The sequence below is a fragment of the Hyperoodon ampullatus genome (genome assembly GCF_949752795.1).
Source record: "Hyperoodon ampullatus genome assembly, chromosome: 6".
NCBI classification, from domain to species: domain Eukaryota; kingdom Metazoa; phylum Chordata; class Mammalia; order Artiodactyla; family Ziphiidae; genus Hyperoodon; species Hyperoodon ampullatus.
The window spans coordinates 19,220,112-19,364,290 of record NC_136919.1 but is presented as its reverse complement, the minus strand read 5'-3'; the positions used below and the strand labels follow the sequence as shown (position 1 = coordinate 19,364,290).

General features: G+C 44.8%; 1 protein-coding gene across 5 annotated transcripts; it reads right to left on the bottom strand.

Moving 5' to 3' along the window:
• Positions 1-32,174: 32,174 nt before the first annotated feature.
• Positions 32,175-99,296, bottom strand: TNC (tenascin C; the record flags this gene model as incomplete). 5 transcript variants are annotated; one of them, XM_079706161.1, is made up of 27 exons in its annotated part: positions 32,175-32,892; positions 35,488-35,651; positions 38,437-38,598; positions 39,479-39,575; positions 40,351-40,502; positions 42,114-42,246; positions 45,743-45,873; positions 46,640-46,783; positions 48,804-48,923; positions 50,750-50,893; positions 52,037-52,159; positions 57,597-57,869; positions 59,427-59,699; positions 67,726-67,998; positions 70,538-70,810; positions 73,609-73,884; positions 74,499-74,771; positions 75,331-75,603; positions 83,411-83,674; positions 85,132-85,221; positions 85,466-85,651; positions 86,405-86,674; positions 91,132-91,288; positions 92,037-92,152; positions 93,246-93,509; positions 94,815-96,224; positions 98,840-99,296. In XM_079706161.1, the coding sequence occupies 27 exons, from the start codon at positions 99,294-99,296 to the stop codon at positions 32,782-32,784; spliced, it is 6,609 nt and encodes a 2,202-aa protein (XP_079562287.1). In that variant the 3' UTR covers positions 32,175-32,781. The 5 variants fall into 5 exon arrangements, with proteins under 5 accessions (XP_079562287.1, XP_079562288.1, XP_079562289.1 ...); XM_079706162.1 differs by lacking the exon at positions 73,609-73,884; XM_079706163.1 differs by lacking the exons at positions 59,427-59,699; positions 73,609-73,884.
• Positions 99,297-144,179: the final 44,883 nt, after the last annotated feature.

The following is a 144,179-nucleotide window of genomic DNA, read 5'->3' as shown; positions in this document are numbered from 1 at the left end:
AAAGTAAGTAGTTTTGCAAAGTCATCGAGGACCCAGGCTCCTTCCTTCTGCCCTCCCATCTGCAGCTCTAGAATATTGCTTTCAATTTCAGGTGACAGGATGGCTGCTGCTCCTGTAGGTGTCACAACTGTTCTCAGGTGCCAAGAAAGGAAAGATCAAATGCTAAAGGGGGCATTTCCTTTCAAAGAGGTTAGCCACAAGCTCCAGCCATCGGATTCTGCCCGTGTTTCATGGGCCAGAACTGGATCTTACAACTACTTCTAGTTGCAAGAATGTCTGGGAGGGGGTGGGGGGATTTTGAACTGGGCACTTTGCCTCATTGAACCAAATCGGAGGACACTGGGTGGTAAACTAGCTGTGTCTGCCCAAGATATAGTCAATATTTATTTCTCTCTGGTCATCTATATCTTTTCCTCACTTTTGGCAACACCCACTGGATTTTCTTTCTGGAAATGAACCTGCTTCCATGATGAAAGTTCCTCATGTCCCACCTCCCTGAAACCAAACAATGGACCTTCAGGACTTTGAATCCTGAGCAAAAGAGGCGAAAATGGAAAAACAGTTGGAGTACATTCATTCCAAGGCATGGTCAAAACTACTGGTTATTTCCTGCTACCTAGAACCCCGGAACTGCCCAATTTCTGTTCTTTTCACACTTGGTTTTCTAGTCTTCTCTCAGAGTCAGGGAGCTGAACTCATGGAGCCTCTGTTCTTTCTTCCTGAATGCCTTTTATTTAGTGCCCTCTTCTCCCCTGCCCCTACCCCCCTCTTCGCTTCCCCCCCCAACCCCGCCCCAACACCCAGCTCTTCACGTGAAGCTCAACCTAGCAGTCAAGGGCTCGGTTTTTCTCCTCCAGGCTCCAGGTGGTTGCCTGTGTGTATGTGCCTCTCCCCAACCCCACCGTCTAGACTGCAAGCTCCTTGAGGGCAGGAATGGGGTCTAGTTCATTTTAGGATTTGATTTCTAGCACCCAGCAGAGTGGGTAGCACATGGGGTTTCTCAATGCCTGGTTACTGTTGTTGTTGTATATAGATCCAGCAAGGTGCTGGGAACTGTCACGGAACAGGCAAAGCAGAAGACGAGAGTCTTGGCATGGAGAGATTCCTGACCATGTCTCCAGACTGTTTCTCAGAATCCTACCAGCTGGACAGACGTAGTGAGTCCTCGCTCTTCAGTAAGTCCTGGCTCATGGAGCCCCCTCCCCTCTACATCACAACACATTTTTACGGCACTCTCCTCCTCCTCCTCTCCTTCCTCCTTCTTCTTTGTTGTCATCATTACCTTTTTCTTCTTCATCATCATCATCATTATCCTCATCATCGTTAACTCCTATTGAGTATTTACTATGTGCTAGGCCTGTTCTAAGTGTTATATAAGAGGGTAAGCCTCTCACCCAAGATCATAGCTAACTTCCTGGCAAGGTTAGGACTCAAACTCAAGTCAGTTGGACCCAAAACCTGTGTTCTTGACCCTTCCCTCTCTCAGCCACAATGGCTCTGGGGAGGATGGGGAACTGCCCCAGCCATTCTCCACCTTAAAATCCCTCCACGAAGCGAACTCTGCAGGGCCCCCTGTGATGCACACTGACCCCTCATCCTGCTGGCGGGGCTTCCCTCCATCTGCAGGGAGCCATCCTTCCTACCCATCTGTCTCTGCTCCACTTCCCTCACGTGAGGTTCTCATCCTACCACCGCTTGGTGGACCAGGCCTGCACTGTGCTCTCCCATCCCTGTGTTCTCTCCAGCTGCAACGCCCTTCCCCAGTCCACCTGTACCCATCATATTCTTCATTTAAGTCCTGCGTCAAGTGGTGGAGGCACATGAAATCCTCCTGGATCTACCCGTCTTGTCAAGCTCCTTCTTCTCTAAACTTCCATGGAACCTCGTATTGTCTTCTTGGGGTCTAAGGACTGGGGGTGGGGTGGGGAGTGGGAAACTAAGGCTTTGGAGACAGACACACTCTGTGAAATCACTTTTCAGCCTCTCACTAGCTTTATGAATAATTGTGGCAAGTTACTTAGCCTTTTGAAGTCTCTTAGTGTCTGTTAAGAAGGAGATAGTGGTATACACTTCGGGAATATGAGACAGCTCTCACAAAATGACTTACGCCCCTGCCCCTCCCCCGACCACCACTTTTATTACATCTACCACCCACCCTCTCTCTGAGGCAAAGATGCTAGGCAACCTACGGGCCTGACTTTCTATCACTCTTAGTGATCATCTTAGTGATTATGCATTAAGAAATGACACCTTTGGCGGTTATCACTTCTGTCTAGTCTGCAAGGGTACTCATGGCCCCCATAGCAATTTCCTGGCCTCCTGATGTCTGAGTTCCCCAGGGGCTGGTGAGCAGCACCCTAGACATGAATATCTGCCCCATCAACATGGAAATTCTATCTCAGCAGCCTTGCCACTGGTTTATATTGGTAGGTCAGATAAAGGGCATTGCAGGCTGTGTGTGGAAGGGGGAGGATGTGTGCACGTATGGAAGGAAAACAGCCTGGTTCTAGTCATGGAACTGCCTCTTACTCATTGTGCGATTTCCTCAAGTCTCTGCCCCTCTCTGGCCTCAGTTTCCCACCTGTAAAATGTGATAGTGGGAATCAGTCCCTAAGCAGTGTCCACCTGGCTCAACTCTTAGGTCTGGAAGTCTGTTTCAGGGAAGTCAGCTTGGCTTCAGATACCCCATGGTGCTGGGGAGGGGTGACTGTTGGTCGTGGGTCACCCTGAACTAGAGGAGTTCAGGATGTGTGTGTGTGTGTGTGTGTGTGTGTGTGTGTGTGTATGTATGTATGTAGGAGTAGGGGGACCAGGACCAATCCAGGGGGCTACTCAGAGGATGTGTGACATCAACCTAGAAACAGCCACTGAGAATTCAGTACCACTTGGAATTCATTACTACTTGGAATTCTTGAAGGCACGCTAGACAGTCTTTGTAGATTATCGTAAAGTCAAGCAATTAGCATTCATTGCGTACCTACTGTATACACGTATGATATTGATAGGAGTTTTACATTTAGAGTTATATTTTTATAGGGATAGTTGAGTTATATACTCTGTCTCAGAGCATAGTATCATCATTGGAACAACAGCCTCTTGTTACATTTTTATTTTATTAATATTAGTTTCTTCCTTGCACCCTTGGTCCCCTCCTTTATCCTCCCCCCACCCCATCATAAGGATGTGTGTATATTTTTTAAAGTGTGTAGTATTCACGGTGAATGTGTAAGCTTTTAATTTATACATATATGGTGCCATGATATATATTTTATTCAGTTTCTTCTCCCTTCACTCAATATTTTATTTTAAGACTCTATCCACCTCCATGGATGTACTTGTAGTTGACTTTTCTAACTGCTACATGGTATCTCTGTGGACCCACTACACTGTACTCTTCTATTCTGCTAGGGGTGCTAAGTGTATCGCCTCCAATTCCCAGAAGCAGTGAGGCAAGTCTTGTCTGCTAGGGTACTCATTGCTTTTTCCCAGGTGCTTTTTAAAGGCAGATACTTGCTGCTAACGGAGACAGCTTTAGGTGCTGCATAGCATAACTATCAGCAACATGGACTTATATACTATATTTCATCATGAAGCTCCTATCAGTTTAGTGCTAGTAGGTCATTGCTAACCCTCTTTGCTCACTAAATTTCTCTTTTTAAACAGATTAGGAGCAGGCCTCAGGCTAACATATTTGCAGGCAGCATGCTTTAGCTGAAATTTAATTCTGTTGGAAATTCAATTAAAGTGTAATTTAATAAAATCTATTCATTTAAATTGTTCCTTCTATTTTTAATAAACAACCTAGTTTTTTACTTAAAGAAGTGACATTCCATATATAATAGAATCTAAATGCTGCTGGTTATACAAACATCATTATTGTATATTCCATTAAGAAAGAAATATCATTCTACTAACTGACCATCATACACCATTGAGTACAAGCATGCTGCTTTCAAAGATGTTAAAATGTGAACAAACATGCATCTGTTTTTGTTTTCTTTAACAAACAAGGATAGTTGGGTAAACAGGAAGGTTGATTTAATGGAAAAAAAAAAGAACAGTAAATAATTGACAATTCTGGAGTTAAGTGAATTTGGTAGAAATGAGGATGCTGGTGCCGGAATGACTGAAGTTTGGGAAACACTGAATTATCTCATGTGGGTGGTCCTCAGACCAGCTTTGTAAGGCAGGCATGGTTATTCCTGCTTAGCAGGCAGGGAGGAGAAGTGGTCTTCCCCAGGCCACAAGGTTAAGAGTAAACTTATATTCAGGCATGTACATCAAAAGTCCCAGCCTCCAGGTACTAAGAGTCTATCAAACTTGTGACCTGATTCCAGGGTGGCTCTCTCGTGCCCCTCGTTTTTGAGAGGCCTTGAGGAGCGCCTAGATCTTGGCCATTTCCTCCCAATCTTGAGCCCTTCAAAGCACCTGAATGCTTTCATGTTAGCAACCACAATCACTCCCGCCTGAATATGAATAAGTGTGTTCTGGTACCTTTCTCACCATGGCTACATTATCAACAGAGAAGTTGGATGATGATGAGTGGACGTTTCTGATATTGAGGTATCCACTAAGGGATGTATATTGAGGACAGAGAATATTCTAGTAGTATCAGTAGTAGTAGTAGTAATGCTTCATTAGTTACGAGTTTTTTTCACTTTTATTTTTATTTGATTCTTACCACCATCATGAGTAGATATTATCCCCATTTTACAGGTGGAAAAACTGACAATGTTAATTTGCCCAAAAATCTCACAATTAATATCTGGTAGAACTGTAAGTAGATCTGTGAAGGAACTGCCTTTCTCTCTTTTTTTAATTAAACTGTTATTTTGAGATAGTTGTAGATTCACTACTATTAGAGATAAGGTAGACCGGTCCAAGAGATCTGGTGTATTACTGGATTTATCACTTTTCCCCATTGGTAACATCTCACAAAATTGTGGCACCGTGTCACAACCAGGGTGCAGACATTGATATAATCAAGGTGTAGAGCGTTTCCACGGGTCTGTGCCCTGGTGCTGCGCTTTTATAGTCACATCCACCTCCCTCTCCTGCACCCCATCCCACTCCTGACTCCTGGCAACCACTAATCTGTTCTCCATTTCTATAATTTTGCCATTTCAAATATGTTACATAAATATCATTATACAGTATATAACCTTTTGAGGTTGTTTTTTCACTCACACTTTTTTTTTCCCTAAATACCCTTCCATTTTCCCCAATATTCTTTCTTTCAAAAAATTTAATTTTGTAGATTGTAAATTCATATGCCATTGTTAGAAATAATACAGAGATCAATAATAATAATATGAAGAACTCAAAAAGTGGGCAAAAGATTTGAAAAGACATTTCTCCAGAGAAAACATACAATGGCCAATAAGCACATGAAAAGATGGTCAACCTCGTTAGCCATTAGGGAAATACAAATGAAAATTACAGTGAGATACCATTTCACACCCACCAGAATGATTATAATAAAAAAAGAGAGAAAATGACAAGTGTTGGTGAGGATATGGAGAAACTTGAACCTTCACACACTGCTGATGGGAATGTAAAATGGTGTAGCTGTTTTGAAAAACAGTCTGGCAATTTGTCAAAAATTTGTTAAATGTAAACATATAATTCAGCAATTCCATTGCTAGGTATACATTTAAGAGAGTATTTATAGTGAAAGTATCCATAATAGCCGAAAAGTGGAAACAACCCTATGTCCATCAACTAATGAATAGATGATAAAATGTGGTATATCCATACAATGGGATATTGTTCATCAATAAAAAGAAATGAAATATTGATACATGCTACAATAAATGCTAAGTGGAAGAAGCCAGTCACAAAGGACCACCTATTGTATGATTTCAATTATATGAAATATCCAAAACAGACAAATCTATAGAGACAAAAAGTAGATTAGCAGTTTCCTATGGCTTAGGGGTATGGGGGCATTGGGGAATGATAGATAACAGAGGCAGGGTTTCTTTTCTGGGGATAATTAAAATGTTCTAAAACTGTGGTGATGGATATACACCTCTGTGAATATACTAAAAGCTGTTGAACTGTACACGTTACATGAGTGAATTGTATGTTACATGAATCATATCTCTATAAACTTTTTTTTTTAAGGAAATAGTATGGAGAGATTCTGTGTATCCTTCACCCAGTTTCCCCCAATGGTAATACTTTGCAAAACTATGGTATGAGAGAATATTGACACCAGGATATTGAGATTGATAGAACCCACTATGTTATTTAAATTTCCCCAAATTTACTTGTACTTCTCTCTCTGTCTCTGTCTCTGTCTCTTTTTCTCATTCCCTCTGCCTCTGTGCATGTATGTATTGTGTGTGTTGTTCTGTACATTTTACCACGAATGTCACTTTGTGTATCCACCACTGTAGTCAAGACACCAAACGGAACATTGCCTCTTTTAAAGCTCTACTCACCTTAGATTCTGTCTGAGGACGTGCTCTAAAGACCTTTAATTTGTCCTCACTGTTAATAACCCAAAGCAGAGCAGATGCCCCCTTGCCTCCAAGCATACTCCTCCTTGCCATCAAAGGGCAGAAGTCATAGAGGAGCCCACCCATGAATTCCCACCCACACCGGAGGGACGGAAGGTTGGGATTGCAGGCACCATTCATCTAGATTCTAGAATCACCCACACTTCTGAAAGAGTAGGAAATTATCTTACCAAAAGGAGGAACATGAATTCGGGAAGGGGGATACGCCCCCATGTCTCCACTCCCGCTTTCTCCTCCCACCAAGTTCGGAAGCGAGCTCTCTAACTCCCAGGCCCGGTGGGTGACTCGTCAGCGCTTTCGGAGATCCGGTATTTATTGAGTTGCCACTAGCAGACGGTCTCAGGGAGAGGACTGGCAATGATTCATCTGTTCTAATCCCTGTGTTTTCATCAGCCTTGCTTCTGTGAAAGGGGACAGCCCCGGTCGCTCTTCCACATCATCATCGCTATGGTTTCTCTCAAAATGTTTGCTCAGAAAAAGCCCAGAGTTCGGCCCAGGTTCATTCTGGGCTTCCAGGGGAATTTCCCATTCTCAGACTCCATGGGTGAATTTGCTAGAACATTCGCTCCTTACCTGGCAGGGCAGAAGGTAAATCTGGCTCTAGCACAGATGGTTTTTTTTGGATCAAAGACAAATTTACTAGGATCCCATCTTCTAGGCCAAGAGATGTGGGAAGAAATAGCCATTGTTACTCTCTGTCTCTCAACTGTGATCCCACTGCTTCCACATCACTGGTCCTATCACAGCTGACCATGTGCTGGTCTCAGCTCTACCCTCCACCTGGATCTTATAATCCAGCCATGACTTGGTCATCTAACACTTACGTTGTGTACATCTGGCCTTTACAACCCTAACTGTGACCCTTGAGTGCCAACTTCATCATCTGATCCCCACCTCTGCAAAACCTCAAACTCCAACACTCACAATCCCAGGATCCCAGTTAAATTTTGCACTGTGACTGGTGCTTGGTAGAACCTCCAAAAACAAGTACTAACACTAAGGATGATAATATCTTGATTAGTTGAGGAACTTTGTGAGACTAATAGAAGCTCAGAGATGTGAAATGACTTGTCCAACGTCACATAGTGTAATAGCGATGAAAATTTGTAAGAACAAATTCACATGTTTCTTCTTTAACCATGGTTTCCTTGTAGTCTCCTACCTCCTTCAAGTTCATTATCTCAGATTACAGGTACTTGTCTTCCTTAGTAAGACCACAGCCTTGAAAACTAGAGAAAAAAAAAAAGGGTGATCCGCAGGCTGGAGACCCAAGGAACAGTTGGTGTTGCAGCTTGAGTCTGAAGGCAGACTGTTGGCAGAACTCCCTCTTCCTTGAGGTGGGGTGAGTCTTTTCCTTAAGACCTTCAAATGATCGGATGAGGCCCACCCACATTATGGAGGGCAATCTGCTTTACTCAGAGTCTATTGATTTAAATGTTAACCTCATCTAAAAAATACCTCCACAGCAACATCCAGACATGCTCGATCAAATATCTGGGTACCATGGCTTAGCCAAGTTGACACATAAAATCAACCATCACATCAGCTAAGGCTTTGATGGAAAGGAGACTGGGTGGGACGGAGAGGGGATTGAAACATCCTATGTGGGCATTTGACCAAGAAAAGAGAAGTAGTTTAGATAAATGAAGGAAACATCTAGAACAGAAGGTGGTTCTTATTTCCACTCTGTGGTTGTGGAGCTGCCAGGTAGAACTGCTTCACAGGCTATCATACAAATGTAAGGGCAGCTATCTAAAAGTAAACATGGCAGGGAAGCATCTGTGAGGCCAAGAGCCTTAGTCCTTTCAAGTTGCCTTTGATTCCCATGTGCTGTGCACAGCGGAGTGCTGGGGTGGGGTACTGGTTAGAAGATCTTTCATAGCAAGACCGAGGTAGTTCTGTGGAGAAGGCTGCAGACATAACAAACCAGTTGGTCTGAGGTCAAAGGGACTCACAGCCAGACCTCAGAAAGGTGTAGAAGTGGCGGGGCTGAGTTAGCCAGGGAGCACCCAGACTTTGCCCAAACAGAGAGAGAAACACAGCAGACCTCAAATTTCACCTGTTGCAGACTTCAGTTGCAAGCACTAGCAGGTCAGTCTGCAATTAGGTAGATCAAGGTTGTTACTTCTGACACCAGCCTCCAACTGGGTTTGTGCCTCAGGGCTCCAGCATTTCCCTTCCATCCTAAGGTTCCGTAAGCCACACCCAGGTGCCATCTCGAAGAGGAGTTGCAGGGCGGCGGGGGGTAGGTGAAAACCATCACTTTCGAGATTGGACCTTATTCTCCTAGAGAAACTGAGAAGTTTCTAAAGGGTTTATTTAAATTATTGGCGTAAGTTAAGTACAAGTTATATAAAAGTTAAAGTCCACACTTTATCTGCTAACTGGCATGAAGATTAGGTCTCTAGATTCATTAGAGAAAGTAATACATTTCAAAGTTGATGTGGGATTGCATTTGTGACCTTGTTATATTAGTAAGTGGTAAGGAGTGAAACCTAGGTCTTCATTTCTTCAGTGCTAACATGATGCACCAAAAGTCTCCACGGTCTTCCACGACCGCTGACTGACCCCTATCAGCCTTGATCCCACCCTCTGGCCGTGGCCTTCTAACATCCACTCCAAGGTCAGCTTAGGCTAACTGAAGGACGGACACTTCTAACATTCTTCTTTGTACAATGCATTGCTCTGCTTTCATTACTTTTATGTTGAGAAATAAAAAAAGTGTAGAAAGGTATAAAGAATAATATCATGCACATTACCACTATCCAGATTAACAAACGCTAAGGCTTTGTCATATTTGTTTCTAGTTTTTTAGACACGAGTGAAACACTACAGATGAAATTACAGTCCCCTTTGACCATTATCCCCAGACCCGTTTTCTTCCTACCTTCCCCAGAAGCAACCAGGTTCATGAGTTTGTTGTGTGTTCTAGTCCACTGGAAAAATACCTTTATATATATACAAATGCACACATCTGTGAAAAATACAAAATATTTTGTGTGTCTTAAAATCTAATCAGGTGGTACCCACCTGTATATATAATCCAATAACTGCATTTTTCGTTCAATCTTCGTGAGACTACACGCTAATGATTCTAGTTATTCATCTGCTACATTTTATTTACTCTCCTGTTGATAGGCATTTAGTTTTTTTCCCCTAATTTTAAAATTTATAGCCCGATTTCAGTGGACATCTCTGTATGGTAGTCCCCCTTTATCTGTGGTCTGGCTCTCCATGATTTCACTTTCTGCGCTTTCAGTTACCTGTGGTCAATGACAGTCCAAAAACTATTAAATGGAAAAATTCCAGAAATAAACAATTTGTAATTTTTAAATTGCTTGCTCTTCTGATGAAATCTCATGCCGTTCTGCTCTGTCGCACCCAGGATGTGAATCATACACTTGTCCAGTGCTTCTTACCCATTAGTCACTTAGTAGCTGTCTTAGTTATCAGATTGACTGTTGTGGTATCTCAGTGCTTGTGTTCAAGTCACCCTTATGGCCCCAAAGTGCAAGAGTAATGATGCTGGACAAGACATAGTGTATAGAGAGTTCTGTATGACCCGCGGTTTCAGGCATGCACTAGGGGTCTTGGAATGTATCCCCCGAAATTAAGGGGGGAACCGCTGTCTGTGTTTTTCATGGACACACATGTTTCTCTCTCTATGGCATGCTTCTAGAAGTGGACTGCTGTATTTCTTGTACTTGTATGCAGTAGTTCTCACACTAGGGGATCAATAACCTATGTGTGTGTCTTGTCTTTCCACCTAGAAGCTGAATTTCTTGAGGTTGGGGGCTGTGCTTTATTCATCTCTGTATTGCCAGCTCCTGACACATTATGTTGAGATAAATGAAGAGATACACGAATGAATGAAATGCTCCCCTTGCTTTCCCAAACTAGCTTCTTCCCTCACCCTAGCATCAGAGTAAAGGGAAGTCCCTGCCACGACTTAACAATATGTGTTACTCAAACTAGCTCATTTAATTACCACGACTTTCTGAGATATACTGTTTTACAGGTGATGAAACAGAGGCTTAGAAACGAGAAGTGAATTCCTGCCATCACAGTCAGTTAGGAGTGAAGGCAAGATTTGAACCCAGGTCTGTCCAGATCCACAGCCTGCGGCCTCTCCATTCTCTTCCGCTACCTCTCCAACACTGGGGACTTGCTAATACGGAACTGGTCTGATCTTTTGCCTTCATAAACATGACATCAGCTCGACGGTTCTCTCCACTTCAATGAAATCTTTTTTCCTTCAGAGTCTGGGGAAATCACCTTCATTAATTATCCCACAGCTTTGACTAATTAACCTATATCCTTCTCTCTTGGGCCTTGAGAGATCTACTTAGGATTTTAAAATGTGAGCAGGATGCTTTGGTATCAGTGAGGCTGACCCTGTAATTCTCATAATAATGGGAAAGCTAGACCGAGGAACCGAGAACACGTGCTCAAATTGACATAGCGAATTGGAAGCCAAGCTAAGTTCAGTACCAGGTCTCCTGTGCCTGTGTCTGGAGCCCTTTCATCTGGCTTTTGGCTCTTCTCTGACAGGGAGGAGAGCTGGGTGGGGCATGGCTTTGCTGTCTAACTGATTTCCGGGGCAATGCAGAAGGGCAGGGGGCAAGGACTGGGGGCAGGAACGAATATCCCAGAAGCCAAGGAATGCGCATTCAGTGAAGTCCAGCTTGGTACGTACCAGATGGAGATGCTGAATCCGCTGGACTCAGGTCCGAGGAGAAAGCCGTCTTGGCTGCATGGGACTGTATTGGCCAGGGTTGGCTAACTGCCGCAACAGACAACCCCATACACTCTGTGGCCGAGCACTATACCAGTTGATGGCTTGCTCACATCACGGCCCAGTGCTCTTGGGTTTGATCTCTGCTCTCTGGGGTTGTTTGGGGGAGTCAGCCTCCTTGCCTCTGCAGACTCTTCCCTCTTCAACCCTCAGCCTGCAAAGTCAGTGTCCAAGGCGAGTAGAGAGCTGTGAGCCAGGGCCAGTCAGGGGCATAGCCTGGGCTAGAACGGGCATTCCTCGCTCTGTGGCCAGGGGCTGGCATTTCTACCACACTGTCCTGCCTCTCAACGTCTCTGATCCTGTTTGCTCCTCCCAGGAGTGGGAATCATGCAGCCTGTTCTGCCCATGCTCAGCACTGAGACTTCACACCCTGGAATATGTTTTATAAATGGGCGTGTGCCCTGCAGATATAAGCATGGTGGTGGTTTCTTTTCTAAGTGACAAAGAACTAAACAGCCTGCCCACCCCGACCTGGAATCATTTTCTTTAAGGCCCTAAAAGTAGATGACAGGGCTTCCCTGGTGGCGCAGTGGTTGAGAGTCCGCCTGCCGATGCAGGGGACACGGGTTCGTGCCCCAGTCCGGGAAGATCCCACATGCCACGGAGCGGCTGGGCGCCCGTGAGCCATGGCCGCTGAGCCTGTGCATCCGGAGCCTGTGTTCCGCAACGGGAGAGGCCACAACAGTGAGAGGCCCGTGTACCGCAAAAAAAAAAAAAAAAAAAAAAAAAAGTGGATGACAAATCTGAGGAACATTCTTCAAGGATGGAAAGACAGCTGCAGTGTGACCGCCTAGGACACGGTCACTGCTGCTGTGATTTAAAGCACAGGGAGCATCTCTCCCGAGATGGTGCGGTGAACACGTGCTGTGTGTATGTGTTGACACTGGGAATCAGTTCCCGCCTCTCCCAACCCCTCCCACCTGCAGCTATCAAGCTTATAGCCGCAGGGTCGGTGGTTGGTATTGAACCCGGGCTGCAGCACCATTGGAGCCTGGCAGTGTAGTTGGTTGGCCAGAGCGTGGAATTTGGAATCTAGTACATCTGGTTCGAGTCTTGGTTCTAGTGCTTAGTGGGCTCACTTTCCTCATCTATACAATAGGGAGAATGCCTTACACGGTCGTTTTGAGAACGAAAGAGCTCATTATGAAAACTGCTGAGCAGACTGAAAAGAGACAGCAGTCAGGAAAGCTGCGGTTATTTTCATGCCATGTCCAATGTGCTAGAGAGATGAATTCTGGGCACTTGTATAAGGGTTGAGTCAGAATGTTACCTTGCGGCTTCCCAGGTGGCCCCATTTCAATAAGCAGACTTTTGCCTCAGTGTCCCCTCCCTGCCTCTCTCAGTCACTTCCCTGAATCTTTGCTGGCTTCACAGAGGCCAGGTCCAGTCAGGCATGATCCCTGGCCACCACTGCCACCTGAAGGCCCATGGTCTGGATTCCCAGGCTGGGCTCCACCATCTTGACCACTGGGCAGTGCAGTCTAAAATCTAAAGTTTCTCCATGGCCCATTCATGGTTTGGCTTGTATTGACCTCACGGACCTGGTCTTATATAGCCCTCCTGTTTCTCACTATAGCCACGATGAGCTTCCACCTCAGCTTATCAGGCCTAAAGCACAGCCTGAGACAAGAGCTTGGCAGGTATTCCTAGGATGCAGGAGTGAGGGCGGGGGCAGGGTGAGGCAGGGAGGAGGGCAGGACCAGTGTGTGCTTTGGTATTCAGTTCTTGCCGTGGGCAGCCATGGCTCCATCCCACTGGAGTTCCTGCGAGAAGGCCTGCGGAACGTGCCTCGGAGTTGTCCCATGGAAGGAGAGGAGCCCGGGCGTTCATCCAGGCCTCCCATCCCTCACTAGTTGAGGGGTCCCAGAGATGTCCCACCTCCCACTTTGGAAACACTCCTGAGTTAGATCTGAGTGGGCTTCCCAGGCTCTGAAGAAAGCCCTGAGGCAGAGGATGGAGAGACTTAGAGGCACGTGCTTGAAGGGCAACCTGTCCACTGCAGCCACACTGATGGCAGAGACGATGTCGGATACGGGAAGTGTCCGCTGGACCCATACTCAGCAAGCTGCAAGCTGCTTCTCACTCGGGGCCTTTTGCTCTTCCTGCCCACACCAGTGGTCTAGGTTCAAAGGTCGCCTTCTCCAAAGGGGCTTTCCTGGCATCCTATCTGTAGACACCTACCTGTGATTACTCCATCCCAATATTTTTCTTGCCATGACTCTTCTCTGGCAGCCTGGACAGTGTAGCTTAAAACCTATCAGCTGGTACATGGGTCTGGGTGTTGGGATAGGTTCAAACAAGACCTGCATCAGGCTTGGGTTGGGGTCATTACAGAAAACTAGGGGCCAAATGCCAATGCTGGTCCAGGAAGCAGGTGCCAAAGGAATGCTAAAACTTTGGTTGATGATCAGATATTGGGGTAGAAAATGTCAGAGTCAAGCACAGCAGGCAAGGTAAGCACCCAGCAGAAACTAACCAGGCAGTAGGAAGTGGGGACTTAGGAGGAGACCAGAAGGAAGGTCCAGTGTTATTTCTGCAGACAATGTCAGGCTAGCAGAAGTCTCTTGGGAATGGACAAGATGCACTTCCTGGTCCTGCTTTGTCATTTAAAGAGCACTTTACTGTCTCTGGGTTTCTCTCCCTCAGTGTGGCCACACCAATGATGTCACTAAAGGTTGGGAGAAGTGACAACTTTTGTACACACCTCAATGAAGATGCCCTTCTATCCTGAGAAGTGACAACTTTTGTACACACCTCAATGAAGATGCCTTTCTATCCTGTAGGTCATTTTGAAACCCTGAAGGTGATGGGTTTTTAAAAATTATTTATTTATTTATTTATTTATTTATTTATTTGGCGGTACGCGGGCCTCTCACTGTTGTGGCCTCTCCCGTTGCGGAGCACAGGCTCCGGACGCGCAGGCTCAGCGGCCATGGCTCACGGGCACCCAGCCGCTCCGTGGCATGTGGGATCTTCCCGGACTGGGGCACGAACCTGTGTCCCCTGCATCGGCAGGTGGACTCTCAACCACTGCGCCGCCAGGGAAGCCCACGATGGGGTTTTAAGACCAGGAAAGAACCTCTTTTTGAGTCTTGGTCCAAAGGGGAAGCATCCTGAAGTGACCCCTAGAATTCTGGAGACTCTGGAATGCAGACCAGCAGGACACTGCCTTCCACTGACCATAGTTTTCCGAGCCACAGGTGAGAGCAGCCACTTCTCTACAGACCAGCTCAGCAGGACCAGCTTGCCTGAATACAGTGTGAGTCACAGACTGTGGTCAGAAGCTGGGGATGCAGGTGTTCCTTTCACAATGACCTCGAGAACCCTGTCTCAATTCTCCACACTGGGGGAAAAGCATCAAGTCAGGAAGAGCCTGCAGAATGATGTGTCTGCCTTGCAGGCAGAGAAAACATTAAGTTGCATGCCCTTATGCGTATGAATCTTCTTCCCTTCTGACACAGTTACAGCAAACAAACTCTTGGCTTTTGTTGTTTGTACAGTCAGGTTCTGCAGTTCCTGAGAGTGAAACTTGAATGGTAGAGGAAAGACTTATTCCTTACCCTTATAATCAGTGTCTGTACTGTGTGGGAAGCCTCCACTGCCAGCCTTTGCAGTGTATTAAGTGTCCACTTGACCCTTGAACAACACGAGTTTGAACTGTGCAGGTCCATGAATACACGGATATTTTTCAGTAAATACTATTGGATCTTGGTTGGCTGGAGCTGCAGATGTGGAACCGTGGATATGGAGGGCAGCCTGACTATATCCACAGCTGTCTTCATGGTTCCCAGATCATGATGTTCTAAATTAAAGTGTTCCATTTAATCCTAATTGCATTAAGTAAAGCACCTCCTCAAGAGTGTAGTTTTGAAGTTATCTAACCTTTCTGTGCCTCAGTTTCCTCCTTTGTATATTGGACATAATGGCATTTTTTACCTCCTAGGATTTTTGTGAAAATTACATGAGTTTCTACATGGGAAGCACTTATAACAGTACTTGGCATATATCTGGAGCTGTTTTAAGTGTTTGATGTTATTATTTTTTAGTATCATCACTCATTTAAAGTTGGTGACTCTGAGGGAGAGAAATCAGATATTGTTTTCAAACTAGGGGAACCCACACTGGGAACCTGTGTGCACTTTCTTATTTTAAAGATCTATCTTACCTTTTTGCAGAAAGATTTGCGATGGTTTATGGATTAAACAGAAGCAAAATCAAATCACTGGGATGAAAAAGAGAACAGAGACCCTTAGAAGGATCTAGAAGGAATAGTTTATGTCCCAGACCTGAGCTGTGATGACTGGAATAGTGGCCAATGAATTTGCCCTTAATTTCCTTGCAGTTAAGGCAGTGAGGGGACGTGCTGGATGATATATGTTTCTCCTCCTCATCACGGCATCAGATACACATTCATTTGCAGAAATAAACTCAGCGGGGGCAGGGAGGGCGGACCAGACACAATAGGAATTTATTATGTGGTTCCTTTAAGTATAAGTGACTCTGAGTGGAATTTCCTGTGGCTGTGTACCCAGTTTTACTAATGAAAAGCTGTCAGATGTGTGAATCTTACATGAATCCTCTGGCAGATCCAGGGACTTTGCTTTCTGGAGCTGAAACACTAAATTAAAAATCATAGTGTGTGGGGCCTCCCTGGTGGCGCAGTGGTTGAGAGTCCGCCTGCCGATGCAGGGGATACAGGTTCGTGCCCCGGTCTGGGAGGATCCCATATGCCGCGGAGCGGCTGGGCCCGTGAGCCATGGCTGCTGAGCCTGCGCATCCGGAGCCTGTGCTCCGCAACGGGAGAGGCCACAACAGTGAGAGGCCCGCGTACCACAAAAAAAAAAAAAAAAAAAAAAAAAAAAAAAAAAAATCATAGTGTGGACGTAAAACACATTATGAGTGTTAGCTGCCTCTCACCGTTAGCAGAGGTATACTTAAATTTTAGATTTCCTTCTCTCCCTCTGCCCCAAACTCTTCCATGGAGCAGCTACCTGAACCCAAGGCACATGAACTCACCTGTCTGCTCTTCCTAACTTAACTGCAAGCATTCATATCAGCTCCATCTATACATCAGCCAGGCAAACATTCACCAGTCAGTCACTGTGTGCAGTGTGGATCTAGGGAGTAGGGGGAGGATACCATTTGCTGAGCCCTAAGTCTGTGCGAGACACTTTCTGGGACACTTTATTGCATACATATTATTATTATTATTATTTTGCCTCTGAGTCCTTGTGGGATATTTTTTTAAATTCAAACAAAAAGTCACAAAAATTATAATCATCCTCATCAGTTCACTCAGTCCCATGTAATTAATCTTTTTTTCATCTTGATCTTTTGTTAGCACTTTTATGAGTTCATCAGTTTTTCATTAGAGTTCTGAAAATTCAGTTAAGCAGTACAGTCAGTTACCAGAAACCTGTACTTGTCAGAGTCTTTTCCATGAATTCCTTGAAGATGAAACCCTCTTATAGGAACATATTTGCAAAAGCATCAGAGTACACCCAGAACTGTCTGTAAATGACAAAAGACTTAAAAATGACCATGGTTAAAGATTTGATGAAAGTTCATAATGATGCAATTGACAAGGAAATTTAGTTATTTCTGAGATATACATTTTAAAGTAATAACTAGAATTATGACTTATAACATTATACAAGAACATATAAGATTTTTAGAAATTTCATGTAATGTCTGAAACATTTATATTAACATATTTCCATACAAATAACCCAATGAAAGTTTAGTATTAGTTGTTTTGTTTGTTTGTTTTTTTATACTGCAGGTTCTTATTAGTCATCAATTTTATACACATCAGTGTATACATGTCAATCCCAATCGCCCAATTCAGCCCACCACCATCCCCACCCCACTGCAGTTTTCCCCCCTTGGTGTCCATACATTTGTTCTCTACATCTGTGTCTCAACTTCTGCCCTACAAATCGGTTCATCTGTACCATTTTTCTAGGTTCCATATACATGCGTTAATATACGATATTTGTTTTTCTCTTTTTGACTTACTTCACTCTGTATGACAGTCTCTAGATCCATCCATGTCTCAACAAATGACTCAATTTTGTTCCTTTTTATGGCTGAGTAATATTCCATTGTATATATGTACCACAACTTCTTTATCCATTCGTCTGTCGATGGGCACTTAGGTTGATTCCATGACCTGGCTATTGTAACTAGTGCTGCAATGAACATTAGGGTGCATATATCTTTTTGAATTATGGTTTTCTCTGCGTATATGCCCAGTAGTAGGAATGCTGGATCAGATGGTAAATTATTTTTGTTTTTTAAGGAACCTCCATACTGTTCTCCATAGTGGCTGTATCAATTTACATCCCCACCAACAGTGCAAGAGGGTTCCCTTTTCTCCGCACCCTCTCCAGCATTTGTTGTTTGTAGATTTTCTGATGATGCCCATTCTAACTGGTGTGAGGTGATACCTCATTGTAGTTTTGATTTGCATTTCTCTAATAATCAGTGATGTTGAGCAGCTCTTCATGTGCTTCTTGGCCATCTGTATGTCTTCTTTGGGGAAATGTCTATTTAGGTCTTCTGCCCATTTTTGGATTGGGTTGTTTGTTTCTTTAATATTGAGCTGCACGAGCTGTTTATATATTTTTGAGATTAATCCTTTGTCCGTTGATTCATTTTCAAATATTTTCTCCCATTCTGAGGGTTGTCTTTTCATCTTTTTTATGGTTCCCTTTGCTGTAGAAAAGCTTTGAAGTTTCATTAGGTCCCATTTATTTATTTTTGTTTTTATTTCCATTACTCTAGGAGGTGGATCAAAAAAGATCTTGCTGTGATTCATGTCAAAGAATGTTCTTCCTATGTTTTCCTCTAAGAGTTTTATAGTGTCCGGTCTTACATTTAGGTCTTGAATCCATTTTGAGTTTATTTTTGTGTATGGTGTTAGGGAGTGTTCTAATTTCATTCTTTTACATTGTTGCTGTCCAGTTTTCCCAGCACCACTTACTGAAGAGACTGTCTTTTCCATTGTATATCTTTGCCTCCTTTGTCATAGATTAGTTGACCATAGGTGCGTGGGGTTATCTCTGGGCTTTCTATCTTGTTCCATTGATCTATGTTTCTGTTTTTGTGCCAGTACCATATTGTCTTGATTACTGTAGCTTTGTAGTATAGTCTGAAGTCAGGGAGTCTGATTCCTCCAGCTCCGTTTTTTTCCCTCAAGACTGCTTTGGCTATTCGGGGTCTTTTGTGTCTCCATACAAACTTTAAGATGATTTGTTCTAGTTCCGTAAAAAATGCCATTGGTAATTTGATAGGGATTGCATTGAATCTGTAGATTGCTTTGGGTGGTATAGTCATTTTCACAATATTGATTCTTCCAATCCAAGAACATGGTATATCTCTCCATCTGTTGTTATCATCTTTAATTTTTTTCATCAGTGTCTTATAGTTTTCTGCATACAGGTCTTTTGTCTCCCTAGGTAGGTTTATTCCTAGGTATTTAATTCTTTTTGTTGCAACGGTAAATGGGAGTGTTTCCATAATTTCTCTTTCAGATTTTTCATCATTAGTATATAGGAATGCAAGAGATTTCTGTGCATTAATTTTGTATCCTGCTACTTTACCAAATTCATTGATTAGCTCTAGTAGTTTTCTGGTGGCATTTTTAGGATTCTCTATGTATAGTATCATGTCATCTGCAAACAGTGACAGTTTTACTTCTTCTTTTCCAATTTGTATTCCTTTTATTTCTTTTTCTTCTCTGATTGCCATGGCTAAAACTTCCAAAACTGTGTTGAATAATAGTGGTGAGAGTGGACATCCTTGTCTCTTTCCTGATCTGAGAGGAAATGCTTTCAGTTTTTCACCATTGAGAATGATGTTTGCTGTGGGTTTGTCATATGTGGCCTTTATTATGTTGAGGTAGGTTCCCTCTATGCCCACTTTCTGGAGAGTTTTTATCATAAATTGGTGTTCAATTTTGTCAAAAGCTTTTTCTGCACCTATTGAGATGATCATATGGTTTTTATTCTTCAATTTGTTAATATGGTGTATCACATTGATTGATTTGCATATATTGAAGAATCCTTGCATCCCTGGTATAAATCCCACTTGATCGTGGTGTATGATCCTTTTAATGTGTTGTTGGATTCTGTTTGCTAGTATTAGTATTTTGTGGAGGATTTTTGCATCTATATTCATCAGTGATATTGGTCTGTAATTTTCTTTTTTTGTAGCATCTTTGTCTGGTTTTGGTATCAGGGTGATGGTGGCCTCATAGAATGAGTTTGGGAGTGTTCCTTCCTCTGCAATTTTTTGGAAGAGTTTGAGAAGGATGGATGTTAGCTCTTCTCTAGATGTTTGATAGAATTCACCTGTGAAGCCATCTGGTCCTGGACTTCTGTTTCTTGGAAGATTTTTTTTTTTTTTGTGGTACGCAGGCCTCTCACTGTTGGGGCCTCTCCCGTTGCGGAGCACAGGCTCTGGATGCGCAGGCTCAGCGGCCATGGCTCACGGGCTCAGCCACTCCGCAGCATGTGGGATCTTCCCAGACCGGGGCACGAACCCATTTCCCCTGCATTGGCAGACGGACTCTCAACCACTGCGCCACCAGGGAAGCCCTCTTGGAAGACTTTTTTTTTTTTTTTTTGAAGTACGCGGACCTCTCACTGTTGTGGCCTCTCCCATTGCAGAGCACAGGCTCCGGACGCGCAGGCTCAGCAGCCATGGCTCACGGGCCCAACCGCTCTGCGGCATGTGGGATCTTCCCGGACCCTGGCATGAACCCGTGTCGCCTGCATCGGCAGGCGGACTCTCAACCACTGTGCCACCAGGGAAGCCCCCTGTTGGAAGATTTTTAATCATAGTTTCAATTTCATTACTTGTGGTTGGTCTGTTCATATTTTCTGTTTCTTCCTGGTTCAGTCTTGGAAGGTTATACCTTTCTAAGAATTTGTCCATTTCTTCCAGGTTGTCCATTTTATTGGCATAGAGTTGCTTGTAGTAGGCTCTTAGGATGCTTTGTATTTCTGTGGTGTCTGTTGTAACTTCTCCTTTTTCATTTCTAATTTTATTGATTTGAGTCCTCTCCCTCTTTTTCTTGATGAGTCTGGCTAATGGTTTATCAATTTTGTTTATCTTCTCAAAGAACCAGCTTTTAGTTTTATTGATCTTTGCTATTGTTTTCTTTGTTTCTATTTCATTTATTTCTGCTCTGATCTTTATGATTTCTTTCCTTCTGCTAACTTTGGGTTTTGTTTGTTCTTCTTTCTCTAGTTGCTTTAGGTGTAATGTTAGATTGTTTACTTGAGATTTTTCTTGTTTCTTGAGGTAGGCTTCTATAGCTATAACCTTCCCTCTTCGAACTGCTTTTGCTGCATCCCATAGGTTTTGGATCATCATGTTTTCATTGTCATTTGTCTCTAGGTATTTTTTGATTTCCTCTTTGATTTCTTTAGTGATCTCTTGGTTATTTAGTAACGTATTGTCTAGCCTCCATGTGTTTGTGTTTTTTACATTTTTTCCCCTGTAATTCATTTCTAATCTCATACTGTTGTGGTCAGAAAAGATGTTTGATATGATTTCAATTTTCTTAAATTTACTGAGGCTCAATTTGTGACCCAAGATGTGATCTATCCTGGAGAATGTTCCATGCACACTTGAGAAGAAAGTGTAATCTGCTGTTTTTGGATGGAATGTCCTATAAATATCACAATTAAATCTATCTGGTCTATTGTGTCATTTAAAGCTTCTGTTTCCTTATTTATTTTCACTTTGGATGATCTGTCCATTGGTGTAAGTGAGGTGTTAGAGTCTCCCACTATTGTTGTGTTACTGTCGATTTCCTCTTTTATAGCTGTTAGCAGTTGCCTTATGTATTGAGGTGCTCCTATGTTGGGTGCATATATATTTATAATTGTTATATCTTCTTCTTGGATTGATCCCGTGATCATTATGTAGTGTCCTTCCTTGTCTCTTGTAACATTCTTTATTTTAAAGTCTATTTTATCTGATATGAGTATTGCTACTCCAGCTTTCTTTTGATTTCCATTTGCAAGGAATATCTTTTTCCATCCCCTCACTTTCAGTCTGTATGTGTCCCTAGGTCTGAAGTGGGTCTCTTGTAGACAGCATATATATGGGTCTTGTTTTTGTATCCATTCAACGAGCCTGTGTCTTTTGGTTGGAGCATTTAATCCATTCACGTTTAAGGTAATTATCTATATGTATGTCCCTATGACCATCTTCTTAATTGTTTTGGGTTTGTTTTTGTAGGTCCTTTTCTTCTCTTGTGTTTCCCACTTAGAGAAGTTCCTTTAGCATTTGTTGTAGAGCTGGTTTGGTGGTGCTGAATTCTCTTAGCTTTTGCTTGTCTGTAAAGCTTTTGATTTCTCCATCGAATCTGAATGAGATCCTTGCTGGTAGAGTAATCTTGGTTGTAGGTTCTTCCGTTTCATCACTTTCAGTATATCATGCCACTCCCTTCTGGCTTGTAGAGTTTCTGCTGAGAAATCAGCTGTTAACCTTATGGGAGTTCTGTTGTATGTTATTTGTCATTTTTCCCTTGCTGCTTTCAATAATTTTTCTTTGTCTTTAATTTTTGCCAATTTGATTACTATGTGTCTCAGTGTGTTTCTCCTTGGGTTCATCCTGTATGGGTCTCACTGTGCTTCCTGGGCTTGGGTGTCTATTTCCTTTCCCATGTTAGGGAAGTTTTCGACTATAATCTCTTCAAATATTTTCTCTTGTCCTTTCTCTCTCTCTTCTCCTTCTGGGACCCCTATAATGCAAATGTTGATGCGTTTAATGTTGTCCCAGAGGTCTCTAAGGCTGTCTTCATTTCTTTTCATTCTTTTTTCTTTAGTCTGTTCCGCAGCAGTGAATTCCACCATTCTGTCTTCCAGGTCACTTATCCGTTCTTCTGACTAAGTTATCCTGCTATTGATTCCTTCTAGTGTAGTTTTCATTTCAGTTATTGTATTGTTCATCTCTGTTTGTTTGTTCTTTAGTTCTTCTAGGTCTTTGTTAAACATTTCTTGCATCTTCTCAATCTTTGCCTCCATTCTTTTTCCGAGGTCCTGGATCATCTTCACTATCATTATTCTGAATTCTTTTTCTGGAAGGTTGCCTATCTCCACTTCATTTAGTTGTTTTTCTGCGTTTTTTTCTTGTTCCTTCAGCTGGTATATAACCCTATGCCTTTTCATCTTGTCTGTCTTTCTGTGAATGTGGTTTTTGTTCCACAGGCTGCAGGACTTCTTGCTTCTGCTATTGCATACACATTATTGCAAACACACCATTGCATTTGTTGTAATCATTCGAGGTAGCTATTATTATTTCTGATTTATAGATGAAAGCATTTGTGGCTCAGAGAAGTTATGTAACTTAACCAAGGTCTCACGGCTAGTTCTGCAGCAGAGCCAGAGCTTGAAGCCATCATTCATTGGCTGAGCATATCTCTATCTTCCTTGCCGGAGTTTGCCAAGGAATGATTCCTGCCCTCTCCATACCTGCAGTCTGGTTGGAGAGGCACTCTTCTAGCTCCTTGCCCAGTGGTCGTGTTATGATTGATCTCAAGACGTAGTATTAAAAATGTGTATTAACATGCTGTACATGAAGCCATTTAAATTCCATTTTAATGCTCGTGGTATTTAGCTTAAGTGGGGAAGAAAGGATGATGTGGTGACTGAGATAGGGAGGTGAATGATAATATTATATATATTTTACACTTAAGATCTCCTTTATGGAGACTGTGTCTTTGAACAAACCTCCTATAATTTCCTAAGAGCAGTTTAGAAAGTGAAATTCGGCCTTGAGCAGTCTCTTGTAGCAAATCCTGGCCCAGGGAGGCAAGGCAGTGAGATTCTCTGGCAATAAGTCATGGTTGATTGAGGCTGCATATTTCTTTTTCTGTAAGGAGCTTGCTTCGGAGAAACTAATTAAACCCAGAAATCTTAGGAGGTTCATGGTGTTGCCAGCTTGCAAATATGGCTCCTCCCCAGGGTGTTCCCCGGAGGAAGGGCTCTGTCTGAGCAGAGAGCCAGGCAGCACTCTGGTTTTTCTTCACCCCTCCTGTCTTCCCAGACGGCCACTTTCTTCTTAAGAACAATATCTGTGTTTTGTAGTGTCTTAACTCTTTTTTTCTTTTTTAAAATTTTATTTATTTTTTATACAGCAGGTTCTTATTAGTCATCTATTTTATATGTATTAGTGTATATATGTCAATCCCACTCTCCCAGTTCATCCCTCCCCATCCCCCGCTGCTTTTCCCCCCTTGGCGTCCATTCGTTTGTTCTCCACATCTGTGTCTCTCTTTCTGCCCTGCAAACCGGTTCATCTGTACCATGGTTCTAGAGTCCACATATATGCGTTAGTATACGATATTTGTTTTTCTCTTTCTGACTTACTTCACTGTCTTAACTCTTTCTTGACAGCCCTTCCTCGTGTTGTATTAGAGACTCAGGATGGAGCCTGGAAAGCCTGGAGTAGAACTACATTCTGGACGCCTTGCAGGAAACAACTGACTGAACCAGAGGTACAGAGTAAGTCCATTTTGAGGCTGGAAGGGACCTTATACCACTCTGTTTAATGTCTAACCACTACCAAGACCTGGGGTCCCTCCAGTATCAGGGGCTCACTGCTTCTATGACTGCCTGTTCTCTGGGTGGCTTTGGTCACTACAATTTCTTTTCTTATTTGAGTGCCGTTTGTCGCCGTGTAGATTTAACCATGGGACCCTCGTTCTTCCATCTGTCACCTAACAGAATGTCTGCTCTTTCGTTTCCATGACAGACCTTCAGAGATTTTGAGACAGAGGTTATGTACCTGCTTATTATTCCATTTTTCTCTCTCTAAAGAGCTGGGGATTGTAGTCTTCCCACTATCCTGATTGTCTAATATGCACCGTTCAAAGAATGACAGATATATTAATGAAACGTCTATTAATTGAATGCAACCTTCTTTTCGAATGGGCCTGGTTGTGACCTCACTGTCCTTCCCAGTAACTTCCAGGCAGCTATTATAAATTGATTTCTTAATAAATAAACATTAATTGTGCAGCTACTGTGTTCGAGCTCCATGTCCTGTGGATGTGAACGTAGCAGAACAGTCCATGCCCTCATGGAATTTGTAGCCCACTCTGAAGCTAACCCTGTGTTGCACTGAGTTGGAGGCTCTTTACTACCCTGAACTGGGCTTTTGGGTGGAGATAGATGCCTTTTCATGCCTGACTCTGATGCTCACCTGAGAGGTGCCCAGGTGGAGTGTGGTCTTCTGCCTCTGCTGGGCTGGGTCTACTATGTCCCTCTCTCCCAGATTTCATTTGCACACCTGGGGCCTGGTCTACTCTCTCTTTTGCTAATTGCTTAGAAGACGTTGATTGTGGAGAAATATATACACGGAGAAGCTAAATGCCTCTGGGGATAATCCAGGCCTCATTTTGCACTGGAAAACAGAGGCACTTTTTGGAGAAGCTTTTGAACCCACAACCAGGTGAATCCAGTTTAGTGATGTTCCTACCATACCTGGAAAATTCCCTTTCTCTCTTTCTTTTTCTCTGTTATTTTAGTAACCTTTCAAAGTTAACGCTTGCAAATAAAAGGCTTGAGCGGTCAGCTGCTTTTGCTCACTTCCCATCCATCCTCGAGAAATGAAGGTTCTCTGTGTGGTGGGGTGGTAGGACCTCTGTCCAAAACTGGAGGATGCTCTCCAAGAGACCACATGTGTGGAAAGTCCCTGCAGAAGTAATTTTCACTGGGCACGTATTATCCTCTGTCTTTGAAATGACTGATACTTATGGTGCTTTTTTCCTCTAAATGTCCTATTGGACTTCTCCCTCCTTGGCTGTGAGACAGTCTCCGCCCATAGCCCGTCCCTCCCTAGGAGAGGCTGCTGTCTGGGGCTCTTTTTTTTTTTTTTTTTTTTTTTTTTTTTGCGGTACGCGGGCCCCTCACTGCTGTGGCCTCTCCTGCTGCCGAGCACAGGCTCTGGACTCGCAGGCTCAGTGGCCATGGCTCACGGGCCCAGCCGCTCCGCGGCATATGGGATCCTCCCGGACCGGGGCACGAACCCGCATCCCCTGCATCGGCAGGCGGACCCTCAACCACTGCGCCACCAGGGAGGCCCCTGTCTGGGGCTCCTGATAGATCAATTCCTTTCCTGTTTCTTTACATCCCACCATTAGCTTCTGACCTGTTGAGGCAATGAGGTGGGTGAACGGGAACTGAGTATGAATCCAAATTGACTGCATGGCCACTTTGGAAAAGTTACTTCTTTTCTGAGTTTGTTTGTTTCCACTTACAATGATGATCTGGGGACAAAGTCAATACTCAGTGAATTGAATAGAAAAATAAGGTGAGGCTAATCAGACCTCTCCTCCCAGGTCTGATCATGTATTCTGTAAACATGTAATGATTGAGAAAAACAAAGCAGGCTCCATTCTAGGTGCTTGGGATACAGCAGAGGGGAAACGCATTTGAAGTCCCTGTTGTCACAGAGCTTGATTTCTGGAAAACATACACGCAATTAAGTAAACCAGTAGTATGTCTGTCTGGTGAAATTATGTGCTATGGAGAAAAATAAAGAAGAGTACTGGGGATGGGAGGGCATGTGTGCATGTGTTTTTGCACATGTGAGTATGCAGATGTGTGTTTATGTAGGAGGTGAGGAAAGGCTCATTGAGAAGGTGACATTGGGAGGACACCTGAAGGACGTGAACAAGTGAGCCATGCATGGGGGGGAGGTTGGCATACAGAGTGCTCCAGGCCAAGGGTCTGCAGTGGGAGAGTGCTTGCTGGGTTCGAAGAACGGCAGGAGGCCAGTGTGTTAGCACATCATGAGGGAGGGGTTGAGGTCAGGGAAGCACCAGGGCACAGATCACTCGGGGCTTCCAAGGCCACTGTGACACCTTGGCTTTGCTCTAAGCCAGAAGGTGAGCTTTGGAGGCCTTTAAGCAGCTGAATGAGGTGACACAACTCAGCATTTCAGGAGGATGGCTCTGGGGGGACAGAGGGTCCTTGGCTTCATTTTCAATGCTGTCCAAGCTTCTCAGGACAATCTGGAGGGATCGGCATCTAAACCAGGCTCTAGAGGTGAAGGGAAAGTAAACCAAAAGCGACCAACGTCAATAGGAACGAGCCCCCAGTTCTAGACGTGCCTCGCTCTGTCTGCAGAGAGAAGCGATTGGGAGGGGACAGAGGTCTTGTTGCTGCGGGGCCAGGGACAAGCCAAAGGGACAGACACAGGACAGGAGAGAATGTGTGAGCTTGGCCTTCACAGCAGCAATCGGGGTTAGCAGGCGAACGTGAATTGGTGATGGGACATCAATACAGTGGAGCAAGGGGGGTCCTCGCTAGGGGTCCTTGCAGAATCTGAGTGGGGACTGGATACCAGTCTCAGAGCCAGAAACCCTCCTTCCCTGTCCCCACCCTGTCCTCCCCTCCCCTCCCCACACAGCGTACATTTGTAAGAGGTGACAAGCAAGAGGGTTTGTGGTTGTTGACAGGAGGCTTTGTGTAGCAGAGGGGGAGGAAGGAGCAGAAGAGGTGCTTGCCGTGCCCTGCTGCCCTGGGCTGGGCGTCAGCCCCTCCTCGGAAGAGGGATTAGAGTGACTGCAGAGAAGGTGTTTTCCTGAAAGCGTCTGGGAGCCTGGGAGCCCCTCGTTCCGTCAACACATCCGCAAGGATGTGCTCTCCTAAAGCCGGGGTAGGCTGCCATCTGCTGGTTGACCTCAGTATTTCACCCAGATGCTCGGCTTTGGACAAAGGTCTTTCAACGTCAAGGACAGATCTGCGCTGGCATTTTCTCAAGGCCAGGCGCTGCCCATATTCTCTTTTAAATCCTCACAAATTCTCATCAGCATAGGTCCTCTTCATTCTCATTTTTAGGGATGCTCAGAAAAATTAAGTGACTAGACCCAGATCATTCAGTAATCGGAAAACTTGGAATTCGAGCTTGGCTCTGACTACAAACACAATTACTTAAAGAAGCTGGTATGATCACATCAGCTTTGCAGACTGTGAGTGTTGTGAGGGAACCAGCAAATGGCAGGTGTTCCACGTGTGCTGAACAGAAAGGTGGGTACAGGAATAGATCTGCGGATGGATGGGTGATCCTCAAGGCACTGTGGCCCGAGGGGTCAGCTGACCTAGGTTTTAGCCCCAGCTCTGGCACTTCAGGGCCGGTGAACTTGGGGAAGTCATCTCGTTGCTCTGATACACAACTTTTTTTGCCTGTAACTGAAAATGTACTGGGCTAACGTGGGAGCTACTTATTTTGTTGACTGTGTGTGTGTGTTTTCTTTCTGAAACATCTTGAAATCTATTTTCCAGTCTTGGTGGGGTTGGAGCGATTCTCAAGAGGACAGCTTTTCCCTGCTTCCCTTCCAGGCTCTAAATTCTTTTGCAGGGCTCTCTGGGGAGGGAGGAGGACGAGGGAGTGAGCCCTGTGCTAGCCACTAATGCACCACACCAGCCCAAATCCTGGCAAGGCTCATGTGTGAGGAGTGCAGCACCCCATGGGCCAGAGGACACATGTGGACAGGCAGATGCCTCTCTAGTGCAGGAGTGAGCTTTCTAAAGGGCAACGCTGGTGTCTCCTGGCCTAAATATCTCCAGCTCTCAGCTGCGCTCAGAGGATGCAAAGCCTTCAAGGCCAGGCCCTGCACCACCGTCACCCTTGGTGTCCAGCCACAGCTTCCCCTGGCATCGCCACAGCAACCTCCAGGGCCCCCCCGATTCTCCTGCTCACCCTACCCAAATTCTGAAGAGCAATGCCCTAGCGCTCCTCGGCACCCTGTAGCACCCCTGTTCCAGAAGCTAATGGAGCCTTGACTTCAGCTCCGCACATCCCTGATTAGTCTGGCTTAATTGAGACGACAGGGAAAATCTCCTGTAGGAATTGAGAGCAGCTCAAAAATGGGGTGTAGACATGGAGAAGCTCTCTGAGACCTCAAGCCCTATGGGTTTTACCTTCTAAACGTCTCTCAGAGCTATATGCTCCATCTCCAGGACCACAGATGTAAACTCAGTCACCTTTCAACTGGACCCCTGCAGTGACCTCCTTACGGCTCTTTCCCATCTGTACCTCCCGGCCCAAAGACAAATTGCAACAAAAAGGTGTTTTTCTTTTTTTTTAATTGAAGTATAGTTGAGTTACAATATTGTGTTACTTTCAGGTGTACAGCACAGCGATTCATTCCTGTATTCATTCATTTACATATATATTCTTTTTCAGTTTCTTTTACCTTATAGGTTATTACAAAATACTGAGCAGAGTTCCCTGTGCTATACAGTAGGTCCTTGTTGGTTACCTCTTTTATATATAGTAGAATGTTTATGATAATCCCAACCTCCTAATTTATCCCTCCCTTCACCCCCGTTTCTCCTTTTGTAACCGTAAGTTTGTTTTCTATGTCTGTGAGTCTCTTTCTGTTTTGAAAATAAGTTCATTTGTATCTTTATTTATTTTTATTTATTTATTTATTTTCGATTCCACATGTAAGCGATATCATATGATATTTGTCTTTCTCTATCTGGTTGACCTCACTTAGTATGATAACCTCTAGGTCCATCCATGTTGCTGCAAATGGCATTATTTCATTCCCAAAAAGATTAAAAAAAAAAAAACCAAAACAGACACGAGCATAATACTTCTCTGCTCAAAATTCCTTAGTTGCTTCCCATTGCATTTAGGAAAAAGATTAAAATCCTCATTCTGGACCAAAAGAACCTGCAGAACAGGGTTCCTGTTGCTGCTGCAGCCTCTCTTTCTCCTGAGCCTCTGACTTTCTTTCTGAGCAGGCTAGCAGCCTCAGGGCCTCTCAAAATGTTCTGCCCTCTGCCTCCCCTGCCTCGCTCACTGGTTAACTCCTATTTGCCATTTAGATCCCAATTCATGTGCTCTTCCTCAGGGAAGCTATCCTGGTCGGATCCTCATTAGGTGTTCTCCTAGCGTCTCGTATTTGCTTCCAGAGCATGCCTTCAGTCTGCAGTTATACATCCGCTTGTCTGCTGTGAATGTATAACTCACATTGCCATCCTCTCCCTGGTGTGGAGGCTGCATGAGGGCAGGTTTGTTCACTTAGTGCTGGGCACATGGGGGTTACTCATTACTGAATTTCAAATGAAAAGGGAAATGAGGATATTGGGAGAAGAGAGCCGCTCAGCACAGCCCACAGGGAGCCCCCTGGATACTCTGGAGTTGGCAAGGTGCGGTGGGAAGGAGAAAGGCTTGGGAGGGGCACGCCGAGAAAGGGAGCGGGTGGGATGGATTGTAATCCCAAAGGACGGGGCTATGTGGGTAGATGCTGTGATGGTGGGTGTGGGGAAGCAGCCTCAGAGGCTCCTCGGTCTGCATTCCTTGCTGAAGTTTAGAAGTCCCTCTGCAGGTATCCAGCGGGCCAAGCTCAAGTTGTGTGCCCAAGCCCGGCTACCATGGGGAAGAGGGAAGAGTATTTTTTCCCTTGTGGCTTCCATGGTGGGAGGAAGAGCCCTCACCCAATGGGAAGTTCTCCAAAACCAGAAAGGAGTTGGGATGCAGGGAAGCCAATAAATGACCAACATGTACTACAGGGAGAGAGGCATGAGCAGAAGTAATGGGATAAGGCCAGCAGGCAACTGTAACAGTGGTACCTAGTGCCTGGGTATCCCCAAGAATGGGCATGCCCATCAGGGTCCCTGAGAAAAGTTTAACTAGAGGGCCTATTGCCAAAGGGGTGGGCAGGCTGGAGGAGAACCACAAAGGCCAACACGGTTCCCCAGGTCTAGCAGCAGCTGATGTGCAGAGACCACCCCTGGCCTGAAGGGGCAAGTGCGGGGGAGCAGTTGTGTGGAGACAGTCAGTTGACAGGCACTGTAACTCCTCTGAGGGAAACTCTCCCACCATGATGTCCCACCCGCCATGATGCTGTAGAGATGGAGCTGGAAAAGGGGTTCCCCGACTCACCCCCCGCTCCATCTCCATCAGTCTTTTCCCTTCCATGTCCCTGTGCTGCCTGCTGGAAGCCTGGGAGCATGGGAGTCCATTGGTCTAATTCATGAAGGGCGGTCTTAAGGATACAGAGCACGGAGAGGGGAGCCGAGCAGATAGGGGAGGGGCAAAGAGGGGACCAAACACCCTGGAAACGCACTTTCAGTGGAGAGCTACAGAGTGCATCATGGAGGTGGGAGTGGGCTTGGACCTTGAGGGTGGAGTAGAATTTCACAAGACCTTTCGAGATAGAGGAGGATGCTTGAACAAAGCCACAGAGCCAGCCACTGAAGGATGTGTTTGAGGAATACCAAGCCCACACTTCTGACCAGAACTTGTGGAGTACAGACAGTCTGAAACCCACTGTGGTGGTTTTGAATGCCATGGCCTCGGGCCTTCTGCCTACCCAGTCTCCATGTAGAGGCGTCTGCGACCTTCTGAAGGCCACGATTAAGGCCTCTTGTTTGATGCGGCGTCTTCACCAAGAGACTTCGATTCTTGTGTGGCTTCTGGGGAATACCTTACCAGCTTAGTTACATCCGTCTCTCTCGGGAGGGGTTAAGTTGGGGCTCGGGGGCTCCCAAGTCAGCAGCCAGTAGGGGGTTAAGCCCCTCACTTAAGGCTTGGTTGTTGCAGGGAGCCAGTTTGTTTGAGTTTACACAGCAAGGCCAGTGTTGCTATGGCTGGATTGTAGGCAGCAAGTCTTATGATCTGGAGCAGCGAATTGTGTATATAACATGACTGCATTTATTAAAGCAAGACGAACTCAGCAGCAAAGGATCTGACTGGAATCCTCGTTTCAGAGCCATCACATTCCATTTGAGTGAGGCCTATCAGCCCAAACATTTTCATTAAATAAGTCGGTTTGTTGAAAATCCCCAAGAGAATGAACTGAGGATTGCAATGCCCACCACCATCCTTGTTTTAAAAGACAAATGTATAATGTGCGGTCCTGACTCACATTCTCTGAGTATAAACAGCTCTGCTTTTCTGGGCAGTGAGTTCCCTCCATCACTAGATGTAGTCGGACCAGACTGGGTGACACAGGCTCTCTTCCTTTTGGGGGACGTTGAGCAGGGGACAAGGAGACCTTCCTAACAGACTTTCTCTCTAAGATTTCTGGGTTGTAGGAGCCTGATGAAGGATTCAGGTAGCTTCCGACACCCCTCATTCTGCACCACAGCACACGTACGCTCGGGGAAGGAGAGGTTTTCACCAGAGGCTTGGGGGAGAGAAAGGACACTGGGGCCAGAAGGCCTGAGTTTAAATCCTAGTTCTATTATTAACCGGGTAAATAGCCACGGGCAAGTCATTCCATCCTATGACGCCCCCCAGTCCACCATATATCAAGTGATAGTAGCGACAGCCCATGCTTATGAGCGCTTGATATCTGCCAGGCACCATGCGAAGGGCCTCATGGGGATGATATCATTTATTTTCCACAAAAATGCTATGAAATTAAGAAGTCCGTGTATCCCCATTTTTCTGACGAGAAAACTGAGGCACAGAGAGGTTAGGGAGCTAAGGAATGGTGGAGCCAAGGTTTGAACACAGGCAGTCTGCCTCTGGGGACCTTAACCCTTGCACGATAACAATTGTCACCTCATCTATGTCATAGAACTTTTAGGAGACTGCATTAGAAAATGGGTATAAAAGTGCCTTTTAAAACGATAAACTGTTAGTCTTGGAAGTGTTGAGCAGGAAGCTGTATCTTAAGTTATAAGCTTTTCCCAAACGTATTCAGCTTTGTTCAAACCTGTTTTCCTCTCTCCCAGCCTGTAGTCTCCCTTTCCGTCTTCCCCTCCTGCTTGGCCACCATCCATCCTTTGCTCAAATATATTGGTGGAATTTGGTGGCTTTGGTGGAATTTAGGCTCGACAATGAAAGGAAAACCAATGGCCAAATTTAAAAGTACTTGTGCTTTTATTAAACAAACAAAAAAATAATACAATCAGGTACTGTCCAGATGTGTTTTGGAAAGGAAGATCTCTTTAAAAATCCTTAGTTTACATCATCATCATCATTATTATATTAATAACATTAATCATATCCTTAAAATCGAAACAGTATTGCTTTTCTGAAATGTAAAAAAAGGGACGGCTTCAAGACACACATTGAATCACTGCTAACAAAAATAATGATCATTAATTATACAGCTTTGTGTAAAATATAGCTGGTTCTAAAACAAACTACCACTGTACAGCCTACCCCGCTCTCATTCCCAGAGCCACCCAAGAGAAGGAAAATCATTGTGATGCCGTCACTGGAAGACTTTTGCTGAATCGAACAACAAAATGGAAACCTGTCGGACACTGTGGTCTTTGGTGTGAAGGGAATTCATCGCAGAGTGGGTGAGGCCAGCGCTGCCGCCGCCGGCCTGGGTGATCCATGGTTAACTTTAGCTCCTGCCAGATGCCCAGGTGTGGCTTAATGGTCAGACTGCTCCCATTGATGCTTTGGTAACGTTATTTTCGTTCTCTGGGCCCTACTCTTCTCTCCCCCAGTTGTCCCCAGCATTCATGCCCGTTTGCGCCTGCCTTCGAGGTTTCGGAAGTTGCTGGGTCTCAGCTTCATCTCAGCAAACTGGATTGAATACTCGTGGCCCTTCCAGTGGAACCAATTAACACCCTGTGAAAAAGAGAAGACTTTCAGATTGGTTTCTATCAGGCAAGGTGTTCACCGACCCTTGCTGTTTCATTGACGGAACGAGATGAGTTTCAACTAGACCGTTTGGTAGTTCACAGCGGTCTCTTGCCAATCTGTTTATTGATCTGTGTAGTGAAAACTTTCAAAGGGGGCTGGCTGAATCAGACTTGGTTTTTTTTACTTTAGGCAGAAGTCACCTGAGTTTGCATTGAGCTTTGATCTGCCACCTTGAAATAAAGTGGTGGCTGATGAAACTTGCCATCATTAGGATTAGGTGCTGCAGGAATTCGGATCATGATTGGAGCTTACAGACTTGAGTAGCTCTATGCAGGGGTGTCTATACTTCACAGGATTCCTATGGAGCATTTTAACAGGGGTTCCTATGGAACGGCACGAAGAGCATACATGGACACAAGTTTTGCAACCTGACGTATAAGGTGAAATCTGAGTGCTCTTACTTGAGAGATAAATGAACAAGTTATCAAAACGCTCTGGGCTTGAGTTTCATTATTTTTTTCTTAAGGCCCAATAATGCTAACCTTAGAAGGATGCTGTGAAGATTAAATGGGTCGGTAAAGGAGCTGCCACGGTGCTGGAAACATCATAGGTGCTCCGTAAATATTCTTCCCCAATCTCAAGAAGGGAGAGATATTCTCGGAATGTTGGCCAAAGATTTTCCTCAAGGAAAGACTATATTTACTTCCGGGCCTCCTAGTTCCAGGTCTGACTCTTTAGCAAAGTCTACAGATGGTAGAATCTGCCCATGGAATCCCACAGACCCCTTGTCCTACTTGGCGTGGGAGTCAGCTTCAGAGAATCCTCCTAGAAGGCCTCTACCCTGTGCACTGACACCTCTTGTCTTTAAGCTTCATAGGGCTGGGAGGGAACATGTCCACAGAGAAGATAATGGCTGGTGAAATGAGGGAAAATATAGATGTTTTGTTGGATTCTAATTTTTTGGCATTGACTGGTATTGGACCGTCTCTATATCTGATGGGGGATGGGATTTGAGAAGAGCTGACTCATGTTATGGGCAAATGTGTTTGTAATTACTCAGCTTGGTCCTTGTGCTGCCTTCCTCTGCCCTCGTCCTCCCCTCTGATAGAGGTTCAGAGCTGGAAGCAAGCCCTCCTCGTTCTATGGTGGAGACTGAAGGCAGAGAGGGAAAGTGCCCTCACAGAGGCCACACAGAGCCAGAGCTGGGACTGAACTCCCATAATTGTTCTGTGGTCTTTTATGCCATCTCCTTCTTCCAAAATCAGGTGGAAAAAGAAGTTTCCTTTTGGCATGTAGCTTTTTCTCCCCCTCCCAAAGGACTTTGTGTTACACTGGTGTTAGGGGACAAGGAGATAAAGGCAGTACAGTAGCTCTCAGAGTGGATGTGTTATTGAGGCCACATGATAAGATGGAGAAAACACAGGACTGGTGTCCAGAGGTGTCCTTCAAGTCCTCCCTCCTCTGTAAAATAGGCATGAAAAGCCATGTCCTGGTCCCCTTGCAGAGTAAAAGGGATGCACATGGGAGACACGGCGAGAATGCTTTGAAAAGTGTCAGAAATTATGTCGAGGTAAGGTCTACATTTAAGGTCACGACAATCATTTGCTGGTAGTCACATCAACATAAACACATGTATCAAAATCATTAATAGCAGAGAGCAGCAGGTAAAAACAAAAACAAAAACAAAAAAAAACCCCAACAACAAAAGTGTAAATAAGCAAGATGACGAGATGCTGCATCCCACCCCGGACCACCCATCAGAATTCCTGGACCTGTTTCGTGTGATTTGTACCTTTGCCTTTTTACAAAGGGATCCCAGGTTGCAGGCTGGGTAAGACTTGCTGAGGCCCAGCCCAGGCTAATCAGTCTGGGTGAATACCCATCCTTCCTCCCTGGAGCAGGGATGGCCGCTGAGAAGAACCATCATGGTTAAGTAGCTGGGCCCTCTAGACTTTGCCCACTTTTCAGGCACCTGCTCGTGCAGGCAGGACTCAGTGTGAGATAGTGGTTGAATTTGGTTTTGCTCAGTCATTTCCACAGGGAATCTAAAAATTCCGTTTCTGTGATTGCAGAAATTGTGCCACAGCATCCTGTGTGGTGCAGGGGGATTTGGAGGGCTGGAAGACTTGGCTCTGCCTCCAGCTTTGCTCTGTGACCTCGGGGAAGTCACCTTTTTCTGGACCTCGATCTTAGGAATCAGAAAAGGAAGGGACTTAAAATCTGTGGTCTTTGCTCTGAGATGTCCTTGGGGTGCTGGAGGTGCCTCTACGCCAGGGTGGGGAAGCAGCACCCTGGGCCTGCATCACCCCTGGTTCACCTAGACGGCCTCCACTTTCATCTGTTTCCTTCTGGGGTTCAGACAAAGACTTAATTTGAGGAAAGCTTGCTAGGTTTGGTGTCTCCCTGACCAGTGGTTCTCCTTGGGATCTTCGTGGGTTAAGACGTGCTCTCTCTGTGATCTTTCCTGGCCTGCGGTCTCATGGAGATTTCTCCCTGCTGTGAAAAACCCTGTTGTCTTAGACCTGAGGTCCTCCCTGCCTCCTGGCCTCGGCCCTGCCCGGGGCCTCGCAGTCTGCTCACCTGACTGTGGTTATTGTCCCCGTATGTCCCCATCAGGTTGACACGGTGGCAGTTCTTGTACCAGAAAGCCCCCCTGTAGGACAGGGCACAGTTGGTGATGGCCGAGTCTGTGTCCTTGTCAAAGGTGGAGAAGGATCTGCCGTTGTGGTAGGCCATGGAGTCACCTGGGAGAGAGAAAGCACAGACTGAGAGCCTAGTTGGAGCTCCCTGTGGGCTGTGAAGGGCAGCGCCAGGGTGACGACTGAAGGGCCCTGGGGTGGGCCGGCCTCGAACACTGGACCCTGAATTAGGATCCAGCGTGGGCCTGGATAGGACATGAGTGTCATCCCCGAGCCTCGTTTCTGATAGAAGCAGCATAAAGTGGTAGAAGGAGGGCTACAGGTGGCTTTGGAGGGTCCAGCTCCAATCCCATCTCTTTCACTCTTAGCTGTGACCCTGCACAGGTCAAGCCTCCTGCTGAACCTCAGTTTTCCCATCTGTAGAATGGAACTAGCACGTTGATTTGATCCACCTCAGAGGGCTGTTGGAGCAATGGATACGAGGGTGTACACTAAACAGGTAGTATGGTGTGCAAACGGTCATGATTGTTGCTTTTTTTTTTTTTTTTTTGCGGTACACGGGCCTCTCACTGTTGTGACCTCTCCTGTTGTGGAGCACAGGCTCCGGACGCGCAGGCTCAGCGGCCATGGCTCACGGGCCCAGCCGCTCCGCCGCATGTGGGATCTTCCCGGACCAGGGCACGAACCCGTGTCCCCTGCATCGGCAGGCGGACTCTCAACCACTGCGCCACCAGGGAAGCCCATTGCTATTTTTATGATTGTTTTTGCATTCACTTTACGTAAAGGAACTCAGAGAGTAAGGTGGGAAATTTGTATTTAATAATGGTGTGCTTTCCCTCAAATGCAAGTATTCAGAGCCATACTTTAAAACAATTCTTTTCATGTATTTATTTATTTATTGTCTATTTATTCATTAACTCACATTCACTCACTTATTCACTCACCCATCTAATATCTATCAAGTTCTAGTATGAGTTTAGTTTTCCACTCTGCCATGCTGGTTTTCCAGAGCTATCCTGAGACAGTCTATCTTGAGTCTCAGCCTACAGAGCCATACTTATAATCAAACCTTTCGGGTTTTAGATGTCACCGAATAGCTTGTGTATCGTACAGTTATTTTTCAAAGTGTTTATGGGACCAGTTTTCCCTGATTCTTAGACAAAAAGTCCATGTATATATAGTGCTATATGGGAATCTAGTTTGTAATTGAATATATTAAATTTTAGGAGCATTTAAGTGCCATTTCTTTCTGTGTCCCCTCACTCCCAACCCTGGTCAATGCAGTGCAGAAAAATTTCAAGACATCAAGGCATTCTATCCTGATATTTTGGAGCAAGTTGTCAGAGGGACTTTGGTGCCTTGTTAACTGATGAAGGTATCAAGAGCATGAGGATGGCAGCTAGCTACTGATGAAATAAGATGCTTTCCTGTGGAGGGGCTGGTTGCCATCAATACACACAGGAGGATGTAGCTCCAAGGGTTAGCTCAGTGAAGGGGCATAGCATGGCTCATATTCTGTTGGAAATACAGAAAGAGATGGGTGGAGGCCACACTCCTGCCCCTCGGTGCCTTTGCTTGCCCTGTAACAATATCCTCCTTGCCTGAAGCCATCTCAACAAAAGAGGTATTTATTGCCAGGTAATAAAATGTCAGAATTCTTTGAGGGATGCAAGAATGAAAACAATTTTCGCCCCTGGGCCTCTCTCTTCATTTCCACCAGACTGATCTCTAAAGAGCTCAGTCTTTCATTAGGTTGAGCCTGGCTTTTGGCAAATCGTGTGTGGAGGCTTTTCCCATTATGGATGTATTCTTTCAGGGCTGAGAGGTTGGGAATGTGCTATAGCATCTGTCTCTTCTGTTTCAATAAACGTAACTGAAAACCACCCCAGAGTGGGCAGGGGGTGACATGGCGTGGTCACGGTCTTACACCTGATCCCCCTTGTTACCAAGAATACTCGTAGCAGCCAGGCTTGTACTATGGGCCCACCATCCACAAGCTGTTACAGCTGTTCTCTGAGCGTCAGTTTCCTCATCTGTATAATAGCAATATCACCTGGAGATATATATATATATGTATATATATGTGTGTATATATATATATAAATTTTTTTTTTTTGGTGAGAACGAAAAGAGGGTAATGCATATGAAGTATCTGCAAAAGAAGCTGCTACCTAGTGGGCCTGAATGCATATTGTTTCCTTATTTGTTTCTCCTATAAGGTGGTGCCAGAAAACCACACACAGTCCATTTCAAGTCAAAGAAATCTTCAAAACCCGAACTAGGTTATGTACCAGTCAATGAGTGAAGGACTGCTGGAGAGGTAGTGAGCTTCTGGTCATGGGGGTATGCAGGCTGAGGCTGGATGGCCACGTGGCAGGAATGTCTTAGAAGAGATTCATTCAGCTGGGTGATGGAGTGGACTGTCTGCTACTCAAAGTACAGGCCACAGACCAGCAAAGCCACCAGCAGTGGCATCATGTGGGAACTTATCAGAAATGCAGCATCTTGATTTCACCCCAGACACACTGTGTCAGCACACTAATAGGCCCCCCCAGTGGGTCATATATATGTCATAAATCGAGAAGCACAGAAGTAGATGAGTGGTAAGGCTCCCAAATCTAACATGGATAAGAAAAAGCCATATTTTGAGTGATGGTAGCTACAAGTCCATCCTGATTGTCCTAATTCCCAACCTACTCTATGTTTTGGTGAACAAAATATCTACCCAACCTTGTTCAACTGTAGTTCTGCTGGTTGGCACCTAACAGGGATTCAAATATTTGTTGATAAACGGATGGACCCATGAAGGAAGGAATGAGGAGGGGAGGAACTGGCTGAAAACCCGAGAAGGTTTTGCAGTTCCCTGGGCTCTGAGGATGTCTGTCCATACCTGCTGTCCCGCTGTACCCCTCCACCTTCAGCCGGTAGCGAGTCCGGGGGTCTCCCACGCTGAACTTGTCGTAGACGGCATAGGCTGACTGCCCGTGGTCCCGCAGGTCCACCCGGAGCTCGTATTGCCCTTGGGCTGTGATTTTGTTCAGGGTGTCCAGCCCTGTGGACGACAGGCAAGGGGTTGCCTAAGAAGCGCAGTGACCGAGGACCTCATTCCTACTCACCCCGTAAGAGCAGCGGCTGTGTGTGCTCTAAAGAGGTTTGCGTCACGCCTGGGCTTGCAGCTTGGCTTGCTCTTTGCTGCTGCAACACCAGGTGAGACATATACGGTTTCTGGGCCTCAGCTAAAATCGTGTTGACATCTTTGCCCTGCCAACCTCCTAATGTATTATGAAGATAAAGGAGATAAGGTGGAGTGCGTACCTTTTAAACTCTAAAGCTCCTTACAAGTGAAAGGCAATGGATGACAGGGACGGACATTCCCCCGGCCTGGGTGCTGGAACGTAGGACAGTGCCCTGTGCCGGTCAGTTGTTGCAGTGTGGGCTGCATGGATGGATGGATAATGGCATTGCCGTGTTGGCTTGGGAGAGTTCACACTGCAGCTCAACTCTTTATTGGCTAGATTCCTATGGCCAGCGGCGTAACCTCTCTGAGGCTCTGTTTTCCCAGGTGCAAGATAGGAATTTTGTACCTTGTGGGGTGCTATGAGACTTAGAGGTTGTGGCCCTGAGGGACTTAGCATAGGATGGAAGCAGTGAATGACATCAGTGAGGATAATTCTCTAAATGGCCCCGTGATTGACTTGAGGCTAGGCTTATTCTCAAGGCCTGGCTGTTGGCTCTCCTTTGACTGGATTTTTATTTTTAAGGACCCGGAGAATTTAAAGTCTTTCCACAGAGAATCTGACACCCTGTGTCGACCACCAGAGCTATTGTTTCCTCCTAACCCGTTTCCTCTCCCACAGTTCGCTGTGGGTTAGGACAGATGACAAGGAGTATAGAAATGGACATTTGGGACACAAACATGCAGGCTGTATTACCAAGCCAGAATTCTTCTTTGAGGTCCCCAAATCCAGCAGCGTAGGCCTTCCAGTTTCGATAGAAATCCTCACGTCCATTTTTGCGTCTCAGGAACACCTATAAACATAACCAGTGAATCTGGGTGCGCTTAAGCTATTGAAGGAAAGAGAAGACCTCTTTCTGAGAGGAAGAAACATCCACCGTAGGAAAAGCTCCCGTCCCCGCCTCTGTCCTCACTAATTTGCCATGTGACTCAGTGCACGTCACCTCCCCTCTCTGAGTCTCAGTGTTCCCACCCGAAAAATACAGATTAGTAAGACTACCACCCAGCTTTGGGTGACTGTGATGTGCCAGTGTAGGTTCGCCATGTGTAACACACGAACCCCTCTGGTGTGGGGCGCTGACAGAGGAAGAGGCCATGCCTGTGGGGACAGGAGGTACACGGGAACTCAGCGTACCTTCTGCTCAACTTTGCCGCCCAGCTAAAACCTCTCTAAGAAAGAAAGTTTAATAATTAAAAAGAATACTACCCAGCTCATATGGTAATGGGATGGAAATAATTCATGTAAAACTCTTCGCACAGTGCCTGGTAGATGGCCAATGTTAATTAATAAACGTAAGGGGCTCGATGACCACTGTCATTTATAGATCACAGAGTTTTTTGAGGATCCAATGAGATACATTACGGGGAAACAGGGGAACTGGTTTTTCTCCTCAGCTGCTTTCCCATGACTTTGTTTAAGAGAGAATTCCTGAGTGTCTCCACGTGACAGGCACTGTCTTGGAGAACCTCACGCACATTAGTGTCAGAGGGCACGGGGAGGACCTCGGCCTCTCCTCTGCCCCCATCCCCCCGCCGCAGAGCTCTGGAGTCTGTCTCCATGATACTCACGATCCATCCGCCCCCGTCAGAGGTCATGTCACAGAAGACTTCCTGCTTCTGGGTCTTGTCGTTGTTCACATAAATGGTGTAGACGCCAGAGGTCGTGTCTCCATTCAGCATGGCTTGGGAGCAGTCCCTGGGGAATGGGTACAGGACTCCACCTGCGGGGTAAGAAGGAAGAGTGGCTCTCTCAGAGCAGGACTGGAGCAGGGGCTTCCAGATCGCAGCTCAAGTGCTTACTGACTAGACGCCTCTGGGCAAGCAGCTCAACCTCTCTGAGGCTCTGTTCTCTCAGGCGCAAGATGGGGATTAAAGCTATTTTGCAGGGGGGTGCAGTGAGGCTTAGAGGTTACGGATAAAAGGGACCCAGTCCAGTCTCTTCTACTGATGGAAGCCACCAGTGATATCAGTGGGAGGAGAGCTGAACCGCTGTGAGGGCCACGTGTCAGGTGGACCACGATCAACCTGGAGCAGCCAGGCAGCAGCACCTGATGAACACCCCGGTGCTGGCCAGGATGGCTGGGTCTCTAGCACCCGGCAGATGGCTCACTGTGGGTGAGGACACTGTCAGGCTGGATGCATCTCCCACTCTTCAGAGGATTCTGAAGCCAAAGACAAGGGCTCTAGCCCTGAGCTTGCCACTGCCTTGCCTTCTGAGCCTGGGGATCTTAGAGGGCTAACACGAGCATGGCTGGGGAACTTCCACGTGTAGTAATGTGGTGCAAAAATTAAAAACTCGATAGCAATGAATGATCTCGGGGCTATGCTTAGCAGGTGGGCTTGAGAACTGACGGTAGTAGCAGCTCTTTGTTCTGATCCGACCTCCTCGCTGTACTTTACCTTCACCTGAGGTTGTATCATTAGCCGTTTTCTTGTCTGTTTCACAGCCCTAGTCTGAGCGCATCTTGAGGGCACACTCGTATGTTTGTGCTCCTAGCACGTGCCGTGAGATCTGGCAAAGAGGTGCTTTTGCCTCTGCCCCTCCCTCAGCAGGTGTGTGTAGAGTGACTAGGGTGAAGTGCAAAGGGCAGGAGACAGCGCTGGCATACACTCCATCTACCCGGGTTCAGGGCTCTGCAAAGACCCCCTCCTCCCTTCCCCAGAGAAGCATGCTTCCTCTTCACCAATGGAGCAGCTTGCCCATTTGCCACCTGCAGAGGAGATCTAGTGGCCAGGTGTGCAGGTGGTTCCCTGGTCCTGGGACACCTGAACCCAGATCTGACTCCAACTCATGGTGTAACCCTGAGCAGGTCACTTAGTCTCTGGGAGCCTCTGTTTTCCCACCAGAAAACTGGGCACGATAATCCTGGCCCAATGTACCAGCTTCGTGGGAGGACTGTTGGTGATTTTGAATATGAACAGGCTTTGTAAATGCCTGAAGGAGAACACCGGGCTTATAATGAGCCTTGACAATGGCTACCCACTGGGCTGGGAGTTCAAATACGATACAAAGATTCTCACAAGGTCCTTATGAAGAAGGGATAGTTATTAACCCCATTATACAGATGAAGAAACTGAGGCTCGTAGAATGGCAGTAACTTTCCTCAGTCATGCAGAGCAAGTGGTGGAGATGGGGAATGAATCCAGCTGTTCTCACTGCTGACCCTCCTTCCCTTTCACCACGAGGCCTGTAACCTCCTGCATCCACATTGCTCTGGCTTTTTCGGGTAATAGCAGGGAACTGATTCTTTTCAGAAATTTGATGGAAACATTTAAAGTAGCAGTTAGAGGAGAAGTGGAGGGTTGGTTCAGTCTCCTCCGGAGCCCCTTACTTGTGGTGAAGGTGGTCTTGATGATCTTGCTTCTCAGGGGCCCATTCAGTGCCTGGATCTTGGCCGTGTAGTGGGTGGATTGGCTAAGCTCTGCCAGGCTATAAGAGGTGGTGTCTGGATCCACAACAACCTCCTAAGGGCAGAAGAAAAATATAATAGCTTTTGGCCACATAAGTCCTCAGAGTACAGATGATGCATTCACTTATTCACCCATCCATTAATTTCTTCATTCAACAAGAATCCGCTGAGTCCCCCCTCTGTGCCAGGCTCCGTGCTCACTTCAGGGCTTCAGACATGGGGAGAGTGCAGCATGAGCAAAGCTCCTGGGGCCAGAAGGGGCAGGGCAAATTCAAGTAATATGAGGAGGCAGCGACCTACCTCAGCCACACTGCAGTTAGGGAAGCCGTGGAAGAGGTGGGCAAAGACCAGACTACAAAGGGCCTTAAGTGCCAAGCTATGGAATTTGAAGTTTATCATGATAAGGAATGGAGGTTCCTGAAAGTGTTTTGAAAAAAGGAATGCCATGATCTCAGCTTAATCTGGTAGGAAGATGAATCACACAAAGGGCAAAGGTTTAGACTTTGAGACCAGTTAAGTCAGTGGTCCCTAATATGGCTCTTTTTCATAGATCTCTGGGAAGCTTTAAAATAAAACAGTGCCTGGGCTTCATCCTAGAATGACTGGATCATAAGAGCCAGAAGTGGAGCCTGAACAGGTGTATATTTAAGAAGCTCCCTGGGGCTTCCCTGGTGGCACAGTGATTGAGAGTCTGCCTGCCGATGCAGGGGACACGGGTTCGTGCCCCGGTCCGGGAGGATCCCACATGCCACGGAGCGGCTGGGCCCGTGAGCCATGGCCGCTGGGCCTGCGCGTCCAGAGCCTGTGCTCCGCAACGGGAGAGGCCACAGCAGTGAGAGGCCCACGTACCACAAAAAAAAAAAAAAAAGAAGAAGAAGCTCCCTGGATGATTCTGATGCATAGTCACTCAGGGGATCTCTTGAGTCAGGAGATGATTACAGCTGCTCAGGAGGCACGGCATGATGACAGCGCAAGCTGACCCAGCATGTCTCTTTTCTAGAACAGAGATGTCCAGGAGAGGCAGATGTGTACAGCTGCTGTAGACCTATTCTAACTACACCTGCTGTTTGTGACTGGTCACTGTGCTGCTGTCCAGACGAGGGGGATCGGTTTCAGTTCTGCAGGAGACCCTCTTTCTTTTCAAATCCTCTTTTTACCTTCCAGTGCCTGTGAAATCACCTTTTTAGCAGATGACCTTGGTGTCAGGGGTTGGAATTCAACCTGCAGTCCTAGTAAACCAAACACAACAGTGCTTTCTACCACCTTCAAACACAGCCCACTGGGTTTAGGCAGTAATGAATCAGTGTGGAGGCCCCTGGAAGGTTGTTTGGCCTCCTCACAACTGGGAAGGTGAAGTTATCCTGATTTTTCCAATGCGGCAGGGTTTGAGGGGGTGGGTGTTGGAGGCGTAAGTAGTTTCAAAGAAGCTAAAAGACTTGCACTCACTCCATAATTTGTTGGTGGCAGAGGATGGTCTTGCATCCTGTCTCCTACCATCCTGTCCAGGACTCTTTCCTCCACTACCAGGTTGACTTTCTTGAGTGAAACAGATTAAGTGGGGACTGGACATGCAGGGAGGTAAACCCGGGTGAGTGCCTATTTGATACCAGTGACCCGGTGACCTTTGTGTGGCCCCCAGGTCTGGTCCTTGGGGAAGAATCAGGAACAAAGCTGGGTTCCTTGAATTACTTGGGGATAAAATTACCTATCAGCTTTCTAAGCTGCTGTTCAAAGTTATTTTCTAGGCAATCAGGGTAGATCGAAATGAGACCCATGACTTCAGATAAACAGTGAATCCTAGGATGCCTGACCAGGAAGGGCCCTTAGAGACTGGGGAGTTCAGTGCACTCATTTTACAGATGTGAACACTGACACCCAGAGAAGGCGAGGGACTTGCCTCTGTTCACACAGTGAGTTAGTTCATTGTTACAGTGACTCCAAGAAGGACCGTAATGGTAACTAGAGATGTGTGTCCACTCCTGGTTAAATATGGCATATTGAACAAGCCAGTTTATTGCTACTTGCTTCTGATACCCACTAAAATGAAAGTAAAAGAGATATAAAGTATAAACTCACAAGGATGAGGGAAACGGAAGAGGAGACAGGTACTTGATGTCACCAGAATCTTGATCAGTGGAAAGTGTGGAGTGGTGGAGTGACAGCTGAAGTGACAGAATAGAGAAAGCCAGGAGCTAACTAACTAGTGGGTGCAGCCACAGGCAAGTTCAGGAATGAAATGTATGCGAAAGCAGAGATGCCTTTGAAGGCCAGTGTGGGGCATGGCTGAACAAAGGTTTGTTTAAAACTTTGTATAATAAACAGATCCCCAGCTCTCTCCATCCCCCAACAGTCTGGGTGACTGTCCTTCCCGGCCCAGATGAAAGGCTGAGGTTTCCTCCCTGGAGAGGCTGAGCCAGAGAGGAGACTCTGGCTTCAAATCCATCAGGCCCAGCTGCAAGGGAGGCTCGGGTGCTGCACTGGAAACAGGAGAAGTGAAGGTGTGTACACAGTGGGAGCCCAGGCTCCTTCTCCAGCAAGGCTCCTGGCAGCCTGGTTCGAAGGAGGTGGAGGATCCTCCAAGGAGACTGATGAGCTCGAGAGAAATAGTTTACAGACCTGATGCTTGGGAGTCCCCCAAGAAAATTGCTGGGTATTTGCCCAGTCACTCTACAGAGAGCCCCATAGTTGACAAGACCTGTCTGTGCAATTAGACCTCCCAATCGGCTATTTCATTCTTGGCTCCAGTACAAAAAGACCAACAGGCGTTAGGTGGAAGTCTCCAACATGAAAGATGGAGACCCAAACCAAACCAAACCAAACCAAACAGCAGCAAACCAGAAAAGAGACCTTGGAGGAAACACTATGTAGGCTGTGGAAGAAAATGCCAAGAACATATATTCTTAGAGATAAAGAGAAGAAGATAACAGGAAATGCAAACGATATGCTAGCAAAAGATCAATGTGCAGAAAATAAGTGAAAGATCTTGGAAGTGTAAAGGATGGTGACCAAAATTAAAAAGTCAAAAACAAGTCTAGAAGGTAAAGGTTAGAAAATTTCTTTCGCTTGTGTGATGATCTCAAGTTATTTCAAATTAAAAAGTAGAAGAAAAAAAAATCATGGGTAGAGAATACAAATAAAAACTGCTGTAAACCGTTGATGTCATAAGAACATGGTGATACATATTTCATTATATAATGGAATGATGTCATCTGTGAGATATATGGCAAAGATACAGAAGAAGCTTTTGGCCTTTGCTCAATAAAACATTTAAGGACAATGAGTCCAGCTCCTAAAATGTCCTCAAGTCTTGTGAGCAGTGGTTCTTGACCCTGGCTGGCTGTCAAAACTGGAGTCTGGTTAAAATGAGACAGGGAGGCTGGAGCTTATGATTCAGAAGGTCTGGCATGGTGTCCAGTTCCTACTAATTTTTTTCCAGCTCCCCAGTTGCACTGGGATAGGAGAAACAGCATCCAGATAATTCTTCCCTCCTTTGAGGATCATGTAAATGTTTCAGCCAGCAGTGGGGAGTTTTTTAATATACTTCAAGGTACCTTGGTTGTACCGTCCACAGATTCATACACCAATAGGTAACCAGTGACAGATGCCCGGGGAGGTCTCCAGGTGAGAACGGCAGTTTCCGACTGAACCTCAGTAGCAGTGAAGTCTCTTGGAGAATCGAGGTCTGGAGAAGATAAGAATTTCATATCAAATAAGTCAGCAGGTGTAGGACAAAGTCCCCAGCTGGGTATCAGGAGGCCTGGGTTCAAGTCCTTTCCCTCCCATTGACTTATATGACCTTGGGCAAAACCTTCCCCATCTGTAAGTGAAGAAGTTGAGCCAGGTGACCTCCAAAGGCGTACATTCTCTGTGGTTCATCTCATCCCAAGGGCCACGTTTTCCTGAGCCCAACCCGATATTGACTGGCTTTAGTTGGATTTGGGAAGAAAGACACAGCCATGAATGTAATTAGAACCCCCCTTGTTTCTGAAGAAGTGGACAGATGAATGCTGGTATTGGTGCTCACCCCTACTCAGAGGACACTGCCTCTGTTTCTCTGCTTGCTGTAGTTTGTAAAAAGATCTCAATGTATAAAACCCCAATGGACATCTAGGAAAACTTGCCTTTAAAATCTTTCTCTTAAAAAATATTTCCCTGCCTAGAACATGGATCATTAAATACTGGGTTTAGGGTCAGTGGGGACTGGTTTTCCACTTAAAAAGCCCTCCTCTTAAAATCATTTCCTAGTCCATGGGGAGAGCAAGGTCATTTCAGTGCAAAAGGAAATGGTGTGTTTCTTAAGGTCTTGACTGAGTGGGCACCGGTGACTTTAGCTGATGCTGATGTCATCACATTGCAGGGAGCTGACTGGGGAAATAAGAGTTGGAGAGGGATACTGTTAAAGATAGAGGCTGTGGGTGGGCATCTTCCAGCTCTCGATGTCTTTGTACCTGTCATGAACTTGGTGGTGATAGTTGAGCTCTTCTGGGGCCCTTTCTCTGCAAAGATCCTCAGCGTGTATTCTGTGGCAGGGTCGAGGTTGGTCAGCTCATACTCCACCGTGTTCCCGGACACCTTGCGGGTAATTTCTGGCTCTAAACAGGAAATATACACACCGTGGCAGTTACCAGTCCGCTGTCTGGGCCATCAGCGGACTTGGCCAAGAGCACACACACCTTCTCACATAGAAACTTTCAGTGACCCTACAGAAAAGCAGGTTTGATTTCTGAGATGACTCACACTCCTGTCTCTCTCTCTTGAGCAATCACTTCATATACAAAGGATTTATCATATGGTACTGGAGTTTTCCAGGCACCAAGTCAGAAGGAAGGGGCCCTGGGGGTCAGGAGACTTTTGCACATGGTGCCACTGGGACAGCGTTGCAGCTGAGGCACAGGACCCAGTTACAGGAGAGCTGCAGGTAACACCTCTAAGACTTGGGCTACTCAAATTTAATTTGTCCCATTGCTTGCCTCCCCCCCCCTTTTTTTTTTTGTGGTACACGGGCCTCTCACTGTTGTGGCCTCTCCCGTTGCGGAGCACAGGCTCTGGACGTGCAGGCTCAGGGGCCATGGCTCACGGGCCCAGCCACTCTGCGGCATGTGGGATCTTCCCGGACCGGGGCACGAACCCCTGTCCCCTGCATCGGCAGGCGGACTCTCAACCACTGCGCCACCAGGGAAGCCCTGCCCTCCCCTTTTTTTTTCACTTACTCTCATGTCCTTTTATTTGCCAAATGTCAAATCATTAGGCTGGGGGATCACAAAAATCAGGTGGCGTAGACACACCAGAGCCTGATGACTAGCTCTCAGTCCCACTGGGTCAGGACCCACGGTGGACCCCAAACCATGGTGCCCAGGGTACATGTGCTTACTTCTTAATCACAGGTGACCAGCTATCCTGGCTTGCCAGGGACTAAGAGGTTTCCCAGGGCATGGGACTTCTAAGGCTAAAACTGGGAAGGTCCAGGGAAGAGTGGAATGAGCGGGTCACTCTGTTCATCAGTCATGAGCCCACGCCTCCAGCCTCACGCACACTTCTGGACTCTAGGAAACTTCTACGCTTGCATCCACAATTTCCATGATTCCCACGAACTATACTCTGATTTATTTTAGGTGAGACAACATCATCTCCCCTGACTTGGAAGAGTTTGCTCACAGGGAATATTTAAAAATAGAAAAGTAGAAAGAATAAACCCAAGCATCCCTCTAGCCCCGCCCCATCTTTGCTCTGTCCTCGTAAGGGGTTGCCCGGGCTGAATTAAGATTTTCAGAGGGCCCAGCACAGCTTAGGGTGCCCTCTCATATTGTTACTGAAGGTAAAACAATACTGAACCATAAAATATGAAACGCACATATACTTTGAGATTAAAATAACAACATGTTTTTTCTAGTCTAGCTCATGACAAAAGTATGGACTTGTTCATTGAAAAGGAATCTTTCTTTCTCTTCTCTCTTATTTGTATTTAATTTTACCTTCTGGTAGCCTTGATTTGCTGGTGCCCCAAACAAGTGTTTAATCTCCAACTGAGTAAATTAGCGCAGATGGTTGCAAAGACAAGGAAAAATAATTTCTGATTTCTCAATCAGGTCTGCTGTAATGGGCCTTGTCTGTGGCATCCAAGAAGCCCGGGCTCCCCAGAGCTACCTGAAATAGTCTGTTTAAGATTTCAGATTCTGGACTCCTTCTTTGTAAGAGGTGAGAGCTGCTGCCTGGAGAAGGTGACTCACTCTGATGGCAGAGAAACTAGCAGGAGAGGAGGAAGAGGCTAGAGACGCACCCTCTGCTTTTCCTTAAATGGCCTTGCTGGCCTCCCTTGATACAACCATGGTGCTGATGCTCTTTCACTTGACAACAAGCAGGGGATATGGGTAGGACCTCTCTTGCCACCGCCTGAACTGGTCCCTCCACACCCACCCACCCAGCCCCAGTCCCAGCCCACGAGTCTGTTCTGAGGGAGCAGTCGAGAGCCACAGGGACATTGCTGGACTCTCCAGCCTACTCATGCATTTTTGCTACCATGCACCAAGTGTGACACAAAGAAGGGAGAACAGGAAGGGTTTACAGCAGGACAGACACTCCTCAGGGTGGGGAGGGTCTTGGACACGACCTTACCTCTCTCCCCTGTGTAGGAGATGACATAATTGTCCACAGGGGCGATGGCCGGCTGCCACATGGCCAAGGCTTCTGAGTCGGTGATGTTGGCTGTCACCAGGCCAGATGGGCTATCCAGAGCTGCAAGGAAAGATGGTGATGTGTTGGAGAGATGGGCAGTCATGGGGTAGGACATCAGACCACAGCTGCTCTGCTGTCTACACTGCCCCTGGACTCCAGTACCGGTCCGTGGCCTGTTAGGAGCCGAGCTGCACAGAAGGAGGCGAGTGGTGGGCGAGTGAGCGGAGCCCCATCGCTCCCCATCCCCCCCCATAGCTCGCATTACCGCCTGAACCATTCCCACCGCCATCCATGGAAAAACCGTCTTCCTCGAAACCCGTCCCTGGTGCCAAAAAGGTTGGGGACTGCTGAACTAGAGGATGTGTGTGAAATGTGTTAGGGGCAGCACTCAATAATTGCAGTTGTTATTAACATGATTATTAAAGCTATTTGGAGTTTTCCATATGATTTCCAAATGACTTATACTGAGAAAGGATGGATAGTCCCAGGGCCTTGGCCCTTTTAACTCACCACTGCTACAACCCAACATCCCTTTCTTAGAAACCAACCTAAATATGACTAGTTCCCGCTTTTGTTCACATTTATGACTCAATTACTCCAGGACGACAGCCCTGGGAGGATGGTGGGGGGGTGCGGCAGCCATCGTCAGCTCATTTTACAGATGAGTGTCTGGGCCCCAACAGATGAAATGACTGGGCTGAGAGTCAGGAGGTGGTAGAGTGACTTGGGGCCCACCCCGTCCACTCTGAGGTCCTTCCTGTCCCATCTTTCACGTACAGAATCTCCTTTAACAGATGAGGACAACAGGGCCTCCGGAGGAAACAGATCCAGACTTTGCAACCAGTTGCCGTGGAGAACCCGTGAATGAAAGATTTCTAGGGGGGAAACGAGGGTCTGTGTGGCAGAGTGGGCAGAGCTCTGGGTTCAGACAGGAGGTTTTAATTGCATATTAGCAACCCTTTTAAGACTATTAGGATATTTTTAAACTTTCCTGTGAGGCCCATTCTTTAGATCCCTTAACAGATTAGGCTGGATAATTGCTCATATATCAAAGGATAAATTGTTTAGGAACATGGCTGCCTGAAGAGAAATTTTCCACTTCATTCTCCTTCAATGCAATTCATTATTTTTCCCTCCTTACAGTGTGTTGTACAAATCAGGTTATAACGGGAAAATCACCCTTTATTTCAGAAGAATACAGAGTTTGTAGTCAGACTGACCTAAGTTCAAATTTGCTTTCAGCATGTACTAGTTATATGGACTTGCCCAAGGCATTTAATTTCCCGAGGTCTCAGTTGTTTCCTCTGTAAAATGGGAAGGATAATAGCTATGGGGTTTACATGTGAAGGGTTTAGTAACAGAGCCTGAAATACAGTAGCTGCCAGATCCAGAGTAGTTACTTTATAGTGTCTGTATGAAGCACCTGCTTGGAAGAATCCTCACACTGGTCCTGGCACTATCGGGGAAGGGAAGGAAGTGGATTCATGTGTACAGTCATTTTTTATATTTGCAGACGCTTTACATATACAGTTTCATGTGATTCTTACAGCATCCTGCAAAGGAAGCAGAATTGCACCCATTTTACAGAGTAGGGAACTAGACCCTCGAGAAATTAACTGACAGCTCATGTATCTAGAAGTGGCAGAACATGGGATTTCCACCAGGTCAGCATGACTCCCCAACTTGTGCTATTTTCCCCACAATACCCTGGGAAACGGTGGCCCAGGGAGGTTGAGGATGCAGCTCAGAAGAGGCTACAGACGGACCAGAAATGAGACCGCTGGTGCGCCAAATCCAGCCCACTTTCCCTGAGAAGTTCCTAAAAAAAACCCTTTTTTTCTAGCTTATGAATCATGAGAAATAATGCTGAAGGTGAGAAAAAACACCTGTGGTGAACATTCCCGAGACAGGCTTGCTTTCTTCAAAGCCCTTCAGGGCGATGACGCTGACGAGGTACTCCACTCCAGGTAAGAGTCTCAGCAGCCTGGTCTGAGTCTTGGTCCCGTCCACAGTTACTGCTGAGGGTGTACCTAGAACACAGTAAAAAGCAAGATGGGGAAAGGTGAACCTCACTGAAACTTATTCACGGTTGTCTCAAGAATGGGTGTATCCGATTTGGCAGTGAAACTATATCTTTATCCAACACCATTTTCTTGACTTCTCAGTTGCTCCTACCCTCTGGCATAAGAGAAGAGGTTTTACTTTTTGTATAATGTTTTTTCCATCCACGAAGATGCCAAAAACTGAGCCAGGGGAGGAAAAACCATGAGGTCACAATGTGCTAAAAATGGCAAGTTTCCATTCAGTAGAGAGCTGGCCATGTTGCACAAATTTTATTTACCTATTTTTCCCACAAAGAATTTGGGAAGCTTGCTATGTAAGGTATATCTGATATATTTCATCCATTGTATTAGCTAAAGAATATATAGACTCATCCCTTACTAGCAGAGGTTCTACTATTGAAGAACATGGTCATGGTCAAGCTTGTACTCTTACATTTATGAAAAAGTCCAAAGTTTATATTTCTTAGAAATTGGGGGCTAGTGAGGAGCTTGTATAATATCAGCTGGCCAAACTCCCCACAGAGATGCTACCGCATGTCTCTGAAGAGGTTATCACCTATCCTCTTTGTATACACTTCCACTAACAGGGAGCTCACTACCTCCCAGAATGTCTTTAGACATATTTGACTATGCTCCCCCCACCCCCTTGGTCTCTATGATAGCCCGTGTGCTCTGAACTAGAACTCCCAACTCTGCTAAGTCACAGCTTCCCATCCTACGCTGAGACAGACAGATTTTGGGACCAAGAGACAACACCTCACCTATATCCAGGTTAAGACCAGCTTTGCAGATGTGTGTGTTCAAAGAGAAAAAGGCCAATGGATTTAGAGTCTTCGGTCATTGTGTGAAAACATCATTGGAGATCTACAGCTCATCGAATTTTAAGACTATGAGCCTGGAAATGATCTTCCTAACATGACCCTTTACTAAATAGTTTCTTCCAAGGGTCTCATAGCACTTTACAAATGAAGTCTATCCAGATGGTCTCAACTATACAGAAGTAGTTTTCTTTGGCCGTGATGTTTGGGAGGATGGGATTATCAGGGTCACTTCACTCTTCCACCCAAACCCTCCAGATCGTCCTCCCTCTCCCCTCCCCAAGTGCCCTACCTCCTGCAGTGGGTACAGAGGTAACCCGGAAGCTCTCCACCTGGGTAGTGGGTGCCTTCCAGCTGACAGTGGCTGAGTTTTCAGTGATGTCTGAGAAAACGAGTTCCTTCGGGGAGGCCATGGCTGTCGAGGAAAGAGCACAGGAGAAACCCAGAAATGGTTAAGTATCTTGCTCATCAGCGATCCTTCCCGAATTCCTGATCCATGAGAACTCAGTCCCTAGTTTATGTCCCAGCCAAGCCTTTAGGATGGAGAATGTGGTGATGTGTGATTAAGTTACGACTTGATAGAAACAGTTGTTCTTTCATTCAGGTACAGGGCCCAGAGCTGTAGAGCTGCCATTTGGTTTCATTCAAGAACGTTAGCACCATAGCTGACGTCTAAGGAAGTGAGGGTGAATGAGTGGTTTCACAGCTTGGAATACACCCTCCTTTAAGTTTGGATGTTTAGCATTTTTTCAAATCTTTGCTTTGTAGTTCCTTTCATTAAATGATACCAAGACTTGACAATTGTACAGTTCTTTGCAATTTATAAGGATTAACCCTCATTTAGAAACCACTGAGGTGTGGTTGTAGCCATTTTACAGAGGACTAAACTGAGGCTAAGTTCTCCAATGAACATTCTTGTGATATGACCTTTCTAAGTCCCAGGAGCAGAGCTGAGCACAGCCCTGGGATCTTGGAAATAATGTTCACGTGGAAACTGACCTCGACAAACCCATTCCCAGAACTGGATGGAGGTCCAGAGCCAGAGGAGCAACCTCAGACCTTTCACCAAAGCAAACACCCCTTGGATATTGGGTCTACCTGGGGGAAAGCCATGCCTGAGGGACAGTTCCTGCTTCGTAAATGCCAACCCCCGCAAACCCAGTTTCCTTTGGTTTTTCCCTGTGTATTTTTTGGCTTAGTTTTTTGCCCTCTTCAGCTGACCATGCTTAACCATAGAATTCAGGAAGCAATTTTCAGGTCTCCAGGGAGCTCATTTCCTCATCTTTTCCCCTCTGCATCCCACACTGATCGTTAAGTTCTGAAACCCACAGCCCACTTTGGGGAGCTTTTTTTCTCTCTATTTCTGTCTTTTTCTCTCCTCCTACGGCGTTCTCCTGTGACCTGCTAGCCACCCTCAGATTCTGTGGCTGCCTGGGGTTTTGCCCTCTCCTTAGAAAGCTTTGGAAGCCACAGGGGCTCTGGAGCCTGGAAGATCTTGATTGTCCAAATACCACGGAGAGGCTGGGCAACCTGGGGCAGTTCCCTTTACTTCCGAGAGCCTCAGTTGCTCCGTCTCCATTTTTCCAGTGGGAAAAGTGGTGCCCACCTTCAGGAATGTTTTGAGGACTAGCAGAGATAATGGATGTGAAACCCTAGCACAGAATCTGGCACACAGTAAGAATTCAGTAAACATGCTGGCCCTCTCTTTTTTTTTTCTTTCCCACGTGATTCTTTTCTCCATGGGCCACCTGAGTTCTGCGGTAGCCCCCAGGAAAGATCTAGATAATCAGAATGAGAAAAAACCCCCGTGGGGTGTGTAGACTCAGGCACTGGGGCTCTCCTTCTGCCAGGCTAGTCCACTCTGACCTTCAATCTGACCGTGAACCTCATTGGGGCAGGTCCTGGCACATCTTAGAAAGTGTATCTTGTGGCCACAGCTTTCCTCTCTCGATCCCAATTTTCTCATCTGCAAAATGGCAATATTATCTTCCCTGGCTGAAAAACCATAAGAATTAGTAACCTCATCTGTCATGCACTCCTGAGGGATGTGCTTGATGAAAGTGACAGTAGGAAGATAGATAGCCATGTGTCATCTGAAGAATGGCACAGTCGTGGTAGAATTCCAGGGTCAATGGCATTTCTAGGCAACAGACCTTCCTAGGTGTGGAAGACAACTTGTTATTTTAGCGTGGTCCTTCTGCCACAAATAGGGCCTGCAGGTCTCCAGCACCACAGCGGAAGAGATGGTCAATAGGAACCTGAAGGCTGAGCCTCAGAGAACAACTAAATCATACCTATTGAAAAGTTAGGGAGACCCAGGAAAGGCAATGCCTCTCTCTCTTTCCAAGAAGACTCTTGGTTTTCAATAAAAATTCCATTAGGAAAACATTTGGAATTGCTAGAAATTCTCAAGGAGGATGAAGAGTACTTCTGTCTGTTCTCTGCATAAAATGTTGCCTCCCCAAATCTGGAGCAAATGTCTTTAATAATGTGACCATTAACAATCATTTAAAAAATTCTCCCTTCAACATATTTTTATTCAATACTTAATATGTGAATCGTGATAAGCTCAGGGGACGCTTATTGTAGCCAGTGCGATTTAAGAGCAAGGATTTTGGAGTTACACTGACCTGGGTTTGAATTCCATTCTGGCTTTACTAGCTAAAAACACCTGAGCCCCTTAGGTCTCTGTGAAATGGGGCTGAATGTGGCACTTAGACTGTCTGTGTCGCGTGAATCAGTGAGGTAAAATGTGTCAGTTGCCCTGCTGTGTGGCATGAAGTGCATGCTCTGTAATAGATAGTTTACACTTTATGAGAGTCAGAGGCAAAGGCACTAAAGCCTGAAGAGCCTGTTTCACTTAGAAGGGAAGATTGCTGAGCACGTGTCTCTGCAGACCCGCTGACCCGGGTCCCCAGACACGATGCCATTGCAGCTGTGTGGTGTGTGGTTTTAAGTCCATCTGAACTGCAACTGAGCGGGGGGAGCTGGGAGGCTGCCTGGCTGCGAGAAGTGAGGTAGAGTGGGAGGGGGCACATTCTAGGAGTTGGGAGAGGGGCTGCCCCCTTGGCTTTGGGGGTGGAAAGGGTGTATGTTTGGGGGTGGTGATGGGGCAGGTTAAAGAAGCATTTCAGGGTCCTCACTACCCGCGAGGTGAGCAACGGGAACCTCCAGAAGAGAATGACAAAGTCCTCTTACTCTGGTTTTGGATTTTGAACTACTTTCTGTCTATTCTGGGGACCGTCCCGATGGTATACAGAGGCATGTTGGCATTTAACTCCCCAGAGGCAAAAGAAGCTCCTGACAATTCTGGGCTTCCCAAAGCGGAGCCCAGGCTACTGTGAAGAGGTGGCTCAAACCACGGAGGGGAAGAGGAGCCACTGCAAATGCAGAGATTGACAGAGGGAGAAAGAACCCATAATCTAAGGGTCTGTCAGTAGGGGGATAGTTAAATAAATAAGGTATATGGGATTATCTCTGAGATCTATTAATAAGCAAGGAACACACACCCCCCCACACACACTCACACACACACACACCCCAACATGTGGAAGAGTGGGTATGTTAACCGCCACGCCAAAAGAAAAAGGTGAAAAAAAAAGAGAACATAGACTTATGTCTAATCTTATCTGTTTGTATAGCATATTTCTGCAGTGATTCAGAAGAAAGTGGTAATACTGACTGCTTCTAGATAGAACAACTGGTGTCAGGGACACAGTAGAATAGAGACCTCACTGTATATCCTTTTTTTTTAACTTTTGAATTTTGAACCAACTGGGCCATTAAAAAATAAAATGTACATTAAATCACCCAAACATAATATTAACTAATATTGTTACAGTGGGCAAGGAAACTAAATACTTGACATTTATGATGTGACATGAACCTCATGGCTGACGTTGGAGTTAAATTCTATTGGCCAGATGAGGGGACTGAGGCTCGGAGGGGAAAGGAGACTTGCTCACGCTCACATAGCTGGGAGGAGGTAGAGCAGGTATCCGGCTCCAGGGGATCTGCCCAGAGGCTGCAGGCTTAACCATTCAGGTACACTGCTTCTACGCACGCTCCCTGGCGCTGGGGCACTCAGGGCTGCCAGCTCATGCTCAGGGAGTGAGAGGAGAACCTGCGGCAGCTTTTACAGGGAAAAAGAGGAACAGAGAGAAGGGTTTACAAGGAGAAAGAATGAAAACACAAAAGGGAAACTTTACGAAGCTGATGAGGTCAATTGGAAACGTCTGCTGTGATCAAGAGCCACCTCTCCCGTCCCTGCCAAGTACTGGAGCACACGTGTGTACACGCATACACCGACGCACACACTTCTCTCCGGCTGTGAGACACAAGACCCCAGAGAAAAAAAATCAAAGAAAGGGCAATCCTAGAGGGCCTTTTCTTTTCTCTTGTTCTTAGGAAAAAAAAAAACAAAACCTCATGATTATTCATTTTCATTTTTGCTTTAGAACTGCGGAGCCTCTAGAAAAAAAAAAGATCAGCAAAACAAAACCAGTGATCAGAAGTAAACTTTGAAAAGCAGTGTTTATAAACCAAGGTCAGAATCAGGCTCTGCCTCTGATCTGAAGTTGTTTTATGGGAAGCCACAGGGAAGAGGAGACAAGGACCCACGTCCCTGGGATAGGGTCTGTGTTAATAAGAAACAGCGTATTTCTTCTGGCTGAATTGCTCCACGTCTACAAATACTGAGTATGATTTCTACAGGTGGCTTCTCAGAGCTCATTAGGTCCTGAAATTTGGCATCAAAAAATACTCATCTCTGGACAAAGGGAAGGTTTTGGCTAGTGTTGTGCTCTTTGCCTGTCAGAGATGGCAAGTGTGTATATTCGTTGGTTATCTGTCACCTAGCCCACTTATATTTAATAATATTAAAATAACTTGGCATTTGGGTTCTACCCCAAATCTGGCTGTGTGACCTTAGGCAAATCACTTCACCTTTTTGGGCCACAGGTTCTTCATGCACAAACAGAAGAGTCTGGGCTACATCCTTTCTCAGGTCCCTTCTACCTCTGCCTGTGGTTCTGTGATTCTTTCCCCTGGTTCCTCTGAAGCAGTGGTCTCTAGCAAATGCTCCATTTCTGTACCTGCCTCAGTTTCCTGAAGGAATTCACCCTACCTGTTGACGGTCATTCCTTTTCTCTTTAAAGAGCCATATTAGTCTTAGTATTATCATTATAAAGTCATGTTATAACCATCTTTTTTCGTTCTCCTTGAAACAACTCATATTGAAAAGGATTTTCATTTCTCCCTCCAGTGCCATTTAGAGTTGCTCTGAGTATCAAATAAAATGACTGAGCCTCATGAAGAGCAAGCAGCCTGCCAACCTTGCCAGCCTCCTCTTTTTTCCTTCTTGATCAGGGTACTGACCATTCCACACATAGCATTTTGTAAGTATTCATCTTTATAGGTGGACGTACCAATTCTTCATTATTCCCTGCATAGTGAACATTTGACCAAAGAACAAGGAAGTCTATCTTTGGATTAAACATGATAATAGATAGAAGGGAGGGCCTTTGGAATTAAAAAAAAAAAAGCAATGATTGTAATGACTATCTTAATGACAATAATAAAAATGTTAATAGCTCTCATTTGCTCAGCCCTTGCTGTGTGCCAGGGCCTCTGTATGGGCTTTCCATGAATTATCTCATTTAATCCTCAAAACACTATTAAGTAAGTGGCGTCATACTTTTTGCGTAAAGACTTAGCCATGGTCACATGGTCTATACTCAGGAGTCAGGATTCAAACACAAGCTTGTCTGCATCCGAAGCTCTTGTCATTTCCCAGCCCTGTGAGAAGAGGAACAGAGACCTTTTCTCTATTCTCTCCCATTTGTATACGGTACCTGTTGTTGCTATAGCACTGACTGGCTGGGATCGCCTTCCACTGCTTATTCCATAGAGTTCAATTTCGTATTCAGTGGCCTCTCTGAGACCTGTTATGTCCCTGGTACGTTCGGGGGCAAGTAGGGTTATTTCCAGTGGTTCAGACTGCTTTTTGGTATCTCTGATTTTGAGAACAAAGCTGTCGAAGACCCCTTCATCGGCTGTCCAGGACAGACGGAAACCGTCTGGGGTGGCATCTGAAACCAGAAGGTTGTCAACTTCTGGCTCGGCTTCTAGAGGGGGAGAAAATGGTGGAAGGAGGAGAGAGAATATCATCCAGCAGCCCGTGCAGTCTTCTCTCCAGTGGGGCTATCAATATGGAGTGACGCCCCAGCTCTCAGAGATAGAAGTGTCCTGAGATACCAAAAATAAAATTATCCAACACGAACATGTCTAGTAGATCTAGGAGAGGGGAAGGATGGAGTTGACACATTCAATACAAGCCAAGTGGGTGACTGCATGTGTGAGTTTTGTCTAAAAGCAATTCTGTTAAATCCACATCTGGACTCAGCAGTGGCCCCTCCCATGCATTATTAAACAAGTTCAAAGTCAGTAACTTGTTTACATTTACTCTCTGTCCGCCAGTGGCTGAGTGCCCATGCTCTGTGAGACCTTCTTCTTTTCTTTTTGAAAAGACACATAAACCAGCATTAATGATCTGTAGAGCTGCCCGTGATGATACTACTGATTATATTTCCCTTGATCCTGAGGAAAATGGCTTTAAAAATGTTATAAACGTTACGTTCTTTTTGGTCTTTTTCTTGGAGCTGCTTTACTAAAGAAGGCTCCTACTCTTGACTGGCCTGCTTTGCGTTAACCATTCAGTAAGTGTTCAGATGGTAGAACTAAGACTTGGAACCTCTTGTGCTACATACGTCAGACCCAAGGTATTATCTTGGATTGCCTTAACTAGACAAAACTCAATGTCAAGGTAAATTTAGAACTGAGTTTCCCAAAGTATACTTAGAGCAAACTATTCCTGTTTGATCATAATCCATTGTAAAATAAGTTTGGGAAACATTGCCTGGGTAAGTCCCTCTTGGAGAGAAGCATGCACATTAGAATATTCTCTAAAGCCTTGTGGTCAAGGATCCTGTTAAACTATGTTTAACTCGGTGTTTCCAAAACTTATTTGAACATGGAACTTCTTCACTAAGTAGTACCTTTGAATATGGAGTTAGTAATCTCTAGAAAGACTTTGGGAAATACAGATTGCGGACTGTTAAAGTTGTTCATGCTATATTTCTCTAGGAATTATTAGTGTTGAGAAAATTATGGATTTAGTCTGTGCTGAAGAATCTCGATGATATTAGTGTTTACCAGTATAAGTTCACAGTTGGTTTTCCAATGACAAGCCCACCTGGGAAGTTTGTCAAGATCACATTTGAGGCTTTGAGGTGACAAACGTAGTAAATAAGTTTTTGAAATATACTCATTGGTATATTTCTTTTGAGAAGGCTGAAATGTAGCTGGGGACCAGCCATGATGAACACAGAGGAGGGTGACGTGGAGTAAGCACACAAGAGCTACAGACAAGACATGGCCTAAAGGATTTGGGGTGCCTAGTGGAAACATTTCGACCTTCTCGTATCTGGAGTGGGAGAAGGGGAGTGCTTGTTAGAGACATAAGACAAGAGAAAGTGTTGGGGGGTGTGACATAAAGAACAGGCCACATCTATGGATTAAGTAGGGAACATGGACAGGGGTGTTAAAACCGTGGTGATCTCGTAGATGGATTACATGGAAGGGAACCAGGAAGAGGAGAAAATGGCTCACTTGAGCCAAAATACCTGTAACAATCTCAGCCCTCAAGGGCTTGGTTTGGTGCCCTTGGGTGAAGCCAGAGACCATGACCTCATAGCCAATGCCGGTTATGAGGCCTCTAAGCTCCAGCTTCCTCTGGGTTCCTGAAAGTGTGAATTCCTGGGGGTCCAGCAGCTTCCCAGAATCCACCACCGTTACTAGGAAGCTGTCAAAGGCATTCTCCGATGCCATCCAGGAAACTGTGAACCCGTAGGGATTAATGTCGGAAATGGTTAGGTTTTCCAGAAGGGGCAGGGCCTCTGAAAGAAGGGAGGGGTGAAAATAACTCAGGTTAGCAGCACTGACTCTGCTGAGAAAGCACATGCCTCCACGAACACTGATAGATACCCAATGAATCATTGAACATGTTATATACTCAGAAAGTGCATATTTTGTGAGAGCTTATTGGGTGCCAGATGATGTTGTCTTGTGTAAATCTCTCAACAGGCCTATGAGATAGATGTTATTCCCATTATACAGGTACGAAAACTGAGCTTCAAAGAAGTTGATTGACTTGGCCAAAGTCACAGAGCCTAGTATGTGAGAGAGCAAGGTTTTAGCTGGGTGTGACTCCAAAGGCCATGAATTCTTCCCGATAAAATCAAATATCTTGTGTTGGGTTTGGACTCCTTTGTCTATTTCCCACTAACTTGTAGTCTTGAAGGAAATCAGCTTTTTTATTTTATTTTTTAAAGTATACTTCCTTTTTGGTATACTTCGTATGTTTCTATTCCACTTCTAGTTCCTATTTTGAATTAAGTTGAATAGGCCAGTTAGTGACATACATCCTCACCAGCTGAGATAAAGGGAATGAGGTAAGATTTTTCATGTGTCCGAATGTAACCACTTATGATCATGGCCCAGTAAGGAATACTAAGATTTGCTAATTCTCTTGCTGTTTATTTTCCTGGATAAAGTTAGACTCTTCAGTAAGTTCTGTGACTATTTGTTCATTCGTTCACCAGACATCTGTGTCTCAGGCACTCTTATTTCATAGGTGCCAAGGGATTCCCCAGAGGAATGACCTTATATCAGCTCCGTTTCTGTCAGTACTTCCCAATTGACAAGGCTTCACATCCGTCATCCTATTGAGTCCTCACAATGACACTGTAAGTAGATATTACTACCCCCTCTTCTCCCCCATGGCAGCAAAGGAAGTAGAGAGGTCAATGATTTATCCAAGGTCACATATACACTAGGCGGCTGAGCTGGGATCCAACCCAGATCATCTGACTCCGGGTTCAATGTTCTTTCCACACCCTAAGCCAAAGTCTAATAATTAGTCAACCCCATGGGTGCTGGCAAGACCTGAGGCATAAGCAGAGTTAGTGGAGAAGGTCCAGTGGCTCCCCTCTCATAAAACACAGTCATGGTGAATGTGTTTATTTTTCATCAAAGTGGGCATGGGGATGGGAATTCCATGGCCAAGGCTGCTTTAGCCACATCTAGGTTAGAGCCTGCTTTTTCACTGAAGCTAAATGGAAGCATTCAAAGAGATAAATGACCTTACACTAATGCCCAGAGTCTAATCCATGGAATGTAAAGAAAAATGTTTAAAAAGAGATGTTTGGTGACTGAAAGAACGAGTGAATGAATGCCCTAACCCCCTAAGCAGAGATTTAAATTTTGCTGTGGCTTGGATTTCCTGTACTTATTTTGAACCACTTGGTGTTTGTCTTGAAGCTTTTTTTTTTTTTTTAACCAAATAAGGATCTCCCCCAAATCATAACTCTATCAAAGACAAAGATGAAATCACATATACTGTGCAAACAGGCCTCTGTCTGCAAGGCAAGGGTTTCAAATTCTGTTGCGGAGCTTTGTTTAGATAAGTGGCGCCTTTCTCTGATAACTGGCCTCCTTGCACTTCCATGCCATCAAAGCAGAGAATTCTGATGAAAAGGAGGGCGTTCAGGCTAATTAGTCCATCAAGGGCTTGTTATTTATAGTCCCTTATGTTCAGTTTTTTTTTTTTTTTTCTTTTCTCTTTTTAAAATATGCTTCTTTTAAAATGCGGAGTCTTTTCACATCAAGGATTAGCTGAGACAATGCTGTAACTGGATCTAGGCTTCCCAAGACCAGCCTCCCTTTCTTCTCTCTGTTCTGTGGGAGGTCCTGCAAGAGGCTACAACTAAGAGCCTGATGGGATCTGTGGCCGGCCATGCTTCCCCTCCTGGGCAGTGAGGTTCTTAGTCATGGCTACTCCTCGGCTCACCCCACTAAGGAATTACTTGTTCTGCATGTGAGACTGAACAATTGAATTCACATTAGCTAACTGGACAGAAAGCATAACTACTCTCTGATCTTACATGAAAACATGTAGTGTTCTCTTAAAAATAATAGGAAAGTCATGATTGCAGAGGTCTGTTGTGTCCATCTAGGCTGTTGCTTTTTTCTTTCTTTCTTTCTGTTCTTTTCATTTTTTTTTTCTTATTGCTTATTTTTAAGAATGCTACTTTCCTCATATTGTTGGGAGATAGAGGAAAGGACCCAGCAACTGTAAAATGCCTCCGGGATGCCGGGCAGTTAAATTGAACCACATCCATTTAATCCCTGAGAAAAGGCTGCCAGAGGTGCCTGTGAATTGAATATTTTCTCTTCATACATAAAGGAGTGGGGTTCAGAGAAGTTAAGAACTGGCCAAGGTTATGTAGCTAAAAAGATGTGGGAGAGGATTAGAAACCACATAGCCTGATCTCAAGATCCCCACTGTTCTAGGAAATCATGCTGCCTCTAGTTAAATATGTAATTGAACTTATTAATGTATTTTACTTATATAGATAAATAGCAATTTATAGCAATTCAGACCTCAAGAGAGGCCTGGTTTAAAGTGAAAATCAGCCAGCAAAGATGGTCTCCTAAAAATTATCATTAGTGGAAGGCAAGAGACTTGTAAATATTTTCTGAGGCTTTTCAGGCTAGAGATTTGGTAAATTGACACCATTTGCAGCCTTTGCCATGGATTTAGGATAATTTCAGGAAAGGAAATAGAAAACCACTTGTTTTTGTAATTCAAAGAGAAGTAAGAAGTCGAGTTTAATGAATGGTTACGGTTTAATTAAAATTGAGATTTATTTGCTATCTTAGATTGAACCTTCATTAACCTGTTGTAGATGTCAATCTTAAGAAGTAACTTTTTTAGAAGAAAAAGATAAATTATTTTATTTCTGGGTTAGGTAGTTCATGGGCTGCTTTACCTGTCATGACTTATGGACAAAATCCTGCCTTGGGCCATTTCTAACTTAGAACTCACTCTTCAGCCAGAATCTCCAAACCGTGAATCAGACAGCCTATAAAACTGGGCACAGAATTCCCTGGCAGTTTTATACAACTGTTGAGTCTACTGGCTCCATTTCCTAAGAGTGGCTGTGAAAGGTCTCTCTTTGCAAGAGTATTTGCTTTCTTTTCATGTAGAAGTTTACATATGGAATGAAGACTATATTTGGGGTTGAATTTCCCTTTAGAATGCCTATCCTCTTTCTTTCTTTTCCCCATTTTAGAATTCTGAACAGACAAGCGAGAACCTTTGAATGAGTACCTGTCACGACAAAGGCAGTGAGGGGTCTGGCGGGGTCACCAGCCCAGGTGGTCCCTGCCACACTAACGTCATAGCCAGTGTTCTCCACCAAGCCTGTGATGTGAGCGTGCTGTGCGTCTCCTGAGACTGTGAACTGCTGGGGCTCCTGCAGCGAGGGAGAAATCCTAACACTGATAACAATCTTTGCAAAGGCCTGGCTTGAGTGGTCCATGACATGTTGAAGCTGTCAGGGGTAAATATTGCTAAGGATTAGCGTGCCCAACAGTGGCTCTGGCTCCGAGGGAAAGGAACATGGGCAGAGAGAAAGAGAGACACATTATGAGAGGAAGCAGAGGATTTCTACAGGACGTAGCCATAGAATATGAACGTATCAGCCCCTCCAGATATTTGCAGAAAGGTAGTGTATTAGGCTATGTCCACACCTGCGCTGGTTATAATATTAGAAAATATATTGCTTTCTCTGCAGGTGTGGACTTGCATTTTTTTTTTTTTAAAGAGAGACGTGACCACTTGCTGGTCATGTATGAAGAAAAGTGAAGAAGCCATTATAGCAGTAGATGAACTATTGTAAAGATGTATTAAGAGTACATTTTCTAAGGTTTGGGATGGGACACTAGCTCTGTAAGATGTTCCAAGAAAAGATAGCTTCACATTATATTGAATATTATGTCTCACCCTAGAGGTTCACGAAGCATACTAGCATTTTAAAGGCCTCAGAATGCTGGTTCTGTAAAGAAACCTACTTAATTTTGTTTAGCCCAGCACTTCATAAATTTATCAACGGATACCTTTTCTGAGGAATATTCTCTGAACATCTCAAGTTGCTGGTGTGCCACTGAGCATGCCTTAGAAAATACTACTTTGGAGTTTCCCGATTTAGTCTTCTATGATCTATTTGGATTGTAGAAATTAAAGGTTAATATCCACAGAAGAGAAATTCTTTGTAGTAGTCAAAAACCCAAATGTATGCACCATAGGAAAATCTACATCTCACTCTAAACACTATAAAGGTGAAAATGTCCTCTATTTAAAAATTCCTGGTCTATGTAAAAGTTAAAGGAAAATTTGAAGTTAGACTTTGCGTTTTCTGATTATGAAATTCACTTATTGGATCATTTGGAAAGATGGATGGTTCCCCTGAGGTTAAGTTTCTCTTGTCCCTTAAAATCTAGATAATCAGTGATGAGAACAACTCATTTTTAATGTAGGGGGCCTATACTGCTAGTTTCAACTGGGATGTATATGGTCTGGCCACCTAAATGCACATTTATCAAATAATACTAACATGAAAATAAGTTCAACCCAGACTGTATTTTAGAGAGAGGCAACCGTCCTGGAGGATTGAGATACTAGGATCAGGATTTAGGGATGGGAAGAAGCAGACTCTTTCTTCCAAGGGCTCGGGTGTTGTTTTGCTGCAGCTCCAGTATTTGGAGGAAGGAAGGAGCTCATCTGGATAAACTGTAACTGGACAACTGCACAGCATAACTCAATGCCATAAAGTCTCTAAGGACAAATGAATCTGGCTCAGAAGCAGAGGATAGCCGTAAGGAATGGCATGGGATTTCCTCCTTAGCAATTAGTTTGAGAAGCTAATGATGCTATAATTTTCAGGTAACAGCACTGGCAAATTACCTCAACCACAGAAAAAGTGAAATCCTTCAAATGGGACTCTGTCTGCTTTTTCCTTATATTTTGCTGTGGAAGGAATCTCCCGAATTAAGGACGCACGGTAGGACTCTTTTCATGCTACCAGAGACTAGCAGTGCCAAAACCCAATAAGACCTAGGTTTTCAAGGTCAGCTTAACCTCTAGCTGTCTCCCAAAGGATGCAACCAAGCTGAAAAGCGAGATGCAAGAAGAAAACTCAGAGAACGGTAGTTAGGGTCCGGTCAGTGTTGCATGCAAGCTAGGGATGTTTTTCTTTTACCACTTCTAACCTTTGAAACAATTTCTTGACATGTCTGCTTCCAGGAAAGACAGACATTTTCAAAAACTTAATACTCTGAATGCTCACCACATGCACCAAGATGTGAACAAGATGACAGATGAAAGGAAGACTCTGACACTTTGTGACAGATGTCATTGGATGACAAAACATGCTTGATAGAGTAAATGTCAAAAAAGAGCAGTCTGTAGGGAATGCAGACAAATAAAAGTCTCAAGAACAAGATGAGACCACTAGGTCCTCTCGTGTGGGACTTGGGCTGTGCTTTGGGGTCTTTTTCTCTGCATGCTAGTGACACTACTTTTAAAATCTTGGTGGAGAGAAAGAGCATGTAGATCGTTCTGACTGAGGAAAACAACAATGGCATGCACACACCCCTTTGAATAAGACATGGGCAAACTTTGATTAGAAAGACCACAGGCAGACAATAATGGGAACTGGAAAAGATTATTCAAGATCAGATGAAAGGATGGTTTGGAAATTCAACCAAAGCACATCAGGTTAACTCTATACAAACAAACAGAGCAACTCCAGATGTGAGTGGGTATTTAGAAAAAAGAGGTTGACACAGAAGTTCCTTAATTTGGGGTGAGAATTTTTCTTTTTAAAGTTTTAAAGCTCTGATTTGGATGTCTCTCTCAAATTTGAGAAGGATCTGGAGGGACCAGGAGGGTGAAAAATGGGTAGAGGTTGATTTTTTGGGAATGCTCTTCAGGGAAAGTTCAAGGGAGAGTGAAGAACCCATCGTGGGAAATACCTGTGGTTGCTTGGACCATCAGGGTCTGAGCACACTGCCTGCCAATCAGCCCGTGAAGGTGGACAGTGTAATCAGAAGAAGCTTTGAGGTTGGCAATGACAAAGCTGCGAGACACCGCAGGCACAGAACGTACCACCATTTCCTGGAGGTGGTCAGAATTCCTAACTTCTATAAGAAAGCTATCAAAGGCAGACTCCTGAGCTATCCATGAGATGGACACACTGCCCGAGGTCACATTTGAGACAGTGAGGCAGCTAAGGAGAGGTTCAGCTACTAAAGCAAGAAGAAAAAAATACGAAAGTGTGTCAATTCAAAACACTATTAGAGGGACTTCCCTGGTGGCGCAGTGATTAAGAATCTGCCTGCCAATCCAGGGGACAAGGGTTCAAGCTCTGGTCCGGGAAGATCCCACATGCCACGGAGCAACAGCCCGTGTGCCACAACTACTGAGCCTATGCTCTAGGGTCCATGAGCCACAACTACTGAAGCCTGCATGCCTAGAGCCCGTGCTCCTCAACAAGAGAAGCCACCGCAATGAGAAGCCCTTGCACTGCATTGAAGATGCAACGCAGCCAAAAAAAACAAAAAACAAAAAAACAAAAAAACCACTATTAGAGGGTCAAAATCAAAACATGTAAGACTAAATCCATAAAGTTTTAGCCTTAACCCTCTGGTAAAGACACTTGCATTTTTTTGAAAACCAACTTGAGCCATGAGGAAGAAATATATGTGTTTGACTAATTTCCCTAGGTTTTGGTATACTTTCGTCTGGCTGGGATGAGAACTAGGTATTGCTGGCTCACAGCTTTTCCTGTGGTCCACGCTGATAACACTTTGTAGACTCATGTAGAATGAGGACAGACTCTCCCTCAGCTGTGAGTGACTTAAATGATAGATGCTTTTTTTTTTTTTTTTTGCGATACGTGGGCCTCTCACTGTTGTGGCCTCTCCCATTGCTGAGCACAGGCTCCGGACATGCAGGCTCAGTGGCCATGGCTCACGGGCCCAGCCGCTCCGCGGCATGTGGGATCTTCCCGGACCGGGGCACGAACCCGTGTCCCCTGAATCGGCAAGCAGACTCTCAACCACTGTGCCACCAGGGAAGCCCGATAGATGCTTTTGATACTACAATGTTAACCCTTTTCTTGAATTCCCCTAGAATATGGAACCCCTTTTTGTGATCAAGAAGAAAAGACTCTCCTGTGCTTACTCCACAAATAACTTTAAATTTCAGTTTGTGATGTCTAACTTTATCTCTCAAGAGAAGGCATTGTCCAAAAGGTGCTAAGAATGCTATTTTGAATGGACAAGGCTCTCCTTTCTGAATTCACATAGAATTCTCTTTTGCTGCATTCCAGAGAGCATTTCCCATAGCGTGTATGTCACAGATACCGCGGATTTAGTGAAAGCAGTTCACTCTTTTGTTGACCAAGTTCCTTAGTTAACTCTACTTTTATTTTTGCCATCTACCATTCACTGTTCTGGAAGCAAGCTGGCATGTTCTGGTCTTTTCTCCTAGAGGTGGCATTGGAATTGGAGTGGTCTGAATGGCATGACTTCCTCGTGCACTCATGTGATGAGTAATCTTTGCTCTTCCTCATCACTTGCCCAATTCAGTTTCATTAAATCATTGGAATATTTGGGTATTAGGAAGTCAAAGGCACTAGGACAAGGCAAAGACAGTTGGATAACACACAATATAATTTTTAAGACCTCTCTGACCAATATAGACGTCTTTCTAAGTCAAGGACATCTCTCCTCATGGCTTTTTGGCTACTGATGAGGAGAATTCTTTTCTCCAGATTCAACTTGGCATTCTGGACCAAACTACATTTTATGCTGCAAATGTCCTGGTCAGGGATAAATTAGGAAAGTCCCCATTTGGGCTGCTGCTGGAAGAGAGTTATGTTAAATAGCGCTCCAGCCTAGTGTCACGCAACAGTTAGTGCCCTGTGGCCTGTGCTTCAATGGGCAGGACGGAGCGGCTTTGCCCTGCAAAAAAGATTCTGGAGAGAGGGTGTTAGGAGCGGGCGAATGTGCATGTACCTGTGGTGACCGTGGCACTGATGGTTTTGATCCGGATGCCGGGAGTGTGTCCAGAGAGGTAGACAATAAAATCATTACTAGGGCGGAGCCCTGAGATGTGAGCAGTTCGTTCAGCACCAGAGATGTTATATTCCATTGTTTCCAGGAACCTATTGGAATCAATAATTTCAATGGTAAAGGTCTTGAAGGCCCCATCGGTAGCTGTCCAGGAGAGATTGAAGCTCTCAGGAGTGATGTCGGAAACATTTAAGTTTCCAATTTCAGGTTCTCCGGCTGAAAAAGGAGGGGTGGGAGAGAAGAAACAAATAAATCTGAGTTAATCATTGCGTTTGGGTTTGAAGACCGCAGTTGTTAACAGAACCATAGCCAGCTAGAAAGATCCGACAGTTCAGGCTTAGGGTGACATGAAGAGATGTTACCAGTCAGTGCCAATGGGAGAGAAAAAGGGGATCTATTAAAAGAAAAATACAAAAAGGAAGGTATGGCAATTAGATCTCCCCGCTCTGGAGCTGCCACACAAGATCAGGGTCTGGCCGAGATCTGGCGTGTGTGAGGAGACCTGCCCAGTGACGGCAGCAGGACCTGTTCTGTTGAAGCCCAGATGCTTCTGGGAGCCACACCTCAGGGATGCTGGCCATCGGTCAAAAGATACGAGCGCTGGCGGCTTCTAGTCTCTTCAATTGCACTCAGGAGGCCACGAGTACTTGGCTCCAGCCGGCAGACATCCTTTGCCTTGAGGGACCTCCCATCTGTTCAGATGACGACTAAATAATTCTGACGCCATTACCCTCCCAAGGTGGTACCTTGAGGCTTCTGATTTTGTGACTTAAAGGGAATTGGCAATTCGTCAGCATAATTCTTGGTATTTTCATCATACTTCTGACAAGGGCCAGCTGTTCTCATATTCTGTTAAAATAGCTTGTCTTTTCTTAACTGCTTCTACATGGGCCAAGAAAGCTAGTATTGCATTGCCAACCAAGAGAGCTGAGCCAGGACAAGGCCATCAGGCAACCCTGTTTGGCCAAGAAGTAACATTTTGTCTCAGAGATGACCCTACCAGTGGTTCTCCGAGCAACAGGAGTAAAGCGTGCAGAGGGCAGGCAGAAGCAAGATTTGAAAAGCTAGTATTGTCTCTCTAGCAAGGCAGGAGAAAGACTTCACGTCCCAAGAGATCTGGTGAAACGCAGGTCAGATGGAATTATGGCCCTTCTTCCCCACAGACCAACTTGTCAGGAGCAAGAATGTTGCTATCCTTATAAAGAAAAAAAAAAAAACATATAAAAATACTAAGTACGCCCAAACCGCAAGATCTTCAGGAAAGATCAAAAGTGGCGGGTGAGGGCTTCCCTGGTGGCGCAGTGGTTGAGAGTCCGCCTGCCGATGCAGGGGACACGGGTTCGTGCCCCGGTCTGGGAGGATCCCACATGCCGCGGAGCGGCTTGGCCCATGAGCCATGGCCATTGAGCCTGCGTGTCCGGAGCCTGTGCTCCGCAACGGGAGAGGCCACAACAGTGAGAGGCCCACATACCGCAAAAAAAAAAAAAAAAAAAAAGTGGCGGGTGATTTCTTTGCCTTCTGAGAAGGGATTGTTTATGGATGTTATATAAAAGAGCCCTGAGTCCATCCAGGGCAGCCTCAGCTGCAATTTTTAGGCATTTCAGGGTCACCATTCATGCAGCAGTTGTCTGTGCTGTGTGCTTATCTCAGCGAGAGTTACTGAAATGATTGAGGCTAAAATGCAGAGCTACATTTTTGCTAGAATCCACTAGGACACACAGGTTTGCAGAAAAGTTTAGCTGCAATCATTATAGGAAAACGGGGCAGGCATATGCAAAACCAAACCTGACAGCCTCTGTTCAATTTCACACCAATGGAGGCACATGGGAAGATGAAACATGGAAACCAGTGCTGGGGAGGGCTGGGCTCTTGAGCAGGCTGCAGGGAAACACTGAATGCCCTGTCACTGGAGCAGAGTGATGAGTAAACTATAATGCACCCTCCTGGGTCCGGGCTGAGAGTGTGCCCTGCAAAGGCCAACAGTCCAGGGAGCAATTCTCGATTAAAAGAACAAAACAGGCATCAGATCTTTGACATTCAGAGCCTGGGACATTCTTTGTTTCAAATGCTGCTGTGTGTACTTCTGCTAATGAATGGCTTGTTCTTTGGTACTGTCTCCAGTCATAATTCTGTGATGTTTTGTTTTTTTTCTTTTTTGGTCTAGCTATTTGCTAATTTGATGTTCTAACAGTGACTGAGTGTCTGAGAGAATTGCCCGGAGGAGGAGGGTAATTCAGTTCTCTTATTATACTCCGAGCATTTTAAAGAAACATTTAAATTAAAACATTTCTTTTAAATGCAAGAACCACATGCCCATAGCCTTGAGGGATCTGGGATAGTAAAGCACCATTTGCAACTAGCAAAAAGCCTCTCTGAGGTAAATAATCTGCGCTCCACCAGAACTCACACATCGGAAGGGTCGGCTTTTAGTTATAGCCAAGCACTGGAGAAAAGAGTTAAGACCATCAGGCTGTCTTGTGAAATGGAAAGCCATCCTTTAGCAGAGATGTAGTTATAGGATTGGATAGGTAAGGTCTGGGAGAGGCTAGAGGCTAGAGGTCAGAAAAGGTAGCACCTGCACGTTCATTCTTGAGATGTCAAAGGCATCTGGACCAAGGCACAGCCCCTAGGGAGGTGTGTGAGCATGCAAGTTCAGTAGCCGACGGGCACATGGAAAGGATTTAGATATGGACAGAAGCTGGCTCCCCACACGCCTCTTGGAGAGAAAGCATCATGGACAGGGAGAGGAAGGTACCTGTGGAGGCCTCAGCAGAGAGCACTGGTGTTCTATAGCCCCGGATCACCCCGTAGATGGTGACTGTATAAGGGGTGGCGGCCTTGAGGCCCTGGATGTCCACAGCCCGCAGGCTGCCGGGCACCGTAAGGTTCTGAGCTGCCTCCACCCTGTTGGTCTCCTGCACCTGAATGACAAAGTGCTCATAGGCATGGTCAGCTGTGGTCCAGTTGAGTTTGAGGCCATCCCAGCCAGCCTCGGTCACGGCTAAGTGTCCCAGCTGGGGGAGCTCCGCTGAAGAAGGACAGAGAGGAATTTGTCAGTGCTGCAAACGGAAAGCGAAGAAACCAAACGTCCCACAGCCCAGCTCTAGGGAAGAGAGGGGCAAGAGAGTTTCTTGTGTTTGTGTGTGTGGTCATTCTTGGTCTCGGGGAGCTTCCCGTTTGAACTGCGGTAATCTGGCCACAGCTTTCTTCAGGAGTTGAAGATGGTCAGAAAGGGGAACATCTACACTGTTCATCCTTGAGATGGCAATGCCATCACGACCGCTGACAACCCACTGCTGGGAGGTCTCTGAGGATCATGCATGACTAGCACCCTAAAGGCCCATGGAAAATGTGGGATTGTGGGTCAGGGTAAGAGAAGTAGGAGTTGGTTACAAGGACAGGCTTTGGAGGCAGATGGGCCTTGGTTAGAATTCCAGCCCTGATGTTCGCTAGCTGCGTAATCTTGGGCATCTCACCCAGGTCATCTCTGAGCCTTGTGCCCCTCATCTTCAATTGGAGCTGACAGCACCATTTCATTGGAATGTGTGATGATTGGATGATAATATTTATAAACCTCTGAGTTTATACCTGACACATACCTGACATCACACCTGATACATAGTGAGGACCTGGTAAATGGCAGCCTAACAGATACACAGCTGTTCCTTGGTACCCTTGGGGGATGGGTTCCAGGACCCCCGTAGATAACAAGCTGAGGATGCATATAAAATGGTGTAGTATTTGCATATCACCTACGCACATCCTCCTGTATGCTTTACAAAATCATCTCTAGATTACTTATAATACCTAATGCAATGTAAATGCTATGTGTGTAGTTACCAGCACACGGCAAATTCAAGTTTTGCCTTTTGGAGCTTCCTGGAATTTTTGTCCCTAATATTTTCTATCCTCAGTGGGTTGGCTCCGAGAATGCAGAGCTGTGTATCACTGTTTCGATGTTTCTCCTTGGAACTTCTTGGTCACGTGAGAGAGAATTACCTGCTTCGTCTCATTACTGGGCTTTGGGAGATCATCTCATTGCTGGCCACAGGCTGTCTGACTGGGTGTATAAAGCATGTGCTGAATCAGGTTTGGACAAGTCCAATGTTTTATCTTTGGACTTTACTCATCCTTCAGAGGTCAAAGTTTCCGTACGGTACTGGATTCTTGGCTTTGCATTTTCCCTCCCCGCTTCTCCTGATAGCACTTTGTGTCTGATTGAAGAATGTCTGCATCACAGACAAGGCCATTTGTGCCTACTCTTCATTAAAAGTGATTATGTTTTGCTCAGCAAATGGTGCAGAACAGGGCCCACTATTCATTTTTCTACAAAGTAGGAAGGAAATTTAATGTCGTCATTGCTGATTTAGGAAGTTTGGGTTCCGGATATGGAAACACTCACTACTTAGTGGAATGCTGCCCAGGGTTAAGTGCAATCTCCCAGCCTCTCTTTTTAAGGCTGAAGTGGCCATGGATGTGAAGTCAGAAAAGAAAATATCTGCAAGATTTCCCCCAGAAAGAGTATGAGATATTCCAGGATTCAGTGCACAAGGAGAGTCTGGGCACACTTGACCTTTTAGAGGGGCTGTATTCAAACTGTAGAACTGGTCCTTTTATGGAAGAACTGGGTTGGGGACATGGGTATGGGCAGCCCTCTCCTCCTTCCCAGCTCACCAAGAATAGCTGTTCATTTATCTGTCCTATAGTGGGGCTCCTTGTAAGCTTTCACGTGCAAAAGGAATTTGCTGCTAAAAACAAAAAGTTTACAAACTACAGATGCGGATCATTAGCATCCTGCTCCCAGATCCCACGTGTCTCAAAGGCCCCTTTTGCTCTTGTTTGGTTTGACAATATTCTGGGAAACACAGGCCATTGATAATTTGGCCGGTTTAGGTGTATTGCAACATTACTTTTCTTATCTGGGGAATTGTGTGTAGTTTCTAGCAAGGGCCAGATTTATTTGGTATGTATGAGCAAGGAAAACAATTCATTTGATTAAGTTATTTGGGCGGCATTTTCAAAACACAGTATGTGTAGAGAAGGGCATGGGCTTAGGGCCCAGCATAAAAACCCTGTTCCCCCAAATCAGGCTCATTTTCCCATGGCCTTTTTTAGAGTTGTTTCTAGAAACCGCATGACCAGCACAGAGTTTTCTATTACAGATGGAGTTGCACATCTTCAGGGGACAAATTGAGATGAATTGTTTTTCCTCTCCAAACTGAATCAAAAACTTTGTTGAAGTCAAACGTGACTCTCCTTTCGTAGAAATAGCCCTGCCTTGTTAAGGAGAGAGAGACTTGGCTAACTTCAGCAGAAGATGATAGATCATTTCAAAGGTTATTCTGTGGAGGTCTGACTACCAGATGGATGGCAGTAAGTGACTCTGAGGCCACTCATGATAAGATTTCTCTAGAAAGTTCTGACCTTATTCTTGTGTCACAGCCCTACTGTTTATGCTATTTATATTATGATATGTTGCTATCTGATAAATTTAGCTATTTGACATTCAAAATTTACTACAGGAGGGGTGCTTTGCTATGTGCTTTCGTGCATTATCTCATTGACTGCTCACGCCAGTGTTCTGAGGTAGGAGTATTATCTCTGATTTGAAGGTGAGAAATGAAGGCTCAGAGGTGTACAATGAGATACCCAAGAATATTCGGCCAGAAAGGTGGAATTCCAACCCACACCCTCCGGAGTTAGAGCTTGTGTTCACGCTGCCTGCCACCAGCTTTGAGAGAGGGCCCTGATACATGGGGAATTTTCTCTATTCCAGTGAATTGGCTGACACAATCAGGTCCCTGGTCTGGGAGGAGGGTCGTATACCTGTGATGACCTTCACAACAAGGGGTTGAGTGCTGCGGCCCCTGACCTCGCCACGCAGGGTGATTGTATAAGGGGTACCAGCCCTGAGGCCCGGGATTTCCGCGGAGCACAGGCTGCCAGGAATCGTGAGACTGTGAGCTTCTTGTTGGGCCTGGTCAGCCTCCTGGATCTCAATGACAAACTGCTCATAGATCCCATCTGGGCTGGTCCAGTCCAGTCTGAGGGCATCCCAGCTAACCTCAGTCACCGTGAGGTTCCCCAGATCTGGAACCTCCTCTGCATAAGAAGACAGAGTTGCTGAGTTACTAAAAAAAGGCAGTTGCATTCTGGGATTCAGGCGAGATGGCATTTTGGCTGAGGTTGGGGTGAGTTGTTTGGTGAGTATTGATCACAGATGCATGATTTACAGCAGGAGTTGAGGACACTCTAATTGTTGGCACTAAAGCCAGGGCTTTTCTAGTCAGCCTTTGGAAATGAAACATAGTTCTCAGAATTGTTCACAACTTCCATTCTTGACATACAAATGGTGCTTTGGGGAGTCCTCTGATGCATTCTTAAAATGAGCTCAGATCAACGTTTGTTTGTTTTTTCCCCACTCGCAGAGCGTGCTTTCCAACTTCTTAGCTATTACGACTGAAACTTGCTTTAAAAGAAAAGCCACCTCAATTTATATAAAAGAAGAGTAGGTGGAACTTTCCATGGAATTGGCTACCATGCTAGGACTAGGACTCGGCCAAATAAGGGACAGGACCTTTGTATGGAAGCAGGGATGATTCACCGGTATTTCCCACTGGGGTAGGGGCTGAACCCAGTTAGAGGAGGGAAGAGCGTTGATGCCTCCTGAGCAGAGACAGTGGGAGGAAACAAATTAATGAAGTAGCCTAGAATACCTGTCAAGACTTCAACAGAGACAGGGGGTGTGCTGAAGTCCCGAGTCACCCCACGGATGGTGATGCTATAGTGAGTGTCTGCCTTGAGCCCAGGCAGGTCCACGGACCTCAGTCCTCCCGGGACAGTGAGGTTTTGGGCTGCCTCCTCTGTGTCAGTTTCCTGCACCTGAATGAGAAACTGCTCGTAGGCTCCTTCCAGAGCCGTCCAGTGTAGTTTGAGGGCATCCCAGCCCACCTCGGACACCGTGACCTCTCCCAAATGGGGAGCTTCTCCTGGAGAAGGACAAAGAACTAGTTTAACGATCAAATCACACACCAAGATCCAGGGACTCCTTAACGAAAGAATAGGCTTTATATTACTTAAAAAAAAAAAAAGTGACTTTCTTTAGATAACCATGCAGCTTCCTAAATTTGAGAAATAGAGCCAAGGGGGTGAGGCGTAGGAAAACATTTGTGATCTTATTTCATTAAGGAATTGCCCTAGCCTCCGGCAGACAAAGAGATTATTATTATTTTTTTCCTTCTAAATATAATGCCTTAACATCCCTCACCAGGAGGGAGCCTGTTTGTGAAGCCAAAGGTCCCTGCCATTGGGGCTGTGTGTATAGTCCCCAGGCTGGGCTGTGCACAGCCCCAGAGGCTGTGGTTCACATGGGGTGCAGTGTGAAAGCTACCCCAGGAGTTGTGCGTCTTGATTTCTTCCCATCATTAGGCACCACAGTGCTATAACTGAAGGTACTCAAATCTATTCAAAAACGAGTTGCGTCTGATTATCCTTGGGCAGGTTCCTGTTGGGAAAAGCAGAAGCTATAGACAGAAAGGTAAGAGGTACCTGTGGAGGCCTCAGCAGAGAGCATCGGTGTTCTATAGCCCTGGATCACCCCGTAGATGGTGACTGTATAAGGGGTGGCGGCCTTGAGGCCCTGGATGTCCACAGCCCGCAGGCTGCCGGGCACCGTGAGGTTCTGAGCTGCCTCCACCCTGTTGGCCTCCTGCACCTGAATGACAAAGTGCTCATAGGCATGGTCAGCTGTGGTCCAGTTGAGTTTGAGGCCATCCCAGCCAGACTCGGTCACGGTGAGGTTTTCCATTTCAGGGGCGTGGTCTGAATAATGACAGAGATGGGGTCAGTTACATCATTCCTGAAATGCTTTCCATCTGGGAACTCAGAAATGGCAAACCCGCTGCCAATGCTGCGAGACCATGGGGGCCCCAGGGCCACCTGCATCCCTGAGCCATGCTGTTGCCATCAAAACACCAACAGAAAAATCAATAGAATACTTATTTTGCCTTGTTGTGTATTTGGGTTTGTCTTTTGAATATGGTGTTTTTCTACTGACCAGTGTCCTGTGGATTCGGAAAATGCTACACGTCTGTGTTAGTACTGCTCTGGGCTGCAGTTTCCACTTTGGAAAGCGGCTGTCATCTTAAAGGTGAGATCATAGGAACGGCCTTCGGCTACTCTTGGGATTCTTGGTCTGAGCCGTCCAGCCTTCTGTATTTTGAGGAAATTGCCTCCTCTTAGATTCTCTTCCTTTCCGTGCATCCTCAATCTCTCCTGGAAGGCATGTTTTATAGTCTCTTTATGTTGGGATTTTTGTCAGTTTCTGGGGCTCAAATCAAGTTTGCATAAACCACTTCAGAAAGATCAGAGATAAATTAACACAGTACAAGTAAGCCTGTCCTGAGCGAAGTCACTGAGTCTTTGCAAAACTGTCCCTCATTGGATAGAAAGAAAGACTGAGGGGCCCTGGGAGAAATAGCTTATTAAGCTCAATTAAAATTTGCCGTCTTTATTCATCTCTAGAATGAGCAAAGCACAGAACACTCACTTGTCTGAATGCATATGCCTTCAAGGTGATAAATTTGCCCAGGGCTGAGCCTAAATGGACTTTGCATCACCTAGGAAGAAAGGATTTTCTCTGGAAACAGATCCTCTAAACAACAGAGTAAGAACTGCCTTGAGCTCATTTAGGTGAACAAGTTGTATCTCTCTATATGCCTCACATTGGCTGCTCATTTCAAATCAGTCCCATCTGTCCATTAAAGCAGACGTCTCACTTGAAAATCTTAGCTTGCAGTTGGATAGAAGATATCCTTTCAGAGGGGAAAATGTTTCTTTTCAAGAATCTGTTTGATTCAGACATTTCTACGTTCTGGGGAAGGTTCTTCCTAATTGTTCCATTTTGGCAAAGCTGACACTCCTTCAAATCTTGTTTGATCTAGAACAGCGGACTGCCAACTATGATCTGAGGGTCAGATCCAGCCTGCTGCCTCTCTTGGTAATAAGTGAGCTGACAACAGTTTTTAAATTTTTAAATGGTTGGAAAAATCCAAAGAAGAATACTTCATGACAGATGAAAGTATATGAAATTCAAATTTTGATGTCATAAGTAAAATCTCATTGGAACTCAGCCGTGCCTGCACAGTTACATATTGCTGATGGCTGCTTATGTGCTGCAGTGGCACAGTAGAAGAGCTGAGACAGAGATCATAGGGCCTGAAAAGTCTAAAATATTTACTGTCTGGCCCTTTCAGAAAATGTTTGCCATACCTGACCTTGACCTTCATTCTACAGACTCCTCATTCAACCCAAATCTGTGTCCTGGGGCCCTTATCCAAGACCCCATAGCAGTTCTTAACCACACAAACATGGTCTAGGTGAGAAAAAGAGGGCCCCAAGCTCCAAGTGATGTATCTGCTTGTGGGGAAAGAAAGGGAAGAAGATCAGCTATCTTTTAACCCAGCGGCCCTTGTGAGGCCAGGAGCAGTGCTCCAGTTGTAGCAATTATCTCCTTGACCTTGGGATTTTAGCACAACTAAACTCAGGAGTGTGTCCTTTTCCAATATTCCAAGAGCCCTCATGCATGAAGAGACATCAGACAAAAACCAATCTAAGCCAAACTGTAAAGTTAAGGAAATCAGTTCTGTGGCCCATAAACTCTCCTTTTTATCCCACTTTCTTATTTTTTTTCTCCTGCTGCTGTCAAAACTTCTTGTCAAGAACTTAGCTGACATTGATAGCTGACCCCCCCTTGTGTGAATTAAGTCAGTGTTTCCTCTCAGGTAACTGCCTTTTAAGTTCTTTCTCTGATTATGACATAAAGCATATTTTTTTCCATGAAAGAGATTTCAGGTACCAGGTTGCAAGAGATGTGGGGAGAATTACCTAACTGGGGGAGGGAGGGGTTATGGAGGGGTTACAGATTGTCTGTTAAGCTGTTGTAGTCAAGATGGTCGGAGAGAGGAGGAGATCCACATTAGAAAATGTCTCTTCTTCATGAGAACCATTGTTTTCTTTAAATCAGCTTTTTTATAAGCCACGGATACTTTATACAATGTCCTTCACATCCTGCTTCATCTCTTCTTACAGTGGATAGAGTAATTTTCATAAAACGTCACGTTGCTCAGTAAATGGTAATAGTCATGGTGATGATACTTCCACCAAAATTTTTGCCTATTCTTCCACTTTTTGTGTGTGTGTGTGGGGAGGGGGTTAGGCAGATCAAGAAAAAAAATCAGTTATATTTAGTGCTGTGACCGTGACCACTGCTGGGTGGGTGCTTTTGGTGCCCGACCCAAAACCCTTCACTAAACAAATGCTAGACAGATAAGTAAAAGGTGTAACTTCAATGAATAAAATCAGTAGATAAATTAAAGGGAGGCAGGTAAGAATTATGAAAAGAGAGGGAAAAACGTGAATAAAAATGCAGCAGACAACAGTCGAGATGGAGATCAGAGGCTTCACATCAATGCGGACTCTGCATTTCAACAGCAAATGACACACTTGTGGGCTTTCTGCCCCAGAAGCCCAGTGTTTCCGTTGTGTAGTTCCATACTGAATTTCTTGGCCTTTCTTTATGAAAAGGCTGTTGTCTTTTTCTTCCAGCTGTGCACTGGCATCTATCCTCTGAACAATGTCAGTGGGCCTGGGAAATCAGAATTTCAAAATCCCATTTCTGTGCTCATGGTGAGTTGACCAGCTGGCCTGGGGGAATTTCTGGCTGTGCCAACTTTAAATCTTTAGATTTCCACCGTCTTGTAGATGGTAATTAACAAGTGCTGACTGATGAGGAATCCACTTTTAGTGCTCACCGATGGGAGAGAGAGTGATTCTCCAACAGCAGCGGGATGGCCAAATTCAAGCCTCAGGACCCCTAAGGGTAGATTAAATTGCTTGGATCTCATCTTGTAAAGTTAATTGAAATTAAAAGCCTTGCCTGCCTTAAAACTTTCTGGTGACTCTTCACACTGTCAAGAATGAAACCCAAGCCCCTCAGCATGATATTCACTGCCCTTTGTAGATGGTACTGATAATGTCTGTAACCTCGTACCCTGTTATCCCCAGCTCCATCATACAGCAGGACTGTATAGCTGGTGGTTTCACTAACATAAAGTTTCTCATGCCTTTGAGCTTCTCACATACTGTTCCTCCAGCTGGAAATGTCGTTACTCCCTTCTCCACTTGCCCAACTCATTTTCCTTTTTAAGGATTCAGCCAAGTATCACCTCTTCCAAAAAGCCTTCTCTGATACGCTGCCTTCACTTTGCTCGGGTCTGGGATGGGTATCTGCCTCTGTGCTCCTGTAGCTTCCCACACTTTCCTCTAAGCAGACTAGTTACGTTCCTATAATTTTGGTTTTGGTTCTCTCATTCTCACTGCAATGTGTATCATTTCCTGAGTGGAGGGGTTGTGTCTTTCTCTTCTCTATACCAGCGCTGCCTGACCCATGGCAGGTAAGAAATAAATACTTGTTGGATGGATAGATATTTGACTAAATTTCAGTTTGCTCCATGAGAAAATCAAAATGGAAAATTAGAGCAGAATGTTTTCTATTACTTGCAGCTGTGGCTAAAAGCAAAATTCCACCTCTCTGCTTCCCAAACCCTTGAGAATTACTGGGATATCACTGTCAAGTCTTACACGGTGTGGGAGGATGCTTTATTGGCCTTGTGTTTCTGCATATCCTCCCTGCTTTATGTCCCTTACTGCTCAAAGAAAATCATGGCCTCCACTTCAAGCAGGGTTTTGTTGAGTTTATTAGAATACAAATATGGGGCCAGAGGGGGAGATGCCTGGCACATACTCATTTTGTTCAGTGCTAACAGGGATAGTACTTTTTTCTTTCTTTCCTTCCTTTCTCCCCCCTCCATCCCTTTCTCCTTTCTCCCATCCTTCCTTCTTTCTTTCCTTCCATTTTCATCCAGAGTAAGCTTAATTAAAGACTCCAGGAGAATGACTTCCCTTCCCTTAATCCTTAAGAGAGAGAATTTGGGCCTTTGATACAGAGGTGAAAGAAAAAGATCAGAAGATTCAGTGGAACTACTGCCTCTGGAGGAGCTGGAGTCCCCAGATGCTCATGAAGCATATGCCACGTGTTTGGCTGTGTTCAAGGTACTGGGGCTGCAGCACTGAATGAATGAGACAGAGTCCTTTCTGGCTAGAAGTAGGAGGCAGGCCATAGGTAAGTAAACCAACTAGTAAGTGATATCAGGCAAGTGTCATGAGGAACTCTGGAGCAGCATGAAGGGGTAAATCAGGATAGGGCACCATTTTAGACTGGTTGACAGAGAGGTCTGTTGAGATGAGACTTGAGCGGAATGAAATGAGGGAGGTGCTGGGTGTAGAACGGGGAGAAGAGTGGTATCTAGGCAGCAGGAGTAGCATGTGCAAAGGCCCTAAGGTAGGAGCAGGCTTGGCATACTTAAGGAACAGCGAGAAGGCCAGGGTGACCACAGTGAAATGAGCAAGGGGACAAGTAGTGGGAGTGAGGTCAGAGAGATGGGAAGGACCAGACTCTGGTCTGTGTAGCCTGTGATAGGGTCTTTGCATTGTATTTCAGGTATGATGGGCAGCTAGGTAATGCATACTTTTAACTTCACTTGCTGCTGCATCAAGCAGCTTGCGCTTTGGCTCAACGCCATGACTAGAGCCCTGGAATTCTCTGGGAAGAATGCTTTGGGGCGGCCAATTTCACATCTTCTCTGTAAAACCCACAGACAATGAGCAGACTTTGCTCTTTGCAGACTTCTGCTATTAAGAATCGAGTGATGCAGAGCTGGGAATCCCTTTCTTCTGACCTTTGAACCTACAACCCTTTGACATTTCAGGACTCATAACCACATGGTACCTTCCTCTAAGCGCTCCCACTTTTCCTGTTTCTTTTCTCTCCCCATGTGCTTCCCAAGGCCAGGTGCCTGGGCTTCTGCTTCTTTACACCTTCCACAGCATAGTCCTGCTTGCCTCTTGCGTGTCTGTCCCAAAACTTCTTCTCACGTTAAGCCTATCCTGATGCTCAGAAGGCATCCCGTGCTCCCACTGCACCCCACACCCCTAGTTACAGCAAGTGAAGGTGTCTGTTTACTAGATTGTTACCTCCTTGGAAGCACAGACTTGTCTTCATTGCTGTAGTATCCCCAGGACTTAGCACGGAGCATGGTTGTAGTGCACTATTGGCTGAGTAGATGAAGGAGATATTTACTGGGAGGATATTGTAGGAGATATTTATTGGGAAGATAGACTTCAGGAGATGGAGAGAAATGTCCACCTCACTTTTAATAAAATAAAATAGTTCTATGGAGAAAGCCATAGAGAGAAATATTCTAGAGACAGTGGGGGAAGAGCCCATAAAAGGGACTTTGCACATTTTTCCTGTAATGAAGAATGTCTTTAAATATACAACGTGATTTCTTTGAAACAGTGTTAAAGATGCACGGCTGGGGAAATGAAACCACTGAGCCCTTGGCATGCCAAAACTGGGCTCTTAGTTAGAGACAAAGTAATTCCAGCCTGTGATTCACTTGAAAGCTTTCATCTCCCTGAGCGGCTAAAGCCTGGGGATTCCTTGCTGGAGATAGGAGATTAAAGTGGCTATAGCCAGAGGGTAAGATGATTGAGTGGAGATAGGAAACTCTCTTTAATCTAGCATTTGTAAAACTCAGGGAAAAGTGAAGAGAGAGGGAGAGCGAGAGAGAGGGAAAGAGAGAGAGGGAGGGAGGAAGAGGAGGAGGGAAGAGAAGAAGAAATTCCCTCTCTTGTTTCTCTGATTCATTTGTGGTCCCTTTGCATCTTTTAACAAGCTCATGTTTATAAAGCTGAACCATTCAAATCTCTACCATAGATTTATTTCTTCCCAATTTATTCTCCCCTCCCCCCTCATCTATGATCAAGCTACCCACCCCCCAACCCTCACCCCCACCCCCTCCCCCTGCCGAGCATCCTTGATGATCATCTCATAGCTGCGTGGGAAGCAGTCCCTGCACAGAGTCAACAGAATTGACCACCTGAGCTCACTTTAGACTTTCTGAAGAGGCTGCTCTTTGTCTACTAAATACCCCTTCTCTCTCTCTTCCTTACAAACTACCACAATTTTATGTGGGCAGCAACATGCTCCGCCAGAAGTCTAACTTTCCTAGACTTACTTACAGCTAGAAGTGGCCAGTGAAATGCAAGTAGAAGTCATTGGTGAGGTTTCCAGAAAGACTCTCATCTAGGAGTTACTTTTTTTTTGGTTTTGGTTCTTCCTCCTTCATGCTGCCTAGAACACAAATGTAAAGGCTGTACTGAAGTAGCCATATTGTGACATGGAGGTGACTTTGAGAATGGAAGCCAAGGACTAAGACTAGTGGAACAGAAAGCTAGAAGGAGCCCAAATCCTTGATAATTTGGAACTGCTGTGCCATCCCTGAACCACCTAACCTCAGACTTATTTTATGAGAGGAAACCAACTTGTATCTTGCTTAAGTGACTGTTATTTGAGATTTCTGTTACATGCATGTGAACGTATCCATAAATGACAAAGACGCTTCAAGGCATTTCCAAATATGCCCATCAGTGCAACACATTTTCTGCTTATGGAGACTCAGCTGGAATAGCATCTCTGCCAAGACACCGTCCCTAGCTGCTCCTGACTCCCCCATTCACTCCCTTTCCTTGCTTGAGTGCTGCCCAGTCACTCCCTTTCCTTGCTTGAGTGCTGTCTAACATTCTGACCATCTGGTCTTCCCCCAGGGACTGCGAGTAAGTGCACATGAGTCAGAATAGCAGTGCTAAGTACATAACCTATTTTTTCCCCCTCAAATATCAGCATACTACAATATATTCAGTGGGTTCTCAATACATACTTACTTATTAAATTGAAACTAAAGACTATTACTTGTCAGACCCTGAAGAATTAACATTTTTCCCCTGAACCTCTTGAATATTTGGGGGCCAAAGTTAAATGTGTATATTTTCATATAGGAAGAACTGATTTTTTTTCTCAATTTAGCCATTGAGAAAATATGGAAGCAGGTACAAAGAACAGGATACTTGGGCTAGAAGGGATACTGGAGGTCAGGATTAAGCTGTCATGGAAAAACAAAGTTCACCTCTTAATGACCAAGAGAAAATGAGAAGGCCACCGTGGAAGGCTCAAAGGACCGTGTGCAATGTTTCAGGTAACCTGAGAGGAAAGCAAAAGACCTGGAATAAAAACAATTAATGGGAAAAAACCAAGGAATTATTCCCAACATCTTGGTCATCTTCAAAAGAAATAAAATGAAAAGTTAATTAATTGTGCTAAAAAGGGAGGAAAATGAGAAAAATTTAAAAGATTCTGTGAAATGCACAAAATTAAAAAAAAAAAAAAGAACCAAAGACAAACACAAACTTTGATGCTTTAAGTTCTCCTGGGAGGAAATATTTAAAAACCACTTTGATTGCCCAGCTAGGGAACTTTGCTGTTGGTGAGTCAGTTGACAAGAGGAAAAGATAGGTAAGTAACTCTTTCAAATGGGATTTAGAGCAGTCATGAGTACAGACATCCCCACGTCTTCCCATGTGGTCTTCTCATTTGAGGACAATCTGGCTGATGGGTCTGCAACCTCAGAATCAACAGAGGGTGCGGCGAGAGCTCAGAGGCTGACCTCACCTGTGGATGCCTGTACCCGTGCCGGCTTGCTCTTGTGCCTGCCCTTCTCTGCTATGAGGAGGATGGTGTATTCCTGCCCAGGTTCTAGGCCTTTCAGGACGTAGGAGGTGGTGCCTCTGGGGAGCAGCACCTCCACTGGCTGGCCCGAGGGAAGACTGTAGTTGAGGCGGTAACGGTCACACTTGGCCAGTGGCGTCTGCCAGAGCAGGGTCAAGCTGGTCTCCGTAGTTTCAGAAACCCGAAGGTCCCTGGGCGCGTCCAGGTCTGGGAGGAAAACAGAGAGTTGAACACCCTTCAGGCTTACAGGGCAGGACTGCTTCTGGGGCTGAAAGCTGGTTGTGGACTACAGTTCTAGGTCTGCCGTAGCGTTGTGTGGCTTCAGGTGACTCAGCTGTCTGAGTCTCAGTTTTCACCTTTGTGAGATGCTGTTATTGTACGGTACCTCACTGTGTTTTTGAAAGATTAAAGATAATATAGTGATATATCCATACCATGAAGTGATACTCAATTAAATGCATTTAAAAGGAACTGATAATTGATACAAGACACAACCTGGATGGATCTCAAGAGAATTATTCTTAGCGAAAAAGCCAATCTCTAAAGGTTGCATATTGTATGATTCCTTTTATGTAGCATTCTTGAAATAACAAAATTGGATGAAGCCCAGATCAGTGATTGCCAAGGATTAAGGTAAAGGGGAGGGTGGGAGTTGCCTTGGCTGTAGAAAAGTGTAGCAAGAGCGACCCTTGGGATTGGAACTATTTGGTGTCTGACTGTAGTGGTAGATTCCAAAATCTACAAGTGATAACAAGTGGTAGCTTCCAAAATCTACAAGTGATAACATAGGACTAAATACACACACATACACACACACACACAGCTGAGTGAAATCTGAATAAAGTTGATAGACTGTATCAATGTCAGTTTCCTGGTTGTGATAGTTTTCCATAGTTACACAAATGTTACCAATGGGGGGAACTAGACAAAGGGTACAGATTTCTCTGTATTTTTTCGTACACTGCATGTGAATCTACAATTACCCCAAATAAAAAGATAAAAAAGAATATGTATAAGTGCTGAGCATTGGACCCTGTATAATGATCTCCCCACACCAGCCACCCTTATCATCCTAGTCCCGGGGGAGATGAGCAGGAGGCTGGTGGAGAGGTAAAGGGAAGAGTTTTTTACAAATTTTCCAGAAAAAACAAACAAACTTGCAGAAAGAATCAGTGGCCTCAAATCATGTAGCCCCTCAGCATCCTCACTCAGAGGCTGGAGCTGCAGGATGCAATAAGTAAGAGCAAAGATTGCCTTAAACTACACGCCTGCCACTTATAATTTATATGATGAGGGTATGCAATACAAGTTAAGTGTTTGCTAAGAGAAAAGCCTCCAGATGTGTTTTGATTATTCAGTGGTTTATAAAAAATGGAATCGGTTGCCAACTTTCAAAAGTTTGTCGATCTCTTATAAAGTCTGGTTCCAATTTTTTGTAAAATATCCCCTGTCCCCCCTTCCTGCATAGAGAGTAGCACTAGGATCATTCACATGGGGAGTGCTTATGCTACTTTTGAATGTGGACATCTGGGCTGGATGATCCTGGAAGCCCCACTTCCCCCTGGGCATCTACTATTTCTTTTTAAGTAGGTTTCCTGCCTTCTGGGCCCTGTTGTGTCTGCTGGTGCTAGTCCCGTGGAGGTGGGAATCCAGGCAGGCCTCACCTGTGGCCGCATTGATGGTGGCTGGGTCACTCTCCTTGTCCCCTTTCACGGCAGACACTCCAATACCATATTCAGTTCCTGGCCTCAGACCTAAGAGAGAACATGCAGGTTGAGATTCAGCCCAAAACTGGACAGACTTTCAGAAGGCCATAAAAATGGCCCTGTACGGGTCCCTGAAGGCTACGATTTCTCAATGTCTGGACTGTTTCACAGCCTGACTCACTGATGCCCAAGTGAGATGGGTAGCCAGGAACCATTTTTTTTCACTCTCTGGAGGGTTGCAATGGGGGGGACATGCCCCCAGGGCCAGTTGGGTCAGGGATGCGGAGCTCACCTGTGAGTGTAGTTTTGGTTGTGGTTTGTTGCCTCCTGGGGACTTCTACCTCGGCATGGTCACCTCCAGAGATGGGTGCGTACTTAATTCTGTAACTGTCGGTGGCCGCCTTGACGTTCCTCCACTCCAGGGTGATGCTGTTGTCTGTCTGGGAGATGCGGCGGAGATTTCTGGGCGCATCCAGGCCTGTTTGGGAGAGGAAGGGGCATTGGTATTGAGGACACCAGGCACCAGGAGAGAGGGAGTCCTTGACAGTTCAAGGTGAGACATGAAAGGTGCCTGCCATTGCAGAGAAATGATAGAATTGCCCACACACTCCTCTGGTTCAATAGCTAATGCACACATCTAAACAAATACTACATACTTGACACTTTCCTCATTATTAAAGCGCATGATACCTCAATCATTCACGTTTTCCACCAATTTCGTGCTTAATAAAAACTGTACAGAAACTTGCAGATAAGCTCTGTGACTGTAAGAACAGGTTTGTTGTAGTCATCACTGGATTTTTAATAACTCACACGGAGCTTACCGAGCTCTGAAAAAATATTTAGTGAATGAATGGTTGACACTTTGGTACTTTTAAGATAGTGCTGTAGGCTAAGAGGTTAGAAGGCATCTTTGTCATTTATGTCTTCCATATACTGCATTTTATTATTAAAATATTTATTTAAATTTTACTTTAACCAAAATGTCTGAGAATCTCAGACCAGAATTTTCTATGTAGGCAAAAATTTTCTTTTGCCTTAGAAGGTTATTTGAGGTAATATTAATCAATCAATTGCTACAGTATTTTAAAATAAAACTTAAAGGAATGAAAATCCCCTTTCCATTGTTTCTACTGTAAAAGGAGCCTGGAAGACACCCCGACATGTAGTGGGGATGGGAGTCTGGCAATCTTTCCTTTGCTGGGGCTGTTAGCAGGGGGAGGCCCGTTACCTGTTGTGAAGGTCTCTCTGGCGGGGCTGCTAGACATGTCAGCCCTGTGGGAGATGAGGGAAACCTCATACTCTGTGTCTGGCTTCAGGTTCCCGATGGAGTACTGGTTCTCCTCGTGTGTGAGGTCGACGCTGGTTCGGTCACCGGGCACATCTTTGATCCCGTATGTGAGCTCAATGCTGTCGATCTCAGCCAGGGGCTTGGACCAGGCGATGAGAGCGGTGTTGTCCGTAACGTCTTTCACTTCGATCTGGCTGGGGGCGTCCAAGCCTGTGACAGGCAGAGGACAGAGGGGTTTCAGAGATCAGGGCCAGTGCCAAGGGCTGAGCAGAGAGGGGGCTTGTAGCCTTCCAGATCCGTGAGTGTACGTTCAGGTGCAAACTGGCCAACTGACCTTATCTTGTCTTTTGGAACCTCAATTTCCTGTTTGCTGTGCTATAAGTAGGGATGATGACAACTACCTTGTAGGGTTTTTGTTTTTTTCAAACATTAAAGGAAATAATGCATGTGGAGCATCTAGCACAGAGCCTGCAATGTAGTAGTTATATGATAAATGGTTGTGACTATATCATCATCATCATCATCATCATAAGTTGAAGAAACACACTTACGGGCTACTTCACTTGAAAAACATTGACTTAGCTTCTATGTTTTTTTGTTTGTTTGTTTGTTTTTGTTTTTTGCGGTACGCGGGCCTCTCACTGTTGTGGCCTCTCCCATTGCGGAGCATAGGCTCCGGACGCGCAGGCTCAGTGGCCATGGCTCACGGGCCCAGCCGCTCTGCGGCACGTGGGATCTTCCCGGACCGGGGCACAAACCCACGTCCCCTGCATCGGCAGGCAGACTCTCAACCACCGCGCCACCAGGGAAGCCCTATGGTTTTTTAATTAGGCAAAACTCCCTAATTGGTAACTTCTCTATCCAAATAATGAAACAGAAAAGTGAGGCAATGACTGTCTTGACAATGCCTGGAAAGTTAGTTTTGATGAAAATAATTCAAGCAAGAACGTCACGGCTATCTCAAGCCTTGCCTGTCTTTGAGGCCGCATCTTGGCCTTCCTCCTGCCCTGCTGCGCACCTCCTGCCCCACCCACTCTGGGCTTCCTGCTCTGACAGCATACTTCTCCTCCAAGAGCACCCCGTGTTGTTTCTCACTCCCGGCCTCTACACTTGCTGTTCCTCTGTTTCTTCTTCCTGAGATTGCTCCTCTCCCTCTAAAAATCTCCTATTCATCCTTCAAAATCCCACTCATATGTCACTTTCTAACAAGAACCATTGTCTGACCCTGTTGCAAACAGATAAACACATACTCCTTCCCCTAGGGGTATAAAGTTTCAGTTTGCAAGATGATTGAGTTCTAGAGATCTGCTGTACAGCATTATGCCTCTGGTTGAGAGTACTCTATTGTGCACTTAAAAACGTGTTAAGGGCTTCCCCGGTGGTGCAGTGGTTGAGAGTCCGCCTGCCGATGCAGGGGACACGGGTTCGTGCCCCGGTCCGGGAGCATCCCACATGCCGCGGAGCGGCTGGGCCCGTGAGCCATGGCCGCTGAGCCTGCGCGTCCGGAGCCTGTGCTCCGCAACGGGAGAGGCCACAACAGTGAGAGGCCCATGTACCGCAAAAAACAAAAACAAACAAAAAAACGTGTTGAGGGTAGATCTCCGTTTAAGTGTTCTCACCACAATCAAAAATAAGAGCTTCCTAGTATTGTGCTTTTCTCACTATTCTGTAACAGATTTCTCTACAGTTTATTCAAACCGTATTATACAATCTAGATAGGGTCATTCAGAGAGTCGGTCTTTGACCTTTTTGAATCCCGAGTGTAGCATCAGGCTTTGCCATTTATGTCTTTACTCTTTTTTTTTTTCTAATTAGATAAATAATTTTAATGCATTAAAACATTATACAGTAAAACATACCAGGCTGAAAATTAAGATATTAAAGCATTCAGTCAATGTTTCTTCATTTTTTAAAATAGTTAAGTTTGTGTTTTCAGCACTGGTTGAGGAAACAATATCAAATAAAAGGAACTTGGTTTTATAAAGGGAATGAGAAAGAGGAATAATTCATAGCTGATTGTGAGAAACCTGCAGAGTTTAGTTTTTGAACTCTATGAGTTGATACATTAGTCTCAGCTCACAGATGTTGAAGCCGTGAAATCCACAATGAAAATAATACTGCAGTTCAGCAGTGAAGCTTCCCATCCTATGATCTTCAAGGTGCTAGGAAACACCTGAACCATACCTACTACCTTTCTTAACACCCCTTTCATCAAAGAAGTTGAGATTCAGTCAAGGACACCGACCTCGCCCTACGTTCAGAACCCTTCAATACAGGAGATTAACATTGTCTTGTGCTCACCCTGTGCCAAGCACAGTGCTTTGTCGTTTAAGTCTTAACTCTCATGACTATGCCGTAGGAAGATATATGAACCCGGTTTCCAGATGGTGGGTCTAAGGCTTAAAGAAGTGGATCTACCCAAGGTGATGGTTATTGGTGAAGCTGGAATTCAAGCTCAGGACTGTTTGGATCCAAAGCCCAGGCTCTTTCTCCTTTAAATGATGGCTCTCAAAAATATTTACATATCAGAAATGGTTGTCATACAATCTCTCTATAGAGCTGAGAGGGAAGGAGCTAAATATGAAATTTTTAAGATCCTTTAAACCTGGAAAAAGATCAGGTATCAGCAAAATAAACAGGTAAGTATCTGCCTCTGTGTTGTTATTTATGTGATTATGAAACTTCAAATGTTGGGATGTTTGTCCTTCAAGAAGAAGAAAATAAAGCAGACAATCCCTAAATTTAGATTAAAAAGAAAAGGGCAGATGAAAGAAATGTCTTTTGTATTTTCAGTGGGCCGTCTCTATAGCAAATAAGCATTTGCTTAATCTTTTCTATGCCTTTCTGGTGATCTAATGATTTTTTCTTGTTGGTACCCGCCTTCTACCTACCACAGTGTCGATGTTGTCAGGATGATGGAAAACACTTGCTTATGAAAAAGACAATCTTATGAATTGGATCTGAGTTAAACAAAATGTGCAAGTATTTAAATGCAAGATGTTCTTTCTTGTCATTAGTAAACAGATTTAAATTTTCTAATCACCCCCTGCCAAGAAGAGTCAATACCTTAAATAGTTGGCACATATGCTATCTTGAAGAAGATAAAGAGATTTTCCCAAATGTCAGTGCAAAACAATTTTGTTTGTTTATTTATTTATAAAAATTTGCTTCTTGATAGAACAACTCCAAATTCAGGATTTTTATTCCCCCCACCAAATGACCTAGCAGTGCCAAATCCTACTCTAGACCCAAGAAGTTCTGATCTCTTTAGCACTGAGTCACATTTTATTTAAGTTCCTGCTGAAGACATGGAATCAACACTCTACATAACCCAGAGCCTAGTCAGTGTTACTGGTAATGGGGTTAAAGTCATAAAAGTAAACCCAGGCTTAAAATTCTGGCCCTGATAGTATTAACCAGGTGGTGTTAGTTAAACTGATTCAGCTTCTTTAAGCCTCAGGTTTTTTTTGTTTGTTTCTTTTTTTTTTTTTTTTTTTTTGCGGTACGAGGGCCTCTCACTGTTGTGGCCTCTCCCATTGTGGAGCACAGGCTCCGGACGCGCAGGCTCAGCGGCCATGGCTCACGGGCCCAGCCGCTCCGCGGCATGTGGGATCTTTCTGGACCGGGGCACAAACCCGTGTCCCCTGCATCGGCAGATGGACTCTCAACCACTGCACAACCAGGGAAGCCCTAAGCCTCAGTTTTGACTCTTGAAAAATAATAGCATTAATATTTTCCCTACCTTTTCCATAGGACTGGGTACTAATATTAAATCAGATAGTATGGTAGATTATTTGCTAGAGTCTCACTTGTTTATTTTCCTGTATCAGTGCCCCTTTGAAATGTCACTTTGAAGCTTCTCTCATAAAGAGATGGATCTTTTCCCCCACCCCTTCAATCTGGACTGGCCTTGAGATATGCTTTGATGGAAGTGACCCAGTGTCTTTTGTGAGCCTGCTCAGCTGCCGTGAGATCAGGCCCAGGCTAACCCTCCGGAGGCTGAGTGACCATGTGAGGCAGAAGGGCACCGTCCTGGCTGAGGCCATCCTGGGCCAACCAGCCCCCAGCCCATACAGATGCATAAGTGAGTCCAGTCAAGAACAGAAAAACTGTCCAACCCCAAATCACCAATGTGCAAAAGTATCATTTCAAGCCACAAAGTTTGGAGCTTGTTTTTTAGGTAGCAAAAGCTAATTGAGGGCTTCCCTGGTGGCACAGTGGTTGGGAATCTGCCTGTCAATGCAGGGGACTCGGGTTCGAGCCCTGGTCCAGGAGGATCCCACATGCTGCAGAGCAACTAAGCCCGTGTGCCGCAACTACTGAGCCTATGCTCTACGGCCTGTGAGCCACAACTACCAAGCCCGTGAGCCACAATACTGAAGGCTGCATGCCTAGAGCCCGTGCTCCTCAACAAGAGAGGCCACCGCGATGAGGGGCCTGCGCACCACAACGAGGAGTGGCCCCCGCTCGCCACAAATTCAGAAAGCCCATGCGCAGCAGCGAAGACCCAACGCGGCCAAAAATAAATATAAATAAAATAAATAAATTTGTAAAAAAAAAAGCTAATTGATACAGATGCTCTGTAAGAGGGCATGTTATCAACCAGAGATGCTTTGCAGTACAATCAGCTTTATCCTTGTGTCAGTGGTATTAAAGGTGATACTCACGGGTCGTTGTCACCCTCTTCAGGCCTGGGCCCCGGGTATTGTTTTTCACGATGTGCAGAGATATCTCATACTCTTGCCCGGGAGCTAGGCCAGTTTGCCGGTATGTGGTCTCTGGCCTCCGCAGGCTTTTGGTGATCTCTTCCTCATCTTCTTTATTCTGAAATACAGAGGCACCTTTGTAAGACCTAAGGAGGTACCAGCTCCTTCATTTATGTGATTCATTCATTCTGTATTCATGCCTTCCTCTTTCATTCTTTCATCTATCACTAGGCACTTACTAAGCATCTGATCGGTATGGCAGGTGCTGAGGATATAGAGACATGAATACATCTCTCAAGTTGGTTTCTCCCTCCCACAGACCTCTCTACTCACCCCTTTGACACTCAAGTCAAATGACAGTCATGAGAACCAAAGGAACTCTGGAGCCACCAAATCAATCCTTCTTTTCATAGACGAGGAAGCCAGCATCCCAGAAGTCATGCCATTGTCCCATCTTCCACATAGCTAGTAAGAGGCAGAGCCTGACTTTGAACTCAGGGACCTCTTTCCTGCCTCACATGTGCTTTTAGGCACAGAGAGAAAGGATACTCAATCTCAGATATGCCTGGAGGCATTCTAAGACAGAGACCATTTCTTCTCTTCTTTGCCTCTGAGTGGAGATTTGTAAGACTGTAATGGGAACATAGAGATGACTTGCCATCTATTTACTTAGGCTCTCAGCCCTAAGTGCTGTGCTTATTGACTTCTTAAGTCACTTAAAAATAGATGCATATGCACAGGGGCTACTTAGAGCCTTGTCCCACACCAAAAGCCAAGGAAGTGAGTTGATAGAAAAGTCTACAAAGCCCTGTGAGCATCTTTCAGTTTCTCGTGGTCGAAGGTGCCCACTCCTCTGTGCTCCTTACCATATTCCGGAAGATGACCTCCCACGTTTCAAAAGCGATGTCCACAGGATCCCACTCCACTTCCACAGATGTCTCCCTGATGGACTTGAATTTTAGACCTTCAGGTGTAGGCAGGTCTGTCAGGAAGAGCGCAGAGAGGAGGTAAAGATGACTACATGTGTGATGGAGGGGACAGACATGGTTCCACTAAACCCCACAGGGCTGTCTGTCAGAGCTGGAGTCTATTTAAGGGTTCTCCTGGGATGCCGTCTACTATGAGGCATCATGGAAATTGATATCAATATAAGGACCGACCATATGACTGGATATTGGCAATTTCATATGCTTAAACCTAATGTGACAATAGACTTTGAAATCATACAGATGGGCTAGAATCTCAGCTCCATCGTCACAACTTTTGTGTGCTTGGTTGAGTTAACAAAATGCCCTGAGTCTCAGTTTCTTCATCCAAGAGAAGGAGCTAAGTATGCCTACCCCTTGGGAATGTTTCGAGACTGCTGAGTCCCACAGTGACTGCTGGCCATGGTCCCTGGCCTGAAGCACAAGTTTAATAAAAGCAGCCAATGTTACTATTACTAAGCAAAAAAGAACCAATTTCTAGCCGCAGCTTGCTTTTTAGGAGTGGAGGTAATTATTCTGATGTTGGACTCTTAAAGGAAGAATAACTTGAACCTTGATGTTTCCACTTTTGTATTTTTTTAAATATATAGACAGTGAGCTCCATAGAAAGGTAGTAGTAGAATAGAGTACTTAAGACTGCCAGGGTTCAAATCCTATCTCTACCACTTATTAACTGTGTGATATGGGATGAGATGCTTAACCATTCAGAGTCTCAGTTTCCTCATCTGTAAAATGGGTTAACAGTAGCTCCTGTCTCATAGGGTTATTGTGAGTTAAATGAGTTAGTATGTGAGGACTTTCTTTAACAAATATTCAATGGGTTATAGGAAAAAGAATACATATATATATGTATAACTGAATCACTTTGCTGTACAGCAGAAATTAACACAACCTTGTAAATCAACTATACGTCAATAAAATTTTTTAAAAATTCATTGGGCTTAACTGGATTCCAGAGTTTTAACTAGTGTAACTGCATAAAGACAGCCATAGAGCTACAGGGGCAAAGGTGAGGCAGTAACTCATGGGGGGCGTATGTACTGGACAGGAGGGCAGTTGAGGCTGCCGAGAGGTGTTCTGCTCACTCACAAGTGGCCACCCTGGCGCTGACAGGGATGCTCTTCTTGTTCTCCAAGATGGCAAACACGCGGATAAGGTACTCCACGCCAGGCTCCAACTCCTGGATGGTGGTGGATGTCTGGTTTCCAGGGACGCGGAACTGCATTTCTAGGCCGTCTTCATGGGTGGGCGTGTACACGATGAGGTACTCTGTGACCCGCATCTCATTTTCCCAGGCCAGGTTTATGGTCTCTTCTGTCACTTCTGTCACGATGAGGTCTTTGGGAGGGGACACTGGCAAGAATAAGGAAGGACAGTTTGGGTCAGGTGGTGTCATAACGCACTCTATGAATTCCCTCTTGGTTTGTTTCCCTGGACCTGTCTCTTCCCCCAGTCACGGAGCCCTGAAACCCAGCTTCCATTTTCTAAAATGCAGACTCATCAAGGACCCTCCTGCTGTGACCCATCTTCAAAACCTTTGGTGGCCATCCCTTGCCTTCAGGCTAAAGTTCCAGGTCTGCAGTGTGGCCTTCAGGGCTCTCTGTGAACTGGCCCCTCCGACTTCTCCACTCCCTGGACCTTAGTTCAGATTCAGGCCATCTGCATGGGAAAGTGCAGCCTGGGCTTGGCTTTCTGCTCTGAACTTCACGTCATACATTCTTAGCACTGGAAGGGTATTTTAGGCTCATCTGGTCCAAGTCTTTCCTTTTCTTAGAGGTGAGTGAGGCAGAGGGACTTGCTCAACTTTGCTTACTCATCAAATGTGGAATGTACCTCTCCTCCCGGCCAGCCTGGTCTTCCTTCCAACCAGGCTTCCCTGGCTTGGCCATGTCAAACACAGAGCCGTGGGTTTGTTTTTATGTGCCAATGGCTTTAATCAAGGCAGAAAGTCTCCATTACGACAAGTATATAAGGGTGGATGAGGGAAGTACAAAGAAGACCCTCATTAAACATGAGCATTATCGGTCTTTGCTGTGTTTTCACTCAACCAGTGTTTACTTACTGAATACATGCCCTGTGCTAACTGCTGGGATAATGCTCCTTTAAGGCACTCACAGTCCTTGGGATAAAAGACAGCAACAAAAAGGTGATTTAAGAGACGGGCCTGCTTCATAGGTGATCAGCACTTCATCTTTAGCTGAATGTGCATTTAAAACAGTTTGTTTTATGTAATCTCACTGTCCATTCAACTTAGCTGAGTTTTTACTTCCATCCAAATGAGGGATTTAGTTCATTATTGGTTCCATGTCAATACAGAGTAGGAAAGAAGGTTGATGTTTAGCAAAAGGGAGGTGAGCATTTCATCTGCCCTCTTCGTGGGCACTGGGTGTTAAACTCAGCATAGATGAGTTACCCAGACTCAGGTACCAGCTCTGTGATATATAAGCTGTGTGTCCTTGGGACAATTCCATAACCTCTCTGAGCCTCTGAGCCCTCAAATAGGTAGCTCTGTAACAGGTGAGTCAAAGAGTCAGTGTGTGTGTGTGTGTGTGTGTGTGTGTGTGTGTGTGTGTGTTTGGTATAACACAGAGTTCTCCAGCACATGCCAACTCGATGGTGGCTGTCATCACGCTAGTTCGCTGGAGTGCTGGTACTCACCTTGGGAGCAGTCTTCTCCGGTGTAGCCCTCATTGCAGATGCAGCGGCCGGAGACGCACTGGCCCCAGTTGCTGCAGTCGTTGGGGCAGGAGCGCTGCCCGCAGTCCAACCCAGTGAAGCCCTCGTGGCACACGCACTGGCCGTCCACGCAGCGGCCCTGGCCGTGACAGTCGTCGGGACACCTGCGCTGCCCGCAGTCCTTGCCCGTGAAGCCCTCGTGGCACACGCACTGGCCGTCCACGCAGCGGCCCCGGCCGTGGCAGTCGCCGGGACAGGAGAGGTCTGCGCAGTCGGGGCCGGCGAAGCCGTCCTCGCACACGCACCGCCCGTCCACGCAGCGGCCCCGCTGGCTGCAGTCCCGGGGGCAGCGCAGCTCCCGGCAGTCCTCACCCATGTAGGCGTCGTCACAGACACACATACCGTTCACGCAGCGGCCGTGCTGGTGACAGTCATGGGGGCAGCTCATCTCGCCACAGTCATAGCCCTGGAAGCCGAGTTCGCACTCGCACCGCCCCTGCACACAGCGCCCGCGGCCGTGACAGTCGTTGGGGCACCGCAGCTGCCCGCAGTCCTCCCCGGTGCGACCCTCGTCGCACACGCACTGCCCGTTGACACAGCGGCCCTGGCCGCTGCAGTCGCGGGGACACCGGAGCTCGCCACAGTCCGCGCCCGTGAAGCCGTCGTCGCACTCGCAGTGCCCGTCCAGGCAGCGGCCGTGGTCGTGGCAGTCAGAGGGACAGCGCTTCTCGCTGCAGTCCGCACCCGCGAAGCCCTCGTTGCACACGCACTGGCCCTCGTCGCAGCGGCCGCGGCCGTGGCAGGCGTTGGGGCAGGCGAGCTGGCCGCAGTCCTCACCCGTGAAGCCCTCGTCGCAGTAGCAGGTGCCGTTGACGCAGCGGCCGCGGTCGAAGCAGTCGTTGGGGCAGATGAGCTCGCCGCAGTCGTCGCCTGTGAAGCCCTCATCGCACACGCACTCGTTCTCCACGCAGCGCCCGCGGCCGCGGCAGTTGTGCAGACACAGGGGCTCGTTGCAGTCCTCGCCGGCGAAGCCGTCCTGGCACACACAGCGGCCGTCCATGCAGCGGCCGTGCTCCTCATTGCAGGGCACCGGGCAGGGCTCCTGGCTGCAGTCCACCCCCGAGTAGCCTTCGAAGCAGACGCAGGTCCCGTTCATGCACTTGCCCTGGTCATTGCAGTCACTGGGACAGGCCAGCTGGCCGCAGTCCTCCCCCATGAAGCCCTTGTCACACACACACTGCCCGTCCAGGCACTGGCCTCGCAGGTGACAGTTGCCTGGACATTCAGGCTCAGAGCAGTTGGGGCCTTTCCAGCCCGGTTCACACACACAGCCACAGCCTTCAGTGCTGAAGTTGCCGCGGCCGTTGCAGAAGGGCTTGGTGTCCAGGTGGCCTGCAGGGAGGGAAGAGAACAGAGGCTCTCCACTGAGCACCAGCAGCCCAGTTTCTTGGTTTCTAGCCACAAAACCCAAATTCAAATTCAGCCAGAGCAGGGGTGCACCCTCAGGCCCCATCTGGCTTGAAAACCACTTGCTTATTGTGTGAAATCAGTTGGGGCCCCTCATCTAATGATCCTAGGTGGGAATTCTTAACCAGCACTCTCTGAAATTGTAGGTTCATATGCATATTCTCTGTGTGTGTGCGTGTGTGTGTGCGTGTGTGTGTGTGTGTGTGTGTGTGTGTGTGTATTTCCATCCCTGGGGAGAACTCCCATAGTTTTCAAGTATTCCTGTGACCCAAAGGTTACGCATCACTGCCTGTGCAATGCATTATGCTGGCCTGTGTTGTTACTTTTCCCGCACCTAGCCAAGGTCAGACATACAGGAGAATAAGTGTTTCACCAAGAAATAATTGTTGAACTGAACTCAGTTCTGATGCCTCGACTCAATAGCTGTGCTGCATTTGCAAAAAATTTTAGACGCTCTGGAGCTGTCTCTTCATCAGTCAGGTGGGACCAATGGCCCAGTTCCCGGGGTAAATCAGGTGAAATGAGGACATTAAGGACCTGCTGTTGTGCTCACTGTGATTTCCTGTTGCAGAGTGTTTTGGGTTGACTCAAGTTGTTATATGTGTTTATGTGACCAAAACTTGCTAAATTTTTTGTAACTGAAATGAGGTAGCTAAGGAGTGGCTTTCTAATTCTGTTAGGACAGCTTTGCATTGGGCTCAGCCCTCGCAAAGCTCATGTGCCTCCATCTTTTTTCCTCTCTATCCTGAAAGCTGCGGTGGTGGGTGAATATGAGGAATACGTGGTCAGGGCTGCTGTGACTCTGGCGCTTTGAAGTCTCCGTAATGTCTTGGCTTAACTCGCAGCAGTGGCTGGTGTGGTCTCCATGGAGCCAAGGAGAAGAAACAAACAAAACTCACTCCATTTTCTCTGCATCTAAATACAGTTGAATTAATACACTTTATCTCCTTCCTGACAACAGGAGGGAAGTCAATTTTAAGAAAAAAGTTGGCTTGGAAAGTGAGAATCTAAACTTATGTTGTCTAGTATGGTAGCCACCAGACACACATGGCTTCTAAACAACTGAATTGTGGCTAGTCTGGATTGAGATGTGCTCTAAGTGGGAACTACATACACACTGGATTTCAAAGACTTAGCATAAAAGGAAAGAATGTAAAATATCCATTAACAATTTTTGTATTGATTCCAAGCTGAAAGATTATTTACTTATATTGGATAGATGATTAAAATCATTTTTACCTTTTCCTTTTTTCTTTCATTAATGTGACTATTGGAAAAGTTAAGATTAATTACATACATGGCTCAGATTACAGTTCTAATAGACAGCACTGCATTAACCATTTTTTTTAACCCATTCTTTAGCATCAGTCCTATTGTGTAACTCCCCCCTGCGTTTTGCCAGGGAGTTGACAGAAGTGGAAGATAAAGTAATTTGTGCATAAAGAGAACTTTTTTGTTGTTGTTGCTTTTGCCTTGGAAACCTAAAGGATGTCCTATAGTACTGTCCACTTACAACAATTAGGGCTGCTCTTGAAATAATCTGCCAAAATACTTTCTAGTATCTAGCAAAATACTTTCTGCTCATACTTTTTATGAGCAGCAGAAATAGAGATTTTCATCTCTGATTTGAAGCTGTTGAAGCCCCTGTAGCTCTATCAATTTTAGGGGATGAAGATGAAGACAAAATTCCAAAGTGGCACAATTCCTTAAAAAAAGATGCACCTGGAGACAGGGTATCACTGGGATAGCATGAGTTGTGGAGACACACAGGCACCTTCAAAGCTCCTACCTCTTATCACTCTTTGAGTCATCTTGTGCCAGTTTAACTTTTTTGAGTCTCATTTCTTAGATCTGTAGAGAGGGGGTATTAAACCTATCTCAAAGGGTTGTTGGAAGGATTAAATGAGATAGTGAATTACAATTCCTGGTACATAAAGGGGCTCAATTCATATTGCGATCATCATCGTTGCTGCCATTAAACTGGAACATTTTTTCTATTTCCCACAGATTTTGCATCACCGTAGGCAGCATTGTAACTTTGCAGGAACACTGGGGTGTGGAATCCTGTAGTTGAAGTCCTAACTTGGCCACTTATGGCAGGACCTTGAGGAATCCCAACTTCCTTCTAGGCCTTTAGTTTCCCTATTTGTACAACGAAGTGATGGGGCTACATCACCACTTTTCAGAGAATGATCTTTGGGTTAGTGATTTCAAAATAAATTCATAGGTTTTAAGGGTAGAGAATGAGTAGATTTCATTGTCAAGTAAGTTTTAGAAACTCGTACTTAAACTAAAATAGGGTTTTTCAAAGCAGGAATTCTCAGAGGCCTGAAAATTCCTCTGAGAAACATTTGTCACCAAGACTCTCCAAAAGCAGAATGGAGATGATTACTTTCTACACAATCATTTGTCCATAAAATCTCTTTTGAATGAACACCTTGTGAGGCTAGTTCCCCAGGGAGCCCACTCTGGAAAACAACTGACGGATCCTGGCCTGCTCACGTGTACAGTGAGGGGCTGGGCCAGTCACCAGCTCCTACCTTCGGCAGGCTGGAAGCAGCAGCCTGCTCCCAAGGTGCACTGCTCCCGCAGGGAAGACACCAGGTTCTCTAGCTCCTCCAGTCTGCTCAGAAGCTCCTTGACATCAGGAGCAGCGGCACAACCACAGGCCCGGCGGGGGATGTTGATGCGGTGTGTGAAGACGATCTGGTTTTCCCCATCTACCGTGTGCTCCTGGAAGCTCTCCCTTGGCTCTGACAGTGGGACCAAGTCTTTCTCCCCACTGGCTGATTCCAGATCCACCGAGCACTGGGACCCCACAGGCAGCTTGATGTTGTAGACATGATTAAACACCACCGGCTGGTTCTCCTCTGGCAGGGTGACATTCAACCCACTCTGTCGCTTGTGCCGGATGACTTTCTTGAGGACGCCACCTTTGGCAGGAATGGCAAGCAGAGCTAGGAAGATGCCTGCCAACAGCCGAGTCGCGACCCCCATGGTGGAGGTGGGTTAGGCTGAAGGTTCCCGGGGTTCTGTGGTCCTAGGGTATCTCACTCTTAGGCAGAATTGGGGATTTGGAAGCCGAGAGTAGAATCCAAATCGGTTGTTCCTGATCTTCTGGAAGGAATTCTCTTCTACAAGTAAACAAAGGAAAACAATAAGCTTGTTAGGATCTACTATTCATTGAATATCTGCAATTCCAAGTGAATTTTGATTGATATTTCCTGTGTGTGAAGGTCTCCTTTTATTCCTTCAGTGTGCACTACAGTGTGGATATAAAATGGTCTCTAAAAGAATTTTGCAGTCTTGAAGGAATGACTTCACTCACTATTCAATATTTGGAAATATAGGGAGACAGCAGAAAGGACAAGACAGATCAGATGCGGGTTTGGATCTCAGCTCTCGTTCTGGGCCTTTGGGTAATTATATAACTTTTATTTGTCTTATTTCACTTCTGTACAGTGAAGATCATAATGTCAAGGTTAAAGTAATGATGGAAGTGAAAACAGTAAGTAGAAATCATTCATATAGTCATGAAGCCCTTTGCTATTTACTGGATGAGCACATTGAGTGATAGGAAGGCCGTAGTCCCATAGATGTCCAGTAACTCCTCCCTCTTATTTATTTATTTTATTTTTGCGGTACGCGGGCCTCTCACTGTTGTGGCCTCTCCTGTTGCGGAGCACAGGCTCCGGATGCACAGGCTCAGCGGCCATGGCTTACGGGCCCAGCTGCTCCGCGGCATGTGGGATCTTTCCGGACCGGGGCTCGAACCCGTGTCCCCTGCCTCGGCAGGCGGACTCTCAACCACTGCGCCACCAGGGAAGGCCTCCTCCCTCTTATTATTGACCCTCCAACCTAAGATTAACTCCATCTGCTGGTTTTCCTCTGCTGTGAGAGGCAGAGGTGAAAATGAAAGACTTTAGAAAACAAACTGTGTTTTTACTGTAACTGAACATCTAACTAGTTATGTGGCTGTTGGAATAGTATTCTACCTCTTTGAACCTCAATTCCTCTTCTTTTCGATTTATTTCTAAAACCTTAAAAGGTCAAGTTTTGGGGCTTCCCTGGTGGCGCAGTGGTTGAGAGTCCGCCTGCCGATGCAGGGGACACGGGTTCGTGCCCCGGTCCGGGAAGATCCCACATGCCGCAGAGCGGCTAGGCCCGTGAGCCATGGCCACTGAGCCTGTGCTCCGGAGCCTGTGCTCCGCAAGGGGAGAGGCCACAACAGTGAGAGGCCCGCCTACCGCAAAAAAAAAAAAAAAAAAAAAAATTTAAAAAAAAAAAAAAAAAAAAAAAAGGTCAAGTTTTTAGAAGAGCCTGACAGAATGTTCCTGAACCAGTTATCCAAACTATGACCAAGGGCAAGAGATGACTCAGAAAGATGTCCATGAGCCCTTGATGTCTTCTGCAATCAACAAGTACTTATTCTTTTTTTTTTAAAATTAATTAATTATTTTTGGCTGCGTTGGGTCTTCGTTGCTGTGCGCAGGCTTTTCTCTAATTGTGGTGAGCAGGGGCTATTCTTCCTTGTGGTGCACTGGCTTCTCACTGAAGTGGCTTCTCCTGTTGCAGAACATGGGCTCTAGGCACGTGGGCTCAGTAGTTGTGGCTTGCAGGCTCTAGAGCGCAGGCTTAGTAGTTGTGGCGCACGGGCTTAGTTGCTCTGCGGCTTGTGGGATCTTCCCGGACCAGGGCTCGAACCTGTGTCCCCTGCATTGGCAGGAGGATTCTTAACCACTGCGCCACCAGGGAAGTCCCAACAAGTACTTATTCTATTCTTACTGAGTGTCTTACACTGAATCATATCTTCCCCTCCCCCCCAAATTCATACTTGAAGTCCTAACCCTCAGTGTGACTATATTTGGAGATACGGCTCTTAGGGAGGTAATCAAGGTTAAATGAAGGTCATGAGGGTGGGGCCCTAATCTGATGATAGTATTGGTGTCCTTATAAGAAGAGGAAGAGACTCCAGATCTCTCTCTGACTCTGTGTCTGTTTGTGCACAGCAGAAAGGTCGTATGAGGACACAGTGAGAAGGTGGCCATCTGTATGCTTTATCATTCAAATTAGTTTCCTAATAAGAATTTGCGGATCTGTGATGTAGGCAAGCCCACTGAATGAAAATTATTATGAAGAGGAGAACTTGGCAAGTTCTCTTCTTTCAAACTACCATAGCCTATCTTAGTTGTTTACTGGACAAATATTTATTGATTGCGTATTCTACTGCAATTGTTTTAACTCTCTTTGCCTTCCACAAAGTCCTTCTTTCTCACCCTCTTCTCATCAATTCTTAGCTCTTTCTTTTTTTTTTTTTTTTTTATGAGAAAGGGCCATGGGCCAAGTTTGAAATGCTTTTGGACTTTTACCCAACACTTTTGTGTGTGTTGTTAAATGACTTAAATTTCCATCTAAAAGGCTGTTAGAATTGTTGGTTGAGACTTTAAGGCAGCAAATCTAGGGAAATAATGACCAGAGTATGGGTTGAGTGAGGATTTTTCACTCTGTATGTGCACTGGCACAGCCAAATGCTGCATTGTTTGGAGGAAAGAAATGTGATTCTTGAGGGCTGTGTATTTTCCATATTGGCTCATGGCTGTCTGAGGGCAGGTGGATGTTTTTGCACTTTGGGAAAGACCCATTATACATTCAGAGTGGTGGAAAATGTCTAGACTTTGGAATTAGACACACCTGAGTACAAATGCCACTCACTAACCCTGTGACTTGGGCAAGCTATTGACATTTATCCTCTCTAAACCATGATCTCACTTTCACAATGGGGTCAAAATCATTCCAGAGGGAATTATGAATTAAAGATCTGCACAGAAAACACCCAACATAGTGTCAAGCCCATAATAGGCACATATTAAAAAGTAGCTGCTCTTTTGTTATGCTCTGAAGAACAAAACCTAGCATGAGTCCAGGCCAATAGCCTCCTTTTGCTTAAGCTTGACCTCTTCATTGAATCCAGTACTAAACCCAACAGCAACTTGGATCTAGATCAAAGAGGAGCTGCAGAATCACTGACGAGTGAGGGGGTAAACCTTGTGAAGATAAATTTACTAGAACTGGAAATATTTACACCAGAGAAGCAAACATACAAAGCAAAGAGTAATCTTTAAGAATGTAAAATTAAAAAAAAAAGAATGTAAAATATTCTTATGCAGACAACTGGCTGGTTAATGTCTCCTCTGAGGATAGACCTAGGGAAGATTACTTTAGATTACAGTTTGTGATATTTAGGTTAGACATGAAGGACCATGTTTGGACAGTAGGGCTTTTAAAATTGGAGAATGAGCAACTTATTCTGTAGAGATTCTTTAGAAAGCACAAGCAGATTCTTATCTTTATAGGAAGTGATCAGTCCATGGACGGTCTGGAAAATATCTTGTAGGGGGAAGGAGTGTGGACCTGTACATGTTTATTCTGTAGCTGAGAAAGCCAAGATTGAGAGGAACAGGATTCCTATGTATAAATCCTGGGGAAGCAGGAGCTGGCTTGTCCCTTGTGGCCTCAAAGGACAAAACAAGCACCAATATGTGTGTATGTTAGGGGTGGAGAGGAGGGTTGGCTACAAGAAGGCAAATTTCAGCACAACAGACGAAATATGTTTCTAATTGGAATTGTCCAATAGAAAGGGCTTCTTTGAGAACATGGCAAGCTCCAAGGCTCTGGAATGTAAATAGAAGAGTGTTGAAGAGCACAGGTTTGTACACAAACTGTCTTGAGTCATTGTTCAACCACTTCCTCTCCCTTGGGCAAACTATCTATACCACAGGCCAGAGTCATTTCATCAATAAAGCATGCTACGAGTGTCCTCGTAGGACTACTGTGGAAAGTGCATGAGACAATGTGTGTGGTGGGAATGGTTCAGTCTCTGGCAGCAGCAAGAGCGCAATAAAGGGGAGCTTTTGTTTTAAAAATATGGACTTCAATTAGTATTTTTTCCAGGATTTTCTTCCCCCCAACTCTTGAAACTCCTACCTTGGCATATGCAGTTCTGTTTTTCTAAGCAAGGGTGAGTTCTGCAGTGAAGTGAAGGAATCTCTGTCTCAGATCCCCCAGGCAAATATGTCCTGGGAGATATCTCTATATTTCTTTCTTTCTCTATCTCTACATCTACATGTGTATCTACATCTTTATCTTTATCTACATCTCTACCTATACCTATGTCCATATCCCTGTCTACGTCTATACCTGTATCTATCTATCCATCTATCTATCATCTATCTATCTATCTACACTCTATCTACCTAGTTATCTATCTTCTATCTTTTATGGAGAGATTAAAGGATCTGTTTGTCAATGTTTGCAAAGGTGAAAGGAGGGCAGCAGGAAGAGACACAGCCTTTGTACTAGCTCAATACATAGATTGTTGGGGTCACACATCCAGGACAAGGTGGCTATATCCAGGCCATGCATGTTGCCTTGCTCTGTAACCTGCCTTGGCGTATATGCTAAGTGCAGAAAAATACACGTGTGGATCAGACTCCACTTTCTATTTTTATCAAAAGAAATTTTTAGAGCCAAATTAACTCTGTGATTGTGTTTGTGACTCTCTAGGTGCCTTCATTCCTGTTAACTTTTCAAGCATAATTAATCCGGAGGGGGGGAGAAAAACTACCTTAAAGATTTCTTCATGAGAGAGAAGGTTTAAGAAGAGGAAAAAAACTTTGAATTCTTTGGTCCAGAGCTGCATTATTCAATATGGTAGCCACTAGCTACAAGTGATTATTAAAATTAAATACAATGAAAAATTCCATCCTCAATTGTACTGTTCACATTTCAAGTGCTTAATAGCCATGTGGCTAGTGCCTATAATTCAGACAGTGTGGATAAATAACATTTCCATCATTGTAGGAAATTCTGTTTAGCAGTGCAAGTTTAGAAATCTGCTTGGTTATGTTAAGCCCATGGTACAAATGAGGAAACTGAGACTCTGAGAGGTTAAAGGGAGTCTAAAAAAGAAAGGTAGGATATTGTTAAGTCTCCTGTCTAATTAAAATTGGTGAGTACCTCACCTGAAGATGCCAGGAGACTAGAGAACATGACATCTTTTTAGTTAACATAAGCAAATATTTATGTGCACTGTAATTTCCATACCTTACATGTTCAAACATATCCAGGTACAAGCGAGGAGTGGTCTTTATGGCTGTTGTTCTCCTCAGATATGAAGGGACATGGAGCTTGCCCCAAGTCATCATCCTTTCCCCCATCCTACACTTGGGATATGAAATGTTTTTTCTTTTTCTCTCTGCATACCTTAGAACCCCAAGTTCTCCATGAGATACTTCTCAAATAAAACCGAAGATAGGTTGCCCAGGAGCCACTCTGGCTACACCTAACATCTTGTTCTGCCCTGCCTCACCTTTCTCTTGGGAGCTGGTAGGTTAATTAACTAAAATTAACTTTTTAATTAATTAAATTAAAATTAACTCATGGCTCTCCTGTGTCTGTTGACTCTGTACTACTTTGCTGCAGACTTTTTGAGGGGACTCAGTCCATTTTTTTCAGTCGTCTGAACAGTTCTATTGATGAAGTGGCTAGGTATGGGAGAAAGAGCACGGTCTTTGCAGAGAAATAGACCTGTGTTAGAATCCAGCTCTTCCACTTGGTAGCTGCTACCTGTGGCCATTCACTTCCCCCTCTGAGTATCACTTGCTTCATCTCCTGCATGGCTATATATATATGCTTATTTTATAAAGTTATGAGAAGATGGGATAAAATGAGATGTATCTTAAGCTACCAGCACAGTGCCTGGCACATAGTAGGTACTTAACATGGTAGCTAATGATAATAGAAACAATAATAACGACACCGGTCAAATAGAGAGTAGATTAGAAAGGAAAGTTTGCATCCAGAAGGCATGGGAGAAATAGGGAATTACATCACGGCTATGACAATGATGTAGTAGGTAACAAAAGAGATTGGCTAGCCTAGGTCTTTTAAGGTTCGAAGTGGAGGGTGGCTACTTTCTTTTGAGGGGCTGAAGAAACACACCTCAAAAGAGGTGGCACCTGAGATGAGCCTGAAGGATGGGTGGGATTCTAAAAAGTGGTTGGTTATAACAGAGTAGGTGGATTGAATTTGCACCTTACCCACCTACCCTTCTAGATTAGGTGTCTAGAAAGAGGGAAGAGCATGAGAAAAGGCAAGGAATGCGTGGGTGAGGAGGAGAATGAGGAAGGAGACAGTAATAACAGCAGGTTCCCTCTGCAGCTGCCTGATGTAGGCAAAAGTGGGGTAACACGTACGGAATACTGAAGTCCTGATTCTACTGGGGTGTATAAGATGGGTAGGGGAGTGGAAAGGAGAGAGCACGTGGAGTTGGTACAGCCAGTGAGGAGAGCATGAATGGTCAATGTGAAGGGCTGGTACTGAGCCCAGTAAGCATTGCTGTGTCTGTCTAAGGCTAGGTGCCTAATTGCTCAGTGTCATCTGTGGAGAAGATCAGGGAAAACATAGGCTTCTGTATTTAGTCCCTTGGTCTGCAAATACCTGGCAAACTTATGTTGCATCCCCTTTATAAAAAAAGGAAGAAAAAAAAAGGTAAAACAATGGTCTTGAAGCCCTTTTTTTTTTTTTTTTTTTGATGGGAGGAGGTGTTAAAATGTTAGGACTTCCAACAAGGACCTACTATACAGCACAGGGAACTCTGCTCAATATTATGTAACAACCTAAATGGGAAAAGAATTTGAAAAAGACTAGATACATGTATGTGTTTAACTGAATCACTTTGCTGTACACCTGAAACTAACACAACATTGTTAATCAACTATACTCCAATATGAAATAAAAATTTTAAAAATGTTAGGTCTTCATCACTGATGAAAGATAAAAATTAGTTCTTGTTTCAGTTCCTTTGATGTTAGCTGTGGCCAGTGTAGGATGATATCTCCAGATTTGGGCATTATAGATTTTTATTCAGAACATTACTGTGAAGTAACATTCATTTAATAGATGGGGAAACCTCGGTCAGGTCAGTGTCATGGCAGCCATGTCCCAAGAGCTTTTTGGTTTACAACTGTATACTCTTGAGGTGCCTCTTGGCTTGTTATCAAATCTTCCTTTTTTTTTTTTTTTCTTCCAGTAGAGCTGTTTGATAGCTAACCTTTTGGAAGCAGCACGGAATAAACAAACTGGCAGTTATTTTTAGGCACTTCACCACAGGACAAAGACCATTGCTTAGATGAAGGAATCAACAATCTTTGAATGTTTCCCGGTTCACAGCTGGAGAATAAAGTTTCATTTTTAGATTAAGATAAAATTTCCAACTGGCTAGAATCATATTTCAGAATACTTATGACTTCACTTTTAGTAACTCACGGAATATATTTATCTTGTTTGACTTAGGCATTTACGTCAAATAGCTTTGGCTCGGGGGCCAAGGAAGATTCCTACTGTTTAGAAATGCAGATGAATTTCTTTCCACATCATTTTGGCAACACCTGAGACAGATCACATTAAATTTTTCTTCCTGCCGGCAGGAGAATTTTATTGTGCACAGTCAGTTAAGCATGGAGTTACTTACATGGGCGTTCTTAAAGGTTCTAGAATTCCTCACCCTTTGTCCTTCCCAACATCCATAAATTCCTTGTTGGAATGTGTCAGGAAGAGAGAGGGGCTAAGAAAGAGCCTGAAGTGTGGATTTTTTCCGAGGATATCTGAGCCTTACATTTGATTGAGTCCAGCACCACCTGTGTCTTAAAAGAATTGAGCAAACACTGCCTGCCTAAGCAAAGCCCCTCTGAGCCCTGGGTGTTGGAGTGTTGGGTGTTGGAATTCCAGCACTGAGAAGCACTTTTCCATTTAGGTAGTACGGTGGCGTAGCTGGCACCCAGTTCAGATGCTTGTAGAGCCAGCAGTCATTTCAGAGTCCTGTGAATTAAGTCATTTTTTAAATCATTCATTCTTGCATTCAACAGAGGTGAGTTGAATAAGTGTTAAGACCAGGCTATGGGGGTTTCCCTGGTGGTGCAGTGGTTGAGAATCCGCCTGCCAATGCAGGGGACATGGGTTCGAGCCCTGGGCCGGGAAGATCCCACATGCCGCGTAGCAACTAAGCCTGTGCACCACAACTACTGAGCGTGTGCTCTAGAGCCCGTGAGCCACAACTACTGAGCCCGCGTGCTGCAGCTACTGAAGCCCTCACGCCTAGAGCCTGTGCTCCACAACAGGAGAAGCCACTGCAATGAGAAGCCCATGCACCGCAACGAAGAGTAGCCCCTGCTCGCCGCAACTAGAGAAAGCCTGCGCGCAGCAACGAAGACGCAACGCAGCCAAAAGCAAATAAAATAAATAAATGTATATATATATATATATATATATATATATATATATATATATAAGACCAGGCTATGGGATAGATCAAGGGGTAGTGAGGTGTTTCAGAGACCAATGATGTGTAGTTCCTGTTCTCAATCAGTTCATAGTCCAGTAAAGGAAACAGACAGGCAAACAAATACTTATAGGGGAGAATGATAGATGCTAAAACTGACAAATCTCCAAGGAGAGTCTGTGCAATGTTTGTGAATATCTGCTCTAGAATCAGCCAAATACTATGGATTCTGGTCCTGCCACTTGCTATTAGTTTGAATCGTATGGAATTGCCATTTTCATAGGTCAAATATGGTTGGATAGGGGGAACTTCATAGAGCTCCATCTAGAAGCTTTGACCTTAGATGTGTAACATTGCCTCTCTGAGCCTCAGCTTTCTTGTCTGTAAAATGGCAACACTCATAAAAACCCCACAATAAAGTTCTTTCAACTGCAAGTGAGAAAAAAAATGAGATCAAATGAGATAACACATGGAAATATTGAGGACAGTGCCTAACAGGAGGGAGGTCTTAGTAACTGGTTTATTGTTATTGTGTGATGATTTGTGTCTTTTGTTAGAAGAAGGCAGTTCGTGGAAGGCTAGTCTCTGAAGGATGAGGGATTCCTAAGAGAATTTTGGGGAGCCCCCTTCTGCCCGCTGTTGCTTTTTCCATAGAAGTGTAAAATTCTTAGTGTTTCAGTTTGTCAAGTGACAGAGACACTCTGAAATCCTTAGAAGAAGAGGAGGCTGTGTCTATAGTCCTGGTTTTCCTCCTAGCCTACATATTCTCATTCAGTAGCAAGAAAAGCAAGCCTGTGAGCCCAGGGTGGAGCTCTTTTCTGGCAGGTCAGTCTCCTGGCCAAGAGGCGGTGCTGCTACTGGATGGTTGTCCATGCTGCTCAGCCAGGTCTTTCTCCAGAACAGGCTGCCTGTGGTTTAGTTTTTCAAGACATTGCTTCTGACGGGAAATGTTTGGCTCAGTTTTTCAGTACTTTCAATAGACATAGACAGACATCGTATTATAGAATCAACATCAGACTTGAGCAGGCTTAGAATCAACTGTAGAAGATCGAGTCCAGGGGTGGCAAGCCTGTGGCACCCACACACATCCTTCCAGTGTACATGGCAGACATTGCTAATTGATGCCTACATGCTTCCATGCCCCCACCTGAGAGTTATTACGAATATATCACTTCAGGCAGCCACATTGAATTGAGTAAAATTAGTACATGACATGGAAGAGAATATCTGAACTGAAACACCCAGAGAGGGTCACCGGCTAATTAGTGGTAAAGCAAATATTAAAACCCAGATATCCTACCTTTTTTGTCAGTGAATTTGATTAAGGTTTCTCTCTTCCCCGAAACCACTGCGAGGCCTTCAACAATAAGTGCAGATGAAAGGTTTCTAGTAATTCTTAGTCTGTGGTCATTGTAATGGTCCCTAGAAAGAAATATCAGCAATAGGATCTTGGAGAGCATCTGTGTTAAGAGATGTCCAGATTTCTTTGTGCTATAGGATTTCTTCAGTTGCCACCCATCCATCCATCCATCCATCCATCCATCCATCCATCCATCCATCTGACTATGCATCTTTTCAGTACGAATTTATTAAACACCTACCATATGCCAAGCCCTGAGTTAAGCATAAGGGATACAAAAATGAAGGGGATAAGCATGTTCTCTATTATCAAAAAGCTTACAGTTTCCCCCGGAAAGGTCACAAAATAGAATTGACTTTAAATCCATGTATTGTGGATTGAATATTTGTGGTATACTTAAGTGTCCCTGCACACTCTAAGCCAATAGCAGGCATACAAATGTTAAGGTTCTTTCAAGAGCTACCTGCTGTTTACTTACTATGTACTGCATGTTGGGAAAACTAGGCAGGGTAAGGACCTATTCTCTGTTTCCAGAAATCTCAGAAACTAGAACATACACAAGCAAGGTTCAGTAGCAGTGCTAGTCTGAATGAAGGAATTGAGAGAAGTGTCACTCTGAGCTTGGAAGTTCACAGAGGGCTTCCTGGAGGAGGAAGTGCTTAGGATCCCCAAATATTGATTGAAGAGGCCTTGGAAGATCAGGAGAAGATTGGAATAATAACAAGGATAATAAAAGTAATGAAGATATCATTACCTATCATTCATTCAGTGCTTAATTGTCAGAGCCTGTGCTAAGCATTTTAAATCTTCAATTTTAAATTCTTACAAAGTGATATGAGATGGTATCTTTATTCTTATTTTGCAGATGAGGAAACCGAGGCATGGGATAATTAAGTGGCTCGTGCAAGTTCAGATATCCATTAAGTAGTGGAGTTAGGATTTGAACGCAGGTCTATCAGAGTCCAAAGTAAGTGTTCTGAGCCACCACCTTATAAAGCCTTTTGTGCTGGAGGGCCAAGGAAAGGAGTTGTGATTCAAGACCAGACCCAAGCTCTGTCTATATAACTTCTAAACACTTGGCTCAAGAGGGAATACTATCAGTACCCTGGAATTAGGACCTTAAGGAGCCAGATATCCTGTGAGTGCTCTAGAGATGAAACATGCTGACAGACACCTTGGAGAAGCTGTCAAAGCTCAGTTATCTTTGAGGAAGGATTCCAGATGCCTTAAAGTCTCCTCAGAAAGCCCCTTTGCCATCTGAGCAGGCAAATCTCTCTGTCCTTCAACATACTGTTCAAAAATAATAATATATTAGAAGTTTTCTCAGGGAACTTTGTCCCTCTTCTGAATTCTCTGAGTATTGATCTAATATTATTTTCATCACATGTCATTCTAAAAGTGATTTGGGGTGGTTTTATCATGTATGTATATTTTCCTCTTTTAGAGCAATAAGCAAATTCTGTCTTGTATTTACGTTAAACTGTAAGCAGTTCAGCTTCACACAGTTAGACTGTATGTAGACTGTAAGCTCCACGAGGGCAGGAACCATATCTGAGTCATTCATCTCTTAATACCCAACACCAAGCACTCTAACCTGATCATAGTAAGTGCACAATATATTTATATTTGAATAAAATAAAGCTAAGTATATTTTTTGATTTGAATTTACCTATAGCTGGTGCTCATTATTCATGGAATTAATGAATGAACAAATACTCTTATTTTCATGATGGCCTTCATGTAATTAGCTCTCCTGTGATCTCTTCTAAGGCAAGATGTATCAAGGAATTCATCATTGTCGCACTCCTGGAATTAGTTCATTTTTGCTCGTTCAGCTCTTCAGTGAGTTGGTACTATGTCCCAGACGCCATAAGCACAGGGGTTACAAAAATGTCCAAGACAGAACTTACTCCTGCCTATGAGATTCTAGTCAACACCCCAAGAGTTCTTGAGAGACCAGTACTGTCTGCTTTGAGACAAGCTTTGTGTCTGACTGAAGTATATTCAGCTGGACCTTTGGCAGGAGGTGGACTTCACCAGGCCTGTGAGATAGTCAGTGTCAAACTCTGGTTTCAGTGCAAGGGAAGCATCCTGGGTTGTTAGTCAGGAATCCTTCCAATTTCATTGTAGTGTTTTTTTGTTTGTTAAATTTAGGTCACTCTCTTTCTCCTTTTGTATTCTGAATGTTCAGTACTTATTTCTAAGCTCCTGGAGATTTGGGGCTCTCATGGGACCGTGTAGTAGAACATGCCATAGATTGAAGAGCTATAAGACGAGTCATGAGCCAGAGTTCTGCCAACCACTGTGGCAAGTCACATCCACTCTTGGGGCCTCGGATTCTCCTGTAACATAAGCGGTTGTTTGTGGCTTCAATTCTAGAGTCTCTTTCGTTCTAGTGACATGCGGTCCATTGTTGATTCAGCACTATTTCTGCTGAACTTAATTTTGGATTTCATTTTAGACCCAAGTCACGTGGCTGATATTAAGAACACCCCCGCTCCCCATGCAGTACCGAGTGTTTCTTTCTTTAGTGTTTGGCTTAAGCATCCGTAGTGCTTCATGGTTTCCTCCCTCCCATCCCTCAAACATACGTTTCATTACCAACCAAATTAAGCCCACAGATCTTAATCCATAAAGTATTTCCACCCAGACACAATAATGAGGTTCATATTTGTGGTTTAGTATACCTAAGAAAAGCTCAGATGAAATATGACTAGATCCACTGATATATTCAGACCACAAACTGCCCTGGTGTGGTCTGGTTTCAATTTTTGAAGTAAAAATTCTGCAGAGCCCTTGCTTTCTCTCTTCTGTTTCTTTGCCTAGACAGAGAAGAAAATAAAAAAGTGGGCCTGACCAAGTGGCAACAATATAGGTTCCTGTAAAATTCTGGAAAATTGTTTCAAAAATAGATTTGAATTCATTTCCCAGTGAAACAATGACCTCCTCTGTTTCGGCCTTCATCCAGAATTTTAAGAAATCTAGTTGACTCTTTCACAAGTATTGGAACATGGATTCTTGAACTTTTGAACCAAGATTAAAAAATTAGAGATTTATCTAAGAAGGACAGGTTACAGATGGACTCATAACTCAACCCTAAAAAAAGAGATTTTCTGAAAAAGGCGGTATGACATGGTGGCCTTTGTGAAGCTGTTATCAGCCACCCAAGACCAGAGAAGGGGCACTGTGTTGGGAGAGAGAAGAAATAGTCCTTAGAGACAGGAAGACCTGAAATCAAATCCTGTTTACCTGCTGGGAGCCTTGGACAAAGTCTTGCAACTTTTCTGAACTATGGCTTCTTTAAACTGTAAAATAGAGATCTTTCCAGATTTGTCGGAGACAGTGAATGTGATAAGGAGTTATAAATGCCTGGCATATGAATAATAAGTGCTACCCAGATGTTACTATATATTCTCCTCCTCTCTCCTTTTCCTTCTTGTCCTCCCCTATCAGGAAGCTCTACAACATTGAACATATTTTTAAAAATAGACAATAATATTGTAGAGGTCATTCAAGTATTGGTTAAGAGGTTGGATTGGTTTGGGATGACAAGTTTCAGTTTATGTGTCAACTTCAATTACCTACTAATGGCTGCCTGGAGCTGCTTTTTTTTTTTTTTTCCGGTACGCGGGCCTCTCGCTGTTGTGGCCTCTCCCGTTGCGGAGCACAGGCTCCGGACGCGCAGGCTCAGCGGCCATGGCTCACGGGCCTAGCCGCTCCGCGGCATGTGGGATCTTCCCGGACCGGGGCACGAACCCGTGTCCCCTGCATCGGCAGGCGGACTCTCAACCACTGCGGCACCAGGGAAGCCCTGGAGCTGCTTTGAGAAAGATTCTGTGGCCATGTTTGGACTCAAGGTGAAAGGTGTTTTGATGGATTAGCAATGTCTGCTATGGGTACAGAAATGTTGGTATGTGTGCCAAGTATTTGGTATAGCAAGACTAGATAGCTTTGGCAATCTTTTCCAACCCGATGTGCTGATATTTAAATGGATAGAATGCGGCTTGACTGATGCCTGGGTCCGAGGGAGCCAGATGGAGTCACTGACGGTTCTAAAAGCCTGTATGAATCAACTTCAATAAAGTTTGACACATTTTGATGAAAGTTGACTCCTGAAATGAAAATATGCCTCTAAGACTGGAAGCAGGAAACTAGACTCTCAGGGAAAGCTAAGACTACTCCAGTAACTAATGTGTGTGACCCCAGGCAAGGCAAACGTACTTTCAGTGTCTACTTTTTCTTGCTCAAAAAGGGGCGATTTAAATGCTACAATAATAACTAACATTGATTGAACACATCTGTGCCAGGAACTGCTTTACGTATCTTACGTGGATTATCTTATTGAATCTTCTTCAAGACCTCTGAGGTAACTACCTTTTTCCCCTCAGTTTACAAATGAGAAAACGGAGGCTCGCACAGCTCAAGGTCACAGAGCTGAAAAGGAGGAGCAGGAATTTAATTCGGGTGGACTGACTCCGGAATCAGACGCCCCATTCCTAACCATCGGCTTTGCTGCCATCCTTTAATGATGTCAAGGAGTGGTTTGCATGACTGAGTTAAAAGGCCGAATTTCAGAAGGACTCAGTGATCAGGGTCCAGAATGACTATCAGCAATGAAAGACCTTTATGACTTACAGAGAGAACAGGAGAAGCTGCGCGTGAGCCTGAAAAATAGAGATTATTTTCAACCCTTGCCTTGGGCTTAATTTAGCTGGGTAACTTTTTTTTTTTTTGCGATACACGGGCCTCTCACTTATGGCCTCTCCCATTGCGGAGCACAGGCTCCGGACGCGCAGGCTCAGCGGCCATGGCTCACAGGCCCAGCCGCTCCGCAACATGTGGGATCCTCCCGGACCAGGGCACGAACCCGTGTCCCCTGCCTTGGCAGGCAAACTCTCAACCACTGCGCCACCAGGGAAGCCCTAGCTGGGTCACTTTAAGCAGCCTTTCCTAGGGTGTAAGTTACAACATGTTGTGATAATGTAAGGGGAAGAGATGACTAATTCAACATATTTGGAAAATGATATTTTGAACCAAATGTTATTTATACCAAACAAATTACCCAGCTTTCGTTACTTCAGGATTTCCTAGGGTCTTTAATATGTTTGTGTTGATCCGAAATCTCCAAGAAAGGGAGAGTTTAGTGTTTCCCAAACTTACTTGATTATTCTGTGTTTGAAGTATGTCACAGGATTAGGTTTGATGGCACACAGTGGGGAAAGTACAGATTTGGAAGAAATCCCAGACCCTTTCCTCTTTCATTTCCTTATATGTTAGATGAGAGTAATGGTATACCCAGCTATGACTGGTCTGTGATAAGTGTGAAGCTCCAGGATGGTGCCTCTCTAGCAATTTAAAGTAAGAGTGAGGCAAATGGTTGAACATGTGTCCTGTGCCTGGAACTTTAAGGATGCCATTTAACTTTGACACCAACCTTATGAGTTAGGAAGCACTGTTTGTATTTTACTGTTAAGAGAACTGAAGGCTTGGGAAGGTTAAATTAGTTGCCTAGTCAGTAATCATTTGACTCAGAATTAAGAACCCAGTCTAATTCCAAACTCTATGCTTTTTCTGCCATACCAAGTTATCTTTTGAAACAAGAGTCATTGTTCAGTTTAAAAAATTAATATTTATGCAATAAACATCAGCAGGACATCCACCATCATTGACATAAAGAGAGTTATTGGATTCCTAAAATGGGACCTCCTGGGAAGGTGACGTTGGGGTGCACGTAACCATTTTAGTTACAGTTTTGAACTTGAAGGGAAGGCACGAAGCCAAATGCGCTACAATATCTATGTGTCAGGCAAATCTGTAAAGCCCCTGGAAACAGCCTATTCTCCGTGAGTCTGGCCTGGAGAGAAAGAAAGTGAGTAAGTGAGAGGGAGATAAAGTGAGAAGTAGCAGACAGGGGAGCTTAAAAATCTCTCCTTTATGGAAAATTGGGCCTCATGCTAAATATAAATGTATGGCTTCCAAGAAATTAGTTAAGACATGAGAGCATTTTAGAGGGTCTAGAAATTACAACTCTCATTTTTGAAAGAATGGACTTACATGAGCAAACAAACAAATAAATAAATAAGGAAGCAGGGATGGTGGGGGGATTCCCTTCTAGATAGGATCATTTAGTTCAGCATATGGCAGGAAAGTCAAGAAATTTAGCCCGAGAGATAAAATTCAGAGGTAGTCTGGAGCAAATCGAGGCTGAATCATACAAATGAATAACTTTTCTATCATTTTTCTAAGCTTCCTTTAGGTATAGAGTTTGGCTTCATGTTTTTGGAGGAAGACTTACTAGATGAACCTTTATTTCTGCTTCAATCTCTTCATACATATAAGTATAATAATATACAACTTGCTAGGTTGTGATTGGAAATTACATACATAAATTTAACACACTGACTTGTGGGAGTCAGTAAACTTTTTCTTAAGTGACCAGACAGTAAATACATTTGGCTTTGCAGCCAGATGGTCTGTCACAACCATTCAATTCTACAATAGTAGATAAAGTAGCCCTAAACATGACATAAATGAATGATCATAGATGTGTTCCAATAAAACTTTATTTACAAAAACAGGCTGCCACCCCATGGTTTGCTGACACTTGCTGGAATATAGCAGTTAGTTAATAAATGATGACCGGGCTTCCCTGGTGGTGCAGTGGTTGAGAGTCCGCCTGCCGATGCAGGGGACACGGGTTCGTGCCCCGGTCCGGGAAGATCCCACATGCCGCGGAGCGGCTGGGCCCGTGAGCCATGGCCACTGAGCCTGCGCGTCCAGAGCCTGTGCTCCGCCACGGGAGAGGCCACAACAGTGAGAGGCCCGCGTACCGCAAAATAAATAAATAAATAAATAAATAAAAATAAATGATGACCTTATTATAAAAGCAAATACAGATTGAAATGGACAGGAAGGAAACTAACATTTTGTTGAAGGCCTACTGCATACCTATTTAGTGCCAAGCCTTATGCCAGATGCTTTTTTATACATGTAATCATTTATCTTGTCATTTGTCATGACAACAGGTATCATTATGCCTATTTGGAAGTTAAATCTAGACTCAGGGAGGTTCTGCGACTGACATAAGGGCAAAGGCAGCTTTTGGACCCTGATTTGTGACTCTAAAATGTGTGCTCTAAACTACTACACTGGGGTGACTCATCAAGCAACTTCCCGCAGTTCATATAAGGTGAAAACTTAAATGAGCACTTCTTGATAAAGAGAGCAGATACCTCAGCTTCCATTTCCCAGAGCTTCAGCAGCAATCTGGTGGCTGTCCATGTGTAAGCACAGAAATATTTGACCTCTGTCTTTCTCCCAGAGCCTCTGGCTGGACCTCAAGTTTCAAACACTCCCCCCTTGGAGCATGCTTAAGCCAAGGTGTATTGTTTTCAAATGCTTATTAGATTCTAGGCAGATGTTGGCAAGTTTTATTTGGCCCGAGATGGAGTTCCAGAGTCTGCTGAAGACTGGCTGTGCTCACTGATCATCTTAGCCAAAAAGAGCTGCTAATTAGGGTGACACTCTCCTTGTCTCTATCTCTGGAGCTGGGTTTTCCCACTCTGGGCATGCCCGTTTCAGCCCAAATGGTTTGCTTGGCTTTTTACCATAGATCTGGAGAGCAAATTTACAGTCCTTTTAAAATCTATGAAGCCTTGTGCTCCAGTGCCGAATTTACCAGACTATGTTCCAAGACGTTCTTAGGTAGATGTTCTGTGGACAAGGGTGTTTGTGTTCAAGTAAGTTTGAGGGTACTGGATTAAACAAAGCTGAACACTAACTGCTGTAGGATTTCTCAGATCATGCACTCCTCTACCTCAAATCTCCCATTGGCTTCTAATCACACTCCGAATAAAATCCTAACTCCTCACCGCTCCCTACCGAGCTCATTTCCTCATTTCATTCAGATCTCTGCTCAAAGGTCATCTCCATGTCTCCTCCTAATTAAAAGAGCACGCCCCTCACCACCAGCCATTGACCGATCCCTTACCTCATTTTAGATTTCTTCTTAGCAAGTATCTACCGGAGATTGTATTGTAAGTTTGATTCCTTTTTTGTTGTCTACCTCTTTCACCATTAAGCTCCATGAATAAAAGGGCCTTGCATGTCTTGTTTTCCATTGTATCTCTAACCCTTAGAATTACATATTGAGTGAACATATGAGCTATGAATCTCCAAGAACAGGACACAGTATCAAGTGTTCTCCACTCTTTTAGCCACAGAACACTTTTTTAGGTGCATCTCATGGGAAGGCTGTTCCACAGGACACACTTTTGGGAACTGCTTCTCTAGTGGAGTCTTATTGCCGAGAACTACTTCAACAACAGATAACAACAGCAGCAGTAACAATGGAATACTGATATTGAGTGCATTTCTGTGTGAAGCAATGCACTTTCACTATGTCATTTAATCATCCCGACAGCCTTATGGAGTAGGTGTCACTATTTTGCCTTTAATACAGATGAAGAAAATGAGGCTTAGAGCAAATAGCAAGCTCTCAAACCCAGAGCTTTCTGATGGCAGAGCCATGCTCTTAACCATTACGCAATCCTTTTCCTGGGCTGTGAATTTCTCCGTGCCCTAAGCTAGAGAACTCCTTATCTTCATCCCTCCTTTACCCTCTCCTTCCTCCCACTAGTTGTACACAGATCTTTGTTACAACTGCCAGATTTTCCGCCGTCTCATGTGACTCAGCCTCCAATTCCCCAGACGGGCCTCCTCTGTCCTTGGTACTGGTTTTTCAAAATTCCAGGCAGTTCAAACTTTGATCCTAGGGGCCACCTCTGAAAGTAAGGGCATTCCTTGAAGTCTGCATCCTGAGATGGTTTCCTGTCTCAGGGCTGGGCTGCCTTTCTCCATCACGCGTTATGACAGCACTTTGCACAGCTGAGAGCCTAGAGGGCTAAGCATGAAAACAATGTCAAGTTCCGGACTTGCTGAACAAACTCTGATGAGGAAGGGGAAGTCCAAATCTGGGACACAGCAAGGACTGCTGCCCGTTGTTGAAGACAATGGGTTTTATTCCAGTTGTACTTGATTTTAGATAAACTAGATACAAATTCTCCTTTTTAAAATTTTATTGGCAGGAGGAGTTGACCTGTGAGCAGCCAGGCAATTCTAGAATGATGAAGTGATGAGAGAGAGACACACGGGGTGGGAAGGGGTGACATGAAGGGCCATCTACTCTGCTGCAGGAGGTAGATCCTGAACTGAAGAGGGATATGAGTAAGTGAAACCACAGGGAAAGACATTCTAGGAAGGAAGGAATGGCATTTGGAAGGGCATAAAAAGCATGAAATGGTTGGTGTGGAAAGCCTGAATGAGAGCTGAAGTTACAAGATCTGTTTGGAGACCAGGGCCAGATCATGGAGAAAACTGAATGCCAGGCTGGGGATGTGAATTCTTCCTATGGCCAAAAGAGAACCATTTGGAAAACGTTATGCCTAGGAATGTTGATTTCTACAACCCAACGTCGAGGGACAGATTGGAAGGGAAGGCTGGTGGATGGGGAGTAGTGGGGAAACTGTTGCAGTGGCCCATCTGTGAGAGGCCGCAGCCTGAACTAGCCTGATGATGGGGAGGGTGAGAGGCAGTGAACTGTTTTACTTGTCAAGGCAGTAGAGTCCGCAGGTTTGGTGTATGATGAGGTAGTAACCAAAAGTTGGAAAAGGAGAGGGAATTAATCCTAGAGCGTCGTCTTCATTATAATATCTGCTAAGAGAGGAAACTCACAATGGGTGAGTTTCAGTTTTGGTCCCTTTGAATTGTCTTGCCCTTGAATAAAATACATTTGAAGTCATTGCCTTGGAAGATCCTACTCTGGGGTTATATTCAAGAGGAATCATGGCTCCCCAGTGAACTATGACATCTAATGCAAGATACCTGGCTCCACCTCATAAATGGATAGGAAGCTTAAATAAGACACAGTCCATGCTAGTGGCTGCCATAAGTACCAACTGCTAATCAATACGAGTGCAGTTGGGTTGGATGAACTGATTGATAAGAAGTTGTCAGAATCGGTGACAGTGGAGTGCTGGAGGCAATAACAGGCAGATTCTAAGACTGGTGCCACTGATCCTACCTCCTGATGGTCGCATCTTTGTGTAATTCCTTCTCCTTGAGTGTGGGATGGCTCACAGGCTTGCTTCTTCCCAGTAGAATATGGGTAAGGTAATGGGATGTCACGTCCACCATCAGGCTACTCAAGATTGTGATATCTGTCTTGTTTGCAAGCTCTCTCTCTCTCTCTCTCTCTCTCTCTCTCTCTCTGGCTTTGATGAAGCAAATGGCTATGTTGGAGAGGCCCATGTGACAATAAACTGAGGGTGGCCTCAGGACAACAGCCAGCAAGGAATTGAATCCAGCCAACAACCACACAAGTGAGCTTGGAAGCTAATCATTCTCCTGTTGAGCCTTCAGATGATACCCCAGTCTTGGCCAACTCTGTGACTGTAGCCTCATGAGAGAACATGAAGCAGGACATCCATCTAAGCTGTGCTTGGAATCCTGACCTACAGAAACTGTAGGGTAATTAATGTGTGTTGTTCTAAATGATCAAGTTTTGTGGGAATTTGTTGTGCAACGATAGATCACTAATACAGAGGACTCCTTGGCTCAGTTCATGTGTGCTAAAGCTGTTCAGAGAATAAAACTCTGCTAATTTTTCCTTTCTAAAGAATGTATTAACTCTGATATTTTTTACATTGCCCCCATCTTCTAAGAGCACAAGAGAAGACCTAGGACTCAGTGCTGACCCTGTTGCCAAATGGCATGAGATCTTAGGACTTTTTTTCCCCCTTCTCTGTGTCTCCATTTCACCATCTTTAAAATGAGGGAAGATAAACTAGGCCAGCGGTTTCCAAAATTTTTTTTTTTTTTTTTTGGCCGCAGAACTCTTTCATCAAATGACATTTCACGAGGACGCTCAGTGCATAAAACAGATAAAAGAGGAGGGGCTTTAGTTGAAATGAGGTTGAGTGCTTGGCCTCCCCATCTCTCCACGGCAGCCCCCTAATACCTCGGAAGAGCCTTTTAAGTCTAGTCTCCAAGCCCCTGGCTTGGAGGTTACCAATGAACCCTTTCAGTTTCAACATTCTATGGGTTGAAGGGAATTTTTTTTAAACACCCTACCTATAAATTGGAGCATTCTTCTGTGACATTTCTGCATAGAGCTACCTCTGTGTGACCATCCCAGGACCCAGGGCATAAGTGCCTCGGAGAGCAGGCCACTTGCTTGGGGGCAGCACTAAAGGTGTCTCTGCCCACCATGAGCCACCTCCCCAGCAGGGGGAGCTGCTTAGGTATTTGCCTCTACTGGACTGTCTCTTCCCTAGGTGGAAAGTCATGGCTTCCTTGTCTGGTTGTACTCACGGGCTTTATTATTGTTGTTGTTGTTGTTGTTGTTGTTTTGTATCTTGGTGCCTACCCTGGATGCAGTGTTCCTGAGGGTCTCTGGCTGGCAGGGAGTCCAGTGCTGCTCTAGGTTCTCTTGCGCTGGCTGTGGTGTGTCGCTTCTGCAGTGAGGTTACGCGTGTGCATATTGCATGAAGTGCCTAGCAGAGTTCCCCAGGGCACTGCTATTAGCCAGGCTTTCCCTGGGTGGCATCCGTAGGCATAGAGCTTTCAACCAAAATATACTGACTTGCACTCAATATTCAGTCTGCCATCTTTTTTTCTACCTACTAAATATTTTACCCGGAACACATCCCTGGGTGATTAAATTTAAGCTCTCCAAAGTATCCCCTTGCCTAATGTCTATCACTGGCAATTCTCGTATTTGTATCAAGCATCACCCTCTCTACTGAACCACCCTTTTAAAATGTGACCCTTCCTCTAGCAAGTAGCCTGCTACCTCTAACCTCTTTTCTCATCTGGAAAATGGGAATAATACCTGAATACCCAATGACACAGCAGAAGAAGTGCAGTTCTGGGAGTTAGGCAGTTTGGGGAGTGCCTGGAGAGGAATCCCAATGCCACCACTTTCTGCTTTGTGCAAGTGACAACCTTTTGTGGCCTCAGTTTACTTAACTGTGAAATAATATTTGGTTGCTGGGAAACTCTGAGAGTGATGCACAGAAAAGTTATTTCATACATTTATAAATTCATTAGAATCCTGCTTTGGGCTTCCCTGGTGGCGCAGTGGTTAAGAATCTGCCTGCCAATGCAAGGGACATAGGTTCGAGCCCTGGTCCAGGAAGATCCCACATGCCGTGGAGCAACTAAGCCCGTGTGCCACAACTACTGAGCCTGTGCTCTAGAGCCCTCGAGCCACAACTACTGAAGCCCGTGCGCCTAGAGCCCGTGCTCTCCAACAAGAGAAGCCACCGCAATGAGAAGCCTGCGTGCCACAACTAAGAGTCGCTCGACGCAACTAGAGAAAGCCCGCGGGCAGCAACAAAGACCTAACTCAGCCAAAATAAATAAAATAAAATCAATTAAAAAAAAAAAAAAAGAATCCTGCTTTATTAAAACTATCTGGCATGTGAAAATGCTTCATTCACCATAGGACACAGTTCAGAAGCCAAGCGGCGTTGCGCTATTGTTCATTTCAGTTAGGACAGCAGAGTCTCTTCAACAATACCTTTCTGAGGACCTGATACCTGCCAGCAGGTAGCTAACCTCTGGGGAGAATGAGCTCCAGCACACAGGGTTCCTGCCTCACTGATGATCTTGGCCTCAATGGCATACAGGCAGGTGGGGCAGGGGCGGACATCATCAGCGCAGTTATGATGTGCAGAGGTCAGTGGGGGAAGCCCAGAGCCTGTGCAGGAACTGTCAGAGGGGTGTGTAAGCCCATCTGCAGGGCAAGCACTTGCTTATGTGTGCGTCCATGCTTCACGTCTCAGGCTGGCAGGAGGGCTTCACCCTCCTGCAGCATCCAGCCCAGTAGGGGAAACATATTACACTTGAAATCATACACTACTTATTTAATTACAGTTTCTGCAGGAAGTGGGCCCTGAAGGAGCAAGTTGGAGACAGCAGCAGTGGCCACCTGCTGAAGGTAACACTAGGGTCTGAAAGACACGCCTCTGACTCTTTCTGGGCTCTGCTCTGTCTAGCCCCGTCTGTTGTCAGAGATGAACAGAATTTCAGTGTGGAGCATGGACGGTTATAACCACTTGCTCAGGACTTGGAAGTGGGTTTGAGTTCTGGCTCTGGCAATCACCCTCTGAGCGGCCTTGGGGAAGCTACTTAAACTTTTCCAGCCCCAGGTCCCCTAGGTTTGAATTCGGGGAGCAGTTACACTTGCTGGAAGCAATTGTTGCTGATTAAATGGCATAATGCCTGTAGAGTACTCAGTAAATATTAGTTATTGCCATCAGCCCCTCAGCCCCTCCCTGAAAAACGTTTTAGACACGTTCATGTAGAACTCAGTAGCAGCCAACTCACCTCCTCCAGGGTAAGGGTTGGTCAGTGGTTAATTCTGAAACAAGCTGTCTACTTTCAGAGTTTAGGAAATATCTCTGGCTGTTGACATAGGGGAAGTTCAAGGACCAACCAAAGCTATTTGAATTACCATGGCTGCATAATTAAGGGCCTGTGAATTTCAGTATATTTCAAAAAAAAAAAATCTGAGACAACTTGGCATGAAATGATTTTTTTTTCATTTTCACTCACAGATAGACTAAAAATACACATGGAAGGGATTTTCCATTCACAATCTGCTTTCAGTGTGAGCATTTGAATTTTTTTCCGTAATGGGAGGGTCAAAGGGAGTGATGAAGTGTTGAACTTAGGTTGTTGCTAAAGTTAAGGAGAGGCGGGAAAAATGAGACAACAGAGGAAGAAACAGAGCAAGGCTTCAGGGCATAACTGAAAAAAATAGTCTGGTCCCCAGGGTTAGCATCAGGTAGGCGCATAGGCTTTTCTCCTCTGCAAAGAAGGTCATAGGGTGTGTAGAACCCCTTATGGTAGGTAAGGCCACCGCTCTTTGTCTCGGATGGAATTATTGCCTATAGTTTGCAGGAGTTTGGAGGGGTTTCCTTCTTGGAAAGGAGCCTTCATCTAATGTTTCCCACATGTTGAAGGTGTCCGTACTAGCCTGGGATTAAATTCAAGGGGATTCCCTGTGATGTTAAAGTGAGAAGTGATTGAACCATAACCCAGGGGGACTTGTGGCTCAGAGCTTACAACCATTTCCTGGCCATCCTGGGATTCACTGCCCCGAGGCTGGGCACACTGATTTCACTTTATCTCCCAATCAGCTCTTTTAAAACCAGATGCTCCCGTTCACCTGGCTCTCAGAGAGGGTGCAGGCACAGGTACAGCCCTGCTTTCCCAGTCAGAGCTCCCACCTGTCAAGCTCGGCCAAGGGTGGGATGAAACTCAGCAGTAATGACCTGACCGCTGCCTCTAGTGTCATTCTTCTCTCTCTCGGGGCTTGAAATTTGAACGTTTCTGTTTCCAGGCAGAGAATTTTACCACTATGAGCTGACCTTTCCTGAGCACCATGAAAAGGGATATACGCAGGTCTATTCTGCAAAATCAATAGACACCAATGCCAGCTGAGGGCTTCTCTGCCATCTCGGCCAGCCACCGAAAGACATCGTTCAAGGTCCCATAGAGGTCCGCCCAGCTTGACATCAGGAGACGATGCAGCATAAGGGAAAGAAGAGTAGGGTTTTGGTCCACAAGTTTGGGTTCAAAGCCAACTCTGCTTCCCTCTTATGGAAATTCTCAGATGCATCATTTCACCTCCTTGGGCCTTGATTTCTCTGGCCATAAAATGGGGCTAGTAATTTATAACTTGCAGTGTGAGAGTGAGAATTTGATGAGAAACCATAGGCAAACCATCCTATCACATATGTGATACGTAGTTAACCCTCCACGTTAACTATTTTGAGTGTGTGTGTGTGTGTGTGTGTGTGTATTATCATCACAGAGGGGTTGTGTATTGAGTCATCTAAATGTTTGTTCCCTACTCCCTGCATTTCAAACTGCCATGACTTCAGCATGACTTATGTATTAAGCCAGCTGCATATTTTTTCCTATAAGAAAACATGGCTATTTGTAGAAATCCAGGGGGAAGGAGAGAATAGGTGTTCATAGTCCATTGTGAGCATTAGAAAGGGTAAGATTAAGGAGGATATGTTTTTCATTCCGACAGCTTGAATTCCCTTTCCAAATTCCATTCTGGTTATATGATCAGGCTACCGCTGCATTTATGGGTGGCCACAGTCTGGCTGGAGGGGCGGATTTAGTCAGAAAGAACGTTTTCTTCCCTTCTAAAGGCAGTTCAAGAAGCAGCAGCATTCAGAAGGAATGTGGCGGAATGGGCCCTGATTTGGGGGTCATGGGGACCTGGGTCCGAAAACTGGCTCCATCCCTCTGAGTTCTGTTACTCATTCTCTCTGCTTTTCAACCTTTGTCAAATAGGTACGGTCCCTTTCTCAGAGACATGTGGATATTTAGTAAGATGAGGTATACAAAGACTTAGAGCGTGGGTTCTCCGTATGTTTTGTCTATTGCTATCATTACAATTAATTAAAAGAATCATCCTTTGCTAAGCATTTTAAACTCCCCACGTATATGTCTGTCTACCGTACTACTTGGGAAATTGCTCGGACTTCCACTGGACATGGAGGGGCACAAATCCTTGTCAAAGTGCAAAATTGCAGCCTGAACGCACACCACCTGGCTTCATGATTTTTAACTGTGTTTTTTGTGTGTTCAGGATTCTGTGGAAATGTCCCAGAGGCTGAGAGCCATGGGGTGAGTTTTAGACCCTCCACCCCCTGCTTCAATCAAATCGGGCCCACATTTACCTGCCATATATTAGGGTCTTGCCAATTCATTTCGATTTCATTTAATGAATATTTCCACTGCTAAAAGTAACTTTGAAAACCACTGTCTTAGAACATTAATCTTGGACAAGTCCTAGTAAATTGATAAGCAGGAAAACCAAGGAACATCTCCATTTATTGAGCTCCTACTATGTGCCAGGTTCTGTGCGAAGTTTGGTATACATATTATCTCACTTGAGTGTCACAAGCACCCTATGAGCTATAGATGGTCATCCTCTTTATATGGATGACAAAGCTGCCGGCTGGAAAGTTGGTCACTTTGGGCGGGGGAGGCAGTTAGTGGGAGACGAGATAAGGAAGCTAGGTTTTGCAAAGCATAGAAAAAAGTAATCTTTAACAACTGTAGAGTTTGACAACCCCCCCTCAATCCTTATCCAATTCACATTGTTTGAGCAAATCAGAGAACATTCATATTCACTTTCTTTCCCCAAATGCCATCACCTCCCTGCAATGCACAGGTTCAAAGCACACTCACTTCCGTTGTCTCCTTCAAAGGGCTGGATGCACACAAGGCTAGCAAACACGTCACAGCTTTCAATAGCCCCGAACAAAGCTCTCGCCACTCCTGAGTTGGCCTTGCCACACTGCAGGACGAGGCAGGAAGCTGGCTGGGGTGGGCAGCAGGTTTTATTTCTAAAGCATATATGGGTAAACTCCAAAAAAAGGGGGAAAGGGTCCACAAAAACATGAAAAAAAAAGCATTCATTCTTCAAATGGGGCTCCCTGTCCCACTCTCCCTCTGGACGGAACGCATTTCCAAAGAGTCCCCCGGCAGCATGGTACTTTATAGCCGACAGCTTCAGAATCTGCAAATGCCCAAACTCAAGCATTTACATCCAACCTAGGCTTCTCCCTTTTCTCCCAACCTGTGCTAACATAACCTGCAGCTTGTAAAATACAGCCAAGAATCTGACCTGCCAGGTAGTGAGATGCCCTCAGACCTGGTGAGATAAGAAGACAGGGAGCGGGAGTATGGGGGGTGAGGAACACAGAAGAAACAATCCAAGATTGGCTAAGTGCCTCTTTTAACTTCCAAAGTGGTAGCAGTTTGGGGCAATGACAGCGACTACCCAAACTTCCAGTTCTTGAGCCCTCGCTCTTCCAATCTCTTTATATTTCATTTTCTCATAACGACAACAGAAGTTATTGTTCCCATTTTAGAGAAGTGAAAACTGAGACTCGAAGAGGTCACATATTTTCATCAGGGTCACATGTGTGGTGGTCGTGGTGGTGGGGACACTAAAAGGATCCCTGGCCTCAAAACCCAAGTTCCTAATCCCCTTACAGCATGGCTGGGAACAAGAAACCCCTGCGTTCCTTCCACCGTCGGCCAGGGGAGATGTACTTCCCATCCCTAAGGGCAATTGTTTCTCAGGGCTTTCTGCGATGAGAGATGAGGAAGGAGAGGTGATTCTAGAAAAATACGGGATACTGCTGGCTCTAAGCACCCCAAACATGCCCAGGTTCCCAGCCCAGGGATCAATGAATCAGGAGGCATCCATGGGGAGTCCCCCGGCCCTTCAGAACAGAAGCCAGTGTCCACAACTCCCGTCTCCTAGTCTGCACTTGTCCACCTGGCCCTAGGAGTTATCTTCTCTGTTCTGTCCCCCAGCCCTCATCCCTTTCCATGTCTGACTACAAGGTGGATATTGTGGAGCACAAGGATGGATACACAGCTCTTTGTAAACTGTAAGGTAAGGGCTGTTGAGATGCAAAATTTTATTGTTCTTCTACCATCGTCTATCAATCTCCCCCAACCCACCCCAAAGTAAGGCCATGAGCAAACTCCACTTTCAAACTCTACTTCCTTAACCCTCAAACAAAAATATTCACAGGTGAATCAGTCAGGTAGGGAGTTAAGAGTAAATTCTTACTTTCCCTCAGAAGAAGGACAGAGAGGAAAACTTCCTAAAAAGTTCCTTGCACATGGAACTATTCATAGAACTAAAACAAGCAGACAGAAATCTACGAGACTGGAAGGGGGCAAGTAGAAAACAAGTCAAGGTACATCCGATCACAGCAAATACCCCATTTTGCCAGCAGCCAAGATAAAGCAAAAGTTTTAGAATTAGGACACCACAACCTATTTGGTCCCAGAAATGCAAACAGTGTATCACATCTTTGGAAATGGGGTGAAACAGACTTACCTTTTCGGAGTTAGGAAAGACCTAGATCCCTGAGTGAACCAGCTCCATGGAATAAGTACCTGGATGTGAGCAGCGGGGCTCCCGGTGTGCTGCCCCAGTGTCACCCCGAGCCTGCTGTCTTTGTGTGGAGGACAGGCGGGGGTGTGTGTCTGCGCGCGCGGGAGAGCTTGTGACAGTAGGCAGGCTGTGGCCAGTGCGGCCAGCTTTGGCTGGCTTATATAGCGAGCTCCTTCCTCTGTAATGGGACGCCTCGCCTCCAGACATCCTTTCCCACTTTTTCAGTTGGTGAATTAAAGGAACAGCCCTCCCAGCGGAACAGGGTTAGCTCATGAAAGACGCACTCACTCCCTGCTCTCTGCCAGGAAAAGAACTTATTTGCATACAATTTATTGCAAAAGTAAGAATTCCCTCTCCCTTCGCCTCCTGCCCCTGGCTGGGAGCAGCTGTTAGTAAAGTGGGATTTTTGCTTTGCTCCGCAAACCGTTTGGTTTTTCTAATTGTGAGACAGAAGCCCAGGGAGCGAGAGGGAGAAGAATCAGCAGCTCTGGCTGTCTCGCCAGGCAGGCTAGAAACATGGAAACGAGACCGGGGGGCTAGCCTGCCTGGGCGCTGGGCAGCAGCTGCTCAGTGGCCCCTCGGAGAGAGCACAGGGGCTGAGCCGAATTCCTGGAAAGAGGAGATAAAGCCTTTCGAAAGCCTGGGGTGTTTGGGGTTTCTCAGGGCCAGCAGAGAGATAAGGGATTAGTTCTCAGCAGGTGGGAAAAGCACTGGGAACACAGATCAGTCCGGAGTCTCTTTTGGGGAGACAGCCACAGTCCTGTCCAGCTGCCTGGAGGCGGTATTGTCCCAGCCCCGGTGCACTACAGGGGAGCAGCTTTTTGACTGCTGGCACAGGGCCTGTGCCTGGTCCTGTCTTCTAAGCTGCGTCTCCTAAAGAAAGGTCTCCAAGGTTTCTTCTCAATGCTGAAAGGTGCCCACCATAAGAAAAAAAGTAACAAGTTAATCTTTGAAACATAAGCTGCGCCTTTGCTCTCCAGCCGGCTGTGGATTCTTTCCAAGCTCTGAGTCATCGGTGAGTTTGGTGGTTAGCATGCATTGGGTATCCTCAGGGCACACAAAGACGTGGGAGGGAGCGGGGGAAGCGGTCAGGCCAGGGCACCCACGCTTGAGCTTGTCACAGCACTTAGTACTTTTTGGGATCCTGGAGGGAAATGAGGCATCATGTAACCTGTAGCTATCGCTGGACCCTCCTTTATTAAGTCTATATTAGGTGCCACCCAAGGTACTTTCTAGACGTTATTTCATTACATCCTCACAACCAGAAAGTGTGATAGGCACATGCACTGTCCCCTTTTTACAGACGAAGAAACTGAAGTTCAGAGAAGTAATGGAGCCTCACTGAGGGAATACACCTGGGGAGCATTTAAATGACAACACTGGGCTCCACAGTTCTTTCTATTACACATTACTGTCCAGGAACATTGTAAGATGATATTTAAACAATGTTTTATGCCCTATTAGATTGTAACACTGCTTGTATAAAAATCACTGCCATATTTGTATATGGAAGATATGTTTCTTTGTTCCATAGAGCTAATTCAGAGATCCTTGATTTTTTAAAAAATCAAGTATGAATAACAGAGGTTTCAATTATCTGCCTATTTTCAGTACTGAATGATATCACCCCCATACTTATTATTATTGCTGTGGGCCTCAGTTTCCCAATCTGAAAAAAGGGGGACAAGATTAGGTCATCCCTATGGTCTCTCTGGCCCCAGTATCCTAGGATTCTCTGCTTAAGTGACCCTCCCAGACAACAAGAAAACCCATAAATAGTCATGTCATAAGGCAGTTCATTTGAACTTTTGAACTATTTTGGCTGATTCAAGTGTTGGTTGTTTTGGAAGTTTTAAACTCTGTGTTTTAGCTAAAGCATATTGTAGTAGCATAAGGCCATGTCTTTTTACCAGTAGTGAGTGCCTCCATTTCTCTTGGCTTCTCAAAGTCTACTGAGTTTATCTCCTGGGTTAGGGAATAGAAACATCAGAATAGTATATTATACATGTCATATGGCATATAGACTACATTTACATATAATGCATAATCAATACATATTTGCAGTCGTTTGTATATTTAAATGGAATAAGAGCACGTGCTAGAAAGCTGGGTGATAACATATGGCTTCTTCTGGGAACCTCCCAAACCCAGCCCCCCATCCATGTAGTATTCCTACTACAAGTGGCTTAGCCAATCACAGGGAAAACAAAGCCAAAGATGACCAGGCTGGCCCTCAAGGCAGGAAACAGGCCAGTGGAACAAACAAACAAGAATATTATTAAACATTAAGTTAACTATCATAGAAGTATATTCCAGGCTTCCCTGGTGGTGCGGTGGTTGAGAATCCGCCTGCCAATGCGGGGGACACGGGTTCGAGCCCTGGTCTGGGAGGATCCCACATGCCGCGGTGCAACTGGGCCCGTGAGCCACAACTACTGAGCCTGCGCATCTGGAGCCTGTGCTCCGCAACAAAAGAGGCCGCGATAGTGAGAGGCCCGTGCGCCGCAACTAGAGAAAGCCCTCGCACAGAAACGAAGACCCAACACAGCCAAAAATAAATAAATAAATAAATAATGTTACCATTATTTAAAAAAAAAAAAAGAAGTATATTCCAGAGGTGATTAGCTTTATTTGTGTATTTTTAGCATAGGCTACTTGTAAAAGGAGTTTTCTCCAAAACTTATGTGGCATCTTAAGCCATACCTTGGCTTTTAAGTAAGAGGGGCCCAGATAAGGCACTTGTTTTCATCTATCTCTGGACTTTTTTCAGCCTCCCTTCCAGGCAAATGGGTCTGCATACACCTTGTGCTCTCCAATACCTGAACCTTTGCTAACGCTGTACTCTACCTGGAATCCTCACCTCCACCTTCTCACATCCACTTGGCATCCAATTCTGATCTAACTTCACCATGTTGCTTCCTAGATGTCTTCTGCAAGAAATGCTTCCATGCATGTTGCAACTCTGTTAGGACATTCATTGCCTCTACATGGTATAATTATATGTATGTCTCGTTTTTCTTCCTACGTGCTAGGCCTCCAGAGGGCAGTGATCACACCTGCTTTTCCTTGCCTAGCACAGAGCCTTGGGTATTGTAGGAGCTCAGTAAATGTTTATTGAATGAAAGAAGTGATGAACAAGTGAATGTTTGACATGCTGTGCTTTATAATTAAATTCTTCTTTTTTCGCCCTTAGAACATAAGAGGGAAACTAGATTCCCCAACACATCCATTTCACAGGTGAGGAGAGAGGGCCCAGAGCAAAGAAAGGACTTACCCAAGGCCACCACGGCTGCTTTCCGTGAAGATGGTCATCAAGGTCAGAACTGAGCAATCAAACCACATTAGACATTACAGCGGAGGATGCTTATGGAATCAATACCCATTCACCCTCCTGTCTGGCAGAGGCTGCACCTCTTGGCATCCGGTGTCTTACGGTGGCCCTCTGCTCAGTACGGTAAACACTTTTTCCCAAAGCTGTGTATTCCCTCTGTAACCTGCCTTCAGTCCTGAGATCCTTTGACTCACTTGCATTCATCACAGCAGCCTGCACGCACACCAGTAAACATGACCATAACCAGCCCCTCAGCCCTTCCACAACTCCAGACCTTCCAACTCAGCAGGAAGATGAGAGGGCACAGTGAACGCTTGCAAACTCCACCTCTGCGCGGAGTTCTCGGCCAAAGCCTGATTTTGTTGTTGCTCGTTTGCCATCCTCATTCACAGGGTGCCAGTGGAGGACGTGGTTTGGAGGCCCGAGGGAGTGTGGAGGCTCACCTCAGGGGAGATCATTCTCATTACCTTGAAGGTCTGTTAGATGCAATACTTTTTTTTCTTTCCCAAGATAGATCATCCAGGGAGTAGAATATCGGCCAGGACTGGCACTCTCTGAGGAAGCTGGGCGTCCATTTCTTTGACAAGCCTAGCATTTACTTCCCACGGGAGCCCTTGATTTCCACCTTCCCCCGCCTTGCTTACCCACTGCTCCCAACCTCTTCCTCCTCTTCTTGGGATTCATCTAGTGTGCTAACTCCCGTCCAAAAGTCCCATGTGACTCTATAGTTGCCAGAAATCTCTCCCAAAGCAATGAAGGAGCTGGGGTCCAACACAGTGGGCTAGTCATTCAATTCGATGCATTTGTTTAGGGTCAAGTTTCCCCGACTTGCTGTCTGCAAGGCTTTGTTCAGTGTTCTTCTTCTCCATCTCTTCTCACTTCTCCTTAGACAAGAAAGGACAAAAAAGCTCAAAGACGTCATTGGTCACTGAATGAGCGGCAAGATAGAGGAGAGCTTCCCTGCCAGCTGGAATAGGGTGAATCAGCCAATAAGTAGGCTCTGTGGTCAACGTGGAAAAGTGGAAAGAACTTTGGTTTACAGTAGGTTTGAGTCCTGAGGACGCATAACTTACTGTGTGACTTTGAGCAAATCTCTTCTCTTCTCTGGCTCTTGGTGTACTGGTTACAAAATGAGCGATTCCTAAGGATCTTAGCAACTTAAAAATGCTAAGTAAAAAAATCAAAAGGATAATTTAGAGGCCTCTAAGCCTTTGTACATTCCCAGTCCCTAGAATAACCCTCCCTGGACTTTATCCTCATGGCAAGTTCCTATATTGTTTTTCAAGATTGACTTCTAAGACAGTTTCCATAACCTTACATTCAGAGAGAAGGGCACCTCATCCATGCTCATCCAGACTTCCATCTTTTATTTTTAGCATACTGTATAATTGCCTTTTTAGCTCATTAGGCCATGAACACTTTGAGGGTAGACACTGTCACTTTTCAAGTGCTTACTAACAGATCTGTTTAGAGCCAGTGTCTGTTTATTGTTGACGCCTAGGCCATGCCACTAGTTAATTATTTTTAATATCGTTCCTGCATATCATGGTTTTTAGAATGGCATGTGATCTGTGGCAGAATTTAGGTAAACCATAAAACTTCCTTGAAATGATTTATTAGATGATTAGAGTGTTTATTGTTATCACTGATTTACTCACCCAGTTCCCCAAAGGGACTATGAGAGTTCCCTGGGGCCAAGAACTGTGCCTTCCTTCTCAAAGCACCGGGAAGTCAATTAATGTTCCCATGAAATGAGTGATTGACTGGCCGAATGACGGGGAAGATGGAAAAGGCATAAGACTGGCACAAGCAGTTTTGGGTTCCAATCATCTTGACCATTTACAAGGTGAATTATCTTGAGAAAATCGTATCGCTTCTCTGAAACTCAGATTCCTCATTAGTGAGACAGATAAAAAATCCCTACCTCGAGTACCTCCCAGAGTTGGTGTGAAGACCAAGTAACAGAGTGGAAGAGAAAGTGCTCAGTAAACTGTGATGCCTTATGCAGATTTTTTTGATGATGAATGATCCCCCCCGCCCCAAATTGCAGTCGAAAGCTCACACTTGGCACGGCTGTGTTGTGCGTGAATCCCAGCTTCCACCTGAAGTATTCCTGGGCTCTGCAGGGGAGAGAAGGGAGTTGAAACCACCAGGTGCTGTCTTGTTTGCTAATACTTTCTAAGGATGACCTCTTAGCTGGAGCCAAAGGGGAAGAGGGAAGGATTCAAACGATGATCATTGACCAGTGCTGAGTTGGAAGGTCTGGAGTTGTAGAAGAGCTGAGGGGATGGTTTTGGTCATGTTTACTGGTGTGCACGCAGGCTGCTGTGATGAATATGAGTAGTCAAAGGATCTCAGGACTTAATACAGGTTGCCGAGGGAATACACAGCTTTGAAGCCAAGGCAGATTGAATTTTTTTGACTGATTTGTCACAACTGAGTTAGATACTTGTGAGGATGTTTAATTTGTCCCTTTTCTTTATTTCTCTTCTTGGTTTTTCTTAGATTTCTTTTGTGGACAAAGATGGATTAGAGTGGCTCACATTGACTGAGTTGTTCCTGTTAGGCACTTTTTAAGTAGTTTGCATATATGAAGTTCAGCGATCTGTACAGTGAGCCCATTGGGTTGATACTATCATTATTCCCATTTTGCAGATGGGACCGGTGAGGAACAGAGAGCTTAAGTAAATTGTCTGAGTCACGTGAGTAATAAATGACAGCAAGAAGATCCAAACCCAGGCTGTGGGCTCTATCCCCAACCTCCTGTGATTGGGGGTGCTTCCTCATGTACTTAATTTAACAGGTACCCAAAGGCAAAAATGACATTCTTGGACTCGGATGGACCACCCTGAGTGATTATGGAGTTTGTGCATAACAGTCTAATGAGGGAAGAGGGGCTTTGCTTGTGTTTCTTCGGGTACTGTGGCAGCAAGAGGCCATGAGAAGTCCATGTCTGTCAGTGCTAATGCTGGAGTTGTGAGAGTACTGGCGTGGATTTTGTTCCTGTCCTAATTCAACCACTAACTAGTTAGGAAAAGAAGTGGGGCCTTGGACAAATTATTTTACTTCTTTGTTATCAGTCCCTCATTTGTAAAATGGGTACATTAATAACTGGTACTTCTTAGAGTTATTCTCAGGATTAAAGGAAATACACTTAATCAAATGTTTATGCTTGCTACACTCTAAAATAATCTCAAAATGATGCCTATTGGCTATTCTAGGTAAGTCGCTTTTCTATTCTGGGCCTTTATTTTCTCATTTTTAAATGATGGAAAAGATAACCTCAAACTATGTTCCAAAAATGAGCTCACTAAAATAAAAAGGGTTAAAGGAAAAAAAAATGTGTAAGCATGTAAAAAAATACATAGCACCTTTTATTACATCCTTCATAGATCCCCCTCCATCCTGCTGTGCACATGCAATCAACAGCAGGCTTTAAGGGTCCTGTTCTCCCGTCGTTTTCGAAGTCTTTACACATTCTGTGTCTTCAGGTGGTGCTGGAAAATTCTCCCCTAGTCAGAGTCGGCCGGATGGTATTGCTTGCCTCAGAGCTAGAAGCTCCCCCAGCAGGGTCTAGAGGTTGATGTACAGCTATCACAGAGGTATGGGAATCACTTTCCCCCCTGGGGAGTTGCCCTGGGCTGGTCTTGGTCCTGACGGAGCAGTCTCACCTGTACTCCTTCCCTACCCCACAGCCTTCCAATAGCAGGATTGATGGCAAATCTACTCACGTATATTTCTAGTAACAGTTGCAAAGCAGTGACATTATTTCAGTCCTCATACCTAAGCTTCCCCCATACTACTAGGTGAGAAGAGGTCAAGGGACTTGCTTAAAGTCACAGAGCCAATGCATGGTTTGGCAGAAGTCTCCATGTGCAAAATACTGGGCTCTTTGGTTTCCACTGCGGAAACCATTTATAAAGAGTCTTGTGTTATCAGTCTTGTAGGGGAGCAAAGTTTGCCATCCCCAAACTTTGTCATAGAGATTATTTTGAGCTGAAAACAATCAAGGCCCAAAAGACTCAAGAATTCTACGCCTTAGCTGCCTAAAGAATTTAGGTAAAAGGAGAGCTATCAGGAGAGGTATCTGCAAAGAATACAGGTTAGGCATGGTGGTGAAGGAAACTTGAGCAGGGCCTAGAGATCAGAGTCTACTCTCTGTCCCATTGTCTCTGCTGAGGCCCAGCCAAACATTTATTTACCAAACATTTGCTTTTCCATTTCCATATGAATTTCCTTTTTCCCCTTTCAAGTCCCAGCTACTCCAACATGCTCTTTTGTCTTTAGAGGAAGATGGTATTTAAGGTGAGGGTCTCAGCCATTTGGAGAGTTACTCGGTTTCTCTGGGTCTCTGCCATGTATACATGTTATTAAACTTTTGTTTGATTTTCTCTTGTTAATCTGCCTCATGTCAATTTAATTCTTAGAGCAGCCAGAAGGACCTAGAAGGGGAGAGAAAAATTCTTCCTCCCCGACTGTATTTTGGGTACAGTGGTATAAAATAAGAAGCCCGTGACTGGAAAATAGACAGACTTAGGTTTAATCCCTGCTCTGCCATTTACTAGTGTGTGAAATGTTTCAAATTCCTTCACTCCTATGAGCCCCATCTGTGTCTTTGTCTGTAAAATGGGAGTGAGGGTACTCCCTTCATAGAGCTGACAGGACTGTAGTAGGTTGAATAATGGCTCCCCCGAGATAACCATACCCTAATTTCCCAGAACCAGTGAATGTTACCTTATACGGCAAAAGGGACTTTTCAGATGTCATTTAAGGATTATGACACGAGGAGATTATCCTGGATGCAATCACAAGCGACCTTATAAGAGTAGGCAGAGGGAGATTTGCTTACAGGAGAGGAAAAGGCAATGTGACCAAGGAACAGAAATTGAAGTGATGTGGCCACAAGCCAAGGAATGCTGGCCATTACCAGATGTTAAAAGAGGCAAGAACAGATTCTTCCCTGGAGCCTCCAGAAGGACCCAGCCCTGTGGACAACTTGATTTTAGCTGAGTAAAACTCATTTCAGACTCTTCCCTCCAGAACTGTAAGAGAAAAAACTTCTGTTGTTTTAAGCCACTAAGTTTGTGGTGATTTGTTAAAGCAGCCATAGGAAACTGATAACAAGGGCTAAATGGGCCTGCCTTGTGCATAACAGGGGCTTTTAAAAATGGTAACTCCATCTCACTAGATTCTAGAATACTTTCTTTTTTTCTAATTTAATTTTTCTTTTATATTGGCATATAGTTGATTAACAATGTTATGATAGTTTCAGGTCTACGGCAAAGTGATTCTTTCATACGTATACATTTCTTTTTCAAATTCTTTTCCCATTTAGGTTGTTACATAATACTGAGCAGAGTTCCCTGTACTATACAGTAGGTCCTTGTTGGTTATCCATTTCAAATATAGCAGTGTGTTCATGTCAATCCCAAACTCCCTAACTATCCCTTCCTCCCACCCTTTCCCCCACCCCCCATAATCATAAGTTTGTCCTCTAAGTCTGTGAGTCTGTTTCTGTTTTGTAAGTAAGTTCATTTTTGTATCATTTCTTTTTAGATTCTGCTTATAAGCGATATCATACAATATTTCTCTTTCTCTGTTTGACTGACTTCACTCAGTATGACAATCTCTAGGTCCGTCCATGTTGCTGCAAATGGCATTATTTCATTCTTTTTAATGGCTGAGTAATATTCCATTGTATATATGTTCCACATCTTCTTTATCCATTCCTCTGTCAAAGGACATTTAGGTTGCTTCCATGTCTTGGCTATTGTAAACAGTGCTGCAATGAACGTTGGGGTGCATGTGTCCTTTCAGACCATGTTTTTTCTCTGGATATATGCCCAGGAATGGGATTGCAGGATCATATGATAGCTCTATTTTTAGTTTTTTAAGGAACCTTCATAGTGTTCTCCATAGGGGACTGTACCAATTTACATTCCCACAAATAGTGTGGGAGGGTTCCCTTCTCTCCATACCCTCTCCAGCATTTATTGTTTGTGGATTTTTTGATGATAGCCATTTTGACTGGTGTGAGGTGATATCTCATTGTAGTTTTGATTTACATTTGTCTAATAATTAGCAATGTTGAACATTTTTTCATGTGCCTCCTGGCCATCTGTATGTCTTCTTTGGTGGAATGCCTATTTAGGTCATCTGCCCATTTTTTGATTGGGTTGTTTGTTTTAATGGTATTAAGCTGCATAAGCCATTTGTAAATTTTGGAGACTAATCCCATGTCGGTCACATCATTTGTAAATATTTTCTCCCAATCTGTGGGTTGTCTTTTCATTTTGTTTATGGTTTCCTTTGCTGTGCAAAAGCTTTTGAGTTTAATTAGGTCCCATTAGTTTATTTTTGTTTTTATTTCCATTACTCTGGGAGATGGATTGAAAAAAATATTGCTGTGATTTATGTCAGAGAGTTTTCTGCCTATGTTTTCCTCTAAGAGTTTTATAGTGTCCGGTCTCACATTTAGGTCTTTAATCCATTTTGAGCTTATTTTTGTGTATGGTGTTAAAGAGTGTTCTAATTTCATTTTTTTACATGTAGCTGTCCAGTTTTCCCAGCACGATTTGTTGAAGAGACTGTCTTTCCACCATTGTATAGTCTGGCCTCCTTTGTTGTAGATTAATTGACCATAGGTGTGTGGGTTTATTTCTGGGCTTTCTATCCTGTTCCATTGATCTATATGTCTGTTTTTGTGCCAGTACCATACTGTTTGTTTGTTGTTGTTTTTTTTTGGTGGTACATGGGCCTCTGACTGTTGTGGCCTCTCCTGTTGCAGAGCACAGGCTCCGGATGCGCAGGCTCGGCGGCCATGGCTCATGGGCCTAGCTACTCCGCTGCATGTGGGATCTTCCCGGACCGGGGCATGAACCCGTGTCCCCCGCATAGGCAGGCGGACTCTCAACCACTGCGCCACCAGGGAAGCCCTACCATACTGTTTTGATTACTGTAGCTTTGTAGTATAGTCGGAAGTAAAGGAGCTTGATTCCTCCAGCTCCGTTTTTCTTTCTCAAGATTCTTTTGGCTATTCGAGGTCTTTTGTGTCTCCATACAAATTTTAAGGTTTTTTGTTCTAGTTCTGCGAAAAGTGCCATTGGTAATTTGATAGGGATTGCATTGAATCTATAGATTGCCTTGGATAGTATAGTCATTTTGACAATATTGATTCTTCCAATCCAAGAACATGGTATATCTTTCCATCTGTTTATGTTGCCTTCAATTTCTTTCATCAGCATCTTATATTTTTTGGAGTACAGGTCTTTTGTCTCCTAGGTATTTTATTCTTTTTGATGTGATGGTAAATGGAGTTGTTTCTTGAATTTCTCTTTCTGATGTTTCATTGTTACTGTATGGAAATGCAACAGATTTCTGTGTATTAATTTTGTAACCTGCAGTTTTACCAAATTCACTGATGACCTCTAGAAGTTTTCTGGTAGCGTCTTTAGGATTTTCTATGTATAGTATCATGTCACCTACAAACAGCTTAACAGCGACAGTTTAACTTCTTTTCCAATTTGGATTCCTTTTATTTCTTTTTCTTCTCTGATTGCCACAGCTAGGACTTCCAAAACTGTGAATAAAAGTGGCAAGAGTGAACATCCTTGTCTTGTTCATGATCTAAGAGGAAATGCTTTCAGTTTTTCACCATTGAGAATGATGTTTGCTGTGTGTTTGTCTTTTATGGCCTTTATTATGTTGAGGTAGTTTCCCTCTATGCCCACTTTCTGGAGAGTTTTTTACCATAAGTGAGTGTTGAATTTTGTCAAAAACTTTTCCTGCATTTATTGAGATGATCATATGGTTTTTATTGTTCAATTTGTTGATGTGGTGTATCGTACTGATTGATTTGTGGATATTGAAAAATCCTTGCATCCATGGGATAAATCCCACTTGATCATGGTGTATGATCCTTTTAACATATTGTTGGATTCAGTTTGCTAATTTTTTTTGAGAATTTTGCGTCTATGTTCATCAGTGCTATTGGCCTGTAATTTCTTGTTAGTACAAGAAAAAATACTGTAAAAAAAACACAAACACGTGGAGGCTAAACAATATGTTACTAAACCACCAGTAGATCACTGAGAAAATCAAAGAGGAAATAAAACAAAATACCTAGAGACAAATGAAAATGAAAACACAATGACCCAAAACCTATGGGACACAGCAAAAGCAGTTTTAAGTTTTATAGCAATATGATCTTACCTCAGGAAACAAGAAAAAATCTCAAATAAATAACCTAACCTTACACCTAAAGCAACTAGAGAAAGAAGAACAAACAAAATGCAAATCTAGTAGAAGGAAAGAATTCATAAAGATCAGAGCAGAAATAAATGAAATAGACACAAAGAAAACAATAGGAAAGATCAATGAAACTAAAATCTGGTTCTTCAAAATGATAATTGATGAACCTTTAGCCAGACTCACCAAGAAAAAAAGGGAGCAGGCTCAAATCAATAAAATGAGAAATGAAAAAGAAGTTATAACTGACATCACAGCAATACAAAAGATCATAAGAGACTATTACAAGCAACTATATGCCAATAAAATGGACAACCTAGATGAAATGGACAAATTCTTAGAAAGGTACAATCTTCCAAGTCTGAACCAGGAAGAAATAGAAAATATGAACAGACCAATCACAAGTAATGAAATTGAAACTGTGATTTAAAAACTTTCAACAAACAGAAGTCCTGGACCAGATGGCTTCACAGGCTAATTCTATCAAACATTTAGAGAGGAGGTAATACCTATCCTTCTCAAACTGTTCCAAAAAATTGCAGAGGAAGGAACATCCCCAGACTCATTCTATGAGGCCACCATCACTCTGATACCTAAACCAGACAAAAATACCTCAAATACCTTCTTGTTCCATCTCCTTTAATATGACATTTTAGGTGTTGGCTGGAAGACAGGCAGGGAAAGGGAAGTCAGAGGGAGCTGCAACCTCCACCATTAGCCTGACAGTTTCGAAGTGGCCTCTTGATGTGGGAGCTCTGTAGTGTTGAGTGATTTAGCCCAGGGAGGGGAGTGAAACTGGGCTTAAAACACTGCATCCTGATCATTCCAGAGTCAGCCTGACCCTAATAAGTGTCAAGCTTATCTGAGTAGCTGCTCATCTATAACTCTGAGGATTCATCCACAGCACACTTTGTCAAGTTGAAAAGAGCTAAGAGATCATTGTGCTCAAATGTGAGATAAGAAAAGGAGGCCCGGAGCATTGTCTGCTTTGCCCACACACTATGAATCATAGTTAGCTGAGGCTAAAATCCAGATCTTCTCATTCTGTAATGTTTCACATGGAGGAAGCAACTTGTCGAGATTTCTGTAAGACCCAAAAACACCAGAGGAGTTTATAGGTTAAAAAAATCCTTCACATAGATCGAGGTTTTTCTACTTAGAGAAGACAAAAAAAGGTGACTGAGAGAGGCAAGCAGACACATGCCAGGCTCCCCACTCCGTCTGTGCTTCGGTGCACGATCTACAAACCCTGCCTCTCTCTTCTGCTTCCCTCTGGTTTCCATTTGGCTCAGTGATCTCATCTGAGGGAGTTGTGGTGTGTGGGGACCAAAAGATCCCCTTAGTGATATGTCAAGCAAGTCTTTCAGACACTGTCTCAGACAGTGGCCTCTGTAGGGGAAGTTCAAAGGCTTTCTAAATGCATTGGAACACCTGCCCAGGCCAGGATTGGATTCGGCTTGCAGATGAATGGGATATGGGGAGAGTGTTCTTCTGAGAGTATAGATACATGACTCATTCCTTAAGGCAGATGATAGACGATTTCCTCCATGGAAATGCTTTATAAGGAAATTACAATGAAGACTTGATAATCCCCATAGACAGGAGGGGGAGGGGGCCAGGATGAATCAGTGAGACAGCTGCATTGTAGGAGACCAGCTGAGGGGTGCTAACTTTGAAGTATATTCTGCCAGTAGTTCTTCTAAGCTAGTATAGTATTGCCAACGTGAGATCTTCTGGGAGAAGATCCCAGAAGATTAAATTTCTGTTTAATGAGCAGAAATTAGTAGTACATGGTTGTTTTCCAAAGAAGTGGAAGTGCTTTGGCTCTTTGGTAAGTTGCAATCTTGTTTGCACACTTAGTCAATAGGTGATTTATATAAAATTGCTGGTATTCGACTACATTCGATCTACAAAAATGGCACTTACATATTAGTTCAACTAGTGAGCTTAGACCTTACTAAGACCCCAGCACCATGGTGGGGTATGGAAAGAGCAGAGCCACCCTCTTCTAGGGGTGCAGGCTTGCAAAATGAGGATACCTGCCGTGGCCAGAGAGGAACGAAGCATGTAACTGGTTCCCAGATGTTCTGGGCCACGTAAGACCCCTGGACTCTTGAATAAGCCAGTTTGTAAGAGAAACAATTTCCAACACAGCTGAGATTAAATTTTACCAGTTATTTGGGGTTTATTTTATTTTATTTTACCAGTTACTTTGGTGGGGACTTAGCACAGAATGGCATGGTTGAGAGAAATGAAGAGAAAGAAATGAAATGTTTCTTATCCTCCAGTATTGTAGAGTATTGTACCTGCTACTGCGTTATATACATAAAGCTATCAGCTTATGTCCCCAGACACAAAAAATGCGATTTTCTTCTTTCTTCCCCTGGAGAACAATCACAGATGAAGTAATAGCTATTCCTGTTTTCAGGGAAGTTGCATGGTGATTAGAGAGATGAGATCTACAGGTATGCCAGCCTTTCCAATGCCTAAGCATTCTGCTTTGGAGGATCCTTCCCTTTGGCTAGGAAGTATTTGTGGCTTAATTAACTATTTCCTTTGAGCACCAGATGTTCCCTTCTCCAAAGGTGCTGAGACTGGAGGATGAAGAGTTTATCTCCAAGATTTCTGAGCTCCTTTTTTGCTGCCTAACCCAAACAATCCAATAGGAACATCTGGTTTCCTTTGGGGAAATGAGAAGAATGCCCAATGTCAAAATCATTCTCTCCATCTTGAATGACCCAACAGGATTTAACCAGAGCCTTCAACAGTGGCTGGCACTGTATAGATACTTGTTTTATGAATGCTTGAATTTAATCATCTTTGAAGTGCAGAGTTAGATATGGAAAATCTGGCTCACAATTTTTCTTTGTAAAAGAGGCCAATTTAATTTAATACAGAGTTATTGATTGTCTATGCTTGTATGAAACAATAGAAATAACACCCCAATCTTTTGTTCCTGATTGTTGGATGTTGTGTGAGCAGAGCTGGCAGCAGTTAGAGTTGCTGAGGCTTAGAATTGGTGACTTGGAAGAAAACAGAGTGGTAACTTTGTCTGAGTTCTAATTCGGTTGATGGATGCCCTCTAAGGTATCAATGTCTTTACTTTGCAAATTTTATTTATTAGACTTGGAACCATGGCACAGGGATTAAAAGGTGATCCATTCAGCTCTGAAGGAGTTTATAGACTCATGGGGAAGACAGGCACAGAAACAGGTAATTGCAAAACAGTGTGATGTGTGCTGTGGTGAAAGGCCCCATAAGAGATGATGATAGGGACACAGAGGAAGAGAGAATCTAATTGTTCCATTGCTTGAATACTTCCAGTGTCAGGAAACTCATTATCTTAGAAGAAAATTCAGGGAGAAAGAATGCATTAACATTTACTATTAACTCAACATTTTTAAAATGAGTATCTACTATGTACCAAGTACTATGTCAGGTGCTGGAGAGGCAATGAATAAAAGAGATACAGTCCCCGTTCTTATAGAGCTTTCAAAATCCTGGGTGAGAGATCCATTAGACATGTAAATATACAAATAAGCATATAATTACAAAAGTGATGGGTGTGATGAAAGAAAAGCCACGTGGATGTAGGACACTGCATACTTGTTTGTTTTTTAAAATAAATTTATGTATTTATTTACTTAGTTTTGGCTGCATTGGGTCTTCGTTGCTGTGCGCGGGCTCTCTCTAGTTGCGGCGAGCGGGGGTTACTCTTTGTTGCGGTTGTTACGGAGCTCGGGCTCTAGGTGTGCGGGCTCAGTAGTTGTGGCACGTGGGCTTAGTTGCTCCACGGCATGTGGGATCTTCCCAGACCAGGGCTCGAAGCCGTGTCCCCTGCCTCGGCAGGTGGAATCTTAACCACTGTGCCACCAGGGAAATCCAGGACACTGTATGTTGGTTCCCACTACCTGGTCTCAGTTGAGTTCTGAGAGGTCAGTGTTTTAATCTCCATCCTACTGAGGAGTTAGCTAGGCTCCCAGTTGTAAAGTGCTCTCCCCAAAGTCACATAGCTGGTGTCAGAGTGGGGGTTAGAACCCAGGACCGTCCAATGCCAAGTACGTGCTTTCAGCTCCAAGTCCTCATTGAGGAGCCTCACGGTATATGGGCCACCCCATTCAGGGACACAGGCATTAAACCATATTCTTTCTCTTTAGCATTCTGGTTATATACCTTTAATATGTGCCACCAATTAAAGGGTGAATTATGTACTATCTCATGTTGATTTATAAATGTGGGTTAGTTAGTCTTGTTTAAGTAAGAGCATGGAGGTCTGATTCTTTCACTCAAATCCACCCACCTTTTGTCTAGGCTGATGTTGAAGGTAGACGTTCTCATTAAATACTCATTGGTTTAAATCACAGGCTTTGGAATTTTTATAACATTGCATACAGACTCCATAATAATGGGCTAAGATAACGCAATGGCTCTGAGTTTGGACCTTAAATCACGCAGACCTGGGTTCAAATCCCTGCTCAGTTACTCATGAGCTGTATGCTCCTGGGCCAGACTGTTTACCTCCCAGGGCCTCAATGTCTTCATCTGTAAAATGGAGATAAGAACACCTACACTCAGGCCTGTCATTTGGAGTCAGTGAGATACAGTGCCTAGTAGAACTAAGCTTATAGAACTGCTAAATAGTTGGTAATTATTATTACTTCTATCAATACATTTGCCTCTTTATGGAACAAATATCATCTGAATGATCAAGCAAAGCTAACGCCCAGCTTTTTACTTCACTTCTAAAACTAGATAAGGAGTTGGAGAGTTAACTGTATTTTATTTTTCCCTTGAATTCTTACCCCTGCCTTTAATAAGAAGAGGGCTGATTTGTTTCATTCTTTGGTCTGTGCCAGTGGTTTTTCAACAGAGGGTGATTTAACCCCCCACGGTGCATTTGGAAATGACTGGAGACATTTTGGCTACCACATCTTGGGGAGAGGTGCTACTGGAAATTAGTGGGTAGAGGCCAAGGATGCTGTTGAATATCTTACAATGTACAGACAGCCCTGCCTCCCCCATAGCAAAGAATTATCCCACACAAATATGTCAACAGTGGCGAGACTGAGAAACCCTGGTTTATGCCCTCTATGCCGCGCCCCTCCCCCCACACCCCCCACCAGGTGAACGCTCACACACACACCCACATCTCCTGCCTGGGAGCTCCAGCATGATGTCATGCTGGGGAGACCCACACGGGCCTGTGGTGAGACACAGTACACGTGGGGGAATCTCACCGTTTCCGCGCAGACCACGCACCTCGCTGCCGCTGCCGCCTCACATCCTGCTCTGGTCCCTCCTGGGACCAGAGGGAAACCTCACAGCAGATGGGGTTTCACTTAGTCACAGTCTCTGTGGCTAGATCCGATTACATCAACAGCAGCTCTGGCTCGGAGACCCACTGTTGCCTGGTGCTCTGTGGGCTGGCCTTTCACCTTCCAAGACCCAAACTTATATCAAGACAGGCGAGGAGATTGGAGTTCATTTGCAATTCTGTCTATTAAAAGGAAGAAAGCTGAGCAATAGAAAAAGCCAAAAGGTATCGGTATCCTCTTTTGAGGGACTGGATATTTCTGTCTGTGTATTTTTGTGTGTTT